Source organism: Ischnura elegans, chromosome 12 (assembly GCF_921293095.1).
Source record: "Ischnura elegans chromosome 12, ioIscEleg1.1, whole genome shotgun sequence".
Taxonomy (NCBI): domain Eukaryota; kingdom Metazoa; phylum Arthropoda; class Insecta; order Odonata; family Coenagrionidae; genus Ischnura; species Ischnura elegans.
In genome coordinates this window covers 18,925,031-19,039,824 of record NC_060257.1, presented here as the reverse complement: position 1 = coordinate 19,039,824, position 114,794 = coordinate 18,925,031, and the positions used below count along the sequence as shown (strand labels likewise).

General features: G+C 40.1%; 1 protein-coding gene and 1 long non-coding RNA gene across 7 annotated transcripts; one reads left to right on the top strand and one right to left on the bottom strand.

The window, feature by feature from the left end:
- The first annotated feature begins 782 nt into the window (after positions 1-782).
- Positions 783-112,095, top strand: LOC124169264 (zinc finger protein 608). 6 transcript variants are annotated; one of them, XM_046547822.1, is made up of 8 exons: positions 2,380-3,293; positions 41,936-42,034; positions 42,158-42,204; positions 52,129-53,912; positions 95,904-96,027; positions 105,623-105,710; positions 106,560-110,008; positions 110,883-112,095. In XM_046547822.1, the coding sequence occupies exons 4-8, from the start codon at positions 52,239-52,241 to the stop codon at positions 110,948-110,950; spliced, it is 5,403 nt and encodes a 1,800-aa protein (XP_046403778.1). In that variant the 5' UTR covers positions 2,380-3,293; positions 41,936-42,034; positions 42,158-42,204; positions 52,129-52,238; the 3' UTR covers positions 110,951-112,095. The 6 variants fall into 6 exon arrangements, with proteins under 6 accessions (XP_046403782.1, XP_046403778.1, XP_046403777.1 ...); XM_046547821.1 differs by lacking the exon at positions 42,158-42,204; XM_046547824.1 differs by lacking the exons at positions 2,380-3,293; positions 42,158-42,204 and adding an exon at positions 3,361-4,152.
- LOC124169267 lies at positions 97,791-98,262 on the bottom strand. Its single transcript, XR_006867069.1, has 2 exons — positions 98,039-98,262; positions 97,791-97,956 (listed from the first exon to the last, which is right to left on the bottom strand). It is a non-coding gene; the product is annotated as an uncharacterized LOC124169267 (long non-coding RNA).
- Positions 112,096-114,794: the final 2,699 nt, after the last annotated feature.

Below are 114,794 nucleotides of genomic sequence, written 5' to 3'. Positions count from 1 at the left end.
CACGGGTGGGGTGGGTGGCTCTGTCTGTCTGTGTGTGTGCATTTGGACGTGAGGAAGTGAACGAGAGTTTTTAGAGGAGGAGGGGGTGGGGGGTAAGAGGGAAAAAGAGTTGGTGAGTGGTGGTAGAGGGGAAAAAAGAGGTCGGGCCCGCTGTGTTGTAGGGTTTGAGTGGAATGGAACGAAAGGAGGGGGATCTTTCGGGAGGGTAGGGGTGCTACGCAAGGCTGCCAACCCTCCGGTATCCCATCCATCGGAAGAAATACCACGAGGTTATTTTTTAAAGACGTTTGAGCGGCTTACCGCTTAATTGCCGTAGCTATATTTTACTCTGTAGCCTTCTCTGGTATGTTCTATGGTGAATAATATAGAAATATTCATAGTAGGAGTTTTAAAAGTGCATTTTAACTTCATTTTTCAGGAGGTATACACACCCTATCTCGGTTCAAGTTTGAAGACACTTAAGCGGCTTACCGCTTAATTACCAAAGCTATATTGTACTCTGTAGCCTTCTCTGGTATGTGTTCATGAGTATGGCATGTACTAATTGTTAGTAGAAGCTTAAAAAGAGCATTTTTACTTAATTTTCAGGAGGCATTCACACCTTATCCCGGTTCAAGTTTATAGACACTTTATAGTGACTAACCGCGTAGTTAACAAAGCTATGTTTTACTCTGTAGCCTTTTCTGGTATGTGTTCATGTTCATGTAAATGGTATAGAAAAATTGATAGTTTGAGTTTTAAAAGTGCATTTTTACTTAATTTTCAGAAGGCAAACACACCTTATCTTGGGATGGAAGACTGCATCGTAGCATGTGGACTTACACGGTAGGTTATTTGTTGGTGACATTGAGATATTCACGTTTAGTTAACTGTCTTTTTATTAAAGAATGAAATAGACATTGGTCTATTGTGACTAATATGTTGTCATTCTCATGCGTTGGCATTTTGGCACATTATTTGCTAAAGAATCTCGCCAATTGCTGCTATCGGTTTAGTTTATTCTTCAGACCCTATTTTTATATCGAAATGTCCATATGAGCTGATACACAGCACTGGTTAATTCAGTACGAATTCTTTGCATTCGTTCATCGCTGTGAAAGTTAATTGTTTTTTTGCTCACATAAAGTTAAATTAAAATAGAATAATTTGTCGAACAATCTTACAACATGTGCAGCCCTTGAGGTGAAAGTCCATGTTCGTCAAATCTGATTTGAAACTCATTTTCCCCATTGATTGGTGTTTATCTGATTGATAAAGGCCGATAATTCCGTTCAATTGAGCATATCAATAGGCTGGTCGATAAGTGGATGATTTTGTTGACGAACAGAGAAGAGGAATCGGGCGTTTTTTGCGGCATATTTCGGTTGGAAAAGGTTCTTCTGAATTCTGTGTCACGATTCTCGTAATTTCATGATATTTTTCTCTTTGTTTGTCGAATTTTATACAAATCGTACTTACATTTGCGCGAGTAAATCCTGATTTGTACTATTATCGGAAAAAACTTGATTCAGTCCTTACTTATTGGATTAACGTCATTAGAAGTAGTAACTGTCATATCTGCAGTAGCTCCAAAATTTATTCATTACTTATCGACCAATTTTTTATTAATTGACAATGGCGATGAAACTACTGCAATGACTTTGAATGTACCAAGTGGTATCTATTGCCACTTACGAATTACGAAGCCTTGAACTGCTCGAAAATATTATTGAATGACCTATACAGATTTTAACGTGACCATGGTGTCAATGGTGATTGATACATAGTCAGTAATTAAGATAAATGTTCTCTTTAAATAGTTATTTATATTTAATTCGAGCTAATAATGCCCTAATCCTGTGGATTTGGCGCAATATTGTAGCAACAGCATTTAAGCGGGGGAGATATGAAAAAGAAAATGTGATTATCCTATTACGGGGATTGAGTGTCGGCATGTAATATATTGTTTAACCCATGTTCCAAGTGATTTCTGTTACTATTAATGAATTACGAAGCACCGAACTGATCGAAAATATTGAAACATGCATTTAAACCGGGAAGATTTACGAAAGGAAATTAATCAATTAACAGCCTGTATTAAAGACAAATCTTCTCTTTACATAGTTATTTATATTTAATCATTATCATCTGGGAATGCCCTGATCCAGTCGACTGGGCGCAATATTGTAGCATGCCCTCAACAGCATTTAAGCCGTGGGAGATTTAAAAAAGAAAATGTGATTATCCAATTCTTGGGGAGCCCCGCCGTTAAGTTGGCAGCACTACGTGTGCTGGAGGGGGGACGGAGGAGGAGGATGGGGCAGAGGGGAGTGGGAACGGCAGTCAGTCCAAGCGTGTTTGTGTGCGTGAGAGTTAGTGTGTGAGCGAGAAGGGAGGAAGGAAGGTTGTTGGTTATCAAGAGAGTGAGAGAGAGAGAGAGAAGCAGAAAGAGGGATTTCAGTGTGTGTGTGAGAGAGAGGGCAGAATAGACCTGCCCGCGTGGTTGTCGGCCCGAAGTGTCGGCGGAGCTACCCGAGAGCGACCGAAGTGGGCAAACCGGGCCGCTCCGAGCTATAGCGGCGGAGGACGTCACCCCTACTGCCTCTCGCATGTGATATGGGAGGAAGTGGAGGAGTAGTCGCCTCTGCAAGTTTTGGCGGGGGGACCGTGCTGTTCAAAGGCTATGGGGGAAGTTCCGCGGCGGCGGCTGGCGATGTTGGCGGCTTGAAGCTGGCTGGGTCGGTGCTGTGGTGCTCTTGTGCTCGAGTTTGAAAAAGCCGGTGGAGAAGCAGGAGGTTACGCCAGTGCGGATGAGGCGGCGTCGAAGACGTCCCCGAGATATAAAGTGTGCAGTGCTCGTGGGAGAACCGTTTCGTGGTACTACGCCTGGATTTCGGGTGGTGTTATTCTAAGCAGTGACCATAGGAGGACTATATATTTCTCTCATTCCCCCTCTTTTTTCCCCCTCCTATTCTTACCCCTTCCCTCCCTCCCCCCCTCCTCTCTACGACATTCCCCCACCCTCGCATCCCCATTTAACTTCCCCTCCCTAACCCTACCGTAGTGAACTACCTCAATCAAATTCCACCTCTCCTTCCCCCTCCTCTCCCTTTTCCAATTATTCCCCAAAAAGCTCCCGTGTTATTCTTCCTGTGCGCCCATGGAAATCCTCCCCACACCCCCTGAAAGAGAGGGATAATTTATCTCGCCCTTCCATTTTTTCGACGCACATAACCTCCCAGTAACTCTTCAAAAAATTTCTTCGCCAGTGGATAAAGTGGTGTAATGGAGCCGCATGATAGAAGCTACCAGAGGTTTGTTCAGTTCGCTTTATTCTAATTCCCAAAACATTTTTTTAAAAATCGGATGGTCTTATTTTGTTTGACGGAGGCGGTGCTTTCGTCTTGAATATTGAAAGGTGATGAAAGGAGGGATACTTCATTATGTCCCTAAATAATAGGCTGTGCTAGCTGTCTCTTTTTGATTTGTGTTGTGTGATATCTGTGCTTGTGCTTACATTTTACATAGTCCATACATATCTCTCTATATTTTTTTGTAGTTCCTTGTTTATTATTCCATGTGGTGTCGTTTCTTTCAATGTATGAAAAGCCTCTCTTGGGTGCTTGATAGGGCATTGCATATTTGAACGTGTGAGTCCTTTCATTTTGGTTTTGTGTGGATAGTCTTTTCCTGCGTCATCGTTCTACATGCTGTCTGTTCGTGTCGCTTTTACTTTGCTTATTTGCTCAAGGATGACGTAGGCCTTGTAGGACTGTGAAGAAAGGTCTGTGTGCTTTGGATTTTCACCTAGACCCGCTTGGATTTTTTTGTGCGCATCACATATATCGGATTAGTCGAGATTCTGGAGCCTCTCGGAGGAATTCCCAGAAGCACACGAGTGATTTTATATTGAAAAAAGTGACACGCTGGATACTATCACAACCTTCCAAAGGAATTGGAAGCGCTGTATACGGAGCGCAATGAGAGAAATAGAAGTATTTCTAGCGCTTCGTGTCAGAGGGATTCTAAAACATCTCTCCGGATACTGGCCGTGATTGCATTTGACGTGCCGCTGATTGGATACGGATATCTGCGCAAAGTGGGGAGAGATTCACGGCTGTAAAGGATAAACATGTCCCCCAGCCAAGAGGTTTCTCATTAATTGAAGCATAGGTAAGCTGAAGCTTTGCCCGCATTCCCAAACTGCCCCATCAACACTCTCCTCTAATTTCCTCGGGGAAAAAATATCTCTAAATTGGGATTCGTGCATAAACTACGTTTGCGAATTTGGGGTTGCCTAAAAGTGTACTGAAAGTGATGAGGATTAGGAGATTTTTTATTTCTTCTAAGTACTGTAATGTACTACTACTTGTTATATCATACTTAGCACTGTATAACTATTTTTCTTCGCTGCCAGATAATTTCATATTACAAGATTAACCGCCAGCGATAGAAAGTAGCGTTGTAGCAAATTGTTTTATTTGATCGTTATGATCATTTTTTATGATACCATCCCAGATATCCTAATTGAATGAATGGCAAGCTACTAGTTGACCAGTATGGTCAAGTATTTTATTTTTCGCTGAAGTTTCTGATTAGCGGTTTATACGATTTTTTTCGTGGTGCACCTTTTTGTTTGAACCCCGTCGTAGCTAATGTGCTCACTAATAGAAGTAATTATATTCAATTGAATCATCACTTGTAGAGACAGCTTTATATGTTGGAGGGGTTAAGGAGAATCCTTCAGATGCCAGCATGGGGGGAGGGGGGGCTAAATCATTGGAAACGTTAATGTAGTGTATGCACGAGTCCTCGTCTCGATGGGATGGGGAAATCGTTGGGGCGAAAAGAAAACGATACGAGGATTTAAAAAAAAGGAGAAGCATCCCATTTGGTGTTCGTGTGTGTGTTGGTGTTTGGACTGCCACTTCTGGCCGAGAAAACGGGAGTAGGAGGAGGAGCTGAGTAATTTGTTGTGCCCTGACGTATGAGATTATCTAGAATGAATTGGAAATTAGGGGGTGGGTTGAGTGAGGCATTTGGCGGGGGGGAAGGGGCAGGATCGTGACCGCGGTCGGCTGCACAGCTCTTCGACTGGAGGGTTTCCTCCCCCACAACACTCTGACCCCTCTCCCCATACTCTGACCCCCTTCCCCTGTACCCTGACCCCCTCTTCCCACTGCCACATCCCCCACTTCCCACCCTGTTCGCCCTCCCCCCTGCCCCTTTTATTCATCTGGTACCCTGTCCCCTAGCCTCACTCCCTTTTCCCACACCCTGATCTTACCCTGTCATCTCCCCTCATACCCTAGCATTTCCACTGCATGCGGACAAAATCTCACGACCGTTTTTTCGAGCACTATTTGAGGCATTATTTGAACCACGTTCTTCATTGATTGGGAAATGCCATGATCAATCCATTAATTTCATGTCACGTGGTCTTTGTAATGGTTATTGTGTTAATCGTCCCCGTAATTGCGTTTTTAGATTTTAATGTTCCTTTTACTGTTGGAAATACATAATGCACATTTTGCTAACGTGCACAGTTTAGACGCCGAAGTTTTCTATGTGTTCGGGGTCAGAACAGCAGACGGTCACGGATTATATTTTAAGGCCCAAAGGCTGCCTATTTTTTCATCAATATAGCATCATCATCATCGTTGTAAGTGCACTTGTAATTTGTTGAAAACCTCGACGTAAAAGGCCAGTTTGTGCGATTTTCGGTGGTATGGGAATAAATAAAATAAATTCAAGGAATACCTCCTTTGCTGTTATCATTTAAATTTATCGCGTTCGAAAAATATCATATTAATTTTTCATTGCCGCTATCCCAGAGCTTCGTGGAAAATGATCTTGTGATTCTTGCCTAATCTGTCCCTTACCCTGTCTCCTTACCCCATATCCTGTCCTCTCTCCCCATCCGCTCTGTCTCACACCCTTCCCCTACCATCTCCTCCACCCCATACCCCTCTCACCTCATACTCTGGCGCATATTACCCCACACCCTAAACCCTCCCTCCCCCATCACCCCATTTAGCCGTCTCACACTCAACACGCTTTTGCCGTCACCCAAGCGCCGTCTATGGTAGAGTGGCCGACGCCGCCCTGAGGGGCGAAGAGGCGTCCGTCGGGCAGGGTTTTTCGGGCCGCAGGGGGAGGAGGGTGTTTTTGATGGTTGGGGGGCTGTTGAAGGAGGGGGTTGTTAGAGAATTGGTTTGGTTCCGTCTCGGTGGACGAGGCGGCGGTGTGAGTGGGCTGCCTCTGCTTGTGTGTGTGTACCCGTCGCTGCATGGGGGGACCTTTTTTCCTGTCCCTTGTAAGTTTTTTTTGTAAAGATCACCCTCTTCTCCCTTTCCACGCTCGTTTTCAACCCTCTTATTCTACTCCAACCACCATCCAGGGTGGCGACTCTTCACTAAAACCTGGGAATTAATCTAATTGAATGGTGAAAGTCATGGAACGACAATGAAAACGGAAGAGAGTCTGGTACCATGTAGCATTGATGGTAAACTCATCCTTAATTCTATAGGCAGATGGTGTTTTTTTCCTCCTTGTATTAGAGGGCATATATATTTTTTTCGATTTCTGAGCATTCCATTCTCAAAATTTCACTCAGTTGGCGCTTTATTTATGTTTAAATTATGTATAAAATATTGCTAGATTACCGATTTTAAATAGTATTATTAAATAGGACTTATTCACAATAGGTATTTTCGACTTAATAATTATATTCTGTTCATCCTCAATAATAGAGTTTTTCGTGCCATACCTCAGCTAGGCATTTACCCTTAGCCTGGCACGATTCTTTAGTTCACTGATTTTATTTTTCAGTGGCGTTGCTAGGAATTGGTTCGGGGAGGGGGGGGGGGGGTCCAAAACCTGGGGGAAAATTTTTGAAAAAATGGGTTACTAAGTAAACCTAATTTTAACACTTTTAATGATCGAAAAAACTACTTTAAAAAAATCTTTTGCAAATTCATAATTTTTGAAAATTTGGTCTTATTTTGTGATGCAAAGTAAGTGTGCTTTTATATTTCGGGGGGTCCAGACCCCTCGGACCTTCTCCCTCGGTCCGCCACTGTTCCTCTTCCTTGTGTCCTTCAAATGTCCTAAGAGTCCACGTCTTCCTCGAGGGACTTTTCTGTCTATTTTCCCTCGCTCAATTTATCACGTAGTCGCTGTTTAATGTATAATAACATTCTGTATATTCATACAAGAAACGGTCTGTAAAATTTCGAAATGATTTCGACTTTCTGTTACAATCAGAGTATTTCAGCTTAATATTTACAGTAGTCACCTTGTTATACCCTAGTGTATTGTGGGTAGTATCCCCCAGCCCTTCTTTTATGTATCTTATTTTTTTATTACAATATATCACCCTATCCACGATCGTTTTCGCCCCTCACTCCCACCCCATTCTGCGAAAATCCTTTTCCCCTCTCTTTACTAGCGGAGGGGATAATCCTTTCTGATTCTTCCCCCACCCTACCGTACCCATTCCCCTACCCGCTGCGCCCTTTCTGACCGCGCCGCGTCGCTGTTCAAGCTTTTCATGTTTTTTTTGTATCCCCTGCGAAAGAGACCGCGATGTGACGAGGCGGGGAAGTGTGTATATTGCACAGGAGGGAGGGTTCGGTAATAGTTGACTATGGGAACGGGGAGGGAGCCGTTTTACCGTGTTTTTTTGTGTGCGTGTCCCTTTGATGGGCCTGCACTGATCGCCGAGGCCTCTTCGAGTATGTAGACGTACGCCGCCGTGCTTATTCCAACGCCCAAATTGGATGGGGTTTATCTTTTTTCGCTACCAATAATGCTATTGTTCCAATCGAATCTCTCCTTATAGGAGCGCACTTCGTTCCATTGCAGGAATATCCTATCCACTGCAACTATTTAGCCGAATGGCGAGCGGATCCGTTCTAATTTTTCTGCGCCTAAATTTGATGGGATTGGTCTTTTTGTAACTAGTAAAGCTAGGTCAGTCGTTAGATTTCGCTTTGTGCTGGGTTGGTCATGTCTATTCTTCCTGGCGTTGCCTTGGTTGGTTGGATGTACTCATAGTAACCTACTGTGTTGCGCCGTGCTTTTTCTGATGCCTGAATTGGATGGGATTTGCTTTTGCGCTACCGATAAAGCTAGGTCGCCTGTCCACTGGTTTCGCTACGCGATTTCGCTGGGTAAATCTCTGTTTTCAGGAGCGTACTTCGTTCTAAAGCTGAAAATATCCACTCCACTGCAGCTTAGCTGAATGTCGACCGGTCCTAGGTCCTGGTTTCTGCGTCTGAATTTGATGGGCTTTGTCTTTTTGTGACTAGTAAAGCTAAGTTAGTCCTTTGATATCGCTATGCCCTAGATTGGTCCTGTATGTACCTTTCGGCGTCGATTGGGCTGGCCGCATTACTTGCTGGTCACTGCAACCTGCCTTTGTCCTACGCAGGAATATTCTGTGCGGTGCAGCTATTTAGCTAACTGTAGTCTGGGACTGTTAAAATTTCTACGCCTGAATTTTGTGAGATTTGTCTTTTTTTGCAATCAGTGGCACTAATAGGTCTCCAGTTGATATCGCGGCAGAATTTCGTGGCACGTCTGCAGTACCAGCTCAATGACGACTAAATCTGTTCAAATGCTACTGTCTGAAATGAATGGGATTGATCTTTCTGGAAACCATTCTCGTTAATTCATCAGCAGACCCTTTCTTTCCTTCATCCTTTCTAAGCTAGGCTGGTCAAGCTTAATATCGTTGAAATCGTTCGAGTTAATCGTTCATGGTTTGCTTGTTTATGAAATCGATTGATGTGATTAGTATTTATGTGGGTATGGCTTGTCTTTTTCGATATTTCCGGGAAATGAGTCATTATGATAAGTAAGAATGGATTTGGTTCTATGATGGTTGCTGATAAATAAATGTGGGTGATGTGAGTTACCTCATTGCAATTAGCCATTACGTGATTCACACTCAAGTTCTCACCGATTAAGGTGTGTGGAAAGAGTCAGGTATTGTTGGCGTTGTATTGACGTACCTGCCTCTCCCTACTAAGTCCAATTCCCTATTCTCCGCCTGCCAATTCCCCTCCCAGTGTAAACCTAGGCCAACTGATTATGGATTTTCCCAACCGGTGGGCACAATATCGCGTATTCTTGGCGAATAGAGGCGCAGTGTTAAATATCGAGCACTCGTTCTGCCCATATTTTGCAAATTTATCACAGATAATTTATGAAACAACGCGGTCGTAAGCGGTAACTACCCCTATTTCTGGGAGAATAATATGGTGTAGCTATCTTTTGTAACTTTTTTATCTGCCCATGGCGAAGGAAGTGACTACTTTAGGGGAGAAAATAAATATATGTTGTACAAATTCACGTCCATTTAGATTTAATCCTAGCTTGGGAAGTAGGAGTTTATTGAGCTGTGTTCTGAATAAATGTTTGTTTTTTTATGCCATAAAAAGACTTGTCATGGGTCAGACTCTTTTGAAAGAGGGAGATACTTTTATTATTTCAGCTGGCGAGAGATTTAAGTGTTGACTCTGCCAACAGTGAGAGATACGTTGAAATGATATCAGTATCGCTCGACGACCGACTCGTCTGGTCGTTCTTCCTTGGGAAACACGCATGGTTATTGTGGATTTTCTAACTGGCCACTGAATGTGCTGTTCTCTAACTCGCATTTAAAGGGGTTGAAATATGTCGCCATTCCTGTCGCTGATGGCAAAGCGATTTGAATTTCGCGAGAAGTAGGGCTGTTTGCCGAAAATTGTATTCGATATGACATAGTCTAATACATTCATAACTTTTCATTACTGTTCCTCGAGAGTGCAAGTAGTTTGCTGAACGCTTTGAGAATAATGGATCGCTCTGGGTTAATTCCGACGATATGGACATTTTTGAAAACCAATTAAATATTGAGCGAATTGGCAGTATAAACTTTAGGACGGTCTGGGGCCTTCTCCATGTATTTCTCTTGATCAATCCTTCCGAAAATTTGTACGTGATTTATTTGAAACGGGAATTTATTTCCATTCCACCGAATATAGCACGTATTTGCCAGCCTCGGTGGCGCGCGGGTAATGTCCTCTCATGTCAAATCGAAGGTCACGGGTTCGAGTCCCGCCTAGGTAGGTTGCTCCTACAAGTGGCATGGCTGTATGTGGTAGTCTTTGTTACTCGTTATTTCTCTCATTGTAAAAAGCTTTATATGAGCTGTTATCGGGGCTAGGAAGGTAAAATAAAAAGAAATGTTGGCCATCCTCCGTCGGGGTGTAACTATTACTCGTGTATAAACACCCATTTCCTGGACAGGGTCTACCTATTCGGGCGGGACTTATCACAGATAATTACGGGCCGCCACCTAGGCCGGCATTTTCGCATGCTGAAATAATAACAGCTGACGATCATGTTACGTACACACACTAAGTATGTACTTTTATGAAATGCATTTTCTTTTCCTCAAAAACGTCTGCTTCTAGGATCATTAATCAGTTCCCTGTGCACTCAATACCTGTCAAGCGGAGAGAGATCCATCTCCCATTGAGCCGGCCCTTCCTTTTTCAGCCCATTCACTTCGCCACCCTCACTCCCAGAATGCATTGTGAACCCTCGTCCTTCGTCGCAGCTGCATTTGCTCTTGGTGTGTCCCTCGGCTCCCTGCTTTCAAGCCCCAAAAACACCTTTCCATCCGAACCGCCTACATCCCGTCTACAAGGGGCCCTTACAGCTGAAGACGGAGAGATATTTCTTTTCCGACTTTTCGTTATGAAAAACGCGGGAAAGATAATTTTAACTTCGGTAATCGAGTAGTTTAAATTCAACTGCTTCAGGTGTCATATATTGAAAGCCCTACGTATATAAATGAAAGGTAATTGCTCTTTTATAGAGAATTTATATTCATACAACGCGTTTCGGCTTCCAAAAGCTATCATTTGGTATAAGTCCCTGTCAAATTATTATGGAAAGGAGAAATTAGCTTTTATTCCAATAAATCGATTCGTTTTTCAATAAAAGAATGCACTAGGCTTACCTCTTCAGGGTTGGAGTGAATAAAGTGGTTTCACTGGTTGCAACGCACCAATTACCAATATCAAACTTAGGAGTTAAGAATCAGACAATCTTCCTGGGAACGGGAAATTTTGATTTCCACTAACGCATGTCTGGTGATGAAAAACATTTCTACTCTTCTGTGAATCTTTGATAATTCTGATGTTTTTCAAGAGATGATTCATATGAATCTTAGAATTGTTCATCCCTTATTAAACGTTTTATAGCATTTGTCGTAGTGGCTGATATAATTCTGTTCCTTTATCGGTTGCCCTGGTGCTTTTTTGTTAGAATTGGATTTTACCTAGTGATAACTTTGAATTTTCTTGTTGACAGCATGGGATGAAATTCTATATCTTATTGTTTCTACCGTGGAAAATGGCACGAGATAACTTGATCAGATGTTATCTAGAAAATTGAGATGTATTCTATTGTCTCCCTGGTTCAGTCGAGTGTTTTCTTGGATAATAGTGTGATTTATACACTTCACAGTCGAAAGAAGAATGGATGGTAGAATTGCGCAATCTGAGAATGAGTTTCATTGATCGCATTGATATTATTTTAACGTTTTTATAATGCTCTCATTATTTTTTTCGTGAAACGTTTATATGATAATTATTATAATTATATGGGAAATAAACCATTTGTAATTATTCCTTTTGACGTCAAGTACAATGGACATACGTCTTGAGCACCTATCAAGAATATATGGGTTTTGTGATTGAAAGATGTGGTCACTTAGTTTCTGCATGATATCGACTAGATGTATCGTAGTATTTAATATTTTTTTAACTGCTTAACTTAATGAAGAAATTCGAATTATTCCTTTGAAACACTATTGGCAAACCGATCTAGATCAATGGAAATCTGTTGCCAAATTAATCTCGTAAGTTATTAATAGACTTTTGAACGATGTGATACTTCCCCTCATCGGTCCTTTTAATGTTACGTAATTAGCATTCAACTAAAATAAATGAGGTAAAGCTCATAGGTTAATTGTTTTATGACCCCGGTGTCACGAAGTAGCAACAACTTCAGGTCTTCAGCAATTATTTTATATGGTGGAGAACATTGCATTTTGGACAAAAATCTTCACTTGTAGTTGTCATTATTTGATTAGAAATAATTTCACTTTTTGATGTTCCTCATAGATTTTTTACCCATATAGGTGTCTATTCAATTCTATACAAATCGTCAAACCTTAGCGTTGAATCGAAAAAAACTTAGTAGATTTCACATAGATGACTTAATTTGTTAAGTTATCAATGTCACGATGTCATACCTTAAACTATCCATCAGAGTGACGCATTCAAATATAGTAGTTGATCGTTCAGTAGCGCAAATTTTGAAAACTTCGTCGCGAATAGATTTTTAACGTTCGTGTCTTTGTTGGCTTTTCACCAGTCCCATCCGTCGCAAGGTGCTTATTCTGTCATTCAGCTCTCGTGTCTCTCCTTCCAACACGACTCTTCTGTCCTCTTCCACTTGTGTGTTCATCCATCGCCACCTTTTTCCCCCTCACCCCTCCCTCTTCCTCTTTTCGCCCGTCGCTTTTTGGGGAGTGCCCAGGGGCGAAGTTCGATCCGCACACTGGCGCAGGAAGCCATTTTGTACAGTTCTGAGTCACAAAGGAAAACCCTCGCGTAAGATCGGGCCGCCTGCATTCTACCCCTCCCTCACACAACAGTCACCTGATATCCCACCACAATTTAATGTCCGTCGGAGCAATCGGATAAAGTGGCTCATTTGTTTTATTTTTTCCCTCCCCCGTTTTATTATTTTTTTAAATCCGAGTCGGGGCATTTAAATCAGGTTTCCGCGCTTGGATGTTTAAATCATCGTGATCGGGTGGGGATTTATGTGACCTCCCCACTCCCGAGTTGAGTGTATGCCCGGCAAGGTAGATATTTTATTTTCCCCCTTTTTCCGGTTTTTTCCCCTTCCGTGTCGATTTTATATTTTTATATGTTCGAATGAGAGAGAATATTGTCTCCCCTCGCTAATTCTCATGGCTGCGCACAAATGGTCGCGGTAATATGTTTTCGGTACTCATGCATTCCTTTTAAAATGTTATAATTATGATATATGTTAGGTATGCTGCTAATATCGATGAATTTTGAAGTCACGTCCATAATTAGCTATATGTAGCATACAGATGCAAGTTTAATCTCGCAGCAGTGGAAACCATAAAAGATTTTTTATAAGTTCAACCGATTCATGCGAAATATTGGACGTTCGACGTATTCAAATAAAAAGTGCAACTACCTTTTATTTCAAAGATTTTTTGTCTTAATTCAATCAGGAGATGAGTTATCACTTCTAAGTGATGTCAGAGATAATTCTATATGATGCATTTTGCAGTAGGTTTATAAATTTAAAATAGAATTTAACAGTGATTTCTACCACGCTCAATGGAGTTAGACTGCTGAACTTTGAAAACTGCTTTTGGTATTTGTGAAGTAAGTCGATGGACTACATTCGACAAAATTTGGACCACAATCGGTGTATTGGTATAAGTAGTCGTGATCATTCCCTTCCTGTTTCCATTCGCATTTTTTCCTGGCATATCATTGCGATTACGTGGCCACAACGAAATTCGCCAGTCCCTTCTCTTTTTTCCCTTTTTCTTCCTCTCCCATCTGTTCTTCGCCGGTGAACATTTTTTTATTTCTCAAACTCGTTCCTTATTTTTTTCACGGTGAAAGTTTTGCATGAAGCTTCGAAGGAACAAGTTCAAGGTCTTGTGTGGGGGATGGTAATTGCGCGTATAGGTTTTATTTCTTGTCTCAGCGCCACTTTATTTCGCGAAGTTCGTTGATTCGATCCTCGTTCCCGAGGTGTCTCGTGGCCGGAAAGGTAACGACAGGTTCACCTGTGTGACCTTTTGGTCGTATTTAGCCTGACGGATTGTCCTTGTGGGAATGCCCGACATGCCTTTTTCGTCGGGCTTTTTGAGGCCATGCCAAAACGGATATTTCAGCCGCGGTGTGTGCCCATCGTTGAATGCTAGAGCTCTTAGTCAGGAGGTCTCAGCGCTTGACAGGATCGATGTTACGGTTCAGTTTTGGACGTCTCGTTTCATCGTTATTGATCGCATCTTTCCATCTAACGTGTTTCAAATATCGGTACAAAGGCTTCCGCGTTGATATTTGATTTAAGCCTTAAACTCGGTGTTTTCTCGTTTTATTTTTATGGACAGGTCTTACCCGCGTCACAGCTAGTGCCTTCAGCTATCGCGAAAAAAAGAGGTAGTGTATATGTAAAGGGAAACTTACAGCTAACCACTCCTCTAGGCCGTTTTACACGGCACACAGAATTGCGCAGTCTGACGTACGTGTGAAGGCGCAATCAAAATTGCGTCGTGTAAAGCGGTGAATTGCTAGAACACATGCGAGAATGCGTGGATTTGAGACGGCAAAATAGCCCCTGTCCTAATTTCGTTCATGCATTCGCGCAATTCCACGCCATTTTAGAAATTAATGCAGCTCTAGCCTGCGCAATTCCGTGTACCGTGTAAAACGGCCTTCTGAAAAACTTGAGGCATTTATATTCTCATTTTTATTTTTTTTGTCGATATATGCTTCAATAAATCAATTGGGATTGCTACTATCGGTCAGAGTATACGGAATTTCATTTTATATCGGTCAGAGTATACGAAAAACATTTCTTCTCAGCAAGAGCTGAATGTATTTAATTCCATTATCAGGGCTAAAGATGAAGAATGTTGTACCCTAAATATATGTCGACTAGTGTTTTGTATTAAAAATTGAAATAATTTTTAGCCATGTTATGTTCATTATCCTAATTGTTGTTGTTTTAATTAAGCTTTAATTTCTCTCATTTTTTAGGTTTTTATCTTCCTTTTTTCAGTTGCAATGAATAATTTTTCCTCGTAGGACCTTAAGAGGCAGGACCTAATGACGGCTCTCACTGTTAATTTGAAAATGCTATCCTGAGGAAAGGAGAACATTTTCACTGTATCAAATTAGTTCTCTCGTGGGTTTTATTTTCCGCAGTCTCTCATTCTATGTGGTCCCAAATATAACGGAAACCATTTGCGTTCTTCCTCGTGATTTTTATTAGAAATTCTCGACGCTCGTCGATTTAATTTAATCGCTTTCCTGATGACGAATTCCTTAGTGGTGATTTAGGGAAGGAAGCAAAAACGCGAGATTCCTTGGCGTCATATAAATTCTTTTGGTGTTTTGAGCGTGAGTCATGGATTAACTTCCCCAGGCAGTACTTGGTGGGAGATCCTTACAGGCCTTTTGGAAGTGAACCTTTCTTTCGTGGAAATATTCTATTTGTCCTTCCTCTTTTTATCATTAATATAATTTGAATTCGTCGGTCACATCACGTCACATCCGCAGAATAGTTGGCTCATGACGTCTGGTTCGTCAGTTAAAATGTGGAAGATGATGGGTTATCTTGCCGTGCGCAAAAGTTGTAATTGAACCACAAAAATATTATCGTGCCCTCTCTATTACGGTCCTCAATCATTAATTTTTACCAAGTATTGGCTTTGAAACTCTAAAATTTTAGGCTCTGATTCCCTTTCGTTATACATATGATTCTTCGTACCTAAAAATTAACCTATTTTCCATTTTTTTGGACCATTTTTATGTAAAAATTAGAGGAAATGCGTTGCAGCTATCCATTTGAACCTTCAGTATGTGTTGAGATGGCAAGATGATTCCAAACTTTTTTTTATTTTGTTTCCTTACCCTGCCGTTATGAGGAGTGCTATTGATATACGCATGCTTCGAAGAACAATGCTTGTCGTCTCAAAATACGTATGCAGTGTTATTCGATTTTCCCCATTTTTTATGTCAGTAAGTCATGAGAAAAATAAATAGCCAATAAGCAGATGCTTACGTGTCGAAGTCTTTTTTACCTCTATTTGAGAAATCATCATTTTCAGCTGTGCTACTGAATATTTCGCAAATTTCTAAATTCTTATTTGGCTTAAATTTATCGTTTGGCATAGAAGTCAAGTATTTCCCATCTTACTATAATGGCATAGTTATATTAATGGGATTTATATACCACATTTGCAACGCTGTACCCTGCCTCGTGGAGTTGATGGATTGGTGGCGCATATCGTGTCATTTTCTCTTCCGTTGCATCATGGCAGCGTGCTCATGTCTTGGTCTTATCACGCGCTTATGATGTCACGCGAAGCACTCGCGCATGCCGTATCGCCTAACGATTATATATTTTTTCCTCTTACCGTTTGCTGTTTTATGTTTCGTCTGCAGTTTTATTCTTAGTGTTGCCTAGCTTCAAGCTTTCTATGCGATTTTCTCGAGGACTCACGTTTGCATGCTTCACTAGCAGAGGTAAGTTTTGTTCTAAAAGTGTTTGTTGCTTTCATAGTCGTAGCTAGGATTCCGGCTGACAAATGTGGTCATTATCTTCGTTCAAGGTAATTTTGGCTCTTGGCCAAAGAATTGGTAATGGCGAAATTTAAACTAAATAATCCTTGTCAAGATCTGGTATGCGCCTGAACTCAGTACTCCGTCTTTTCTCTTTGATATCTAATCCCAAGAATGCTCCATTATCCGTAGTATTTGAGGATTCCTTTATTCCAGTGTCTCATATCTACCGTGTAAGGATCTTCCTTCGAATTCCGCCCTCTGGAACTCTTTGAATTATAGGGCTCTTTCGTCGCCCGTTAACCTCCGTGGGTATTTTCCCGGATTTCATTTAAGTCCTTTGAGGTGCCTAGGGTCTCGAAACTCATCTCTGTAAAAGCGGGAATGACGATGTTTTATAGGGTTATTTTCCTCGAAGAAAGTCATCGGCGACATTTCTCCGCGTTAAAGGCAATCGTGGGCCAGGTGTAAACGGGGTATCATTTATTTTCTGAAGGGAAAAATGCTCAGGGGAAGGAAGTCATTAGAAAGTTTCCAAAATGTGTCCCTTTTCCTCTCGGCCACACGGTAGTTTGACCTCATTGGCAGTGGCTCTTTTTTTTATGCGATTACAAGGGGAGTAAATAGACTTATTATCTGTTTACTCATTTCGAAACTATGCTATCCCATGTCATAAGTTTATCGGCATTTATTGTGGTCATGTTCTTTGCTATTTTTCCCTTGATTGATAGAGTAGGTATATCCAAGATCACTCTTCAACAAAAACTTAACTACTATATGCGATAGTGGATTATCACAATGAGTTATTCCGAGGGAAACCTTAACCATTTACGCTTGGTGAATTCCCAATGGCATTCATTTTGTATATTTTGTTTTGTTGATTCAATTTTATGCGAGTGACTATTTGGTGCACCTGTGGACAATCACCGTCCATCGCCATTAATTCATTTGTTGGCGTTTGTTCCTCATTCACATACATCATCGGGATGTATAAATGAAGTGATGGTGAAAATCTAATCTTCTCTTCAGTGTCGACCAAAAAAATATTTATGAATTTGGAGTAACGTACCTATTTGGAGTGCAATTTACGCAATTAGCTGGAAATTGATAGAGGGGTTTCTTTTACTCGGTTTGGAATGCTGTTGTAAATGTCAGAGCTACATAAAATGCATTTATCACCTTTTTTTTGATCTAGCCTTTTATCGTGAAGGAGGAGGTTTTTTTAAGAAAGTCATTATACCGATAAGGTTTGACAGGGAAAAGTGCTGGTTAAAATGCTCATAATATAATGACAATTTATCTTTTCCTGTTAAAAGATGATCATTGATAATATGACGGACGTTTGGTCTGAATGGCATAGTTTTTCATAATCTAATAAATAATAATCTAATAAACTTGCCGTTATAGTTTAAACTGGCTAGCTGTCGCTCATGCATATGTGGCTTGCCTTTGTGGTGAAATGTTGCTCTTTGAATCTAAGGTCAGCCGATGGTACGTTCGACAGTAAGAGTCAATTTGATTTCGACACTCACGAGGAAAGCATGTTACGTGACGACTTGTGTCTACAAGGGCTTACTTGAGTAGGGAGTGTATTATTGACTCGCCGCCTCCTCGTCCCAATCAAAGATAGTATGTCAACAGTTTCACTTCTGTTGGTTCTTTTGGCGACAGTTTACCGCCGCCTAAGGTTCACTCAAGTGATGGATTCGACTCCTCAAGTTGTCCTACAATTTTCATGAGGAAGTCCTTTGGTTGAAGTAAAGTTGATATACTTTTACGTACTGCCCAACCAGTCGACATGTGTGGACTTTTCGTGAGTTAGCATTAGTCTTACATTATTTTGATAACTACTACAGTGTCGGGAAACAATGCGATATGATTTTTGTAGATGTTTTCATGTGGTCCTGGATTACAAGCGTGGAATAGTGCCAGGATAGCAGGAACAAGAGGCAGTGTTTGAGCTAGGAATCTATCCTCCTCAAAAAGATAATATCGATTCTTAGATACATGAGATTGCATTGGAGAGAAAATGGCTATACCAAATTATGATGGAATTCTATTTTGTATTCATTTTGGAATTACTTTATTCCCAATCTGAGTTTTCTCGATTATTTTGTTTCGTCGTTTTAGGTAGCCTTCATAGCTATGATACGTCGGAGTGTTCCTGTTAAGTTTTTAAGGCCGTTATACTGTGGAGCGGTTACGACTGAGATCGTTTGAGCCAAAAAATTGCTCTGGTATTAATCTGTAGTTCGTGAAAACTGGTGAAATTGCTTTGGTCTGTAAGTGAATGATCATTTGGGTGAAGTAGTCCATTTTTTTCTTTGAGGGAAACGTAATTGTGCCTCCCTTAACTGCGTTTTCAGTTATGGGTTTCGACAAATGTGCTCGCCTAATAATTCACTCGCAGAGTCGGAATGAGGGGGAAAAAATGAGGTGAAAGTTTGCGATCGTGAGAGCCTCGCTAACCGTGTAGGAAATCAAATATTTGCGCGGCTAAAAAAAATAAAAATAACTCGAGAAACTCGTTTTTGTAGCTAACAACCGCATCGAGTTCGTGGCTATAATATTTTAAAACTCGTCTGTATGTTTCAGTGTCAAATAATTGGTATTCCTGCTGGAGTTAATTTATATGCGCGCTTGTTTGAGTTATTTTTAGCATTTTCCCTCTTGATTGCGGCATTTTCGAAATTGACATGTTAAAACTCGGGCTTGGCTCATTAGCATCGATAACCTGTGCCAAAGCTAGGGATAATCTGTCGATAAATAATGGATAAGGATATTTAGAGCTGTCATTCCAGCTTTGTGAGAAGCCAAGCTTGGGCTTAAATTTCCTGGTGGCTTACGACGATGTACTCACTGTCGTTACAGTTAACTGGATGTGATGAATGATTATTATCCCATGATTGTATTACTAATTAAATATCTCCGGCCGTGAATTTAAAACGATCGCACGTGTGGAAAATATTCATGTGACGGCGTATTAAATTCTCTCTTTTCAATAAGCTCGGTGGTCGGATGCCAACTTCAACATGTCAGGTTTATCCCGCTGTGTTCGTCATTGCGTGATTATGTGCTGCTTGTGATTTTTAAACTAATATTAGTAATTTGAGCGGCAGCTCGTGTTTCCTCTGTCGTGTGCGTCGGAAATAACAATCGCTGCCTTTTCTATCCTCCAATCTGAAGTACTCGTAAGAGTTGCTAAGCTGCGGTACGCAGAGCCAATCAATATTTAATATCACCTTCTTTTACTGGTTAGTTTTCTTCATTTTAACCTATTTTTTTATTCTGAAATTTCGACGCACAAAAATTCTTTTGTTTTTAAGCTAACCTTTAGTAAATTACATTGATATCTTTAGTGCTTTGAAACTGGTTGAATGATTTATTTCATAAAACTTTCACTGCTATATAAATATTAACAGGAGCTTGTAGCAAAAGCATGGCAGTTCCCAATATTACCATCAATCATGCACGTTTTAGCGGTGTATACCATGGTATAGTGCTCCCAAAATATAAAAATTTTCTGAGAATTATGTTTTGAACATAACTTGGCTATTTACTCAATTTTCTGAGCTCTGAAGATGCCAATATAATGTGAGGAAACTTGGTCGAAGGAGAAAATAATATTGTTGAAATCGGTCAATATTCTATTATTATTTCTCTTTAAATCCTCGTCCGCTTACTTGTTTATTTTTTCGTTTATTTTGCAGCACGTACACCGTGATGGAAAAAACGTTGGAAAAGAAATGATTAAATATATCGCCGTATCTTATTCCACTGTGGCTATGCATTAATTGGAATAGTGAAATCCAACCCGGGTGTCTGGGAATATGCGGTTAGGTGTGAATGCCTACGGAATGGATCCGATGTATTTTTGCTTTGTTTACTCGCATTATTTTCTCATTGAATAATGGTTATTTGGAAATCCATTTTTTTTTTTTTTTGAAACATTCAGTCATGAGAAAATTGATGCCTTATATTTTAGTTTAAACCAAATGGAGATCTCTTTATAGCATCAGCGGGAATAAATGTTAAACCGGTCTAGTTGGAATATCACTTGTTCATACCAGTTTTTCCCCGTCGGAGGGCGTATCCTTACCGGTTTTTCAGTGCGTATTATTAATCGCTTTCGTGTTCGCAGTCGACACTGTGTTGTAAATTATGTCTCCGCTACCACTTATGAATGAACACTCATTTCATTGGTCTAGTATAATATTTTTCAATTTAGATGTTCAGCTACTGAATATATTCGTAATTCCCTGACCAGATTAGAAATATGATCACATTCCTTGCTATTTTACCAACCTACCGAAATGTGGATACATCTATCCATCCTAATCTTTGATAATTACTGATAGTTGAAGGTCTGATTAACAAGGATTTTACTCTCCACAGTATTTAGATCCCAGTTGTAGGAAATAATTTACTGATTAAACCTTTGGTAAATGGGATTACGACATAATGTGGTCACATGTAGTGCCTCTTTTTTTAAACATGGATATGTAACCATCTTTTCCTTTTTAGTTCGTTCCAATATAGTTTTGTATGTTCCTAATGAAGCGTTAGTTAATTTATTCTCGAGTCTGCGTTCATGAAATCGAATATTTTTAAGATTTACTTCGAAAACCGTAAGATTAGCAAAGCAACGTTCCATTATGTAGCTTTTGCTTTACAAGATTTAACCAGGGTTTTAACACCTTGAAACCATTATGGTGGTGGAAATTAGAAAAATGATTCTCCACATAAAATATGTAAATTGCGCGATCCGGATATTACCTCAGCGTGTCATCATCAGGCACATTTTCACAACCGATGGCTTTTGATACCCTAACCTTGTTAGTGTAATAAAAATTATATGCCGAACTTAAATGTTCTTATTCCTATCCCCATGGTGGATAAATTCCTCTTTGTTTCGCCTGAGACATGATATTTTTTTATATTAAAATCATGCTCTTTCCATGCTCGGTGTCAAAACGGTATTAGATTGTAATCATGTAAGATTGTAGATGTAATTCACATTTTAGTTGGGTAGCGTCATAGCCTAGTGTGTAAAGCGCTTGGCTTTAACCGAGGGGTCCCAGGTTCAAAGTCCGGTGAAGTCTTCGGGCATACCAAATCGAAATACTCCCAGGTGGCCCAGGGATAGGCGCTGGCCGTCATACCCAATTTTGTAAAATTCACGCGCCTGAGGCTTAGTCGGGTGTGCGCTCTACCCCCACCCATCCAATTCATCCTTAGGGTTTAATCTGTAAGTGATGATAATGATTTTTTTTTCATTTCTTGTGTCCGAGTGGGTGGGGGGGGGACTGTTGAAACGAGTTCATGTCCTTCAAGTGTTGTCTCTCGTTGTCCTCTTTGTCTTTCCACGTGGAACGAGATTGACGGAGCTTTGACCTTTGCCACCTCCTTCATTGGAGAACGTCATTCTTCTTTTGGAATGACCAGGTTGATTAATGACTTGGCAACTTCTGCCCCATCTTCGCCATTTTGATCTCCGCCTCAACGATTGAAGTAATTATAGAACTCCCATGCATTGTTTCCAGACGAACGAGTAATTTTTCGACAATATTATGCTTGGAAAGCAGCCATTTGTCGGATATAGTCCCGTCTGTTTACTGCGCTCCTGGCCGCGTTTCGTTCCTTTGAAACTGGTTTTTGTCGTTTCATTGTTCCTTTCTTCCCTATTGTATTCCGTTCCATAGGTGTGCTTCGTTCCGGAATATCTACTTCGCGTTTTTTGGGGTATAAGTTGAATTTATGTGTGTAATTGTAGACATTAGTTAAAAATAGTTTTTTATTCCATTGCCTTTCCCCCGTGCTAGCATACCACTATCACAAATTGTAAGTGATTAATAGCTTTTTAATGTGATGAATTGAATTTTTACCTAAAAAAACATTTCCTGACGTGCTCGGCTTTGACCTGTACGGCCATGACGCAAGTATTTACAAACGGTTGGACAACCTGACTGATTATGTGATTTTTTTATTTGTTTGAAAATCGAATACCAAACTATCATTCTAACATTATTATCGATTCTGAAGTATTTGATGGGTTGCATACGCTGTCATCTTATGAAATAGTGTTGGTATTAAAAACGTTTCAAGAAATTGTATTCTGCGATTAGTAGCATTGATGTGTCGCCACGGTTAATGATATTCGTTGCGTGTTTCGTATTTTCCTGAAGTAAAGGTGTGGTGCATTTTTCATTATGTTTACGGATAGCTCTCTAAACCAATTCGTATTTAATGACCAAAATTATTGGTAGAAATTTGACCTGACCGCCTTTTTTTTGTGTTGCCCAGTTACCAATGTACTGGGGAGGTTTATTGATGTACATTTATGAAAATCAGAATTAACTTTGGTTTCGAATGCCTTTTTTTTATATTACCAGAATATATATTAGCTCTCATTTTTTTCGTGTATTCCAGTTCTGCCCTCAAGGATATGCTGGAATTTATTTTATGTATTGAACATTTTATTTGGAGTTTTATCATAGTCTCATGACCAGTGTCTCATTAATTAGCCCAAAAAACCTGCCTCCTCTTTCGAAAAGAAGCAGGCTATGTGGCATGTTTAAAATTATCAGTGGGGAAAAAGCATGGAAAGAATTTGGGAAGGACATATCAAAACCCAGCTTTGTTGGTAAAAACGATCACCAGTTCAAGATAAAGTGCCGTTCACAAAGGACAAATGCGAAGCAGTTCTCCTTCTTAAATAGGACCATAAGGGACTGGAACGACCTACCAGCAGAACTATTTGAGTCCTTCCCGAAAAATTTACATAGTTTTAAAAAGCGGCTGAAAAAGTAGGGACCAAGGGCTTTGTATAATGTTTTTTATTGTTCTTTCAAATGTTTACTATTGTTTTTTTCAATTTTTCTATTGTTTTTTTCAATGTTTTCTAGTGTTTTTTTTCATCATATGTACATGTTACCACCAGGCTAAATGCCTACTTGTAACAATTTTAATAATAATAATAATAATAATAAACGACAGTATTTTTAAGGTTAAAATATCGTTTTTCCACGTTCTGGATACCTTTTTTTACATTTGTGCGTACACATTCTGAGTTTTTAGTACTTTGCGTTCATCGTGTAACATCCTGAGCGCTTGGCAGCGCTCGCCTGGTAACCGCTTGCACGATTCCGTGAAATGGCTTTCCCTCGAATCGTTTCGCGTAATGGTGGCTTCACCTGGAGCAAGTGCATCTTAGCTCAAACCACCCCGTCATTATCCTCTTGCTCGACATCTATAGCCGAGAGAGCGGCCTGGAGGTCCTCACTCGTGCAACGTAGGTGTAGGTACATCGTGCCGGGTGATTCGGAATGTTATCGAATTAATTTCTGTGGCGAAATGGATCACCAAACTTTGCGGATAGAATGTAGTGGTTAATTTAATTTACTCAGGGAAAATACCGTTGGGGAAAAGAAATGTGTTATATGCGGCAGCAAGGTTAATAATCAGTTAAATCGACTGTTTTGAGAAATGTCACTTCTCTCCATCATGTCCACCTTGGTTGCCTGGATATGGATGCCTGCCTTGATTTTGGCACTTTTTCTTTCCTCTACCTTTGCCGGAAAAGATGAGCCATCTTACTTAAATTATTTTTTTTAATAATTACTAGTCATGTACATATTTGGTACCAAGACTGAACATAGATATTCCACCTTCCATAATTTGTTTTTTACGGTCTCCAGAATAGTGTACATATGGTGCAGTTCAGATCATTCTGTTTTCTCCGTATGCCTACTATCCATGTGTTAACTCTCTATGTTGGATTATCGTGTGAATAAGGACTTCATTCCTATTTAGTTATTATCATTGCAGTCGTCGTCAACATAAGCACAACTGGGATTCGTTAATACTCTCATTAATTTGTTATTACTGCTAAGTGAGTGAAAAAAGTCTCTGTTAAATGGTTTAAGGACAGTGTCATTTATCGAGGGTTATCCACTGGGAATGATTCGGCCATTTTGAAGCACTTAACACCATTATCCTTTTTGTGCCCGGCTATGCGTGGGCACAGCCGTCAATCACATTCAATTATTATTGTCAGCCCGTATTTGATCGCCTTCACTCACCACTAATGTACCTTTCATTATATCTTTTTACCTTACTGCGCAACCTTAGGTTATGGACTTCGTTAAAACGACGAGGGATTATCCAACCTCAGTACTGAGGTGCCTCCATTGGGCCAATAATTGGCTTGGAAGTCGTCAAATAAAAAATATCGACATTTGGTGAAAATGGGATGTAATTAATACGAAGTTGATTTTTAAAATATCGTTGCCATGGTGTGATTCTGAAATGCCGATCAGTGGGAGACGTGTTATGTAAACTATCTCCTCGGGAGATGATGATAAGTCACCCAAGATTTTGCTGCTCGTGAAATTAAGTCAACAATGGTGAGAAAATCTGAGTAATTTTCTCTGTTCATTTGTGAAATGTAACCTATTCCTATGATCAGGAACTTTCTTTGGCCAATTAGTCCTTGCTGGTCGTATTGCACGCATTTTCCCAGCCAGCTCAATTGATCCCTCTTTCGTAAAAGTTGTATCGGTAACGTAAAGTGGTAATCGATCGAAATAGTTTATTCTACCATAATTCTAAATCAGAAGCAATTCTATCCTCTTTCAATCGGAATTAATTACATTAAATTACCCTGTTATTGCGCAGCCGATATAAATAGTTTACGAGACTGCAAATGGTTTCCTATTGGAGGAGAGCTTCGCGTCCGAAAATTAGACCCGTCAATATCTTTCTTGCTTCCTCTCCTAGTCAGAATCACACGAGGAGCACCAATCGGCTTGGTAAATGCGTATCTGTGTGCAGAGTGGTCTGGCTGTGGTGAACGATAAAAGTTATCTTATGCGGAAACGAGGCCTGTTGTGTCTCAAAAGGCATCTTACCCCAGCTTGTTTGCCTTCTACAAAGCCCTTAGGTCACTGCTATCCTCATCCCCAAGTTATTCTAGGCTTCGTGTAGTTTTAAGATATCATCAACTCGGCGTCCTTTGCTTTTCTGTTTGGATAAGGTTATTTAGGCTCGGTACATAGGCTAACAACTCTTTTATCTCGAGTGTAGTTTGCTTTTGGATAAGATAATTGTGGGGGGATATCGCTGCCCTTTTCTTGGTTTCGGGCCATGATACTATCTTCCTTTCAACGCCTTCCTTCATTGCTTTTGTAATGTCGACACTGTTTTCTCAAAACTAATTTTTGAAATGGTCGGACTTAAAAGTTGCTGCTCTTTTACAATTAGGCGTAGAGAAATCAAAACACGAACTTTTTTATTAGCATAGAATATATAAATTAAAATACATGCGCCATGATAATATCCATCCTGAAAGGAAATGCAATGAATATTTTATAGTATTTTTTGCTCTTTTACCTTTTTTAAAATTAATTACATTTGATGTGCACGATTAGGTGTAATTGCGTTTGTTGTTTGCTAGTTTCTCTTTGCAAACCTAGTATGAAATGAAGCTCCCGAATACCTACTGAAATCGCTCCGATGTTTGCGTTGCGTGCTGTTAATTATCTCCTTTTATCGATTCTCAGTTGGAATTGATAATTTCTTTCGGCGTCTAAGTGTTAGCTTTTTATACTTGTACATTGTCTGAACTGATATAAGCGTTGAGACCCATAATCTTAAAATAAATCGAGTATGTAGCTGTGATTTATCTTATCGATTTCCCAACTTCTTTCTTTAGTTGCTTTTTTGTAACAATATTGCGTTTGCGTTTCTCGCGTAAAATTGACTCTTGGATTCATACCTGTCCAGTCGGCAGTTAAGTTTTCGCGATAGAAAAAGCAGTCGTCGAGGAATTCATGGCCGAGATATAATGGAAACAACACATCAAGTACTCTTTCCTTTTAAGTCTCCATCTTTTGCGGTTTCTTGCTAATTACGGTGGTTTCTTTATTCCTTCGATCGTATCTTTCAGAAGAAATGAATTTTGCTGGTGATTTCTATTTCTGTCACCTTTTTTATGTTTTTTCAACGTCACAGTTATTGAGTTTGTGGTGGTAAAATGATGGGGAGTGATTATGATTAGCGTTTTGTGAATCTTGTTGAAACTGTCATGCTGCTAATTGGTTTTTATCTAGTGAGCAATTAGGTGTAGCCATAAAGAAGACAGGAAGGTTGCTGTCTTTATAGCGTTGTCACAGATACTGGTTAACTTCTTCAATTTCACTCCAACTCTGACGATTGGTTGTTAGGGCCCGATAAGTGTTATTGACGTCGTCTGAAATATATACCGACGTAGTCTACTGGCAGCTAAAATAATTTTTTTCTTAATTTCGGCTTCGGTACGATAGTACGCCACGTGGAAGTGCTGATAATGGGCTCTTTAGACAGTTATAATTGTCGCAGCGATATCACATCCACCTTGCCTGAACCTCGCCCGGTCGCGTTCTTATTGGGAAAGCTCACTTTAGAGCGAGTGTTATTGCCCTTCCTAAGGAGGCCTAGCCCATTTTAACCAACCAGCGCGCTCCGCTACCCTATCCATCACGTCTTAATGACAGCTATTACGATCAATCATGTCTCGCGGAAAAATATACGTTTTATAAACCTGTTCGTGGTGGGCATGAAGATTGGCCGTATGCTAATGATATAATCTAGAGGTAGGAAAACCGCGACTCGTGAGCCGTGCGGACCTCTTTTGCCCCTGGATTTTGCTCTTCCACAAAATTGCGTTAATTAGAGTTTATTGAGTCAAAATTTGGAAGTTTTGTGGAAGGATATAAGATATAGTGAGAGAATGTGTGGGCTCGACTTATGCAAACATGCGTGTATTATATTTTATATATCGCTAGCGTATGGAGTGCCGTAATGAAGATTATAAAGATTCACTTACGTACTTTTTTTTCTCTAGAGGAGTGAATTCGTTGAGAGAGAATTTATTTTGCTAGAGCTGGTTTAGAATCCAGATTTTGGATATTTGCTATGAAAAATGATGGTATGTATTTGATGTAATAAGTGGTTCGGATCCCGCTCGAGTCAAACTATGTTTTCAGTGAGTTTCTTCCCTTGATATTGTAATAATTGTTCCTTTCAATGGGAGCACGCCACCAAGTCATTGCGGTATTAGAGTGCATAATCGGCTGTTTTGTAGTGAAGGCTTCGATGTGCGGGATGTATCTTAATGTTTCCGGGCTGTCACCGTTTTGATGTCACATCGTAGCCGGCGATCCCGTCAGCATTCAGGTCATAAATTAAAATAAATTCAGGCATATACTTTTAAAATATGGAATTACTATCCAAGTCTACATTCACATATGTATCTGTTCCGGGTATTGATCGCGTCGAAAAATCTAAGGTATCGCCGGTAATCCCGGTCAAAAATGGAGATAATTGCAACCATATGCTCGCTCAATATGACAATTGATGCCGATATATACCACCCTAGTCTGCTTACATATTTACGTATTGTAGTGTAGGTGCGGGCGGTATTGTCAACGAAACCATCGTCTTTAAACTGCGACTAACGCGGTGGATACCCAGGAAACATGGAGGCTATCGGTTCGGTTGACTAATGAGTTGAGCCGACCATTGACCTGATCAACCGGAGTTAGACGTCGGCAGAGTGGTCGATGGAAAAAGTGGCAGGAGCAGTGAGCCGATAACCTCCCCTTCGTTGGTCCTCTCGACCGAGTTCACTTCAATTCCTCCGGGACTCCGGGTGTAATCCCATTGCCATCTCGCATCCGGCTGTTGGGGCGTGAACCTCCTCCAAATGAGACCCACCCTTCCTCAGACCCCCTCTCATACCTCTCCCGCTGTCCTTTTGATCACTTAAGTTACTAATTCGCGTTCCACTCTGGTATTCCCAATCCCACCGACACAGCATGTGACTTTGAGGGAGGTGGAACTAGGCAAATGGGCCAATCGCGTGAAACGGTTCTCTATATTTGAGACAGAGGAAATAGTAAAAGCGAAATAGACGGTGAATAAATGATAAAATTATGAGTAAACATAATTTTTTCTCAAGATCAGTGAAGGGAACTCGACAAATGGGCCAATCGCGTGAAACGGTTATCTATTTTTGAGATTGAGGATAGAGTAAATGCGAGATAGATATGGAATTAATAAAAAAATTTGTTTTCAAGATTTGAAACATTACAACTTCACTGATAGCCGATTGCGTATCCATATGTTTCCGATATTGACACTTGTACTCGTAATATATATCGCATCCATAAAATTACTAGGGACGCTTGACTTTTATGTTGTGTACTGACTTACCCTAGCAACAGCAACATTTCATGTTTTTTAATCAGATATATTATGTTGAATTAAGCTTTTACTTTTCGATGAAGTATTGTTATGAGTTTCATAAAAGCACCTAATTCGATTTTTGCATTCCGTAAGAGGTTGAGTGACTTCGATGGTCGAAATCATAGCAAACGAAGGTATTGTCCCAGTCATTGATCGATATAGACTTTTTCAGCTTAAATAAAAAGAAACTGATGCGTCACATTTTTCTACTAGGGAGCACTTCAGAGCAATTTAATCATAAAAGGTACGTGCTGCAGACTAAGACATGAATACTGATCCCCACTCTGATTTCGTTTCAGCCAGCCTCTTCAGTACTTGTTACGTAACGAACGGTCTTTCGGAGTGATTATTTTCCCTTAATCAAGATCCAATATTTTGCCCAATCTCATATGTTATCATATTTAACGTTATATTTCATCGTATGTTCTGGGCCGTATCACTACGCTAAGTTTTGATTGTGTTGCGTGGACTTTATCGCCTCCTGTACTATTCTCTCTTGGAAGTGAGTAACGCAATTCCTCGCTGTCACCACCTTATTCTCTTCAACGCTTCCAGTGTCCTTGTTCTGTTTCTGTTGCCATCCAAGCTCTTTTGCCATAAAGAAGTATGCTTCTCGCGTATAGTGCATACGAGGTCGTGCTCGCTAGCTTCTGTTTGTTGTTAGCTGATGGTAGACCGTTTCTTAATGCTGGGTTTCCTTTATTTTACTCCTGTCTTAGCTCGGAGTTCCCTCAAGCTGATTTTCTCAGCTCCATCTATCTCTGCTCAGTGACTATACATTCCAAGTAGTATTATTCCTGTTTGATGGTGTATTTTGTACACATCTCTATTGAACTTTCTTTCTATATAAAAAATTTCCTGATTTGCCAGATGTACGCATCATAAGAAGATTTCGTTTTTGGTTTAATTTTTGCGAGAGCAACAGATTTGAGTTTTTAGGGTCTTGCTCAAGAATGCGAGTAATGAATTTTGAAATGTCGGGTTCCGTCCGCCTGTATTGACAAAGATTCACAACATTTTCACCTGGTAATTCGTGTTGGCAGTAATATATGGTAGTGGAAGGATAAGGGGTAGAAATATGTTTTACCTCTATATATATTTGTATAATTACTGCAGGGTATATTAAATGATTGTGGGAAGATAATGTAGACCTACTCTCTTTTGGTATTAGAGGTCGTTCACGCTTATTTCTTAGTCCTACTTCCTGTACGTAGTTGAGGATACACTCATTTTTCATATTGCAGATTTTCTTAGCTGTTTTTTTTAAATAGGTATGCTTCTTCGATGTTCCTTTTTTTGCAATCACTCCTTTTTCGATCATGACATCAAAGTAGCTTATGTCTCTACATCTTTTGATTTTTTCACCTTTTCTCTATAGAATTTCTTCTTTAGTCTATCATAAGTGCGGTGAAGAATTTCAGGAAATCGAATGGTTGGAAAAAAAAGTCCTGGCTGAAACTATTTAAAGAGTCTCATGTGTGAAAGCCAATCTTTCAACGCTTTATAAGCCGCTCCCACCGAGTGTTGACGTAAGAGGTGCGGAAACAGATGTTTCACGGGCGATTTTGTAGTTTATTTGACTCGATCCCAGCTGCCCGGCGATGAGCCCTAATGTCGGTGTTGAACATCGCATGTGGGCGCGTTTATTCAACGGCGTGGTATTTCCGATCTCTTATCTCGTTCTTGCTTTTTCCGTGAATCCTGTACACACGTTCGATTATAGTTCCAAAGCATATATTTTGCGGGGGATGCAGTTGCGTATATTGATCCTCATCTCGGGGAGAACGGTTCTACGTCGCCCCTGAGGAGACTACCATTAGAAACTCTAAACATTGGTTTTAGTTCAATGAGGAGCATAACCTTGGTCATTGCAGACGTTCGCGTTCGTCAGGACCCCGGGAAAGGGCGCGCGGCGTTTTATCACCCCATGGTTCTTCTTTATTTAATAAGAATTATTAGTATCAATTTAATTCGGTTGACGTAAAAAGAACACAGCATAACTATATCATTCCAAGAAAAGAGAAAAAAAACTATTTTCTTTGGGGTGTTGATGACACCCCACATGCCTTCTAATGTCAAATTTCGCCGCCCGCCCTCTCCCGGGTTAAGAGTAAAGATAAGTAGAGAGTGGATAACAAGCACCCTCTTCGTTAAACACATGTACCCATCGTGTGAATCACGTGACGTGGAAAAGCTACACATTAATGAGCTCGGGAGAAAAATTAGGCACGTATCAAAATGAAGAAGGAATATAGAAGTAAAGAAACAATTTATAAGAACCTACATCTGGAGTATGCTCCTATACGGAAGTGAGGCATGGACAATGACCGCAGCGGAGAAAGCAAGGATAGAGGCCTTTGAAATGTGGTGCTACAGAAGAATGATGAAAATCAAATGGATCGACCGAGTTAGTAACGAGGAAGTCCTAAGAAGGGTAGGAGAAAAGAGAAGCCTCATGAAAACCTTAATAAGAAGACGGAACAACCTTATAGGCCACATCTTGAGACATGATGGCCTGATGAAGACAATCGTCGACAGGTGGAAGGCAAGAATGGAAAAGGAAGACCTCGAACAAAATATATGCAACTAGTAAAGAGAGATGTGAAAGAGAAGAAATACGTAGGAGTGAAAAGATTAGCTGATAGGAGAACTGAGTGGAGAGCTGCGTCAAACCAATCCTAGGATTGTTGACCAGTGATGGTGATGATGATGATCAAAATGAAATATAATATATTAAAATATTCTAACTCGAGTCCCGGAGGTTCATTTTTGTGCTTTTAGGTACAGATTTTGCTTCATTGATATTGTTTTAACTTGAATGAGAGTGCTTGCAGATTGTTTCCGTATTGGTTTCACTGTTTTCAGTATCGTTTACTTTTCATCTCCACCCCAAAAAATTACCTCCCGCTTTGCTGGCTGAATTTCGTGAGAAACCGACAGATCGAAACAGCATGGTTGAAAGAAAACTTCGAGCCCGTATTGTGCACACTCTTGCCGCGTTAGAGCCCAATGATGAATTATCTGCAATGTTTCGTTTTATCCCAGAATCAATGTAGTTATAAGAGTTTTCTCTTATACATCTCTCCAGCATCGTTTCCTGTAGCTTATTGTACCGAACTTCGTGTGAAAGAGGTGCAAAAGTGTTCTCATAGAGCCTGGTAGTTCTCAGGTTTTGAACTCGTATGCTACGGTAAGCCGAAGTTGCCTAATTCAGTATCTTAATTTCCCTACAAAATTGGATTTAAATACACTCACATATTGAATAAATGGTGAAAATCCTTTCTCTATCAAAGCCTTATTTGTAGCCATTTTAGTTATCAAAGTCACTGTGGTACTACACCTTTATTAATTGGTGCCACCGTAAGGGTACTCGCTGGCAATAATAGAATACCTCGTGTATGGTATGGTATTTGGGAAACTCTTCTCCTCTCTGGGAAGCGCGTTTTTCGAATCTCACCAATGCAGTTATTTTGGACGCTCGGAGAACCCAATCTATCCCGTTGATTGAAGAGGCTCTGAAGTATGTGATGTCAAATTTAACTTTGTTTTCGCCTCATATCCGTTACCTCCTGATCCATGTTCGGGGTATACGAAGCCATTAGGGTTTTCGAGAAATTTCTTTGAGATATTCGGCGTCGTTGTATTACATACTTAATGCATTCCTCATCCTTTTGTAAGTTATTTTTTGCTATTTCTAGGTGGAATACCTCTTACAATTCTTGTTATTTGATATGGGATAGCTTTGTTTTGGAATTTATCGACGTTTACGTAATGGCTACGAAAGGAGGGAAAATGGAAGGAAACTAAAACCATCTTCTTCATCGGTTGTCTGAAGTTCAACGAAGTGAAGTGAAACGACTGTTAGAAAATGTACAGCAATAAATGTAAAGGCTTGACTCTGATATCAGCCATCGGTACACGTGTGTTTTCCTGTTATTCATGTGGATTTTGTGATTTTCCTAATATTTTATTGGCAAAATGGAATTCCTCCACTTTCCTTATGTTATTGTTTTGATTTGAACTACGATAGAAGTCAATGTTCGTCATTTAACTTACTTTCTGTGAAAAAGTGTATTCGGATGAAGGAAATACACGTTTTTAGGAGACATATCTAATAATATTTATTGCAAGAGAAGCATTCGCAGTACCATGGTGTTGAATCAAACCCCGGCCATCCATGATTCGAGTCCATCATGGAAGTATCATTTTATTTCACGTGGAGACGTTGAAGGGAAAAAATAGGCGCCGAACTGGACCGTGTTTGCAGGGATGGTTTGGTGCAATATTTTCGTGGAATACGTTCGTGTGAGCTCGTTAGCGCGGCGTGTTGTGTGGGTTAGGTTTGAAGACGGTGGAAGGGGAGGCCAGGTGGGGAATGCTTTGGCGTGTGAAGTGTTTTATTTTTTCTCTCTGCAGTTGGTGGGGGGCGCCCCTTCGCTGCCAAGTTGAAGACGGCGATGAGGCCATAGGGGAGACTGTATGCGTGAGAGCGGAAGTGAGGGGGCGAGGTGATGAATTTGGCCAGCCCTCAGTTGTATGAAGGGAAGGTAGATGGACAATTAAATACGGGATATGAATGGAATGTTGGATATTATCCTCAGTATCACCATTATGGGTCAACAATCCTGGGATTTGTTTGACGCAACTCTTCATTCAGCTTACATTCGTGTGGGCAATTTAAAATTTACGTATGCCACCCTTTCTCGTTATCTCAACCGGTCTGTTGTCGTGACATATATCTCATTTGAAACTAAAATAATTTATATACTTAAATATAGATCAAACCAAAAGCAGTGAAGAACGGATGGTCAATATTAATTCCTTGTAAATAGATGGCTGTTCTCTAGAATTTAAAAAAAAATGATTTTTATTGTCATTAACATGTGTCATGAAAATAGCTGATGCTCTCTATCCGCGATAACTAGCATCAAACATTGAGTAATAAATGGCTATGTTTTTTTTTGCGTCATTCTTAAATGATGACTAAGCACTACGTAGATATTATTAACGAAGCATTCACTGAGGGTTTCATTCACTCCTGGAAGCAGTTATACTAGGAATCTCGCTGTAAATATTGTTTCTCGGTCCCCTATTTCTTCTTCTTATTATAAAGTGATCAATTACTAGTCCCGTCATCCATTTATCTCCTTTATGTCACATTCCACTGGTGTTAACTGCACCTGTCACCGTTATCCTCAGGGCGTACCACGCCTCTTTGCGAAATCGGCCTATTTCTAAGCGCGATGTAATACGAGCATGAGCAACTATCTTTGTAACTTACCAGCGCGCATTCCAACGTGGAACTGTCCAACGACCAGCGACGTGCCGTCATATAATGCAGTACCATCCTCTACGAGATACGATTTGCGGGGAGCAATAATGCATACACTCCCATGTCCGTTGCATTATGCATTACTGCGGAGGAGCGTTGGCTTCTGTCGTTCGATTCTGAAATTCGCCCGTGCGCCGTTTGGTGTGCATGCTCTAACTTTGACGATTCGATTAGCTGGAACGATTGTCTCTGGTTTTTGCATTTGACGGAGCATTGGTGACTGTAGTCGTGAATCATCAGCGTAAATCTCTTCATCATCGGTCGTCTATGGTATTGTGGTTAAAAAATGAACAGCAATGGGTATTTATGATCCAAAATCGACAGAATTAATGGAAATACTGGAAATAAGAAAGCAAGGGCCAAGTTGAAATGGTCTATCGTCCAGAGGAGGTGACCAAATACTATGCATAATGTCGTGCAGAGAATATTGAATTCTATGTTGGGAGATATGCTATTAAAATATCGTATACCTCTTCAAGTATTGATTTAATGCTACTTTTATCCAAAAAAGTACTTGTTTTTTGTTGACTGACTTCAAAATGAGACATAAAATGCCCTACATCAAAGGAGCAGGAATATCAGTAACCTTCGAATAGCTACCACTCCATAATATCGACGAAATGCACCATAAATATCATCCGCTATCGTCGATAAACGACTTTGAAGGTCCATCATCTGAAGCCTAGTTCACCCGTCGAACTGCATTGCTATAGCATTAGCTTCCAACTTCTACCTCGCTTCTATTATCAATACTCCCAAACTGTCCCAAAGAGTGCCAATATATAAGCAGTACATGGAATAAAAGCAAGCTTAAACTATATTCTTTGTCTGCGTAGGCAAATAAATTCTTTGACAACGTTCAGCTGCTTTGACTTTCCTAAATCGATCGAATCAAAACATCAATCTATTCGTACTATTTTTGCTGTCGCTGTCTTTACGTACGAGTCGAGCGTAATATTGTACTACTCTTGCTAACTTCGATGTGCAAAAAAGGCTTTCATGTGGCAATCGGGCGACTGGAAATCTTTGTCGCAGTAATCGATTCTTCGATGCTCATCAGCGTGGTCCGTAGTTCAGGAATTGTTTTTCGACATCAAAAGTAGGTGGCAAACATCATTGAGTGAACTAGCCCTGCCCTGTGGGGAAGCGGTGGAGCCAGTGGCGGTGTGGGTGCGGAAGAGGCAGTTGTGCGGGGAAGGAGATGAATGGGTCCCTGGGGCAGATTCCGTCGGTGGCGGCTGCTCGGTAACAGCGGGGAAGGAGGGTGGTGGGGGAGCTTGGTATTATGTGTTGTCGGGCAGGGCGGGAGAGGGCGGGCCGGCGGTCGGTCGGCATTAGCCCCAGTATCTTTCTCCTCCTCACTGGAGAAGGGACGCTGTGTAGGCGGAGGGTCCCCGGGCTAAGGTTCACCCACCCCTCCTTGCGAGATGGTGTAGCAGATTTTGAGCCACGATTCCATTACTCATGCCTTTGGGGTTAATTGTTATTTCGGCATTTTTCAGCTCATGGTAGATGGTATAGCATATTTTGGTCCACGATTTTTTATTACTCATGCCTTTGGAGTTAATGGTTATTCCGACATTTTTCAGCTCTTGCAAGATGGCATAGCATATTTTGAACTATTATTCCATTACTCATGCCTTGAAGTAAATTATAATTTGTCCATTTTTCAGTCCATTATTCTCATTGTTAAGGAATTCTACCGTTTAAGTTAGGTTTCCATGGAGTACTTCTGGCATCCTGTTCTTCCTTTTTGTACTTCCCTCTTTAATTCACTGTAAGGCTTTTCATTATATCTAAAAATCCTATTCTAAAAATAAAAAAAAAGATTCTTGGTACATGGTATAGCGTATTGCGATTACATTACTCATGCCTTTCGAGTTTATTTTCATTTGAATATTTTAATGCGTGAAGTTTTGATGAAGCATTTGTTTTTACTCTTTCTTAAATCTTATTGTAAATATTTTTTTTCCAATTCCAATTACGAAACTATTTATTTTTTCATCCAAGGATATTAAAATGAATTTGCCAAGAATTGTTTTGAACGGCTGTAAGGATTGTTTTATATAAAAATTTAAACCGTGCTTTTAACCCTTATTATTTGGAAAAAATTACATTTTCGTGACTATAAAACTGCAGACGTTTTAATTACATTTCTGAGAAAACGTTTTGTTAAAATGGAAATAAGCGCTATCGTCTTTGATGGTTTTTAAATCAGTTTGCTGTAATAATTTGCTTTTCATAAATACTGTACACGTATTCTATAAGTAATCACCAAGATAGATCAAGTATTTATCATATAACTTGAAAAAATAGTTCAGTTGCAATGTATTTCAAAGAATTATGCCTGAAAATCATGAGCCACTGTCTGTTACATTCCATCGGTGTGTTGGTATGGTAGGCTCAGGTGGGATGCTTTGTGTGCTGACTAGCTGGGCGGACAGCCCCGACATTAGTCCCGGTATCATTGGGAAGGGACGCTGCGTGGGTCGTTGGGCAGAAGCTCCCTTCGCAATCCCCATACGTGCTGGCCCAACCAACTCCCCCCTCGGTTTTGTTTGTCCCTTTTACCCATTCCTCTTTTCCCTTTGTCTTTGTGAGCATCCTGTGAGTTTTTTTTTTATCCGGCGTTCCGGTTCCAAGCTATCCAGAAGGTAGTAGTGGATTCTCTTTTTTTTCCTCTCTCCCTCGTTTTGGCACGGGCTTTTTCGCTCGTCGGAGCGCAATCAATAATCTAGGCGCGAGTTGAGAGCGTTGGGTCTTTCGGGTTTTTATTTGTGCGTGCAACTGGAGTGGTTGTGTGTGCTCAGCGGCGAAAAAGGGGGGCCACGTCGAGGCAGGGGAGGAACGGAGTAAAAGTGACTCGGTTACCGTTCGCGATTACTTTTTGTGTGTTGTGTAGAGTACCGAAAAATAGTAACTGGAATTAGTTACCGTTACTTATCAAAATTGCAATCAATTAAAATGCCAATTACAATTTTGAAAACTGTTTACAGTTTTTTATTTTGTTCTTTCCTGGCGAATGACGCTGGCGTAATCTATCATGGACGATGGCAGAGGTACCTATTGAAACGTCTGCTTACAAGCCACTCACTCGGTGGAAAACTCAAGATGATTTCACTAGTATTTATAGTTTCTAGTACAGTTGGTGTTCATTTTCATGATGTATTTTGAAGTGGCGTAATAGGTTTGTGCACGGAGCTAGGATAAAGTGCTTTTTAGTTTGCAATTATAATAAACTTTGAATAGTGTGAACGCGTAATGAATATTTTTTGCTGTAATTCCGTGGTGAAATAATCCTAAAGTCACCCATTCTTATTCTCACGTTTTTTCTTGGACACTCCTGTGGAGAAAGCGTAATTATTGCGATATTTCAAAAGATGAAATGAATAGTAAATTTGGCTGTTTTTTTAGTTGGCACTTGCAACTGCTAAATAATTTTAAAAAAGTAACTGTAACTTTGTCCAATCACTTCATTTTAGTGCTTTAGCCTTATTCAGAGACCTCGTTGCTCATTGGGAAAATGTTGGTCATGGCGTACCATTGCTTCCGTGTGATTTATTCCGTCAAGGAGCTCGCTGTAGGGTGCTTAATGGACTATTTTAACCCGCAAACGAGGTCCTTGACGCCTATTCCCCTGCGTTTTAAATGAGTCTAGCGGGGTGTGTAATTGGAGTGCTATACCGTTGGCTCTATAGTGTTTGCCTTTCCGCAGACCCGGCTGTGATCGATCTGATTGTTTTTAGAACTGCGAAAGGGGCTTAGCAGTGTGAAAAAAATCAAGGCCCTGCAGTGATGAAATACGTAATATGCTAATAGCCCGTCACACCCATGTAGTGGTTCTCAAGCACCGATGAATCCGAGGGTTAGTCAAATGGCAAGCATGATGGAATTTTTCCGTATAAAATGAAAAACGCTTTTTCAAATGTTGATTTACGTTTAAAAATAAGTCCGTTTTCTGTCTCAACGTTATCTTCGTGTAATACAGACATCGTGTTAAAAACTCTTTTATTCATCGCTGAATAAAAAAATATGTGAAATAAATATTATCCCCAGTTTCGTGTGTTTTTTGGAGGTTTTATTGTTGAAAAAATTAGATAGATATTTACGTGCTTGAAGGTATTTAATTCTGCTTTTTGAAAAGTAGATCGTTGTATTTTTTGATACGTCTTATGTACGCAATACCTCGTGTGCTATTTCAATGAATTTCAGATATCAATGCATATCAAGGAACTATGGCTAGCTAGTTAGCATATATTGCTGTGTGTGTTAACGTATTATGTAAGCAAGTCGTTGGTCGGAATCTAGGCTGTTGTATGACTAATTAATGTAGACGTTTTATTTCAAACGTTGTTGTCCAATAGCTTAGGCTCAATGATTAGTGTTTCCTTGGTACCATTCCGACAGGGGTAATCCTGATACATATCAATGCGACGCTATAAATGGCATGTCCTGAGAAGGAATTAAGTTATTAACTAATGAGTGGTATTGGCTTTCTACATGCATCAGTACATTTATATCATAAATTTCAGCTCGAGCATTTTTCTCTCTCCTTGCTTTTGCATCGCTATCCTCCTATCTTCCAGTAACCTCAATCTCTCTTGGTAGGTTATTTCTTCTCCGTCGCCTCGATTGGTAAGGGAAATTTTTCTTGGACGCATGCCTAAGAATTCAGAGCTGCAACTAGGGCAGGTGCATCAATGCCAGTGGTAAATATTTTGGCTGCGGCAGCATTAATATCGCAGCTCTGATCTTTATTTCTCAGTTAATGGAAGTTCGTATTCTTTATTATATACAACATCTGCGAAGTACCGTATTGCTCCTGAATATGCAGGACGACTGTCGTTATTCAATGTCTCTCTCATTAATTTTCTTTAGGGACTTTCTCAGATGTGAGTCGTTTCAGATAAGAGCCTTTTTAGCTTTGTATTTTTAAATTATGAGATTTGATTTAAGATTTCTCTCCTCCTGTGCAAATATCTGCGGGCCGCGTTTGGGTGAGACATTCAGGCTCTTTCAAAACTGCGGAAACGTGAAACACCGCAGCCAATGACGCAGTGCTGCCGTAGATTTCGCATCGCAAATGGCGGCGAATTTTCTGGAATGTGGTCTCGTTCTTTGCGGAAGTACATTTTACGCAGTGATTGGATATTGAGTAACGCGATTATGAATGAGAATGTCCTGTCATCGATAAAAGGATTCTCAGAACGAATGCGTTACACTGTAGGCTTTGAAGTCATGTACGCTCTGCATTATTAATTCAAATCGGGTTCACATTCGGTTTGGATATTTTTCGAAGTTTCTTAGTGTGAGTCAGTCATTTTCGTTAGGGTATGATGGTGACCTAATGACTATTTTCCATCCGTATTCATATACATACTTCGATAAGTCGCTTCGGCCGAAATGGATAATGTGACCGGGTAGGAAATGCTAATCGTATTTACTGGCATGATAGACTAACAATACCTAAGGTCATTCTTCCAGTGTGCGTTGAATTTTATCGTAAATATCATCCACTCAGGCCCGTGCTGGACCCCTTCTTAGGGTGGTGGACGGCCATGGCTAGAGGGCAAAAGCACTATGCAGGGGAAGGATAACCGGAATGATCAAGAATGAATTATATTAATTTTAATTATTATTTTGTTTACTCGATTTGGACTGTGTTTATTATGCTGTCAATGAGATATCATTTAAATCAAGCTGCTCAATTGTGACTGTAAAATTTGTCAGTTTCGGAACAGGAGGGCGCCAAAGATTTCCACGCTGGAGGGCGCACCGGGATGCGTCCCGGCGACCCAGCACGGGCCTGCATCCACTTATTTGATTTTGGTGCAGTTGTATCCATTGCATAATGTCATTCTTTGTTAGCTACATCATCATTGCGCATAGACTTTGGAACTCCTGCAGGCGGCAATTAATGGAACTATTGTGTGAATGAAATGATGAAACTAATTGTTAGTTATTTCCGCCTATAAGTAACAGATGTTTACGTGAATAGCCGTGACTAATTTGATATCTTTATGCCAAGTAGAATGAAATTTTCTCATTCCCCTCTTCGTTAATTTTTTCTTTGCAATCGGCTTTCAAGATGATGATGGTACGATGATGTCAGTGTTTAATGAGAAACTTAAGATTGGGTGTAGTGGAATTCGTTGTTCAAACAGGCGTACACCCACTTAACTCTGAGCAATCGCTTATCACCGCTCCGAGATAAACGGTATATGAGGAAACATTGCCGTGTTTCATTCGATAAATCGATTGGTTGATTAATGTACTGATCACCATCTTACCCAATATTACAAATTACTTGCTTCACATGTAATACTCTTCCAGAGTGTATACTTTCTGTTACGGTAAAGTGTTCTTAAAGGGAGTTTAACTCGCTGTTATTAGTTCTATTTCTGTTTTTCATCGTGCAGTAATATTCCATTCCAGCCTAGGCGTTACAGACTAAAGTGGATCGAAAACTTTAAAAAGCGAGTTATGTAGTACCGAGCATGTTAAATATGTGTTGGAAGCTAAATGAGAAATCTCTGTCGTGGGTCTACCTCGTGTTATTTTGTAAGCAATAATCACAGCGGAGCTTTTTAGTAATTCTGGTAAATTCATTTTGCCATCCGCGGAAAATTTCCGTTTAGTCGTGTTTTATTCCGTTAAAGAACTGGATGCCAATGATTTTAATTATTATCTTTTCGCCGTTCATTTAATTCGATTACACGAATTAAGTCATGCGTTAGCTAGGTGGTACCTACTCTTCCGCTATGTAAAGTATGTACTTCACGGGTTGCAAATGACCTTTCAAACAGTATTGATGTTAATACGAATCCATCGAGAATCGTTTTAAAATTAGTTTTAAAATCAGGTAATTTCAGTGCCTATTTGGGAAATTTTCTCCTATTTCCATCGTGAATCGAGTTCCTCCTAATTTGTTCTTTGTGATCATTAGTGTCACTCGGAAGAAGTAATCTGGAAATGGAGATTCTCTCTATAGGCACTTATGTTCGTGTTGAGTTCATGAATGATAAAGACGAAGAACTCTAGAAGGTGCGGATTGAATTTGATATGGATTAGATCTTAATTTTCCCGTTACATCCGCCTATCTTTGGTTATAAATCTGATCTTGATTTCGCCCTTTTGATTGTTCGTTTCACTCCAGATAACTGGTTTCTCTTGATAACATTTTCTTTGTTTTTCGTGGCCAGGGAATTAACATGGATCGCTGTCTTATCTTACAGTGCCTGTATCGATTTATCATTTCATTTTACTTATGGAGCACATTTTATTCGTGATCAGTTCGCCTGAGTGTTGACTTAGAGGAAAAACGGAGTCTTGGAAATAACTATTCAAGAGGAATATGACGACTCTTAATCAGCTGTGGATTTTATCTCATGGCGATGAATTTTACATTGAGTTGTGATTAGCGAGTCAATTAGCTCTCTCATCTTCCACATTACAGTTAGTGAAGCAGAATATTCAAGTATTTTGACCGTGGTGAATACTAATCGGCTCTAATCGGAGAATAACTTCTGAAGATGATATTTTGTATGTACGTTTGAAAAATATTTAGCAATTACCTGTATTTTATTATTCAGTTTTTAAATATAAGTACGACTTGTTGCCAGTATTCGGGATTAAGCGAACACGTGCAGTTGTTACGGCTTCTGTTATCCTGGAAACGGTCAAACAAGTTAAATGTCAACGTTTTAATTGACTATTATTTTTTGATCTTGTATTTGTGATATTCTTTGAAGGCTTTAGTGCCGCTATCGTGACTTCATGATTGATAGAACGACGTCACATATCTAAATTTATATATTTCTGTTACAGTTTATAACCTTTGAATCTTGTGAATTTGGTAGTAATATTTATTTATGGAAAAGCTGAATGTGCTATTATTTTCATTTTGTTAATGTTTCAACCTGTTCACTTGCAGCATATGGTAGACGGCGAATAAGAGTTGTCGCTGACAGTTAATGGTAGAGGGGAGGATACTCATCGGGCTTCATCTGATTGATACATACGTTAAGTAAAGGTATATATCTCTTTTGATAAGTATTTGAGCGAGTAGTTACTTTTGTCTTATAAGGGGATATTTTATCTAACTTGGCATGCGGTGGATGGTCTTATCATTCTGTATGATATTTTTATTCTCCAGTATACTAACAACTGCATGAGACAAGTGGCTGGGAGGCGGGATATAAGGTATGCTGCTACATGGTAGCACTTGTTTTGCTCTCAACTGATTTTGTTTTTAGTTTTCGCAATCTTTTACAGCTAAATTCACGTTGTGAAGGCAGCATGATAATTTCGAGGCCCTTGCTAAAAGTCTCTTTATCACTTTACGCTTCATACGTCAGACTTGCGTAACATAGCCGAGGAATGAAGCATTACTTATTTCAAATCACTTTGTGGTTCGTGGTTAAAAGCTTATATTTTATATGGAGAAAATTTTAAAAATCAGCTAAGTTTTCTGTTGCCGTAGTAGCCTGTGTTTATTTTCAGGGTTGCTATTTTGTTGCTTTTTCAGTGTATAAAAATTACTGGTGATTCGGATAATGACCTTATCAAGATTCTAACGTCCTATAAAGGCTAAAATATTATCTCTTTCTTAAAAAAATCAATGGAATATTTTGTTTTCCTACCAATATGTTTTGTTTGAGAGCCATATCAATTTATTTTCCGCCATAATTATTACCGATGAAGGTATTCTCTCATTTTGTGAAAGTAAAGCATTAGATCTTAGCTTTTGGTTGCCTGTTTGTTTGTGTGGTGATTTTTTTGTAGTTTATCAATAGTGTAGTTCTGCATCTCTCATTGCCCGTTTTGTTTTGTTTGACTTATTTTCCTTTCTCGTGAGGAAAGGATTTGTTGACAGTGTACTCGTCTCTGTAGTTGTCCTTGTGTCCATCATTGCCATTCATCATTCAGTTAGCATTATTCTTTTTCAAATCGTATAAGCTCCATCGTTTTGTCCCATGCTATTCATGGATGTCTGTCTACAAATATGAACTCGTCTAATTATTTGTTATCTGTTTTTACATTCGTTTTTGTTGCTCTATAGCCCTTTACATTATTTTATTATGTTAGGTAAATTTAATTTTTTGCATAGAAGTGCTGTTAAACCTTACGTTACAGTATCTCTGGTGCATTAAGCTTTTAACAGAATTTATTTCCTTATGAAATAATGTAGTCATCATTATTTTATTTAATTTTTAAAGAAATCTAATCGAGGCGTGGGTTTCCCTTCTTAATGAAATCAATGGTTTCGCGAGGCTATTTTGTGGAATCGTGACGTGATAGTTAAATTAAGCGTTGACGTATTCTTTACAGTTTTTGTTGAAAAACACGACCTGTGAAGGTGGAAACCGGTCGAGTCTTTAAAAAGAAAACTTTGCAGAATACATCATAGTGTACTTTCTAATCTATCATCCTTCCCTTCTTTAGTTCGAAGTTAGGTTCGCCCTAGTTCATTTAAGCCGAAATGCTGTAGTAAACACGGATGTGACAATTGCATTCAGTTAGAAATATCGTGTCACTAATTATCGTTATTTTGATTTTTTTGGCGCTTATTTGGATACCTGTTTCACGTTAATGTAATTTGGCATATAATACGGGTTTATTTCTATATTTTGAAATGAAATGGAGTACTAATTAAGAGGCTTTTTTGACCCTACACCCTATCCTTCCCTGCTTTGAAGGGCGATTTTTTCACTCTCGGTCAATTTAATTTTAATTCCCTCTCACCGAATCGAAAAACTCGCTAATTGCTTTTACGAACCTGAGTTAGAATAAATACCCTAAGTAGATGAGTATGGAAATACGAATGGAAATTACTCGGAATTTTATTCAATTATATTTCCATCATTTACCTTTATGAAAAGAGTTTAGCTGGTGGTTATTAGCGGTAAAGATATCAGTGAAAACGATGTGTAACATAAAAAACGTGCTACCCCGCATTTTGTATTATTTTTCGATAATATATATTTTCCGAGATTTTTTTATCATAACTCCGTTCGGTAAACGTCAATTATTTTAAAGGAAAGTTGTTTTTCAAGTGTTAATTATTATGGATCCTAGGAATTATAACTTATTTACTTGGTACATAACCATGCCGTGCCTACAAAGCCTTTAGAAAAAGAATAGGTAATGAAGTGTTCTTTTATTTCGATTAAATTAAGTGTATTTAATTTTTTAAATAGCCTATATTTCCTATGAAACTATTTCTTCAGTTTCTTGCGATGAAATGAAATATTTGGGAACCCTCCCGATTCTTTGATTTTCTCAAATTTATCTGGAAAACTATTATACTGACATAATTCTATCACCATTCACGCAATTAAATTTAATTTTAATCTATAATGTGGGGTTGACGTTCTCGTAGACGTATAATATTATATTTTTCAGCCAGATTTTCTGTCTCATTTGATCCACGCGTCTAGCTTCGTGAAAGCAGCTAAAATAGAATTTATTATAATTACTTCGGATGGGTCTTCTGTGCTGCTATATTGATGATAGACTACCCTAGAATCATATTTTTGATAGTTAGGTTTTTAATCATTCGAAACGTTATATTTTAGGCTTCCCCATCGTAATTATCTGCTATCACTGTGATAATCTCACCGACTGCTCGCTAATAAATTAGCAGTTTAAGTTAAATACCGTTAAGTTTCCTTCTTCTGAGAGTCGGAAGTGGGTTGCACACCATTTTAGGAGATGTTTTTTTTCTTCCATTACTATTGGTTTGTTATTTTTCGCTCAAGATATTAAATATTCGACAGATAATGATCCTCCCAAACCCATCGACGGTCTAAACGAATTTTTAATTCTTTCTTAACGGAATGATTGAAAAGTGATCATGTTCTGCCATCAGTAACAGCTGCGTAATATTACTTGGGAGTCAGCCGCCTATATTTATAGATTGCTTGCTGGGCTAACGTATTTCTTTCACTGCGTGTTTATTTCAAGTATTTGGTCAAAAGAATATTTTTTTATTTCTCTCGACCATAATTTTTCACGTTTATTTGTGTCTTGGATATACAGTATTGGTCAGCGAATCGGGAGTATATGCACTTGAATCTTGTCACAGTTATTAGAGGAATATTTATGCCAGTATTGAACCCGCGTCGCATAGCATTCGCTTACTTCTTTGGGAACGACCGTTGTCAAGGAAAGCGTTTAAAAATAATAATATTTGATAGCTTATTTTTTTATTATCTTGTTTTCTTTCACCCCGGTGAGAAAATGTGATTACACAGTGTATCCTTTCACTGACAGTAAATCATTTTGCTGGCATGCTGTCGAACCCATAATCTCTGCCAATTTTATTTGGCAGGTACACCGTGGAGCCATTCCTGTACCGGCCAAGTCGCCAAGAGGGTTTGTGGGAACTTGGTTCCGAGAGTTTATTTCTCTGCAGCACCTGACTGACGGTTATTTTGTAGAGCGGATACGGATAGTCTCCATCAAAACCAAAATTCCTCTGATAATAATCTACTGGAGCCTTGGCTTCCTCTAGTGTCCATCCACATAGTTAATTGACTCTTTAATTAATGTTCCCTCCAGAATACTTTTTTTTCAAACTGTGATGATTCTAGCTTTTTTACCTTGCTGGGATAGTTCCAGATAATAATTTTTCATCACTTGGAGTATTAACAGCTGTATATAAGTTTAGTGCGGGTAGGCTCGTCTGGTTTCGCAATTCCAAAGATAATTAGTTTCTTAGCTGGGGTAGATGTAATCCTTCTATAATCTTATATCGATTGCTGGGATAGCAGAGTATTTCTTTCACAACCGTTCACGATTGTTTCAAAATTTCGGTAAATGAGTTGAGGATATATGTACTCGGTTCTTGTCACAGTGATCACCTTCCCTTTTTGAATTTTTCTTATAATATTAAGTAGGATTCAGTGAAATTCAGCCATAAAAAGCTATTTGTTAAGTTTTGTACAAAATGATATGTTCTTCCTTTCCAAAGTTGCCTTAGATATTTTTGAAACTTCCCTAACTAACTGTCGTATTTTTTTACCAAGCTTTATTTTCAATTTTCTCAGATGAAAAATGTATAGAAAATAAAATTCGTTCTACTGCGATCGGAATTGGATTATCGATTATATTTAACGCATCGGCCGTATAAAATCGTCGATCATTAAGTGAATCATGGCTTAAAAATATCTAAATAACGTACTCCTGGAAGGATATGACACCACCGTCTATCGGAAAAATTATCAAAAACTCAATGCTTTAGTCCCTGAAGCCCGTTTCTAGTTACTCACTTCGAATTTGGAGATATTTGTGGAATTATCATCGAAACGGAAGTACCTCAACGAAAGTGAATGTGAGATTCCAGAATACATTTTGATATCGCTCAGGAATAATTGTTGTTAAATTGTTTCCCTTAGGCATAGGGACGTGATCACCGTTCAATTCGTGTAATTTTCGTTAACGCAATCGATCACCAAGTGCCTGCCCGTGTGAGAATTTTAAACTAATTGTATCCTAAATACGTTCCGGATATGACGCTATTATTGAAATTGAATATTTACTAACTGGTCCCGAAATGTTATTTCCGTCTTTGTCGTAAATATTTGTAAATTTTGTAGAAATATGGGATAGTCATTAGCATCAGAACAATATCGCGACGGTATTTGAAGAGGATATATGAACTCATAAGTTACACCATTGTTATTTTGAATTCTTTAGGGAATGCTCAAGTGTTTTGTCTAATGTCTCGAGACTTATAATTCGTATTTCCGTATAATTCATGCAGTTTTCTTGGTGCAAAGGAAACGAAAATGGTGTTTGTATGTGAATCACTGGCAGAAGAAGAGTGTACTTGAATGACCTTCTGATACATCATTGTTTGTGTTTATAAAATGGGATATTTAAATTTCACTTGGTTCTATTAAATGTTTAAAAATGTGTGTTTATTCACGTGGGCATAGTAATTTATTAATTAGGCAAGGAAATCTTTCGATTCAAAGATAGCTGATTAAAATGGAATGGTGTGAGTATAGAATTATGAGGAAATACCATTTACCTGTCTCATAAACTTGAAACTTGAATTTTCGTGGGGGGAGTGATTTTGCATTGAAATGTCTTGAGGATGTAGGTATATGAGCGGATTCAGGGAATCTAATTGCGTGTTTACTCTGATAATTGTTGATATTTGGGTTATAAAAAAGAGGACTTCGATATGATGACGAAGTTTTTGCTCGAGGTATATTGCATTTATGTGTCAATCCTGAATCATTGGTAGCTAAACGTATAAAAGCGGGCAATCGTGTACTATTCCTCATATCTCTCCTGTCTCTCCAGACCACTTACAAGAATCGCTCATTAGAGAAAGCCAACAAGGTTTTATTTCTTGCGTTACTGTGGTGATTTCTTTCATCATAATTGTTTTCACTTCTCCAGGTTGGTTTAGGATCCTCATCATACTTATAAGTTCAATATTCCTCAGGTATGTACCTACGCTTATTGTGCACCAGATCGCAGGGTCGCAGCTAGGAATTGAGGTTTAATTAAACCCCCCTTAGGAATTAAAGGGGGTTTAGGTGCAACTAATACCGGGGTGTGTGAGGGTATGGAATACCCACCTGGATAAGCGGCAGGTGCGAAATTAATGAATGGCGGAATTTTAAGATAAATAGTTCAAAATGATGAGTTTTACGGCTTTCTGAGGGATATTTTATTACTCCTTACACTATTCTATTAGTAATATAAAGCCAATTAAGTAATTTGGATTAAACTTAAAAAATTCTCCGAGCTCTGGGGGTGGGGGTTTATCCCCCAAACAATCCCCCCCCTCGCTGCGCCACTGCCAGATCGTATTCAATCTTAAATGATTGTTCTATTTTTGTAACGTAAGAAAGTCGTTGGTTAGACGTCAAAATATGTATTTAGTCGAGAATGGGAGCGCAAGGGTGTTTTAGTTTAATAGTTTCAAGTTAATGATGAAATTTTACTAGTATATTTCCCAGGTAAACCGTGAGGTCATTCGTGTGCTAGCCGGAATCCCAAGAGGGCTTAATCGGAACTTGGTTCCAGAAGTTTCTTTTGTTGTAGCATCTGGTTGAAAGCATTTTATGTATAGCGGATTTTCAGTATCGAAAGAAATATTTCCCATGGCCATTGTCATTCAATAATATGTTCGATTGAATTTTTTTTTCATGAATCAACTAAACCATTGATAACATAATACTTGATAAACGTTTCTATGGTCCTCATAATTTTATAATCGCCATCTACTCTTAAGTTCGTAAGATAAACCACAAATATCCTCAACTGTTTTTTGTATACGGTTTAAGGATAGTACACGCAATCATAACGGGACAGAGAAAAAGGATCAGGATAAAGATTGAGTTGGAATATGAAGGATCATGGACTAGCTCTCCCACATATCTTGTGGTGAATGGTGTGTGGTGAAGAAATTCACCTGTCCGATCATCAGTTTATTGTCATTTAAAAAATACTAGATTTGTATACCTTAGAGAGAAGTCGTGCAGAGTTGAGATAATACCCAAACTTTTTATTTTGAAACTCTCCGTTATTGTAAATTGATATTCAAAATACCTTTCATCCACTCTCCCCTCAGGTTGGCGAAGTCACCTACTACCCCTAACTTAAAGCCTTCAATTTTTTTCAATATCAGTGTGTTTCCTTTCTGCATTTTTTAAAACGCTAGCGCCTTTATTATTTCATGCATGCTCCCGAGTGCTTGTGAGCAGGTCGTGTCGCTTCATGCTTCAAATTGCTGGTGTTCCCCTTGACCCGTCCGTTTTTATTTTGCCTCGAATGGTGGTTTTTGCTGGAGATCCGAATGGAGTTTGCAGCGGTAGTTAAAGTCCGAGACCTAATCGCGGGGATCTCCGTGCTATATTTTACGTGAAATCTTCTCGATCTTCCCGTTTTTCATGGCTACCGGTTCCGCTGCTATTGAATATTAATTAAATATTTATTTTGATGCCCCAACGTCCGAGAGGGTGGGCTGGTGGAAATTTGCATTTTAATACTCGCGCGATCACGTTCCCGGCGTAATTGCTCGCTACGTCTTTGGTGAGGTCGATTTACAGCCGTGTTATTCCGAGTTTGCAGTCCTAATGGTTAGCACTCAAAAGCGTAATAAGCGATCATTGCGCGAAGCTTTCGGGTAAGTGTATTTTTTCTCTCTCTCTCTCTCTCTCTTGGGAGGAGATAGATATCTCTTAAGTCCTTGGGGCAGTGGTCGTTAGTGCACCTAAAGGCGAGTACGCGTTTATGTGCGGGTCGCTGCTCTCAGCCGTCTGGAATTAAATTATTCTCGTCGTCTTATCCCGCCAACTGCTTCGTCTCGGTTCGAATTCCAGCCGTTCTGCTTGATGCGAGGCATGACCCTTTTAACCCGTCCCATTTAACCCTCTTAATTCGTTCATCCGTAAATTTTTCACGCTCGGGGAAGCAATCAATATCCCCCAAAATCCTTACCGATCCGATATTCATCGACCCTCGCCATCGCCGACCCATCGACCCTTTTGATGAACGAAAAAAATCTTTGAATATTATCGTTCTTGAACCAGTCAGCCCTTAAAATGATTATTTTTAATTGAATTATTTTTTTCCAAAAACGTGTAGTCGTTTGCTAGCCGTACATTACGTAATGTTTTTCCAAGCTCATTCGTTTCCTGGCAAGGCCCATTAGTGTGATTAAATCTCTTCAAATTTATTGGTTTCACTTGATGAATGACTAATAGAATATTCGTTTTACGGATCGTTGACTGTTTCTGGCAATCATGTATTATTGATGGTTAGAAAAGTATAATTTTCACTATTCCATATGCCGAATATGTGAGTAGAATGAATGAGATCAATGGTCCTTTGAAGGTTATCGGTTATTGGAAGACATTGGATTGATTAGCGAAAACAATCTTAATAATATTTAATTTCACAGTTGATATCCCCCGCCCTGTCCTTCCTAAAGACGATAAATATCAAAAGATTTGTTTTGAAGTTAAAACATCTGGGACTTCGTGTAATCTATCGCATCCATATCTCTTTTATGCAAGAGAAAAAGCTTAAAAGCTCCTTTAAAAAATTGGGAATAGCGAAAAAACACTCCCCGAATTAAAATTGGATACGTTCCTTAGACTTGTTTGTAAGACTTGGTCGCAAGTCGGAAATGGCTGATACATATGCTGGTTACAAATCATATGAAGGACGAAATCTAGCCCACGACGTTACTGAATGTGCTGACTGTGATGAACAAAACAGTAATTACTGACGTAAGTACGCTCTGTGAAGTGTTCCGTTCACTGACCGACGTAGATTCGCTTTGTGGAGTTTTCGCGTTCGATTTTTAGTTGATATAAACATAGAATAAATGTATAAAGTATAACTTCGTGATAGGAACTCGTTGCCGCATTATGCGTTCGATTGTCGTGCATTTTCAAGAAGAAATTTTGTGAGTTTTTGAAAACATTTTTTCTCATAATTTTGGCGTAACTCTCTATCGTAACAAGTCGTGTATGCTCTATAAATTCAGGAGAAAGACGGTAAATTAACTTCAGATACTGATTTTCCATCTTTCTATACCCCTCCTCTTTTAAAATAGTTGTCTTGTATTTTGACGAGATCATCTTATAAGCCAGCCTACATCCCTCGATAATGGTGTTCGTAGATTTAGCTACACGTCTTTCCCTGCGGCCGTAGCCTTCCCCCCTCACATTTGCCTCCAGTATCCAATCGACTCGGCTGCCAATCCTGCCGTGTGAGTGAGTGAGTTGGTTTCCGGCCACGGGGCGACTCCTGTTCGCCGCCAGCCAGTGGCCTAAAAAGCCACCACCAAGGCAAGCTCTCTTGCGGCTTCACCAAATTGGTTTCTCGCTCCTCCCATGTCTATCTCCCCCCAGGGATCCACTCACTCTCCTCTTCCCCCATCGGGTATCGCGAATTTCTGCACGTAAAACATTGTTGTCGTCGTGCTAGAGGTCTAAAACGGTCGCGGTCGCGGGGAAGTCGGCGTAACGAGAAGTGGTTTCGGAGCCTATGATACTACGTGCGAGAGCGGAAGGGTCCGTACGTGACGCCGATAACCCCACTTCCATTTTTCCCCATCCTCGTTAGATAATTCCTTTCCCCCCTCTTATGGTACCTCATGACGGATGTCTCATTTTTATCATGTGACGCTGTGGAAGCTTGACGCACGTTTTTTATGTCTTATACGTCGGGGAATTTGGTCGAGTACTGGGGTCTCGAAGAGTCAGTGAGGTGAGCATTGAAGTTTCATGTTGGGTCACAATAAGTTCATTTGATTCATACGTTATACAGTGAAGTTCGACGCTTTGAAATGAAAGGTGGTTTCAGGAAAGGAAACATTGCGACCCAATTGAAATGAAAGGTGGTTGTCTTTATCATTTCAATCGGGTCTCAATGTTTTTTCTCCGTTTATTAGTCACATTTTTCTTTTTGACATTGAACTAAAGAGAAGTTTTGATATTTCAAAGTCGTACTCCAGCTTCATTCCTTTTGCCCTCAAATTCTCATTTTAGTGGAGCCTGACTATACAAGTTTTGAAACTATTCGTTTTGCTGAGCTCTGTAGCATTGGTAAATGTGTAGTATTTTGTTCCACATTTTATTTAGTTTTCAAACACACTGTCACGAAATAAATGTGCACGGGGAAATGCTACTTAAAGTAATTTTTATTATTTGCTCTTTGCTTTTTCCTCTATTTTTTCGCAAATCGAAACATATTGAAGACGGTGTATATTAGTAATCCCTTGATCCTACGTAGTCCCTCAAAAGGATTTTTTTACCTCCGAACTGTAATGGCTTGGGTTGCTAATGTCCCAAGAATACCCATGTCAGTTGCTTTTCAGGTGTCGAATTACATTTTGGCTCTAGAGATCCAGAACTTCAGAAAAGGCGCATATAGCGAGCAATTGGTTCACATATCTAATGTATTGGTATTTTTTTAAGGTGAGGTGTGGCCATCGAAATAGTTCGTTGCCTTATAATTGGGCTGAGAGAGTAGTCGAAAAAGACAAATTATTGTACCTTAGTGCTTGAACGGCTCAGTAGATGGGTAGGTATATGAGTTGCTGTATTCCCTTTTGAGACCACGCCATGACACTGTTTATCATTGGCTTTGCAGGGGATAACTAACATGGTGGAGGCGTGCGGCGGTCCGTGCGGGCCTGGGCACCCCTGGCTGTCGGCGCGACTACCCGACGACGACGAGGCCGCCGCGCCACGGACCTTCGGATGGCTGCGCCAATGAGAGATAACCCGCTGGACCGAGCGAAGGGGGCGGACCCCAAGACGGAACCGACCTCCAACTTCGAGTACGACGACAATGAATGGGATATTGGGATCGGAGACCTCATCATAGACTTGGATGCGGACATAGAGAAGACCAACGAGCGGGGAGGCGGTGGAGGAGGCGGAGGCGGCGGTGGTGGTGTCAGTAGTAGTGCTGTAGGTGGTGTCGGAAGTGTTAACAACAGTGGTGTCAGTGCTAGTAGTGCTAGTGTGGGTGGTATCAGTGGTGGTGCGAGTGGTGCTGGTGTGACGGCGCGGCAACAGACTCAGCAACAGCATTACGGCGGGATGTCGACTGGAGCCACTAAGGGGGGTAGCAAGATGGCGACGGCCGCAGTCGAGCACTCGGCAACTGTGGACAAAGGCTTGAAAATGAAGATCAAGAGGACTAAGCCCGGAACGAAGACGTCCGAGGCGAAGCACGAGATCGTCAAGGCTCCTGGAGAAAGTGCCAACGCCGGAGTTGGTGGTACAGTCGTCGCAGGTGGAGTGGCGAACCCTATCCAGGGTTTGCAAAATGGAGATGACACAGTGAAGGTGTCAGGTAAGCATCCTCCCCCTTCATCGGCCCCTCCCCCCTCTTCCGGCTCCTCGTCCTCGTCTTCTGGGTCCTCTGGAAGTGGGAGTAGTGGCGGAGGTGGTAGCAAACGCGGTTCCAGTGGTCACAGGAGAGACAAGGCTCGGGACAAGCACACGGAGAAACCCCCCAGCAAGGGCAGTGGTGGTTCAGGTGGTGGTGGTGGTAGTATCGGTGCCCCGAACGGTAGCGTAGGTAGTACGGAGTTGAACGGCGTGACCACCGTCCCGTCCCCTGTAACGGTCCCGGTGTCCTCTCAGGGTCAAAATCAGGTGCAACACCAAGGAGGCGGTGGGTCTCAGCAGACGATACAGCAGAGCCAAGAGGGCCACCAAGTGTCGGCGACGAGTCAGGGTCCTCCGCAGCAGCAACAGGGTAACGTGCCTCCAGTGCAACAACACCAAATCCAACCCCAAATAGCGCAGACTCCGATGCCCGGCTCGGCCGGAGTCGGCTCGAGCGTGGTCGTTTCCACGGTGAGCGTGGCGAGTGCCGGTAACGCCAATTCTTCCGTGCCCCCGAACTCGCAATCTCACCAGCCTCACGCCCAAATGTCGCCCCAGATCCCCCAGTTGCAGCTGCAGACCCCTCAAAACCCACAGACTCAACAGCAGCAAGTAGCCCAGCAACACCAGCAAGTGCCGTATCCATCGGGAACGCCGGCCGACGTGCCGGGCGGTAGTGCTGGCGGCCCAGCGTCCGGGCCCAGTGTAGTCCCGGTGAAGGTGGAAGTAGTTGGTGGGAAGTCGTCGATGGGTAGCCCAGCGTCGTGCGGGGCCGTGACCTCGCCAGCGGCGGCCAAGTGTGAGGAAGGGGAGGTGACTGCTCCTGGTGGGGCCGCGGCGGGGGCGGCGTTGCCCGTGCCGGCCTCAGCGCCTTCGTCTTCCGCCGGGAACTCGGCGGGGAGTTCGGTCTCTTCGGTAGTGTCTTCGTCTGGTTCCCTGACCTCTGTCAGCACCACTGGCGGGAGTGTTTCCTCAGTGCCGGGCTCGACGTCTCCGCCTCCTGCGAAGAAAATGAAGACTTCAAATGAGCCCAAGGTGGGAAATTTACAGCAATATTGAGTCTTGAGCCCGTTCAATAGTTGTCTCCTAGAGTCTCTAAAAGCTAAAGCTGCGTCAGATATACTTATGTATTCAGGAAAGATTTCATATCGTCGGCCTTTGTGGTCTGCATTTCACGATACTTGACCTTTCATGGGCCATAGTCAAGCCTAGCAAGTACAGAATTTTCAGGTTCGTATTATTCAGGAAATCATACTGGAGGTTATACTTCACTGATAGCGTCTTAGCCGGTACGATTGTTGTCATTTATCCTCTGCTAGTCTTACATTTAACCCCATCCAATACCTAGACGCCAGCGACCAATCAAGTTCACTTTCGCAAAAGGTTTATTTTACCTTGGTAGAGAGAGAAAATACCTTGCACTAGTTCAAGCTTCTCGTGATAGCTCCCAGGACAGTTTCGAGCCCTCCAGGTTTGGTCTTGGAAATACTGTACTCTCTAGAAACCTTGGTTCTATGCAAGGTATGAGTATCGTGCGATTCTGGCTTGATATACGGTTACTATACAGTGCAATATAGGACTAGTAAACTGCAATAATAAGAGAAACGGTTTGGAACAGAATAAATAAATTTGATCTTCTGAGGCTCCCAGAATTGGGTGTCTAAAGCTTCCACAGCGTATCTGCTAATTCACATCCAATATATTTATGTATCTACCTGACTGAATGGCTGAAAAGTACTATTATTTAAAATTTCAATTTTGGAATTGACATTTTTTCCGATGAAAAACTTGGCCATACATTTCACATTTCCTGAGGAACCATGGGGATGGCGTAGGGTGTCCACGATAATAGTTTTTTAGGAAGACGCTAGGAGACTCCTTTACTGTTATACGGGCTTTAACATTTTGTTGTTAAGTTTTTTATATTTCTTCAATTATTCTGTAGTATTATTTTGGTAGTATGCCTGATCGATTTTAGTTAGATTTTCTCATTTCACTTTTGTAACTTGTATCGTATTGGCGTGATTATATTTGTCTATTTCAGCCCTTGATTTCAGTGTTGGAGAGAGGTGTCTAGTTCAATGATCGAAAATATTGCTGAAGGGAAACATAAGTTGTTAAGTGCACTCAAATCAGGGTGTGAAGTGGTATACAGTTGACGGATTTTTCTCAATGCAAAGTAGGTATCTGTAACGTGGCGTTTTGGTATGCATCGTTTTATGGTTTGTCAAACTAAGCACTCGTTCATCTTAATGGTACTGAAAATGAAATTCATTGAGCAAACTATAATTGAGCATAAGATTTCTTAGCGTGCATTATTAACGTGAAGTAAAGAGGAATAATTATTTATATTTTTAAAGTCATTTTCCTAGCCATCTTCCATTTTTTATGAAAATCCTTTTGGTCGAACTTAATCCAGATTTTTATATTTTTTGTAACTGAAAAGGTGTTTATTCTTGACTTAAATTGTTTTCTCACTTAGTTGCAGATACAATTTGTATAGTTGCAAAATAATCCCTTCAATCGATGCCAACATTTGGGCATTATTTTATTTATATTATAACAGGAATTTTACACATTTACTAAATTAATGCTGGGAGGAGTTTAGGGTAAAATGTAGGATCCCGTTTCTGGAACCAATTCGCCATTCACCAACCAATTATTTTAAAAATTTAATCACTATCCTCAACATATATGTTACTTCTAATGAATAAAATATGAAAGAATGCAAATTATTTTTTGAAAAGGAGGTAAATTTTTTAGCGTTAGTATTCGGGAAACTTTTTGAAATTTCAATTGTTTTAAGTCCTTATCATTAGAGAATGTTTTATTTATCAGAAAGATTTTCTTATCTTCCTTGATTTTTATACGAGACTTATCTTGAGTAATTTCTCGTAATCGTGTAAACCATATCTCTTTTCATGAATGCTATCGTGTTAATGATTACTGTCTAGTCTGCGAAATCACGTCGTATAACAGGTGTAGTTCTTATTATTCCGGTGCATTAGGCGTCTTTTCTTGCCCTGCGTTCGAGTTTCCAACAGGTTTGTATACGTATTGATTAAAATTTTTGGTAGATTCATTTTATTAGTGTATAACAATTATTGTAGATGTTTCTACGGTCGATAAAGTAGTTGAATTGTGGTAACATGTCATTTTGCCTGCTTTCATGTTTTATTTGTATCAAATGAAAACGTTTTCCTCCGTCTGTTGTATATATTTCTTCTGTACTCCATACGTTTATATTTTGTGAGTGTGGGAATGTTTTGAAGCCACGCAGTTAAATAACTTTTAATGATTTACCTACACATTTTGCTGAATAAGTGCCTAATTTATAGTTATTTGGCCATTATAGTTGTCATTGAATATCTAGCTGTAATAATTTTCTTGCTTTTATCAGTTTTTAACAAGATGGGCGGCTGTCCTTTATGATGTAAATATTTATTAAACGTTTGATTCAAGGAGAGGGATGTTATTTTATCTAAACGTTTTGCATTCACCTCGGTATCCTACGTGAGCTATTTCAGATCGCTGAATATCCTAGCGTATGACGTAGGGATACAAAACAAATTTTTCATATATCTTCATTAAGTACATCACGAGCTTGTGTGTAGTCATCGAGAAATTGCAACTTTCAAGTGTAACATATCGAGGGTTTCCCTTGTTATAGATCCATTTTGGAAATATGTAAAATGTTTTTAATATTACGCATTTTCTGTTTTGATGGTGATAGGGGAAAAAATGTGCGTTCTAAATTCTCAATCATCCATTTAATCTGAGTGTTTTATGCGAAGTAGCTGTCTTGCGAGGGCTTGATGACCTCCGCGTCATCCGCATGAACCATATTGCGGGCTTGAACTCGTTTCTCGTCGTGGGTCGTCGCTTTAGTCGGAATGCTATTGGGAGATTTCTCTTCGTCATTCCAAGCGCTCAACCGTTGCATTGTGGGATATGAGCGATCCATTCCCTTTCTTTAATCCCGAAAAATCTTCATCATTTGTGATTAACTGTATTGCTTTCGGCCAATCAATTTCGTTGGACTCGGCGTGTGAAACTCACTCCGGCTTCGCGGGATAATTGAGACTGATAAATGACCGCGCGCCACAAGATCGAAGTTGGATAAGACGTCTGATGAGTAATGCGCCCTGAGCTCCCACACACTAATGAGCGCTGTCGTTACGTTTGTGTTTTTATCGTGATTCCTTGCATACACTTTCGAATGTTGCTGAGCAACTTTCATTTTGACTTTTGATGAGAGGTAATTGTACTTTATTACATTATTGGTTCAATAATGTTGTGGCGCCTTAAAAGAGAGAAATTGGCCTTTCATCGCTGGCCTACCGAGTAATTAAATGAGCCGTAAATCTATAGGATTTTATACTGCAATATTTGTATCTTTAATAAAATTAACCTTAAAATGAGAGTTATAAATATGCATTAAAAAGCTGATAATTGGGGTAACGCACGACCGAGAGTATTTGTGGACGTTATAAGTTGTATGCTTTAACGCCAATTTTAGGCGTGAAAATGTCAAATATATAATCTATCTTTGCCATTTGTAGATCTAAAATGTCCTACCTTTACATTTTTATTAATTTTAATATTTCATAGCGTCCAGAAATAGGTTACCACTAGTTTACATCACATCGAGATCGCATCAATTAATATTTGCATATTTGCCAATGTTCTAGCCCTTAACTTTCCTTTCGCGTGTCTTTTGAGATAAAACGTTTCTTGAAGTTCAGCTGCGTGTTTGATTGTGATCTTTTCGCATGTCGCCTTCGGCTTGGTGGTAATCGATGGAACGGCCTTAAGTCTTTTTATGTCGTAAATGATACGTCGTTAGTACTTTTGTGAAAACACTTCTTTTCGTAGTTGTCTTACACGTTCGGAATAAATTTTTTGCTGCGTAAATTATGTAATTTACCTTATTTCCCTTCCTTCTAAAATCAAATTAATGACTTTCCTTGGATAAATAACCATTTTCCTTGGATTCGAGTGCGCCGCTTAAGAAGTTTTTGGATTGAATATCTTCAGAGGGAAAATTTACCATGATCATTCTACGTACTCCAGAAATGGCATATGCTTCTACTTCTCGTTCTTCATTTGGTTCTGTCGTTACTTTTACTCAGTGGCCATAAAAACTAATGTCATTGAAGCACAAATTATTAAACGAAGAATTGGGATTGCGAAAAATGAGATGTTTTTGAAGTTATGAAGTCATTGAATTTTTATAGAAAATAGCGTCTATTGTTAGGGGTTTGAGCCATGAAAGTGACGGGGTTAAACACGGGTTCGTTGAATAGGCATTGGGGAAATAAATAAGTGAAGAGATGTTGGCGTCGGTGTCAAGATGTCGTCGACTGAATCCGGTAGGCAATAATTGAAAACTCTAGGCAGGAACTTGTATTTCCCCTTTTTCCGCAGTATAGGGTATGAGGAACATAGGTTGTGTGTGATATCATGGTCCAGTATCTGATCTCGAAAGGGAGAATATCAGAATATACTACCGGTATTAGAGTTGCGGCCTTTAAAGGTGGATAACGTGGAATGGATGAGGAAGAGAAATGAGGTACTTGGGCACGAGAGGTGAGCGGGAACGACCGTGGCGATGATTTAGGCCTCTCCTGTTGGAAACTTGTCTGTCTGTAAATCTAACTATGGGAGGTTGTAAATGCATTTTTTACGACCAGTGTCGTGACATTGTCCCCTCGTAGCAAACTACTTCTACGCAGCGCTTGTTTTTTCGTGAATGGATAAACCCATTAAAATGTATCCCTTATTATAGTTTTTCACATGTCGGAATGGAGTTTGAGTAGATCCTATAATCTTATTATAAAAAGGATTTACCGATGGTTTGATGAAGATTGTCGTTGAAGGAAAGGTGGAAGGGAAGAAAGAGAGAGGTAGGCCTAGGATGGGATGCTTTGAGGAGGTGATAAAATATGTAAAACAGAAGAATTAATTGTTAAAACTTTTAACTTAAAAGACTTGGTGATAGGAGTTGAAAGTGGCGTTAAACCAATCTTCTGATTTTGACTGATTTTCATGAGTGCTCATTCCTCCGTGTGTAAGTGATCGCGGGAGACTGGAAATATATTCCCTGATTTAAAAAAATATGGCTTAATGGTATTGTTAGCGAATGTGAAAGTACATGAATCAACGAAATAAAACTATTTATAGCATGGTATTTTTTAAATCTGTGCCTGCTATCTTGGTATTGGCTGTTTTTCTTGGGCTATTTACTCAGTCCTCTCAATTCCACAATTTATTTATTTATAATCAAATTCCCCCACAACAGTTCGCTAAAGCTTTTGTACTGAGGATTCCAAAATTAACTTCTGTACAAGCACGAACACCCATGTCCTCGATAGAGGTAACTCGAACCCGGGACCTCCGGTTTATCGGGCGAGGACCACGCCACGAACGGGGAAGGCAAAATTCCAGTGCCGTCTATTTTTCCTAGGAAATTGCTCCGGGCGAATATTTCCGCATTCTTATTATGGGATCGCATTCAATCCTCCCCCTGCGCAATTGTATTCACTTGCACTTTCCACTCGCGATATTATTTTTTCCCCTCAAGTCCTTTTCCGTCGGGAGAACCTCTGATGAAGTTTAACCGAATGGATGCCGAGTTCGTTGCTCTTCCCTTTCGAGGAGCAGAGAGCCACCCTTTTTTTCATCCTCGGAGGCTGTATAAGGTGGAGGGAGAAAAAAAAATGTCCTTTGTGGGTTCCAGAACTTCCACGAGGTTTTTCCAGGGAAGGGAGCACTTGTGTCGGTCGAGAATTTCGGGAGCTTGTAAGGTGGGGTGGGGGGGGTTTTTGAGGCCCCGCCCTGCATACACACCAGGGGGGATTTGTCCCTCCCCCGATCCCTGCACCCTGCCATACCTTTCGACCCTGCCTCCCCGTCCGAACCCCGCCTACATCACCTCCCCAGCCCGGCCCATAGTCCTCATCCACCCGGTCGGCTGGCAAGCCGCCAGCTCGGATCGATACAGAGCCAAGAGAGGCGGGGGTGGGGGGCGAGGATGCAGGGTCGCCAACCCATGCAGTGCGGCCAAAGGAAAATCTGCGCCCACTCATCGTTTTCCCCCCTATCCTTCCGCCTCTACCCCCACTCCTCATCATCCTTCCTTCCCACGCTTTATGCCCGAGTGTCGTTTGTTTTGTTCCTGGATCCAACGTCCTCATCGTGTTCCCGAGTTATTTATCGTTTTGCTTGATTTATTCCCTCGCTAGATAATTCTAGGCGCTCTGGGAATTTGACCCGGTTTTCGGGGAATTCGGTGCGTTCTGGGAGTTTTCCTAGCGATTGTGCTCAGTCAGGTGAGCACTTCAATTTCTCTAAGCCGTATTGCCCACGATAATTAGTAGTAATACGGATCATTGCCTGAAAAGGGGTTGCGTAAGGCCCCAGGCAATTAAGATCACGATATGTGTCCGTATTAATTAAAATATAAACTTAAATAATAAATACGAGCTATTATGACTTGACAAGTGCTGAAACACTTTTTTAGAAGAAGCACTTAAGGCTTTTGTATTGGATCCCTGCACCTTAAGAGGCAGGTTGATGTATGTTTGTTTTATCCCTATGTCCTCATCGTGTGCCCGAGTTATGTATCGTTTTGCTTGATCTATTACCTCGCTAGGTAAATCTAGGCGCTCTGGGAATATGACCCGGTTTTAGAGGTATGCAAGGTATTTTCAGCTCACTTAGGTAATTCTTTAGAATCTGAATGAAAGAAGTACACGCAGATATTGACTGAGTAAATCGGCGAAACGATCTTCCAAAGAACGCGAAAAAGAAATATTACAATGTTACCGAAGACCGATGAACTAGAAATTAAGGCGAGTCAATAAGGATATGAGGAAGCGGATGCATAGAGAAGTAATGTGATTGAGGTGAATTGAGGAATTTTTGTGAAATAATCCTCGAATGTAGTGCTATATAGCGTAAGGTAACTGAGGGGTTTAAAGTATAAACATGTATAGCACGGAAAAGCATAAATCATAACCAATGCTTTTTTATAGGTTTTTAATCTGGACTCAATTTCAGCCCGTAATGAGGTTCATAAATTCATTGTATCACTCTGTAAAGCATACCAATCCCATTAAATATTGCCCTACTTATGTCGTTTCTTTTGTTCTTTACCCTAGCATCCTCTTTATGATCGATGCATATTTTACTTTATTTATTTCCTCGCTGGGTAATTCTTTTTCTTCAGAAAATTTTATTCGGTTTTCGGCTTACTACGCTGCTTTATATTCTGAGATTTTTTTCTCGCTTCTCAGCTCGGTAAATATTTTTGACAGGAGTACTCAGTGTCATTGCTCGACGAGGAGGGCAAAACGGTCATCGTAAGGTCGCAAATAATAAATATTGGGCAGTGTAAACGAAAGAGTAGAATCACTTTATACTCCTTCATTCTAATGTTTGAACGTGTGCTTTGGAAAATAGCGTATTTAGTACACACATTTCATGCGATAAGACCTGCCTGGCTGTCGTTTGTAATGCTTTCAAATCATATTTTCAAGGGCCTCATCGTTCGCCTGGGGATTTTTGTTTTATTTTGCTTGTTTCATTTTCTCGCTGCACAACTCTGGTCCTTTTGGGAATTTGACCCGGTTTTTTATGCGTATGTATTCACGATTTTTCCCCTGTGCCATGCATTTTTTAAAGTGATCCTGCTAAATAAATATATTTTTCGTAGTATTAACTGTGTGTCCTTTTCTCTGATTGAATTTCTACAATTATTTTGTTTACTCCTGCGTTGCGGAGAAAGACAGCGACCTTTAATCTTCCTAATGCCTGAGGCAATGAAGTGAAACGTTTTTAAGAATCATCTTAAAACAAGTAATTTTTCTCTCGTTTCAACGAATTGGTTTAAATGCTAGTGCACTCATTTTAAATTACTTTCATGAAGTTTTTTCTGATGGCTGGTTATATCCGGCTTGAACTATGACTTAACATATATGTCTACGTTAGTACAAATTCATTAATTTGGAATCGTGGATGGTATGGCGTGATTTTTAGGCAGAAATGAAATATCTCATTGGTCAGACTTCCGTTCAATAAGCTCTTCCTAAGTATAAAATATCAGTCCTTTAATTTGGATGTAAGTATGGTGTCAATTGGCTCTTTTTAGTATGAAATTTAATGCCATCGCTCAGTTATGCCATTTTAGACGCAGGCACGGCCCGAAAACCTACCAAATGGTCCTCGCTCATTCTCCGAAATGCCTCAATCACCTTTTGCATTCGCTGTCATTCTGCCTCTCGACGAATATATGCGTCGACATTTCTTCCCGATTGCCTATAAATAAACCGTCCGGCGCTATGTCAATATGAATATTCCCGAGCACGATCGGCGCTCCCTATTTTTATCTCTCGTCCTTCCGATAACCCGAAGCGTCGCGGCTCCTTTCACCGCGAAGTCCTTTTGAGTCCTCTAGTCCTGGGAGTTGACAAAATGGCGGTTTTCATAAAAGAGAACCAATGCGTTTGGGCGGGAATAAAAGTGATGGCTTCCTTTTCCATCGCAACGGGGGAAGTTGGAGACGGCCGCGAGTTTCGCCGGCTATATTTCCGGCCATAAATTCGGATAAACTCTGTATCGCATCCTTTATCTTCTTGGCGTGTAATCTGGGTCGGGATGCCATTCCTCAGAGTCCTAAGCTTCCCTTCTCCTCTCCCTCTCCAACCCGCATAGCTCTCTCCCCAGACCACTCGAATAGTTTCGTTTCTTCGTCATGGTCCTCGCTATCTCCTCCACATCCTCCGTACTCTCCTGCCACTCAGCGGAGCGGAGCGTTGCCGATATGGGTTGCTGGGCTGTGCGATATGGCGAGGTTTAGCGATGTTCGATATGACTCCAGTATCAGATGGAAATTCAGCCTCTTGGAGCACGAATTGTAATATTATTAATTACTCCATGACCTTACTTATTTCACGGATGAGGAGAGACGTCGTATCTATTTCGTTTTTTATCTCCATCATCAAGTTTTCATCGTCATTTTCACTCCGTGGCAAAAACCTATGAGGTGACTCGCAGGGTATTATGCAGATGTAGAAGTTATGCATTTCCGGCAGGATGAGTGAGTGAAATTACTAAAAAAGTAGACTCATAAACATAAGAATATCAATTTCATATTTCATTCTCGACCAAGATGCTAAGGTTTGGCGATGTTCGATATGCCTCCGGTATCGGATTGAAAATCAATCTCTTGCAGCAAAAATTATAGTATTTTTAATTACGCCATGTTCTTAATGTTTTTACGGTTGAAGAGAAACGTCTTATCTCTTTCTTTTAGTATTATTTTTGATATCCTTCTTAAAGTCGTTATTTATTTCAGGCTGGGTGAGTGGCTGAAATTAATAAAGCGGTAGACTCAAAAGCATAAAAATATCAATTAAATATTACACTGTCGATTTATATGGTGATATTAGGTGATGTTCTGCATGCCTGCGTTATCGGATGAAAATCAGCCTCTAGGAACGAAAATCATAATAATTTATTTGTATTATTTACTCCATGTCCATTCATCCTTCACGTCCGTAGAAGTGTGTCTTGTTAATATTCCTAACGTTTTTCATCTCCATGTAGCAAGGGAATGATTGGAAATAGCAAAACGTGCAGTAGAAGCGTAAAAATTAAAAAAAATCCATACAGCATTTCAAAATTGATGTAAATTTGATAGAAAATCGAAAAATTCTGTGAATAAGTAAGTTGCAATAAAAAGGAATTACATATCATGATCAGCTTAAAATTATCCCTTATCAATTCGGTGTATTTCTTTTTTTGCTAGTTTTTGCTCATCGCAGTTCGTGTGCTATTGTGATCGAACTCGAAAAAACGTTGTACTAAAGGTCTCGTGAGCTAGAGATGGGAAAAAAGATCGTTTCATGCTTTTGTTTATTCGGGGTATTCTGCTCGCCTGTAGGAAGTCTCCTGGAGGCAATCTGAAAGAGAGCTAAAGCACGGTTCTGAGAGCGTAAACTCCGCCGAGAAAAGGGGATGGGGAAGGGAGAAGTGGTGGAGTGAGTAGGCACTCTGGAGGAGGGAGTTAAATATCTCTCTCAAGCCGAGTTGCGTGAGCGTTTACGGACGAGATGTCATTTACAGTGATACAGGTTCTATTTCTGGCCCCATTTTGAATGCCGCAGACAACATTTTTTTCGTGTCATAAAATATCACATGAAGTACTTAGGAGGATTGAAATAAGAATCATTAATTAAAATGCAATGAATTTGTGTTGTTTTTGAAGGAAAAAGACAAAGTCGATTTCTTTATTTTTTGGCTTGAGCGTGAATCGAAACATCTATGAAAGGAAGTAATTTTATTCATGTTGTCGTGATAAGTGTTAATTTTCGCGCCGGAAAATCTTGACCCGATTCGGTGTTTTTAATTTTTAATAGGTTTTAGTCGTTTATAGTTGATGCTACAAAATGTAAATTTTTATTGTTTTGACCTTGCTAGCGTATCCGAATCTAACTTTTCGTAACTATTGTTAACAGAAATTACTTTGGTGTATTATATTCTTCGATTAAAGAAAAGCATTCCTTTCTAAGTACCCCTGCTCAAAATATTATAATTTCACTTTACTCTCTATTCTGCTGTTTACGCAACTGAAGAACCATCGTCATATTGTCATCAGGTTTTGGCATCGCCAAAGGAGACACAATAGAAACTTTCGAAATTTTAATTGCAATATCCAAAAATAACGCGTTATGGCCTGTTTACACGCAGCTTGTACGAGTTAATGCCTGTTTGCATTAATGATTTTTGTGCACCGCAAAGGAACGTGTATGAATGCATGAACCAAATTAGAACAGGTTCTATTTTCTGTATATGCATTCGTACAAGTTGGGTGGTTACACGGTGCATTTTTGACGTTAATTCTCGTGTTCATACACTTAGGCATCAACTCATGCGGGTTAATGTACCGTGTAAACTGGCCTTTACAGGCATATCTTTAACATTGTGGGTGAGGTAACTATACTAAATTTGGGGTAAATGTTGAAGTTCTCTTGAAGGTTAGATGTATTTCACTACTTGCTGAAAATAACTTAATGAGAGGTACAGTAGAATGTGCTAACTCCACTAAAGGCTATCCTGAGAGAAGGACAAAGCATAGAGTAAGAGCCACAGAGAAAGGGGAATGTTGGAGGGATAGTGGTTTTTGGAGGACTAGGTCTGTCTGAGGTGAAGAGTCGGTGGTGGTGAGAAGATTTCGAGCACTTCCCCACCCCCACAACTGCTTTGCTGCCATCAATCTCTGGCGCCTCAAGGTGTCACCATGAAAGCGACCGGCTCGGGCCCACGAATCGATGCACCACTTAAGAACAAAGGAGGCGGAAATATACCACAGGGTCTCTCGCGTTGCCGCCTTCACAATCAATCACATTGCCATCTCTAGGCGTTGGGCGTTGCTGAGAATTCTATATCGCACGAAGATAGTTTTACAATATCAGCCATTGGCACTTATTTTAACTAATCTCGGGACCTATGCCTTTACTGGACGATACATCGTGACATTGTTCTGGTAGGCAAAAATGTATCGGATGATATGTCGCGATATTTTATCGGGATCGATATTTTTATCGGATGATCATGATATACCATGGTACTTAATATATCACATATCGTTACCACATGATGTATCATATATCACGACCTCATGATATATCATGATTTTTGATTTATTAGATACCATTATCTTACATATTTATTAGATATCATTGATATCATGAAATTGAATTCATGAAATCATGAAATTGAAATCATGCTAATTTATTTATCATGATATTTTAACGAACCCGATATCTTTATCGGGACCGATGTGCCAATGCTAAAATATGAGTATCGGAATCTCGATATATCGTGATATCGAGAGATATCGTGATTTTAACGATACGTCTATATATTGGCCTGGTCTAACATCCGTGCGTAATTCCTCCCACCCATCACTCTCCACCCGCCATCACCCCTAAAACGGGTTTCCAGGGAATCTTCTCTACCTCGTCGGAGGCACTGCTTTTGCTCGTGTGGGCAGGATGATTTAGTGGCCGCCACACATTAACGCGCCACCCATTGGGGCCGCCCAAGTGTATGTGTGTGGCATTAGCACATCATCCGTGGAGATTGGAGGGGGGGTAAGGATAACTAACTGCCGCAGGGAAGGGTCCAAGTGAATGTTTTTTTTTTCTTGTGCGGAGTGGAGGTTCTCTCTTTACCTTGCGTTGTTTATGCTTTAAGCCTTCTCGATTACAACTTAAATCGAATAAAGCTAGTGTAACGATGGATTTGAAAAACTCGAAAAGAGCCTCTCTTAGTTCTCAACAACTTAAAATGACGTATTGAAATGAAAGATAATTATACTTTTTCACAATTATTCAATGCGTGCGACGCCTTGCGGCTCACAGAGCCATCATCTGGTGGAAGACACTGTTTTGCACCAGTACTTTACCTTGTATCTGTTCCTTGTCAAGGTCTTGTACCACATGATAGCTCTGTGAGCCTAAATGCGTCGTACGCTGTAATTAATTATGGAAAAGTGCAACTACCTTTCATTTCAATATGTCGAATTTGCACTATATCACACCAGAATCGGTTTAACTTAATAAAGTGACGTATCTTGACTTAGGATGCCATTAGCTGATAGAAGCTAAAATTTCTCTTGAAATTTATGAGTAGTTAGGGAGATAAGTTTTTTTCTGTTGAGACCCCTTTGTGATTCCTCTGAAATCGATTTCACGATTTATTCGTGGTTAGTGCTTACAATGAGGTGAAAGAATATGTCATTCATCGATTTGGATTCATAACGGGTGAAGTTAATCCCTAGTTTAGTTATGGTGAAGAGGGCTTAACTCGTGATTCTTTCGCGGAAGATCCTATTCAAATGGCTAAAAAATAGGATTTTTAGAATGTTGACTCAAATTGGGGATAACCTTTTCAAATAGGAATATATTAAGAAATATTTCTTCAAGCTAAAATTAAATGGCATTTCTCTATGATGAGGTTCTTTTTGCCCCCTTCCGGATAGTTTGTTATCGCTCTATATTTTTCTCTTTCTCAATTTTACTATTTAACGTCGTATGATGATCAATTCAATGTTGTACTAACCGATCAATTGCTATTCATTTAGCTGAGTAAAATACCAAGTGAGGGTCTACCACAAACATTTTTCGTATTGCTTACCAGTATTTCCGATTATAATCATTGTCATAATCTCTGCTTGTCATGTACCAGAGTAACTGGTTAGTGTATTTTAATCGAGAAAAATTGATATATTTGTTTTACTATTTGAACTCGTACATGTTACCACGCGGTGTTGAAATATCGGCAAGTATTGAGGAAAATTTTCACTTTGTCGAGCTGATTATATTTACCTTTCATGCTCTTGGAAAACATTCACTATCGGAAAATTTTTTGTCGTTCAACAAGTTAAAACAGCGCCATTCAACAATTTTAGCTTTACACCGAAGGCTGTTTCTTTGGCCGTGGGGCAATTTAATTAAGTCTCTAACGCTTTTCGAGTGGTGTGTGAAGAGCAATGCAATCATGTTATCAGGAGATGTGGTGTTCCACTATCGTCGGAGTGGCGTAATACTTTTAAGTGGAAAAAAACGTCAGCAGCGTTCGTCTAATGGTATAATCCGCTCCTACAAGTATAATCCGCTCTTTACCATTGTGATCTAAATTTCTTTAACAATCTCGATCGTCTTTCTTGCTTAGGCGTCCTAGAATCACCATCTCGAGAGGACGCGGTGGAATATCTTAATCGACTGTGACAGCTGAAGTGAGGAATAATTCAGTGACAATGCCGTAGGTTAAAAAAAAACCGAGTGGAGATCCACAGAGAACCAATCTTCGAATTGATAATTGCTGTTGATAAGGATACGATGTGCTAATGGCTTACTGTACGTACGGATTCGTATTATCAAGCCCGTTGTTATCAAGATCTCAATAAAACTTCATCGTAGCCACTCAATTGCTGTGTAGATAATAGCCGACCCCTATCTTTTAAGCTGGTGTCGGAGTGAGGAAGGTTATCTTTTTCGTAATTGCTTTTGGCTGAGTGTTGTAGTGTTCCACCGTTCTGCGTCTCCATATTTTAAAGCCGTTTTCAATTTTAGCCGTACTTTTACGGAGCTGAAAATCTTCTTAATGCACGCTTTATATTTAGTTGAAAGCTCTTAAGTTGTTAATCAATTAAGAGTGTTATGTGGGACTAAAAGCTTAACCGGTTATTGGAAGTAAGCTGAAGGGATTTATATAGGATCCAGTAATCTTACTTTACTGAGCGTATTCATAGTCTCCGACAGTTATATGGAATTCGAGTTATTTTGAAATTGCGGTACGTTTTAGATTTTTCCGTGGTTCGTTACAACCTAGCAAATTTTTGTTCAACATTTATTCGATCAGTATTTTCTTCGGTTTTTTTTCACAAGAATTTTATTGTTAACCTGATATTTCACTCGTCAGTACTATGAATTATAGTTATCGATTATGCAAACGATAATCATCGGAGGAGCATTGTAACTATAATCCGTAAAATACGGTAATAAAATGGACTGGGCAAGCAGTAGTGTGCAATCTTGGCCAAACTTTATCCTTATATTCTCGCTGGTTCACTTTTACGATACCATTTCATTTTTGTTTGGCATAAGTTAATCGTACTTCCTATCGAAAAGTACTATATATAAAACGAGAACTATAGAAGATTTGATGTAGACTAATTGACGAGTTTTACGAATATGGCATCAAATTATTAATAAGGTTCGATCTTAGAATCTCTTCCTCGAATAAGACATATCCCTTAATTATCCTATGTTAAATATTTTGTGAAAAGTATTGTAAATCAGTAGTCACGCAGATTCTATCTTATTTTGATTTATTGAATTTTTATGTATTTAAAATGTCTTATTTCGCCATTTCTCCCTAGTAGTTTCCTTAAAACAATGACTTTACTGGACTCTTTTCCTCTGGTACATTTTTTCGAGATCCTAAAATTTAAAATTTGCTCATAATTTATTACAGAGGTCTTATTTCTCCATTTTTCTAAAAAAAAGGATTTATTATGCTCTTTTACTAAGGTGAATTTTCTCTACTCCCCCCGAAAAACAAATCCAATGCGCGGCCACTAACTCCCCTCCTGTGTACACCCTTGGATAACGAAGGAAAGTAGGGAAGAGGAAGTAGAAGTGAGAACGAGAGGAAGGGGTGATGATAAAAATGAAAAAAACAAGTGAACGCGAGGAACGGTGAGCCCGGGGATAAAGGGAAACCGCGTGGATCGCGCATTACGTGGATTAAAGATCCCCTTACAACTCACCGGCTGCGAGCCCGGCCGCCGTGCACACATGCATTCGAGTCAGTTGGCATAGTCACGAGAGGTTGGGATTCCGGGAACCTATCTCCCCCACCCCACCTGAGGGAGCGGGAGAAAAAACATGCAACCATTTATTTCGGGGAGATTACGGAACAAAATATATAATTCGCGACACCATCGCTCCCGAGAAGATCCCATTAAGATACCTGCGTTTACTCTAAAAGTATTACTATAACGGGGATCGTATTACGTGAGAATGAAACTTGTTTAACGAAAATAAACTCGTTCAAATAGAAGAAAAACGCTCAATTACTTTCTCACCGTGTTATTTACGATCGGGGATCGAATTTGGCTCCCGCGCATTTCAGCCAGTATTTTTATTAGCATTAGTGAAAGTTAATTCCTTTCCATTAGAATTCTGTTTTTATGTATTATGTTTATGATTAATGAGTAAGAGTCATACAGTTTTAATAAATGTATCTGCCGGCGTTAATGTAGAGAGAAATAATGTAATTTCCGTCATTACTGAATATGATCGATTTAATTATACCCTCTCTAGAGAAGAAACTTATGTTAAATAAGATATATTTCCTCCGATTAAGCAAAACTTTTGACGTGTATTAACACGGCTTACGTGTAATATAGCTTACACCATCTGGGATTTCTCCATTAATCATTCGATCCTAAAATAATGGAATTTCATGACATGAGGCCCAGAACAGGATTTTCTACAGAACTTGAATAATTGAAGGAATATTTTTTTCTGTTGCCGGTTTATCAAGAAAGCATAAACTAAACTGGGAGTTGTCTATATAGTTTTCCTCTTATCTTCATTTCGTTATTCCTCTGGGATCCATCTCCCCAGAACTATCATAGACAAGATTTAAATGAGTGTGGGAATACATTTAATATTGCCTATTCCTTCGATCTTCCCTTTGTCAATCCCCTCGGATTCATATGCCCGGAGCTATCATCGAGAGGATGTAAATAAATATAGCAATACCTTTCATATGGCCGGTTTATCAAAAATTCCATAATTTCATAAATAGGCTCACGTTTCGTGGAATTCTCTCTCTCTCTCCCTTTCGCTATCTCTCTCTCTCTCATCCGCGGTTGTCCCCTTTCCCCATCCTCGTTGCCGCTTGTCGCCTCGTAGGGACCACGTGACTGCTAGGCGGGGCGCGGCGTCTCCTCTCTCCCCCACCTCCTCCTCCTCTGGGGAAGTAACCGCAGTATTGATTGCCGGCGTCACGTGACCTCGCCCCACACCACTCCCTGGGGCAGCCGACGCCGCCACCTTTTCCCCTCCCCCCACTACTCTCCCACCCACCCACCAACCAACCTCTCTCTCTCTCTCTCTCCCTTCATGCCTGCACTCTCGTCGAGTACGCCGCAAGCATTTAGGACCAGGGGGACGGAAAGATTTAACATGCATGCTCGTCGCAGCGTTCCTCCCTTTTGGGGTAGTGAGGGGAGGGATGGGCAAATTGTGCTTACTTATTGGCGGAATGAATGGGAAACTGGCTCTGTTTTCGAGGCCGAAGGAAATTTCAGTCATTATAGGAATGAAAACATGTTTTATTCCTCTATTGGAATGTTTATTTCTGTTTTCAAATGGCAAAATGTGTTGAGAGATATTCCTACTCACGTATGAAAGCTCTTTTTGAATGGGAAACTGGCTCTGTTTTCGTGTCTGAAGGGAATTTCAGTCATTATAGGAATGAAAACATGTTTTATTCCTCTATTGGAATGTTTATTTCTGTTTTCAAATGGCAAAATGTGTTGAGAGATATTCCTACTCACGTATGAAAGCTCTTTTTGAATGGGAAACTGGCTCTGTTTTCGTGTCTGAAGGGAATTTCAGTCATTATAGAAATCGCGAAGCTTTTTTGACTCTCTCGATTTGAATGTTTACGTTTTGAAATGACAAAATGTATTGAATAATGTTCGTACTACGAAATAAAATCTCTTTCGAATGGGAGACTGCCTCTGTTTATTTGTTAGAATGAAATTTCAGGCATTAAATAAATATTATTTTATTCCACAATTTCAATATTTGCGGTTCAAGCTATCGAAAAATCAAGGCTGTGGAATATTCGTACTCACAAGTAAAACGTATTTTTTGGGTTACCATCATTTACTCAATTTATGTATTGGCAAAAAGTGTAACTGCGGTGTTTTTTTTATCATCATTTTAGCATTTTAAACTAAGTGAACTCATCAAACTACGTTACTTTAGAATAGACTATTAGCCATGTAAGTTATCTCGCAAAAGAATATTATCGAGGAATATAGGGTAGAGCATTGAAGAAACGAATTATATTAGGCTTAAGTGTTTTAGAAACATTCTCTGTCGTTATTTGGACTTAAACAAATATTTCCGTTCCATTTTTTTAGGAATCCCGGAATATCAATCGAATCGTAGTACGCACGAGTGTGGATTTATCGCTCGTGGTGTTGCAATTAAATTTTAATACAACGATTCAAGAACCGGAATCCAATATGAGGCAAGGGATTATGTCGGACAAAGGCATATTGTGAAGTTATCAGTTTAAAATTGAGTGTGACTTAAATAATGAAATGTTGAAGTAGTAATTTCCACGATATTCATTCAAACGCTTGAACTGTTTTGCCCTCTTAGACAATCTTCAGTTTCATAAAACAGCAATTTAGACTGGGGCGTAATTATAATTTGAGACCTCTTTAGCCTCCATTCATCCATATTTTGCATGCCAATCCTGTTTTTTTTCACACCTTAATCCTTCGCTTTATTCAACATCAGAAGTGAGTCAACATCACCGTGACCTTCTTAACTCCTCATTCTTTTCTGTCCTCTCAGCTGAATTCTCACTCCCTTCAATTCAAATCCCTGGAGTGGCGAAACATTATTATTGCCTCGGAGGTTTGTTCTTTGTTTTCCTGGTGATGCCCTTTGTGAGTGAAATCGGTCGTGCTGTCTACTAAAAATGTGGAAGTTACCAATCCGGTTATTATTTGATCATCATTTTCCTCTAAGGTATGGCGAGCATATCCGACCCACGCAAAAATAATTCCCTCCATCTTATTAACGGCTGTTTCGATAGGAATTTCTCTCGGTTTTAAATTTAAAATTCACTTATTGGTTCAAGTTGTTCATTATTGGATGAAGTTCCGACAGTTATTCGTCAGAAGAAATTCCAACATATTCCCCACATGATGGCTAAGGATACATATGGAGGCCCATAATAGATTTGGGAATAAATTATAGGTATTATTATATTGTTCTACCGATAATGGTAGGTTTCCATGGAGTATTTCAGAAGCTTTCTGGCAGCCTCCCCTTCTCTCAAGTTCTTCCCGTTTCAATTCATAATAAGACCTACTCTTTTTCATTGTATCTAAATATCCTATCCTCCTCCTTCCTCTACCTCGTTTGCCCAACATTCTACCCTCCAACTCTGTTTTCAAAATCCTCCCTCCCCCCTCAGTACTAGCTCCATCCATACCTTCCGTCTCCTTCGTATCTCATCTAGAATGGCAATAAATACTGTGGCAAATTGCTAGTAAGATTCGGCCATTTGTGAAAATGAGTTAATCCTATGCAGTTTATTACTTATTTTAATTAATGTTTCGTCATTCCTCTTGTTTATATTAGCATTGACACCATCAAAGCCTGGAGCACTATTATTCTTTTGCATGTCACTTTTCGTTCCTTCTCTCAGTGACGTCTTTCCATTCTCGGATTCCTCCTCCCCCTCTATGCTCGCCCTCCTTCCTACTAACACCGGGGTAATATGTAGATGTTCTCCCGGCCACCCACTTGCAAGTCTCGCACTCCACGGCGGAGGCTGGGGTGTTGGTCGATGGAGAGGACTCGGAGCAACAGACCTTTTCATTTCGCAGCCGCCCGCTGCGGCCTACCGCTCATGCCCCCAAACTGGAAGTCGCGGCTGCATGCCCCCAGCCACATGCCCCCGGCCACCACATTTCAGCGCCTCTGGGGTATGTCCGACAAAGATTTTTGCTATTTCCTTCCCACGATCCACCTCTTCTTAAATAGTCTTTTAGTCGTCGTAGTCATTTTATCTTGCCCCACGTCGCGGAAAAATCCTCTTGATGCGATGTCTTCGTTAAATTTTCCTTATAATCCGTATCTAATCCGAGCTCGACTACGCGTAATGGGTATCTCTATGGTAATCTCCCGGCCCAAGATTTTATTAAAGCTCCAACAATAGTTTTGTAAAGAAATTGGCGTCTAATTACTGATGTTTTAATTCAATTAAATTTGAATGCGTTCATCATAATCGTGCATACGTGAGTGAAGATGATTTTGAGAAAAACTAAACCGCAAAAAGCAAAACAAATTCGAAACTTGATGTAAATATAATTTAGAATATCAGGGCTAGGTATAATACTTATTTACCTTTACAATGTAGGTGATAATAATATTACCAAAACGGAGTATTTTTTCTTTCCTTAAATTTCATTGGTCGGATATAAGATTTTTTAGCATCTGGGCCCCGTAATTGTAATTATTAATTACTTAAGTATTTAAAAGTTGAACAGCATTTCATGCTTGAATAGGTACTTTCATATTGTGCACGTTACACTTTTACATATAGTCATGCATTCCCATAAGGGCATATGGATGTTCGCGGATTAAGAAATATATAAATATTAAGTTAAATTTTTGAGTGACTCTTTGTTTAAAGGCATTTTCCGATAAAAAGTACCTATAATTTGTTTTTTCGGTGGAGGCTAGGGTTGAGAACCCGGGAAAATACCACCCAGTTAATTCTCTGGTAAAGCTACAGATCCATCCTCACGTTTTTCTTCCCTTTCCATCATGCATTCCCAAAGCAGCCCATGGATACTCAGTTAGTATCCATGTCACTCAGAAGATAATTAGTTATTTTCTGAGTGACTTTTGCTTGAAGGGCATGATCCGGTGAAAATTACAGTCACCTTAAGTATAACACTTCGTAAAAGTTTCATAATAATTAGACTTTTATGCCATTAGTTATAAAAACTTGTATTTCGTATTATACAGCTGAAAAAATTATACTTAAAATTTAATTTTATGAATATAAAAACCTAAAAGCACTTAAATGTTATATGGTAAGAAAAATAAACAGTTTTCTGTTCATTCTGTAAATTTTGATATTCTTGATTTACGAGGATTTACATTTTAGGTGACGACATGTAATTTGCTTTTTCGGTTTAAGCTAGGGCTGAAATCCCGGCAAAGTATCTTCCGTTTAATTCACCGGGAAAGCATTAGATCCTTTCCTCACGTTTTTCTTCCCTTTTCATCCGATTTCAGAGTAATCCAACTCTTTTTCTCCCGTCCGCAGTGGTGAAAATTACCTCGCGTCCTCCTCAAAATAACCAAACACCCCTTTGTGACTCCTTTCTCGTTTTTTTCCCCCTCCTCATTTCTTCCGCTCCTTTCCGCGCCCGCTCCATCACCAGACCTCTCAGCTTATCCCACTCCTCCTCGCTTGTTCTCGCGGCATTGCGTCGGCGTGGACCTCGGCTCGATGGGCTTTGTGGTGGGGTCAAATGCGCCCTTCGCCCCATCCACCGCAGCGCGCCATTCCTCCCCCGGAGACGGGGCCCGCCCAACGAGCCGAGGCGAAAACACCTCTTCCCGCCCTTATACGGCATCCCATTTCAGGGAATGTGAAAAATGTGGGCAATTCTGGGGAATTATAAAACCCGCCAGTGAAATCAAGGAAATATTCATTTATATTGGTTTATTTACGTAAGCAAGCTTTAGAGGTTATTTCCTGTTTTAAGATTCTTTTTTTCAAATGAAAACACGTTGCATCTGTAAGAGAGACAACTAATTTCAGCAAAAACATATTCAGGGAATTTCTTTTCTACACTGCAGGTGCATCCATCCATGCATCTTCTCCGCTCTTTGATTTTACTAAGCGTCATCGGCCAAGTATATAATGAAGTTGCTTTCTCTGTGTTGATGGAATTGTAGTCACCTATAATGCATTATACGTCGACAAAAAAATACACCGATCGATCAAAAATTTCTATTTATCGAATGTTTGATGGGTTCCTGCTTTGTTTCCTATTGCGAGGTTTTGTATGCATGAGACATTGTTTAGAGACCGAGACCATTTATTACAGACCATTACCCTCTCATACTTCCTCCCCTCGCGTGAACGGTGAACCGCACATGTAGGCAAGTTTCATTTAAAGTCTTGTGATTTCCTGAAACAGCACATTTATTAGGCTAAAAAACACAATTTATCACATCCCGCTCTTATTTCAAGATACCTCGGCGATTTTGAATGTATATAAATATATCGAATCGATTTTAATAGATTATTTTTGCGCTCCGTGAATGAGGTGTATTGGCAAAAATATCGAGAAGCTCGATACATCGATATCGAGGTGGCATCTGGAATCCGCCCAACGAGACGCGACACGGAACCATCCACCCTTATACGGTATCTCATATGCTTCTTCCCTGTTCAGCCCACAGCGACCTCCCACCCATTAAGTCTCCTGCAAATTAAAAGATATCCCTGGTAAGGGCTGGCAACACACTTCCCGCAAAAATGAGGACGTTTGGTTCAATATACGAGAACACCCTCTCTGTAACGCCTCGGTGGTGCTCCGTTGTTTCCCGTGTTTAAAAAATCTCCAACCTTTTCTCACGGAAAAATTATGGAGTATTCACGAATAAAAAATTAAATTTCTCTGCGGTATGAAACGAGTACTAGTCTTCCATTTTGATGTGTTTTTTTTCTTCGTAAACCATGATTAAAGTCGCATATTGTCCTGCCTTGTAATGCAAATACGACCTTACGGCATTCTTGTAAAGAGGAAGGTAACAGAAACTTCTAGTTTCAAAGTATGCTCAAGTTATATTTTATCTTACGATGAAGTGAGTCTCAAGAACTAGGGTTTTGAAATCATTCTTTTATGTTCAAAATGAATTCCATGTATTCGTTGTGAGCGTTGGTAATGGGTTGCTCTCTCAAATATCCCGTCTAACAGCATAAACAGCAGTCTGTAAGCATAAAATCACTAACTGTTTCACATAATAACCAATTTTACTATCAGATATTTTTCAGACTTTTTACTGGTTTACTCTGTGTAGTAAGCGTTGCTTAAAAGTTTTGGTAATCAAAGTAAAAAAATAGTGGTCGTTTAGTAAAAAAAAATATGAACTTTATTAGAAATTCCGTTAGCATCGTAAATTTTGAATAAACTTTACCCCTGTTATAGCTATCATTTTTTTCAATTGTTTTTTGTAAAGAAATTATTTTGTCGTGGTTCGTCAATATGTATTTATCTTGGAACAAGAGTGGACGATGTTTTTATCTGGTAATAAACAGAGCTTGGAGAGGGACGTAGTTGCAATTTTGTAAATGGTATTTAATAAATGTATGTACTACGGATATCTCATCTGCTTCATATTTAATAATTACTGTTGATTTTCTCCCATTTGTGAGGTTGAATTATGAAAACCGTAGGGAATTTGCTTGAAGGCTGAATGGAATCGTGGTTGACGAAGTGTTCCACAATAAATCATTCTTTTTTTCTGCGTAATTACCCCCTTTTGTCGATTCGCCGGGGTGACCTCTGAAAGGAAACGTGCCTGAGCGAGTTGTGAGGTCTCCCGCGTGCTTTCAGTGAGACGAGGGAAATATATTCAGGATCCGAGAACCAGAAATTTCTTCTTTTAAAGCTTTACCTGTACGGATTCCTCTGAACGGTAAATTAGTTATCGTGTCTTCCACTGCTGTTAGAATTCTTCGATAACAATTGAGGCATAATTTGATTGGAATTTCCAAGGTACTGAAATGCTTTGATTTTGAAACATTCGAATCTCCAGGATATGTCTTTGCTTCTTAAATCACACGGTGTTTGGTGTGTGAAGTCGATTTTAGCTTGGAATAGGATAGAAAATTTCATTGACTTTTCAGCGAGTGGGTAAGCCCGTCGACATTTCGCCGCTAATATTTCAAGAAGTAGGCGACATATTGAAGAACAGAAAAGTACCGGTCTATTTTTTTCTTACTCTATTGGAATCGACAATAATAAAAAATGATGAACAAGCACATTAGTAATTCCCTGTAACCATAGGTGTTTTATTTTTCTTGGGTATATGTCTTGAGCGATGAGACCGGAGAATCAAATTACAAAACTATATTTCCGTGTTTCAAGCGCGTAAAAAACAACTGCTGCTTAAATATTGTAAAGGATACAATGATTTCTATGCTATAAACGCAAAAAATGACATTTTAGCATATCGGAGTTAATGTCATTATTTAAGTTAATTTGGCATGAACGCACTCAAGAATATTTTAATGTATCAGAGCTCATTTACACCCCTGTGGAAGCGTTAAGAAATGTGAAGGGTTGGTAGCCCTGTCCCAAGGAGCTTCTCATATCCCTCTCCTTTATGCACCCCACCACACGCCCCCACTTCTCTCCTCCCCGCCCACCCCGTGTCATGGCTTTGCGTTTTGAAACACTCCCGGAGCAATTAGGGCGTTATCTGCTTTGCTGCCGCGGTGCGCGACGGGAAATTCTGCTCGATGCCTCGTACGCCCCCAGGCGCCCTCTCTTCCCTCCGAGCATTCCGAATTGAATGCAAATGAATCCTTTGAAAATGTCTTGCAGAAGGAGAATGAGGTTGGAGAGAGAAGCTAAGGGAAGCAGAAATGTTTGTGTGTGGGTTTGTGGAAAAAGGGTTGGCTGGATTTTTCTCTCCCTCTCTCTCTCTCTCTCTACTTCTCTTTCTCGAGTGTTTGATGTCGTTATTTTTCTCCGGACATGTTTTTTTTCCCACCCTCTTTATTTTTTTCAAGAATGGCGGGGGCATTATCTTTCCCTTCAGTTTTTCTCCCCCTGAGTACGAATGTCGTGAAACAAATGTACCTACAGTTTTTTTTCGCCGTGCTCGAGAGAGAAGGGAGGTGGTCGTATTTAGCATACTCACATTTATATGGTTAATGACCGTGAGAAATCGTGAAGGGAACGGAGCATAAATTTAAAAAATGGTCTTCTGTCTTCTCCATTTGGAATTAGAATGTGAAATGGCGAAGTTCTAATGGTAGATTTCTACATTCGCTGTGCATTCCTTACTAATGACTGCTAATACCTGTTATTTAGTCCTAGATATTTCCGCGCTAATTTCTGCGCCGGAGAGGGGATTAAAAAAATGGTTATCATAAGCAAGTTTCACAGTGTATTCCGTTGTCCTACCTCTTAAGGTTATTTTCAAAATTTGCGTAGGTATGCTATTATTTATGAGATAACGGTTATTGATCTACTTATTTTTTAAAGCAACGCCTTATGTTCTTTCAGGAAATAATTTTGCAAACTAATGTATACCAACTCTAAAACAAATGAATACAAACTCTAAAAAGCTTGTAAGGCAAGCCGTTGGTTACATGTTTTGAGATGTAAAAGCAAGGAAGTCTTTTTTAAATATGGTGATACATATGCAATAATTCGTGTATGCTTGTTGCACCTTTTTTTAGATTTTTAAAAGCCATTCTCGCTCTCGACCTCAAAATAACTTAGTTTTCCTCATAGGGGTATTATGTCAAATTTTAATGTTATTTGCACGCCGCAAGGATATTGGTCGAAGAATTTGACTTTCAATTTCTAAAAAAATGTAGGGTCAGTTCTCCCAGAAACGTTCAATAACTTAAGCGTGACAGGTTCTATTTCAGTACTAGTACTTTTTGATGCGCTCGTTACGTAATCTATCCGTCAGTAGGACTTAAATATTTAAAACCATTGGCACGATTAGGAAGGTTCCTTTGCTGTCAGAATAATTAATTTCGCTCCGCCTTATCAACTTACCCTAAATGCTCATGGGATCAAAGATGTCTTTTTCTTTCTTCAGGCTTCACCTTCATCGACAAAAATGATTCTTTAGCCCCGTGTGTGAGTTTAACGTGAGCTCTCCAAGAAATCTACGACTGAGTTTCGCGTTATTTTGCGGAAAATCAAAGACATCGTCCCCGGAGAGCGTGAACATTTCTGGGAAAATACGTTGGAATTGGTTTCCATTGATCTTCCCTGAACTCAGACACGGTCGTCCATGCTTCTGTACCCGGTCGTTGAGGGACGCGGATAAAAATAGTTCTTCATTGTCCCTGAATAGCGTAGCGTGGCTCGCGTATTACTGGGAGGAAGTTTCCTCGTGGATTTTCAGTTTTCGTTCGCTTATTGTCGTTTTGTATGCACTTGAAGCGCTTTCGAGGTCACGTTTTATAATTCGTAGTGGTGTGATAACTTTCCGAATGCCGGAAATTCTCTGATAACAGCCCTTCTCATTTCGTATCCCTCCTGTGTCTGGCTTATTCTGTTACTCTACTCATTTTTTTAGGTTGAAAGAGCTTTTCTCGTTGTATCTTTCTTAAATTTTATTTTCAGATCAATTTGGACGTTGGACAAATCTCAATTCTTGGGTTTTTATTCCTGTAGCCGAGTTGTGGTGTATGTTTATGATCAAGTAACATAATCTTGGGAATGATAGCTCATTGGTTATGTATATATCTTTTTCCTTTCTGAAGTATTTTTCCTAAGCACCAGTTTTTCTTTAATAGCAGGATACCTTAAATGTATCGAGTTGTTGGTCGAGTTCTAATCATATGCATTTGTAAAGGTATAAAATTGTTGCTTTTATAACGGCTGTGATTTTCCGTTCTAATGCCGTAGTAATTTTCCTATATTAAAAATATCTATAAAATATTTTACTATCTCCAAACTCCTTTAATTTTGATATTGAATTTCATTTATGATGCTTGAAGGTGTTTTGGATTGAAGAAAATATTGCTTGTAATTATGGCAGGTTGCCACCTTAGCACCATTAATTTAATCTCGTGGGAATCAACCGCATTCATTTATTATTTCTAATTGTGTGAAAAAACGGGACTTCGGACAGCAAATTGCCAATTAGACGAATCAGATCGTGCAGTTATTTTCTCATGTTTTTCTGGGTATGCTCTCTTTGGATGAGATTTTAATCTTACCATGTAAATTAAGTTTTGAAGAGCATTCTAGGAGTTCAATGCCAGCGATATTTTAAGTCTGAGCACTTAAATTTGTTTTAATGATTAAATACCCTATCGCAGATGCTGATGGATTTCAAATAGCAAGCGGCAAAATTCATTAATTGTTTTGAGTTGAACGGTGTGCTTTCTCGGAATCAGAGTTATTATTATTGATAATTGACTTCGATTTTTAAGGAGACAATTTTGTCCGCATTGGTAGTTTTTATATTATTAATTAAATATGAATAAAATTTATTCGATGAAATTTGTTGCGAATGACCATTTGACAGTAATATTGAGGGAGGTATTTCTTTCGGAATTGATAACTTGGTATTTCTTCTCCCGAACGTGTCAATGATTTAATTACGAGAGTTGTTTGAGATAAATCGGTGGAGTAACTTAGAATTGTTGTTTCTTAATTGCTTGCTCTATTAATTTAATATAAAGGTGGTTTATTCAAGTATAAATGTTGTCATCACCTTTAAGAAATGACCGGTTATTAACTCATTAACAGTGAGCTTCTTCGGCACTGCTATGGTGGAATAAGCGCAGATATGAGTTTATATTATTTCCTATCGACCCGTTAAAATGCCACTGTCTGCTGGCAAACGTTAGCTATGAAGTAGTAGCCTTCACTGACAATGGTTCATATTTTTTTAGTTCCCTTCATAATTTTCTTATTCTCATCATCCGAAATAAAGAACTATTAATTTTTTTGTTGCGATTTTTCATAAAATATTAATTGTGCCCAAGGCTCATTGAAGCCTGTACAAAGTGGTGAAACCCGGTTTTCGGGAGTGCGTATAAGTTATAGCTGAATTATCTTTGCTGTGCGCTTCGTCTGCATTTGTCGGTCATATTGGTCGGTCGTATCAGTACTGATTGAGTGGTATTTTGTGAGCTTTAAATAATAATTTAGATATTTACGTTACATATTAATTTAATCCATACTGACATTGTGCCATTTTCACAGGAGTTCACTGGACAATGATTTTAAGCCTAAATAGGCATTGGACTATTTGGTTGATGGTTGAAATTATTCAGTTCAGTTATGTTATAATCAGATTTTGCAATATGGTATTTTGCTAAGTACCGTTACTTATCGTTGATAATTATTCTGATTTTTTTTATGCATCACTCAAAGAATTATTTTTAAATTCAGTATCTGCTCATGGAGTATCATTAAATTGTACCGGAATACCATTCCTTTCGCACCTTGGTGTGAGTGATCGTCTTAATCGCTGAGGAGGGCATTTCCAATGGTTGGCTTCCGCGATTGCGGTATCGCCGTAAAAAAGTGGTCTCTTCGAAAGGGTAGCATTTTTTTAAACCTAACGCCCCAAGTTCGTGACAGAAAAGTATAAAACGCTCCTCTCCTCGGGCCGGGATCTAAGCGGAGATAACGTCTTTCCCTCGAGAACAATGGGATGGTTAAAAGCAGTAACGTCGATTAATGGATGAGGAAGCAGTAGCGGGCCCGATCAACGGGTGGGCTGGGAAAAGGTGGAATTTGCTTCGGACCATTAAGTCTACGCGCGATTCTCATAAACGGGGAAATATGTTTTGCCTCGTAAAAATCAGTTTTCTTTGTTTGAAGGAAGCTAATGAACTACCGACTTTTCCTTCGGTACCCTTCCCGTTTCATTAGCATCAATTTCGAGTTGCGGAAACGTATGATTAATCCCGTTAAATTAATGTTAAACTGTAACAGTACGAGCATAATCCTGTTAATCTTAGTCCCACACTCCTACCGTTTATTATTAATACCATTATGTGTACAGTTGGGCATTTTATTATTTCTTATCGTCTTCCTTTACTCTGTCCTCTCTAATATGATCAATGCGTCGTATGATTTGTTTTCGCTCTTATTTTTCCCATCGTTAAAATGTTTCATTTCTATTTAGGGAGTTGTTAAGAGTGCCTTGATAGTAGCGAAAATGTTATACAACGTATTTTATCTTCAGATGTTCGCGAGCATTATTCAATATTTATTTGCATAATCGACCAAGTAATTAGTGATTCGTCTTGTTTACCACCTTCCTGGTGCCTTGAGTCTTTCTTGCCTCGTTTTGGTCACCTTCTTATTTTCTTCACCTTGTTGGACATATCCATTGTTGATGAGCTTCCGCCTATGTGATTTTTTTTTCTAAATTCTCGTAAATAATTTAGTGTGTCAGGTCATTGAACTAATTGCCATTTTCCAGAGTATTTTCACATTAAAAATGAAATCGCTAATGTAGGTAGATTCTTGAAGGTGACAAACAAGTTCCTACTGATGATGTTTTTCGTGAAATATCGCAGATTAGTGCTTGTAACTGCGTTAATTGAAATCTCTCTTAATTTTTTTAAATCTCTCTTAATTTCGCGATTTTAAATACTTTCATACGCTCATTTCATCTTAAGCTGTTCATTTAGTACATTTAGCCGGTATATTAAAGTTATATTGGTTCATAACTATTGTTTTAATTATGACATAAACCATATTACGCCTGAAACCACCCATTGTTATGGATACACTGATATGCATACACTCTTTTGCATGGTGCGCATTAAAATGAAATATTCTGTTGCTTGGCTTTTTATCACCTATTTAGTTTCATTATCTTTCTCTCCAACCTTCATGAAATTTCGCTCTCGTGTGGCGCCAAGTTGGTGACAATCTGCAGTTGGTATTTCGCATGCCTCGCACCCGTTAACAGGAAAATTTCCGTCGCTCGTTCCCGAGATTCAACCCGTGCGGGAAGGGTACGAGTCGTTTATATATATATATATATACATCGTACGTTTCCAATTGGCTTCCTCCTATTATCTTGATTAGGCGTGAAAGTTTCGACGTGAATCGAGAGGGTTGTGCAGTGAAAGTCTTTTTGTTCAGGGCGACGTCGAGTTAATGGCAGCGTTGACAATGGGATCGGGTGGTATTTTTCCCTCTTTTATTCTTTATTAGCTTGCCTACCTACGGGCGGGGAGGGTTTGCGGCTTGCAAGTGAGCTGTTACATATCCGTTTGCCGCAGTCGGAGCTGCCGTGGGAGAAGTTGGAAGGGGGTTAAAGCCGGCATTCATTCTTCGCTGCAGTTCCCGCTGTCTCGGCCCGCAGTATTTCGTTCGTTCAGTTGTTTGCCGACCGGGTGAAGGTTAAATGCTAATAAGACCCCGTCCACTCCTCCTCCATTATAAATATCTCTTCCCGAGCTCGGTCGAGAGGAGGAGCTAAATGCTTTCCTCTTGGGCATTGAGGGCTTTCTCTCCCAACCCTCGACTCTTCTTTCCGACCGAGAAAAATGTTAAGACTTCCCCTTTCACCGCGTGGCGAACGGATGAGAAGCTTTATTTTTACGTGTTGTATTCCCATGAGGAAGATAAACTTTGTTTCGTTTATTTTTAATCTGTCTCGTCTTTTTATATTTTATTTGTTCTCCCGTTGGCCGGCCGTTTTTCTCATTTCTTTTCCCCGCTATATATCTCCCGATTCCCCCTCCCTCCTTAGCATCTGAGCTAAAACCTCCCCTCTCGCCTCGTTTCGGCCGGAAGGAAAAAAAGCGAAACGCTCTGCGCTGCCACCATCGATCTAAAGTTGGCGACAGGTTGAGGCCATTCCGCCAGAGGGGATTTTGGGATATGGCGACTCTTTTTTTTCTTTTTTATGGCTGGTCTGATACGTATCGGTAGATAGAGATATTTCGTGGAATATCGGGCAAATAAATCGCCATAAATGAGGCTGCGATAACCATTGAGAACTTCATGCTTTTCGTTTGAATATTCTGTCGGACATGAGTCAATATTTAAAGACTGATTCGTGAGTCATTGTTCAGAATAAAGGCGTATCGCCGCATAACGGTTATCACGAAAATTCTGAGGACATCTGTGGACAGGTTTTTGCGATTTTGATTTATCAGTAGTGAAATGTTTTTTTTTTGCACTTTAAGAGTCTGTAATCGAATATTGATGGCACACATCCCGCTTCAACTAAAATATCAGATTATTATTTGTTTGCTCATACGATGTATTTTCACCTATCCTTTATATTCATTGCGGCCACGCATGTTTTGGGGAATATTGTTATCAAGTATGTTCACCTTTCTCGAATCGTTATTATTGTTAATTGAATTTACTTTATTGTATATGTTTTAAACATTTTAAATGAGTAAATATTTAATGGTATTACTCAAATGTCATAACTTCAGAAACTATCCCTTTTTAGAGTGACATTGGTCATTGATATAAAATCACTTCAAATTCAAGCTCTCTAACTTAGTCCTTTAGAACAAAATTGAATGAGAAATCATGTTCCCTTTAACTGCTCTTGAAGTATATTTTGATTTAATTGAGCTCTTAATTATTTTTCGAAATGTCATCCGATTAGATTAATCGATAGACTGATTAAGATAAGAGTGAACGAAACAAAAAGGAATGGGTTGTAAATTATTATTTCTGCGGAAAAGGTGTTCCTGAATATCAACCATGTATGGTTGCCCATCCGGTGATCAGGAGCGAAGCTTTGGAGTATCAGGGAGGGTAAAGAATCGATATTGCGGGCGTTGGAAAAATGATGACAGCCAAGGTTATAATTAAAAAAATCTTTCTCGAAGTCAGTCACTGACGATGCATATCAACGCCCATGGTTTTTTCCCCTTAATCTCGAGTTTGCATTCTATGTGAAGTTACTTAAAATGAGAAAATGCCCTATCCCTCTTATTTGTATGATCGAAAGTATCCTCTTACAGGTTCTAGAATAATTGCGAGTTGAGTATTTTACGCATTGGTTTAAGTCGTGTTGGAAGTATGAGTTTGACTTCTTTGCACGAGTGAGGTTAGCAGCTATGGACTGTTGAAGATAATATGGCAATTATGAATAAATGATGGCCTTATTACCTATTGATGGAATTATAATGGCTTTTCTTTGTGGTGAGAATTAACCTAAGATTACTAATTGTAAGTCTAAAACTTTGACGTGTGCTAACGGGGTATTTGTCCATGCGTTCAATTTTGGAATTCTGGTTTGTTTTGGATGAACTACGTTGTAGCATATTTCTCATTCTGAGGCCAAGATCTGGTGTACGCATCACGTCCTAGGCAGCTAGCGTTTATAAATCAGCAGCGGTGAGAAGCACTCATCGAATCCCCATTTCCATTCTGTATCTTTCAATCCGGTTCTGCTCTCTGTCCTCCGTTTGGATCGTTAGCGATATCCATTTGGCTTTTAAGTGAAGGGTGGGTTATCACCAATTTCTGACTTCGCGGTTGAAGTCTCTCACATTCTCTATCTTTATAAATGTTTCTTGCAAACGATATCCCCCGGTAAGGAGTGATTACTTACCCTCGTTAAATTTCTGTTTACTCGTAATGGATATTACGATTACTTTAAAAGATTTCACAGTAATGACTCGTAATGAACGCAAAGCCAGATGATGTTAGATATTATTACGTTATTTTACGCAGTATAAAACTATTCCTATAGCAAGTATTTCAACAATTAGCTATTACATTTCTCTTTTCTTGGTTGAACAAATCTTTTTGGCGTTAGTTTTTACTCATCATTCGGTAGCGTCACGGCGTCTGGCTTTGAATAATAATTTGGTGAGGAAATTTTAATTGAAGTCAATAATTAATTGGAATCCAAGCCTGGCACAGACGACAAATGTGGATACATTTCGCTTCTCAAAATTAAAATCCGTCAAATGAAACCGGAGAGATAAAATATTTGTATCCGGCGATTGGCACTGGTGTCAGTATGACCTTTTTTTCTTATGGAGGGCCTTGATATGCTCGTTAAAGGCTTTGAGTATCCGTTTTATGACTTGATGTCTTCGAAATCTTGCTTTATGCGACTCGGCGAAAGGTCGAAAATGCCATTTGACCCTTTCTCCCGTCTGAATGTCAGCACTTCGTGGCTGTCTTTTTATCTCGCCGGTCATTACTTTATTAATACAGTTTTTTTATGATGGAGTTATCACGTTTCAGTTTGATGGTTTGGTAATCTTTGAAGTGGCTTAACATCTATCACGCGCGGCTGCTTCGTATTTTCTCCGCGTTCAAGACATCATCCGCATTATCTGTTTTCTCCCTGTCTTCCTTGAGTAGCGTGTCTATATCTTTTGAGAGCTGTTCTCGACCTTTTGATCCTCTCTCAGGTCGCTGATTACTTTCAGTACACGGTTAAACTTGTGTGCAACTATATCGGCTCTTGATGGATATTGGAGTCGGAGCAGGTAGTTGTGAAATCTTGGCTGAGTGTGGTAGTTGTGTGTGCTAATTTTCTCGATGATCCGATAATTATCAAATAAATTTCGTAGAAATTGGCGTGCGCATAGTTAGATGCAAATTACTCGTGTTTATGCTTAATACCCTCATTCGCAGCCCTGCTAAATCAGTTCGTTGGGTTGGGCTCTAATATGCTCTTAAATACAAGATGTGATATTAGATTATATGTTCTAGGTGTTCTGAAAGAATTCTACAAGACAGGTATGAATCGCTTTATTGTTTAAATGGTATGTAAAACGAAGCATATTTGAGTTCCAATTTTGAAAAATAGTGTCGCAACTAATTATTTTCATCTACATGATGCCATGCGGGCCATCTCTAGGGTGTTAGGCAGGGATTGACTGATCGTCAGCATTCATCTTAGAGTAGTTAACCGACTTATGAGCCACGTGTTTATCAAAAATATGTATACAATAATATAAATGAGGCATGAACATTCGTTCAGGTGGTTTTAGCTCTCACCAATCATGCATTGCTCTTTGGAACATAAGACTTAGTGATGTTACTCTTATTTAGAGAGCTAATATCACAATACGGTTAGTATAGGAAACTAGTTATCATATTTGTTTTCTGACATGTGATCGTTAAAAGGATAACTCGCCTCTATCAAAGGTGGTCAAAAATTTTGTCATAATTTGCGGGTAGCTCGTTGTAATTGACGCGGATTTTCACAGCTGGTCGCCCTGTCTCGGTGAGCATTCATCATGCTCGCTTTCAGTGGTTGGGCAATTGTCCGAGGGAGCTTGGGTCCAAGTGTTTGGGTATGAATTGTCCATGGGACGAAGCGTCTGAGCGACCATCCGAAGCAAGGTCTCCCTTCCAAAGGACCAACTTCTCATTCAAACCTGCCCAACCGGCTTGTCTGGGGGCCCTTCGGGTTTCCCGTCCACCGGACTTCGAGGCTTGGGGAAGAAAGGGGCTTTTCTAATAGAGATGAGAACGTGTCAATCGCTGGAAATGGGAGTGTCAGTCCTGAAGATCTTTTAATTCTAAATGGCACGGATTATGCTTTGAACAGGTAGGAAAACGAGCATAACGTATGGTCTTTCCCTAGCTTCTGGATTTTCACGGTGTTGGAACTTGTTCAATGACGACAGTTCTCATGGTATTTCGACCAGCGCCCTTAGGTCGTGTGCCGGGTTGATATTTTGGCAGCTTCACATGGCTGTTGTTGATCATTATATGACGCCCTTAGGTCGTGTGCCGGGTTGATATTTTGGCAGCTTCACATGGCTGTTGTTGATCATTATATGACTGTGATACGAAATTTTAATATTTCAATTAGTATTGGTTATTGATGTCTGGTTTGGGCAGTGTTTCATCCACGAATCGCTTTTAATAGCCACGTAATGGAACAGGACTACCTTATTGACCATAGCACTTTGTATTTAACTGGAAATTTAGAGCGGCACATTTAGGCAGAATATATATATCGGGTTGATTTACTTAATATACCTGATTGTGAAAATGCCCAAAAACAATCTTAATATTACTGATGGTCGAGGCATCAAAGAGGTGTTCAGATAAAATAGCAGCACAAAAGGGGGGGGGGGGGGATCAGAAAGAGGGTCAGTAATATGGAGAAAATAATATTGAATAGTTTCGGACATTAAGCAGTAGTTAGTACGAGTTTTAGGAAAAAATTTAACATCCCCTTATTGATCCCTCTATCGCACGAAGTTTATGTCGTAGTGAAGTGATTGCCAGATTTGCAAGCCCAGGAAGAATATGGACGGCGTGTCTTATTTCCAAAATCGGTAAATATCTACTATCAGTATTTTTGACCCAAAATTCCGAAATTTCAGCAATGAAACAAAACAGCCATTTAACGCCCTGAGTGATTATCTTTTTAACCCTCTCCAATGAATTTTCTTAATATCGTGCTCTATCCTCTATTTATTTTTTCTGCGGTTCTTTATAAATAGAGTGGTAGATAATGAAATTATAATTTGTTGTTTATAATCAACGTGGAACAGTGAAATAAAAAGTGAATATTATTTCATGTTGTAAAGTATCTAGTTATATACATCGAGAGCACAGCTGTCGCTACTCGTATAAGATCATTTTCTTACCGATGCATTCCAATGGATATTTTATGAAATATGAGTTCTTGTAAAATATGGATGTTATAACATTTTTAAACTTTCAAAATATTTATGTTGTTATATTTTGATTTGTATTGTTATTTATATTAAATTGTGCTAAAATTATGAAAATATGATGACGAGCTACACTCGTCATTACGCGATTTGATATCGGAAGTTCAAGACGAGCTAGGATCGCCATTTCAGTGCCAGGGGTTAAAAAGAAAAGTTCAATATATTATGGTTGTGGGTGCCCATAGCAAGCACCCGCGTCCCATCGTGGGCAGTGCGAACGCGAGGCCATAATTTATGGGCGGTGGGCTGGGACAGGTTTTCCGACCACCTCCTCGGCCTTCCTCGGGCTTCACCCCACCCTATCCCCGGTCGGATTCGGCTGCGCGACAAGAATGTCGACTGGAGTTGTCACGCAAGCCACTGCCGCAGACCGAGGCCACCCGAGCTCATTTTTTTGTTTCGTAACAACGAGGCTCACCTTTTTCCTCCGGTAGTAATTTGTGTGTTCCACGCTGCTCGTAATCGAATGGCTGCCATTTGCAGGTTATGATCCGAGTTGTCTCTCCTCTTTCTTTTTTTTTTTAGAAAAATTTCGCACGAAAACTGGTGAGTCGTTTCTTCCAGTTCTTCTCGCCACTAGATTAACTGCAGTTTCCGAGAAAGTTTGCCGCTCAGTTCCTTGCGGAATTTCACATTCTGGGAAGGCCGTGAGATTCTCTTTATAGGTTTTGATGCTTCCCTCAGAGCTATCCCTGCCCGTATTTTATATGTCAGATTGAGGGGATGATATAGACGCATTTTGTACCGTTCCAGATGTTTTTATTTTATCGATCTAGGTTTCAAGGTAATATTTAATTCTCAAGCTGTCGTGACAGGTGTTAAGATGACGCTTGAAAATACATAATGGCGAGACCCAGGTTAATGAAACAAATTTTTGTGGAGCAGTACGGAGGGAATTCATTTGAACTTATGCTCATTTTTATTGGCATGACATCTTGTGTATTTTTCTCAAGCTACGGTTGTGTTTTCCCTTCAGGTGGGCGGCATTTTACGTCGGGCTATTGCCATAAATCAAAGACCTACGCCCTTATCTTATTACATTGCATGACCTCGCCTTTTTATTCGCGAAGAGATGTTATCAGATTGGTTTATACCTTTTAAACTCAATCGAGAGTATTCAACGAGGCCATAACGTAGCCATTATCATCGGAAGCCTTTTGATCCAAAGATAAGCCTCCCGAATTCCCCCACTGTAATGACTCTGTCAAGGATCATTAAAATTCTTTATATTTAATCTGATTTTAATTTCTATTAAATTTAATAAAGTATCGATAATTTCGCATTCCTAGCGGGGCCTTGGTTTCTTGTTGTGAATGCTTCAAAGCGTAATGTATCCGTAAGGCATTTCTTTTTTTTTTTAGTATTTTATTTTTGCCTATCGATAATTACTTGACACATTTTTGTCGTGACTATCAGTACAATTGAGAAAATAGGATTGAATAATTAAAAAGAACAATAGTGCTAAATAAATTTAAAAAATAGAACGTAATTTCGCCTAATGATAAGCCTCTGTAACACATTTCGAAATTGATGAGATTGGAAATATCATGTTCTGGAAGTGGTCTTTGGAATTTTGAGATGGCAGATAGGTGGATGATTTTTGCTGATAATTTGATGTCCAAAGGTATAAAATGTTGTTCACAGTTTAGTTCGAAGCATCGATGGATACCTATCGATGGGCAAGGTGTTGGACTAGAGGCAGAAATTAACTATTCACATTGAGTTAATAAGTTTCTTGAAACTAGTAAGCTCTAATTTCCCTATCCACATTTGTCTATCTTCTTCAAATACCTCTTTGTTTCTCTATGTCAATTTCAAGTAGCAGTATACTGCTTTTCCTGTGAATATTATTCGTAAGGGAACGGCGAGACCGTATTGTTTTGTCCCTACTTTCTCACATTACCAAGGGGCGTAATTTGGTTGTTGGGAAGCGGAATTATCTACCAGGAAATCTGGAATTTCTTTGAGAAGTTATTTTTATACAGGACGTTTAGCGAAGCCTGAAATTCTGTTCTGTGGTACCATCAAAAGTCTATTTCAACGCAATAAATTTTTATATATTTATTAATATTATATTTTTTGTACATTTTTCCTATTCTCTTGGAATTAATTTGTGCCTCTAGCCTTGTTCTCTTGGTGGTACTGCAGGGACAAGTGACTTAGTACGCAGTCACGCGCACGGGCGCAAAGCTAAATACACCTATGGATGAAGTTCGCCAATTATCATGGCGAACTTCATCCTTTGGTGTATTTAACTGTTCTCTTGGTGATTAAGTTTTGAAGCTTATGAATATGTTTTGTGTGAATTGTCAGATAATCATTGAATACAAGTGTAATTCTTTCTTCTTCATAAAAGAGCATTTTGGAACACATATATTGAAGTTATCTTGATAAAGGTTACATAATACCAAGTGATTAGGATTGTGACTTTTGAATTGGTTTACTTTGTAGGTACTTGCTTTCGTTAAAGTTTTTCTATGGCGTTTGATAGCGAGCTTACATATTTGGAATGCTTGTTTGATCATTTTAAAATCTACATCCTAAACTTGAATGCTTTTTCTAATTTTTACTTGAATAATTTATTTTTTAATGAAAAACTCTAAACAGCGATTAGATTTAATTGACAACTTTCCTTGATATCTTTTTTTGATGCGGTAAGGAATGCGATGACGATGTGAGTTCCTTAAAAATCTTGAGGTTATTCTTTCTATTTTTAATCTTGATTTTTAAAGACTAGACTCTCTCTTATAGTTTACTATGAATTCAGTAGAGCTTATGCATCGTAACAGTATTAATGAGAACAAACTTGATCCTTGCAAATTGCATGCCTGAGGTAACATTCTATTCCTTATTCGCTGTTGAGTGTACTTAGAGTTTTTGCAAACGTAGTATCTTAAAACTCTCAAAACCTGCATTTACTTGAGACACAAATCGCAGGCCTTATGCCACATTTTGTGGAAAATATCCACCCTTTCGCTACTAGTATAACGGGAGTAATATTCGAAAACGATAGGTTTATATACTGTTCGTAGTGAGATAAGATCACAGCATAAATCACCTTTATGTGATTTGTTTTCCTTTGATTCTCACGTTACTTAATTTATCTTTTTTACTTATAATTGCCGAAAAATATGCCCTGAGTAATTAATAGTTACGTTTGTAATGCATTGCTCCGAGTGCTGTTAGAGGAATGAATGGCTAATGTTTGTTGATGAGGCCCATCTCTGCCTCTTGCGCGTACAATACGTGAGTGGATTCTGGGGAGAAACACTCTTAGTCATGTGCCATAGAGGTAGGTGGCTCTAAGGGTATCATATAGATGTAGATAAGTGGGATTCCTTATGATCCACAATATTTTCAAGGACAATCTCAAGTTTCGTGCCCTAGGCGAGACTCGAACTCGCGACATATGGACTGCCGGGCTGCCTCGTCACCGGCATGGCTACCAGTATTTCCTGTTTAAGAATCACCGGGGCGTATAACTCGGGGGATCTCGGAGCGTTTTTGACGTCGGAGGAAATATAACCCGCAGAGAGGATGAATTCCCCCCTCCCATGGTTCCAGAGCCCCAATAGCACCTCCCGCCCACTTGACAAACAGTTCTTTTCCGTGCGGAATAAAATCGGGGACGGAAACAGCTCCGATGGGTCCGTGGCGATAGGGAAGGAAGGCTGCTGCCTGCTCTTCGGTAGCCCTGAGAGGAGATTGATTGCACCGATTTCCACTCCCTCTGGTGTTTCCCCCTCGTACACACGGACGTCCCCTCCCCCCACTCCGTACAGAACCTCCCTCGGTCGCGACGCCCAACTGGAAATGAGACGTTGCGGAGGGGATTCGTTCATTTGTAACGATTCTCCTTAAGGATGGAGAAGGAACCAACCCGCTGTTCTCTTAGAAGTAGAATTGAGATTTATTGATTTGATTGTATCGATTAATTGCTGTTGCATAAATCCAATCATTATTAAAAGAGAGTAAAGAGTCAAAAGAAAGACTAAATGCTAAAAATTGCTTCTTGCTATGATAAAATATTATAAAATTATTGAAGAACATTATGAAAGGGCAAAATAATAAATCTTTAAAAAAGATAATTCTGATATTTTCAGTATCAATTCTTTCAAATGTTTTCAATTTAGTGTTTAAGTTTCTGCTAGCATAAACAACGCACTGCACTCACAACGAAGACATTTGAGTACAAAATTTATTGTTTTTGTAAACTGGCTGGCCGTGGTGAGCTTGATTCACCGGCAAGGCTGAAACGTACACTGCGACGCTTCAAATGATGAGAGTTGCGTCGACGGCTAGGTCATTTTGCACCACAACCTAATCATTTCATTCAAATCATATACTTGGAATAGAATAATAGGATACTTTCTGTGTACGTTAGCTAAGTGAAATAGGCAGGTATGTTAAAATATTATAATAAAGACCAGGAGCGGATCCAGGATTTCTTTCTGGGGGTATCAAGCAAGGCCGTATCCAGGATTTTGTCCTGGATGCGCACAAGAATACCTCGTGATACAAAACGAACGCAATGAAAATGGGACCGTATTAAAAATCTTGCATATTTTTAAGGGCCTGAGGGGGGGAACGTGCCCCCCCCCCCTCCCGATCCGCCTATGATAGACTTATTTCATATATATCCTTAGTACGATATCTTTGTTTACCATTTTCACCTGTAGTTGCAGTTATGACCTTGTCAATCCAATACAGCTCGACGCTGTGTAACGAGTCATTAAACTCGTTCAATTAGGCGAGATAATTCAAAATGAAGCAGTCTTTCCAGTGATCTGGAAATGAGCATCCTATAATATCCTTTTTGTTGAACGAAACCCAAATGAGCGGGTCTTTTTGAATGAACGGAACTTCGTGCGATACACGGCGGTCCCCCCACTCTTTCCTTTGGAGACCACCCTCGTCCGCTCCGCCCATCTCCCGACGCTGCTCAATATTGTAACGGAAAGGGAGGGAAGTGCTGCGTCGGGAGGATCGCTTTGCTCGTGGCAGGAAAGAGGCTTCACTTCCCCCCACACACCCTGCGATCCTATTATATTCGTCTCGGCTCCCCCCACCCCTACCCATTTATCCCCCCCCCCCCAACCCCCTTTGTCGTTGAGTTGGCCGCACACATCCGTGCCGTAATGACAGGGGCCTGAACCGCAGACCACCGCCCCCGTATACGGTTCCGACCGGCTTGTGATGCTCGCAACGGATGAGACTAGAGCTCCCAGAGCGTTCACATCAGGCGGAACTTAACTTGGGTGACGTAACTTTGGTACTAAAGCGTATCTTAGGACTTCATTTACTTAACTTCAGTACACACTCAATCGAGTATACATTATAATCGTTTAAAATATTGAAAATCGGTGGTGGATTTTCATTTAAACGTTACGTGTAAAAGTTTCTAATGAAACAAGGACTGCCTTACGGGAAGGCTTGAAATTTAGCGTAACTTAAGTTCATAAGGACTTAAGTTGCGCTATTTAAGGCAGTCTTAGTTTCATTTCAATCTTTTGCGTGTAAAGTGTTCTTAAATCCATCACCTTTTTTCAATATTTTAAATTATTATAATGTATACTCTTTGAGCCTGTACAGAAGTCAGGATACTTCTGGAACAATTAAAGAGGAATTTATACCAATATCTACTTATTTTGGGGTCCACAGTCTTAGGTTTTTTTTTACTAATATGTAGAAGTTCGTATGTATATTCGTGAACTTTCCACGACCTTATAATGTGAGATAACTCGGTGTTAGTCAACTGGGTGAAACTCTTATCTCTATCACCTTTCTCCTTATCAACCAATGAGGTCTTATTCGTAAAATCAATAGTTATTTCTCTGAAGTGCATATTCCGCTCATCAAAATTGGTATGATTTTTTCTAGCAGCCATTTAGTTCGTACAACTTTAGTGCGTCTGAAAACTTTTCGTGCATTAACTCCTGATAATTTGACTTTTGTACCTACCGTGTAGATGCTGTTTTTACTTCTTGAATTAAAAATGTCAATTATCGCTTGCCGACAGTTTCAAGTATTGTGAGTGTGGTGTGAACGTAAGTCTTCTCTTGAACGTTTTCGTATCTGAATGCGAAAGTTCTGGATTATAGTCCGTTTAAGTTGTGTTCTATGCGGCCGAAATTCTCCTCTCTGATGCAATGGTTAAAGTCCAAGTAATGACAGCGTGGATTGAAGCACGTGTTGAGATGTGTAATGACGATAAAGAGTGACAAATAATGACTTGCTTTCCACGACGGATAATGTTTTTTGGGTCTATTGCAACGTTTCCTCGCTTTCATTTCGTCTGAGTGTTCGCTTAAATTATGGGATCGGGCGTGTTGCCAAATTTTCTAGAATTTCAGGGTTCGTTTCTGTAGTTTCTCTCGAGTAGTTATTTAGGAACAATTCATATATTTAAATACGTACGCTGTCATCGTTTACCCGAATCCTTATGAAGTTACGTTTTCCCCGTATTTACCTTGAGTAATAACTTAAAATGATTTTAATTGGCTGATATAAGGCTTCTCTACTTTTGATGTCATTAATTGGCTATTTAAAATAATTTTGAGGTATCCCGCGGTATATTATATATTCTACTCCTCTCTGATTCTACTCAACCGTAGTATGCTCAATTTAATGTTTTAGCTGCATCTTTAAAAAAATGACGCTTTGCAATACATTAATAAGACTTAATGCGCCAAATCAGTCTACTATAGTTTGGTATATGTTGGCATTAGTGCTGATTAGTTTTATGTTACCCACTGTATGCCCAAACTTGAAATTTCTGTTCACTTCTGAAAATTAATCATTTATAGGAATTGTGGCATTGTGTATCAGGCATTTTTGTACAATTAACGCGTAACTTAGCCTTGCAATGGCTATCTCAATTGTTTTACTCTACGGCAAGTGATTGTTAAGTTTTACTATAGCATGGTAGGGTTTTTGCTGAAAGTGAGAAAGCATGTGTATCATAGAGAATATTACTTTTTGCGGAAATATATCAGCGAGGATCATTAATGAATTATGTATAGGTGAACAGTAGTTTTTGAGCCTTTTCTGTCAGTTTTGTTGGGTGGTATCAAAGGCGTTGATTTCGGGAAGAAAATGCTTGTTGATATTTCTCCAGAAATTTCAGTTATCCTCGAAGCTGCTAAATTTATAAATATTAAGGTGTTGGATTGTGGTATTGTAGTTATGTTTTTGCTGTAATTTTTTCTTTGCCTTTCCCTTATTTATTTCTAAACCTCGCTTCATTCGCAGGACATGCTGGACGTGTGCGTGGGCACGAGTGTGGGGACGATCACGGAGCCGGACTGCTTGGGTCCGTGCGAACCAGGAACCAGCGTCACCTTGGAGGGCATCGTATGGCACGAGACGGAGGGAGGTGAGTTACCCACGTGCAGCCGCCATGTTTTGCCGCACGCTATTCGCCTGGGGTGTGCCTCTCTTGGAAGATGTGTGACCATTGCAGTTGAATTAACCTGCACGAATCTGGCCTAAAGGAATGCTAAACTTGACTTAAAAAGTAATGAAACAATACTAATTGAAGGGGTGAGAAGCCCAGGGGTGCAAGTGATATTTTTTCTACACAAAGTTAGGTATAGAAATTGATAAAAGACATATATAAAAACCTGTTGGCCAAGGGATACGAGTGAATGTCTGTTCTGTGTTGACATTGAGTGAAAAATCAATTGCACTTCGAAATATCTAGTTTACTTTGTTTTCTTTACCCAATTTCTGTATCTAATTCTCTATAGAAAAAAATGGCTTCTCATCCCCACAATTAGTATTTATGGTGGCTATTAGTGTGAAAATCTTACGTCTCCCTTTAATTTTTGTGGTTTAAATGGGATTGTCATACCTAATAATTTCCCATGAGACTTGTAGTGCGAGTTCAGTTCTTCACGTTCGCTAGCTTATGGTTTATGAATAAATTTCATCCTAGGAGATGGCAATCACATATTGGTTACAAACGTAATTTAGTTTCAAATGTGAAATTTTCATTTGAATTTCTATATTGAAAATACATATTAATAATGTAAACATATCTGCCCTATATAATCCAGATTTTTACCAAGCAATCGGGGATATATAAGCAAACTCTTGAAAGCGAGAATATCCCGATAACCTTGGCGTGTGGAAAATCTATTTATGATACCTATCTCGGAGTTTAGGATTGAATTGACATGAGGGATAGAATTGAGAAATGTTTTTAGCCAAAAGCGGATAAATACAATCAGAGTTAGGGCGAGAAAAATTAACTTTGACCACATATCAATGCTATGTAGTTGTTTGTTGTCAGTTTTAAGATGTTTTATCAGTGAGGTTGCTAATGGAATAAGGATTATCAGTTAGGAGCCCCAGAGAATAATATGTCGTAGAGACGTGCTATTGTCGACCATGTCTTCCAACTAATCTTTAAAAATTCTCTCATTCTCTTCTGAACGGTTTACGTATGAATTTCACTCGGTCGTTGCTTGCGGCGAATTTTCTATCTACTGAAGTATCTCATGGTTGGTCGTCATAACATCCTAATGAGAGTAACTCACCGAAGTTGAAGATTTTGGGAGCCAAAACAAACAAAATATTTCACCTTTACCCTAGGCGATGATGAGAGTGTATTGTCGTTCGAAACGAACCGAGGTATGAAAAACGCCGTAAGTGGTGAAATCTCATTCTATTTGTAAACAAGTAAAATTCGAAATTTCACGTTAGCCCTACAGAGTATTCAAATGACTATGTTTTGGTCCTCTGCGCGAGATACTGGGAAATTGAGTCAAATTCGGATTTTTGAGAACATGTTAGACTTGCATGGATTTGCTTCTTGCTGTATCGCAAACCAAATCGAGATTGCGTCCATAAAATATAAAAACAAATGCCGGTTCGTTGATGCCCTTAATTGCTCCTTCAACAGGCTGAAACAAAATTTACCCTAACTACAGAAGCAAAAGGTTAAATGCCTGTACTAAATTTTCCTATCCAACATTCTAGCCGTTAAACTCTTTTTATTGGGTGCAAAGTTGACCCTGTCAAATAGTTAACTTATTGAAGTACAAATTGGGCGTTACTTTTTAAATACAAGCACGCGTTTATCGTTTGCGGCCATGCTTGGTAGAAACTCGAAATAAGAAATGAAAACTCATTTCATACGTTATACATAGATATTTGATTTCATATTTACCTATAGTTACCACAATAGTGTGTATATATTTCGAGGTGTGTATTAAGGCACATAATGACGTACTGCTGTCCAAGCCATGGTTAGAAATGAAGTATCAGCGTGGAACTTATGAAGCAAGTGGATTTTCATTTCCTGCAGGAATATGTGTTCTTTATAAGGTGAGAGATTAACTTTTATGGAAATCATGAGGACGTAGTGAAACGTGATCACTTACGTGAAGGTGGCAATGAGTAGTGGCCATTTCTTCTACGTAGTGACTGTCCTCTATTAGACTCAAGTCCTGTCTTTCTCTCAACCGCCTTGAGTTAAATTCTTCAGTAGTGTTCAAGCGGCCTCTATGCTTTCCACGTCGGAAAGGCATTCCCGGGAGAGCGAGAGAGATTGGTTCTTGGCTCTCCCATTGGCGCAGCAGCGCCGCTCCTTTGTTTCAACAGATTCGTTCCGGCTCAGTTGCGCACTCGAGGAGTGGAGGTGAACGTTCCCTCACTCTGGCTTGACCTTCAGACTGCTCCCTCTCGCGTAGGGGAAGCGTGGGAGGGGAAGGAAATAGTGTTGTTTACTCCAAGCACCTCCCTCTCCCCACACCAAGCGAGTAAGTAATGAGAGCGAAGAGTCGATTACATGGAGCGGGTTTACAAGCTGCAAGCGCTCTCGAGTCACTAGAGGCCAGTGAGCTCTCGCCCCGTGTAATCTAGTTCATTACCTAAATAGCATATAGTGAACGATCTGCCTAGAGAGTTGAATGCCGGGATACTGTGAGGATTATATGAGGCGGGTTTACTATTTGCTAGTGGCTAGAAAGCACTAGCGGCTTGTGAAATCGCCGAGTGTAGTCAGGCTCATTATCTAGGTTACTAGTAGTTAGTACCTAAGCAGTATTTCCAGAGAGTTGACAGTCGATATGCCATTGCATGAAGCGATTTTACAAGCTACAAGTGGTCCAAAGTCACCAGCGGTCAGTGAGCTCTGGACCAGTGTAATCAGGTTCATTATCTGTCCTGCGGATAGCAAAACAGTCTGCCTCCAGATGGAATTGAAATGGAAACGGCGAAGTAAATACTTATAAATAGATGTTATTAAAAATCTGATACTTGACCGCCTTGGTGAATATTGAATTCTTTGGAGATGAAATTTCCAACCGAAAAGAAGAACATGAAAAGAAAAGCTATCCTCATGGTTAGCTAAACAGAGATCTATCATGTCAATCACATGTTCAATGTTGATCCTATGCGCAGAAGGTGATGCGCACCTGTGTGCAGTCTGAGAACTTCAGTAGACTCTCGCTTTACGATATTAATACCTTACGGAGGACCGACCGTAACGCGAACCTGTTTGAAGACCACCGGATACTATGGATGTGTCTTAGGTAAAAAACGCGTTTCGTTGGCAAATAAAGGGCAGAATTACATAAGCGATGGACTATTACGCGACGGGAAAAAAATCGGCGAATTTCAATATTTTTAAAAGGGCACGCAAAATTTGCCGAGATCGTGTGACCATATCGAGTCCATCGTAGATCTGGGGGTCTGTTGTAGTTAGATAGCTGGTTACCGAATGAGTCTCATGCATGTCTTCGCCACTAGCTGACTTTCCACCTTCTAAACCCGCCGGCTCGCCGTTCGTATGAGCCTGCTCCAGCGTAATCCACCCTCAGAAGGTGCCGAGGGAGGCGTCGCGAGTACACCAATGCATATGCGGGGCAATTAATGCGTGGTTGTTCGTGACGCGTCGGGGGTCGGGGGAACGTAAGTGCAGTGTTTAGACGAGAGGTGGATAAATTGCCCGAGAAATGAACGCCGACTCCCCTCCCTTCCTCCCCCCTCCACGCCTTATCCCAGCCACTCCCCCCTTCCCCTGCCTGCCAGCGCGCACGGGGAATATGAAAGGTTCCGGAAAAAAGGCGAGGAAATTATTTTCATCTCCATTCTGCCGGAGTTTTCTTTTCACTCCGCCTCTCCCTCATGCGTGGAGGGGCCCTGGCGTGTTCTTTTCTCCGGGCGGGCGGTCATTATGTCGATCATCACGAGCTCGGCTTGTGAATGCCCCTCACGGCGCTGCCTCTCCCCGCTCTTGTTTTGTTTTTTTTTCTTCTTCTCCTTCTTTAATTCAGTCCTCCTCTTGAGAATCCAATTCCCGCCCCCCAGCAAAGACCCCTTCGCGCTGCCAACGTTCCGGCCGCGTACCCACGAGTCGTGAGCGAAATAAGCCGAGTGGTTGAGCCCTCTTAGTTTTTCGCTCCCTACACTCATAGGCGTGTCTAGGATTTTTTCGCGTGGTGTTCCAAGAGTGCTTATGAGCGACCCAGCTATACATTAAGCTCCTCTTGTTATTCTCTTTCCTCAGTAATATTGGCCTCGTGCTGTTTTTGGACTGAACTAAATTATGATTCGAATGATTAGGGGGAATCGGGCTGGTGTGTTGGCTAAAGTGATGGCTTCCCACCCTGTTTGTCCGAGTGCTAATCCCGGTGGCGGTGGATATTTGTCAGAGACCTGCTTGAATGTTGTGTGGAGGACATTTCAAGTGCAACACTCCGTCCGTGGGATGGGACGTACAGCCATGTCCTCCCTTCGCGCTTTTCGTTTGGGGCATACTAATTTCGACGCCGAGTTTCTCTCCAATCTTCCTTTCCTATCCTTCCCTCACGGCGCAAATGGCCTCAGCTGTCGGTCTCTTCGTCTAAATACCATACCATGAATGAGTAGGGGAGACAAGTTTGGATGGAGGGATAACTGAGTGGGGATAGGATGTAAAAGTCCGTATTTGAGGGAAGAATGTTAGGTTAGAAAGGGAGGAGGAGAGTAGGATTTATAGACAATGATAATGTGTGGGCCCTATTTTGAATGTAAGAGAGACGTCGTAATTGAGAGGGAAACCGGCCGAGCTAACTCACAGAACGCACAATGTTAACCAACCTTAACCGGTAGAAAATTTAAATATGAATGATTACGAAACAGGTTTCGTGATGAAAGTAAAATAGAATAATAAATGTTTAAGTTATAGCTTTTGTCCATTTCTTATCCTGGGTTTTTACGATTAAAGTTCACATTTGATGGTAGATTGGTTGAGTTTACAAGGCCTTCAATGCTATTTAAGCGCCCCTTCGAAATCGCTCGTTGGTCCGCGGTAGTCTTTGCTATGTCTTTACCTCATACCTGCTGAGGGATGATTCCCGCAGAAAATGAAGGAAGTGAAAGATTTGGATCATTGAAGGAGAAGAAATGGAGGACTTCAATCGTGGTTAATGAACCACGAGGAGATCACAATCTAATACATGCCCTTAAATGTAGAATTCTTTTTGCCGGATTTAGTGATATTTTGCGTGACTTAAGGATAATGCAGTTGTATTTAAAGTGCTTATTTTTATCCTCTTACGATCTCATTGCGACCTGTTGTGTTATGACAAATGTACTGTTGACGGTGATCAAAAACATCAAAATAAGTGTCACCTTGTTAATGAATGGATCTTGCGGCAAGTCTAGATCGGTTAGGATAGAGCTTTCGATGATATCGCGTAGCCGTGCATGAGGGACCTTCTCCCCCAGCTATCTCTGAAGAACCCCTCACCCCTCCAACCCTTGTCCAACCCCCCACCCTTCGTGCCGAACACTCCTTTCTGGGGGCTCCCCATTTTCCCTTTTCTCCCCTTTGCGCACTCGTATAGTCGCGCTTCCTCTCTTCATTAAATCTTGTCTACCCACCTCCCCCTCTACCCATTTATAACCTCTCCATCCTCATTTGGAACCCCTTCCCCTCCTACAACCTCTCTCCCCCCTTTTGTCGTCCCCCAACTTTTCGTTATTCCCCCATCTGTCCCCCCTCTCAGCCCCTTAGAGTAGTTTCAGCCTCGCTCTCAGAACCACCTAACCAATCGACCCTCCGGGGGTCCCTCCTCCTTCTTCTTCTCCATTTTCATCCCCTCCTCCTCCCCCCTTGCCCCCTCGTAAAGTCTCCCCCGCCCACCCTCTTTGATTTCCCTCCCCCCCCTATCGCACTAGCAATGCATATCCTAACCGTGGTGATCTCCATCTTCGGTGGAAAACGAGCGTTCGCGCCATCGTAATTTTTAGATCCCGGCTCTGCTGGCACTTTACGGTTCGGCGCCTGGGTCGCAAGGAGAGCGAAGTCGTTGTAAAAATGTCTTTCCTCGTAGACTCAGTACTGGTGATGTTCATTTATCATCTTGCTAGCTTTTGTGGACTAACCGCTGTGTGCGTGAATTTTGTTAGTAACCTGAGATCTAGCCAGTTAATAGCTGTATTCGGCATCGTAATTTTTAGTTCCCTGCTCTGTCAGCTCTAAACGGGTCGGCACTTGGAATGCATAGAATAACCACTCGTTGAATAATTGTCAGTCCTCGTTGACGCTAACTGATGTGCGACGTTCATTCTAATGTGGTTTTTTATAATATGAGCTGCATAAATTGTGTTAGTAACTTCATGTCTAACTAGTAAGTATCTTTATTCGGTTTGTTGATTCACCTTCCTTGAACAACGCGCCATAATAATTTTTAGTTCACAGCTCTGCCAGCACTGTTATGTTTGGCTCTTAGGTAGCCGGGGAAAAACTACAAAAAATCTCAGGTCTCGTCGACTAAATACTGATGTTGTGCACAGACGATCTTGTTAGCCCTAGACGTAGCTTATTGGTATAAACAGCTGATTAAATTGTGTTAGTTACTTGTTATAGAAGTAGTAAATATCTGTATCCTGCTAGTTTATTCACTTCCTGGGTGAACTCCCGTTTGCGCCATCGTAAATCTCAGTTCCCAGCTCTGCCAACACTTTACGGTTCGGCGCTTGGGTCGCCAAGGTACACTACCCTATGAAAAATCTCAGTGCTCTTTCTAAATGTTGCTCATTGGTCATCGTGATAGTCTTTGTTGACACTAAGTGTTGCGTGTAACGTTGTTCGAAGTTTGCTAACGAACTGGGTTTTAACTGCACCTTTTCGGTCATTTAAATAAGAACTTTAGAAGCAATAGTTGAGCTCGAATTCATCAAAATTGAATATCAATTTACCCAACCTTTCCATTTGCAGTGAATCATTCTAATTAATGGAGAATATCTTTATCGACGTCCCCAAAAATGGGTGACAATCAAGTTTTATGTTTTTTTTATACATTCCATTCTCCCAAAATATCTTGATAATATCGAAAATATATGCCTGCATCCCCTGTAATTGTAAAGTTTCATGTCAAAATGTGATAAATGTGAATTTCAGTACTGGCTACTGTGACAGGAAAGATGCGTATATATGGGAATGTATGGGATTAATTAAATTATGCCTTGGTGCCGCTAAGGAGACTAATGAAGTGCTCAAGTTGATTCAGCGTTGATTTTGTTCCGCGAGTCGACTCTTAGAATGGTGGGTTGAAACGGGTGTCTCTCCCCTTCGTTCTTATCCTCTTCTCTTATTCGTCCTTCTCCACCTCTCTCGGTTCGAGTTAAGCTCTTACTTTTATTTCCACTACTCTTTCCTTCCCTTATCTTGCGCATTCCTTTCTTTTAACCTCTTCTGCACACTTCGTTTTTCCCCTCGAGCTGGCCTTAGGAAAAAAGGAACTTCCCGCAACTCTTTCCTTATCTTGGACAAAAGTCGATACATCCATAGAAATAAAATAAAGCATGATTTAGCGCATTCTCGAGGGTCCTAAGATTATGAGAATTTAGTCGTTCCGAATGTTTGGTGAAAATTCAGTGTTCTTATGTTTCTTTCGATGTAATCGGGGTATAGATAACGTAGGTGGCATCGAAAATTTCATTGTCACTGTCGCCGAAATTCAAAGATTTCGTATGAAAAAACTAATTAGTCAAATAAATGTCGAGATTGAAGTGGAACATTCTCATGTACTATAATTTTTGTACCAGACAATGGCTCTGTAAGCTGAAACGCGTCGTACGCATTAATTTTATTTCGATACAACTTAATTTTTCGGATGAACTAGAGCATTCCTCCCAGTTTTATTGGAGATGCAATAAGGCATGCATGAGAAATTAATAATTAAATAATCTTAAGTTATCATGAACAAAATCGGTGCAATCATAGAAATAAAAAGTAGCCAGATTCATTCCCGCGAATCTTAAAATTATGAGAATTTAGTCGTTTCTAATGCTTGGTGCAAATACGGTATTGTTATGTTTCTTTCGATGTAATCGGCGTATAGAATACGTGGGTGGCATCGAAAATTTCACGGCATCAGTCACCGAAATGCAAACTTTGATTTCTATCAAACATGAGGCAGGTACGTAATGTTTTGCATGAAATTTCTTATGAAAAAACTTATTTTTTTCTGACCAATTCGAGCATTGCTCCCAGTTTTAACCTAGAAAAACAAGATGTGCTTGAGAAGTTAATAATTTAAAGTTATGGTACCGCAAGGGAGCCTTGTTAACTGCTCATATTATACAGCGTTGATTTTTTCCGCGATGCAGCTTTTACAATGGCGGTGTGAACCTGGTATTTCTCCCCCTAGTCGCTTTTCCTTTTTATTTCTCTTCGTCTTCCGTCTCCTTTTATTTCCATTCCATCCTCCTCCTCCTCCTACGTCTCACTTCCCCTATCTTCGTGATCCCCTACTTCATACCTCTCCTCGAGCAGACCTGAGGAAAAAAAAACTTTAAAAAAAATTTCTTCCCGCCCAAACCCACCCATTCAATGCCCTTCTCCCCCCTTTCCCATCCGTTCTTTTCATTGCGCTCTTGCCTTGCCGTGTCGCTCTCCTCTTTTTACTGCATCCATCCAATCTTTTATGAAGGGTCTGTATGTGGGTGTGCGCTTGGAAGGAATGGAAGAGCCTTATAGCGGGAGGAGAGAGAAGAAAAAATATGGAGGCAAGCGTGAGGATAGGCGGGGTAAGGTAGGAGGCATGGGGATTAAAAATGCATCAGTTGAATGGAGATGAAAAGGCTTTTTTTTTCCTCCCCTCTCTGACGTGGAATTAAAGTGGAATCCAGATCTCCTTGTTTTTATTCGTAGGATCGAGTCGAAACAAAACCGGGATTTTTTTGTCTAATTGCTCTTACATTAAACTCCCTTTGGCGTATGCTAGCTTTCTACATGGGTCGTTTATGTGGATTTAAGATTTTCAAAGGCGGAAACGTTCCCATATCCCTTTACTTCAGTGGAAGATTACTGTGTTGGCATTTCGTATGATATAGTATCGTACTTACTCGATGAATCATTTGAAATTATTGAACGGAATTTTGTATTACTAACTATTTGTTAAAAACTTGCACCTGTACATACTTTCTATTTAGATTGATTTCTTTTATCAGTTCATTGTTATCGCCTCATTGAGTATGACTGAAGGACAAAAAATATGAGATATTTTATACGTTATTGAAATCTATCGCTGGCAGTGTTTCCATTTCATTGAAAATTTACGCACAGTTTCTTGTGTTTCCTTCTTAGTTAAGGTTTTATTTTGAATCGGCATATACATATATTTCTATTTTTATCTTTGCTACCAATGCCACTACATCTTAATTGTAAAATGAGTGTAAGGTGAAATTTGAAATCTTGCTAAATGGGTAATCTAAATGGGTAAACTAAAATTCCAGGTATCATAGAAATATTTCATTCATATTGTTTAAATTTCCAATTATGATTACTAGAGTAAATATTTTGCAGTCTCAATGTTTCCAGGATAAATGTTTCTTTTAACTCCGCTCATGGATCAATTGTAGTGTGTTTCCTTTCTGTATATCGTTGAAAGAATACCCAAAAACTTTTTATAATCCATCTTAGTATTCCTCGTCCGTACCCTCATTTTAATTGATGTCTTAATTTTTTTCAGGAGTCCTGGTGGTGAATGTGACGTGGAGAGGGAAAACATACGTTGGAACCCTATTGGACTGTACAAAGCATGACTGGGCCCCACCAAGGTTAATAAACATCAAAATTTATGATTTAACAAAAAAACTATGGTTTAATAATTCCATAAAATTCTGTGCCTTAAGTCTTTAACATTTTGGGGACGCTTTTAAGTTTTCATGCACTGTAAGCATATAATATTAACTGAAGAAATTGAGACTCTCATTCCCATTTATGTATCCTTTGGTATTAAATGTTTTCCTCTCTGTATGATTATGCAGTTCTTCAGTAATGGAAATAGGTTATTATTATTTGCTGTTAAATTTTACCACAATTATAGCATTTTTAAGTTTTGTGCTATTTGAGGCTCATTTTAAGTTATTTAATATAAAACTATATATATTCCTTGAATTTTGTATGTCAATTAACATAAATTTCATGTGGCTGGTTGGAAACAGTCATAGCCTTGTTATTATTCAAAATTAAAATTCATAATAATTAACACATTGGTCCCTAAACCTTAAGCTGAATGTAACCCACTTTGGGCTGACTCCTCTGTTTGCATTTCACATCACTATGGCCTTCAATTTTTGCATAGGCCACATTATTCAGTTATATAGTTGTTATTATATATAATTCAAAATAAAACATGCCATATGCTATTGAAATTCAAAGTAACTATTAAAAACTTGGCATTTTTATTTTGCAAAACAATTTTCATTTTCTAGTAAATGTGCTTGCATTCCTAATGGAATAGTGAACATTTAATAATCGATCACAGATGTGCTCTGGCTTAATCTGAAGGAATCACAATAAATATCAAAGTTTTAATCCAAGGCTGAAGTCTAGTGTGTTAGAAATGGATATGTCTTAAAGAATTGTTTCTTTGGCTAATGGCTGCTTTTATTTTTTTTCAACAGGTTTTGCGACTCTCCCACGAGTGACCTGGACTCGAGGACAGCCAAGGGGAGGGGGAAGCGAGGCAGGGCCGCGGCTGCCGCTGCTGCAGCAGCCACCCCATCAAGTGACCTCAGCAACTTCACGGAGACTCGATCGTCTGTGCATAGCAAGTTGAGAAATGGTGGAGGCAAGGGAAGGCGTGGGAACGGTCCAAATGCTGTTGTACCTGTCAGTGGTGTTGCTGTCGCCGGTGCTGCAAGTGGTGCAGGTGCTGCTGGAGTGACTGGGTTCATTCCACCTCGACCCGAGCCCGGGAACAAGAGGAAGGTTCGGGGGGCAGAGGCTGGCGATGATGGTGCAGGCGGTGTTGTCGTTACTAACGGGAATGGGGCCGGAGGGAAGCGTAGCAGATCGGCATCCCGCGGTCCTCCTTCAAGCCCACCTTCCTCGCCTGTCCTTCTCGAGTGCCCAGAGCCAAATTGCTCAAAAAAATACAAACACATAAATGGACTGAAGTATCACCAATCACACGCTCACGGGGCAGCCGGTGTGGTGGCTAGTGAGGAGGATGATACTAAGGAAACAGCCAGCTTGTCTGAGGCTGAGGAGAGTCCCGTGGAGGCGGCACCGAGTCCAAAGACGGAGGGAGCAGCGGCTCAGGGAAATCAGCCACGACAAAGACCATGTCCTACCACACCCCAGTCAAGGCAACAAAGTAGGGATGGAGCTGCAACACCTCCCACCCCTCGTACGCAACCTGTCATTGCGGATGCATCACCTGATGCAAAAGCGGTCACTCCAGTGAAACCGGGAGTTTTGAGGTTTGGTACCAATGCTCCTGAGGAACAGTACAATGCAACTGGCACGGAAGGGGCCATTTATGCGAACAAGGTGTCAACGCCAGCATCTCCCATCGCCTCTGGTCAGCATAGTGTGGTGGGCAGCATTCGAGTGGTAGGGATGCCAGCGCTTACCTCATCTCCCCCTCACATTAATAAGCAAGCACCACCAGCCCAAGTGCCGTCCACTCCTCAGCATATTCCCCAACACCAGCAGGATGGAGCAAAATTGGGAGATAAATACAAAATAAAAGGCTCTCCAGTGACTTCAGCCTCTTCCCCTGCTAGACCTGTTGTTAATTTACAGCAACCAATAATTAAAACTGTTACACCTCAGCAGCCACAATCACACGCTGTGATGCAGTCTCCTCAGATTCCTTCGGGTGCCAAGCCAGTCAGTATCATTGGTGATAATCAAGACAAGAAAGAGAAAAGTGGAAAAGTTCCTCCGCCTCCTGGATCTCAACAACCCCCTCTTACGTCTGTACCTCATAAAAAGAAGAATCGCAAATCTCCTGCTGGAAGCCCTCAGCCTGATCAACCAGGAATGCCATTTAATCCTTCAGTGCACGATTCGTCGGCTTCCATGTCTTCACCTGTCGGTGGTGGAGAAGGTCGTGAGGATGTTCAAAGTCCAGCTTACTCTGACATATCAGATGACTCGGCCCCAGTTCTTGAGTCAGAGGTGGGGGAAAAGGGAAGGAGTGGACAGTCTGTGCCAGTTTCAAGTGCTCCAACCGGGCCAAGTGGAAATCCCCCTACGCCCGTGGGAAAAACTAGTGAAAAGAAGTCTGAAGTTCCAAATCCACCTCCTGGTCAGAATTCATCCTCTGCCAATTCGACTGCTCAACATCTTGCTCATTACGGGATGTATCCATTCTATGGTCAGCCTCCTTATCTTGTTCCCTCAGTTCCACCGACGTCTTCATCTGAGTCAAAAATGTCAAAGGAGAGCACAGTGGTGATGGCACCTTCTGACAAACCTCCCAGCATGGAACCTAAAGGCATGCCGGAGCGTGTGCCTGAGAAGGAGAAAAAGGAAGGAGCACCTGTTCTACCTCCGTCATCAGTGTCTGTTGTGTCGTCTGCATCATCCGCACCAATTTCCACTGGGTCGGCTACTTCCGTAATGCCCCCAACGAGTACCACCAGCAGTGCATCTGTGTCTGAATTCCAGCACAAGTTGATGCAACCGCAGCAACCTCAACACTATTACCCCTATGGCTATGTTCCTGGTTACCCATACGGTCTAGAGCCTAGTTATCCCGTGTCAGTGATGGCAGACAAATATGCTGCAGAGGCAGCAGCTGCAGCCGCTGTGGCAGCCGAGAAAGAAAAGTCATCCATAGAGAAAATACCCCCTACCACAAATACCGAAATAACCAACAACAATTGTAAGGGGTCCTCCGCACCGATGCATAACTCCCAAAAGGAGAGGGCTATTAAAATTGAGGTGGGACTGAAGGAGAAGCAGAATGAAAATCATCAAATCCTCAAGGAAAGTATTGAGATGAAGAACCAAATGAATGAAGGGAAGGCAAAGTATAGTAGTGGATCAGTGACACCCTCATCTTCACCGTACGAAAGTGGTCCATACTTGTTTCAGAGGCAGCAAGAGGAACTCAGGCGGTACTATCTCTACCCACCCGAGCAGAGGCGGAAAGAATCCACACCTGGCGGTCCTCTTGATGCCACCGTGGGTGGTCCTAAGCCTGGAAATCCTGAAAACAAACCTAATATAAATGTGCCACCCCCTCCAAAGTCAATCGCTCCTTCTGCTCTCCCGAGTCCCAAACAAAACTCGAGAGACCATGTCCGGAATGAAAAGTGTGGCAATGGGTCAACGGAGGAGAAGAAGGATCCTTCAGGTCCCGACAAAAACCCCATTCCCAAGCAGGAAGGAGTGAAGCCGACGATGGAAACCCAAGGGCCACCTCCCCCAACTTCCTCTTATGCCTATATCCACCCAGGATATATGCAGTCTCCCCACTATGGTGCATTACCTTTCGATCCCTCCCACCCCATGTATCGTGGTCTCAACCCTATGCTCGTTCCTGGGCCCTATGGAACGGGACCATATTTACACCCCCAAATGCGTTACCACGCCCCTGAGGACTTGTCCCGACCCGGTGTTGCAGCTGCAGCCGCGGCCGCAGCCGCTGCTGCCGTTTCTGGACCAACGAAAGCATTAGATCTCCTCCAGCACCACGCTAGCCAGTACTATTCTTCCCACAAGATACATGAGCTGCAGGAGCGAGCTCTGAAGTCTCCTACGCCCAAGACTGCCCCCTCCCCATCCGGATCGGTGTCTGGTGGCTCTACCACCCCTTGCTCCCAGCCTCCCCCAGGAGTTCCACAGCCTACTGGACCCTCACCGACATCGATACCAAAGACGCAGCAGGCTCCACCACCGCCCACGGCTGTGACTTCGGGTGGACCGCCAGGGCCGGTGCCGTCATCGGGTGAGGGGAAAGACGTGGGTGGTGGTGTCCCCGGGAGTGGGGGTACCGGTGGAGGGGGATTGCGGTCCCCTCCTCCCCAGCGCCACGTTCACACCCATCACCACACTCATGTCGGACTGGGTTACCCCATCCTTGCGGGCCAATACGGGCCCGCCGCACCATATGGAGGTAAGCCCTTGGTTGGGCCCTGACGGGGAGGGGTGGGGCCCGCCCGGCGTGAGTCTTAGATCCACCGGGAAGGGCCCCCGTTTCACTTGTTAGCCTAATTTTGCTTGGTTACACTTCCACTTGCATCTATCTCTGGGGAAATGATGCTCTACGGGTTTGCCATCCCACTCATGATAAAAATGTTTTGGGATATTGGGAAGGTTGTGGAATAAAGTGGGCAAATTGGTGTAACTTTGTGTTGCTCATTAAATGTGGTTTTTATATAATAATGATTCGAAAAAGGATGGAAGGATGAATCCTTGATGCAGTGTCTATCATTTTCCAATAGCCTGTGATATTTTCTGTGGCATCTCGGACAATATGTCTCCAATGTGAGGGTCGAGCAAAGGTATATATTTATTTGCAGTCCTCTTGCAAGCTATGCCATGTTGCCACAGATTTCAAATGTTCTCATAGGGTTCTGGTACCCATAGGGATGCCTTGAGAATTCAAAAAAAAGAATAATGGAGTGTCTAAATTCTTGTGTACTGAATTTCTGTAAATAGCCTAGGAAAAAAAACCATTTTGTACCTCTGATATGATTCATCATATTTTGTCTGTTCACTGTTTAAATAAAAGCAAAAAACGCACACACAGCCATATCTTTACCTGAAGAATTAAACTGTAGCAAAAGATGCATTGTAGTTCAATATATGGTGAGTGCAGCTTCTGCCCAAAAATCATCGATTTAACCATGTTGACGTCGGAAATGACTGCTTTCCAGACAGTGAAGAACTAGGCCATAAATGAACGGTATTGATAGCTTATTAATGACCCTCCCCAAGGAAAAGAGAGATGTATTGAGGGCATTAATGTGCGTGTTTCTTCCTTGCAGCTGTGCTCGCTAGCCAGCAAGCTGCTGCGGTGGCGGCGACTGGCATCAATCCATATCCACCAAAGTGAAGCCCACTCTCGCAGTGCCAGCCCCTCTCTTGTGTGTGGTAGTCTCTCTACTCGCTTAGTGTGTGTTTGCGTGTATGTATGTATGCGTGTACAATTGTGTGTTTGTGATGTGGTACCGAGTGAAGACTTCGAAAAGACCATAATAGTGCCCAATTGATTTTCTAAGACTCCAAGTGTGAGCTTTATGTTAAGTGTTTGGTGAATGATGTGGAGGCATGGAATTCGTGGCCATTTTTTTATTCCAGCCACGTTTCATGACCTCTCTTCATTATACTTGACCTATTTAGAAGAAGTGAAGGACAAGAATGTATGCAACTATGTGGGGGCTGCTTATCGCATTGGATTATTTCTCGTATGGATTTGTGTTCTCCCCTCTAAAACAATGCTTTGATTGAGAAATTGGGGCCAAGATCTCCTGGGAGTCGAGAGAACATTTCAGAGATAAAATCTTTATAGCACGGTAGAGATGTGATAATGAATTGGAAATCCTCTTTCCTTATGAGCTGTTTTGCTCCTCTTGGCCGGCAGTGATTTAGCATAGTATTATCCTAAAGGTGAGGGCCCCACACCAACTTAAACCATTCCAGATCATGTACCCTTTACCCTGTAAAGCCCATTATTCACACTATTTGGCACAGACAAGTGTTCAAGCCTTCATTTACTTTTGAGTCTCATGACTGGATGTGTTGCATTACAATCATACCACTATATTAATTGTAAATAGTGTAAAAAAATCAAGCATTTATGTCCAAGTCATAGTTTGGACCGGCTGTTGGCAAACTTATGCTCCTTGTGTATTTTTAATGTTTTTCAAATTTTAGAGAAATGTGATTTTTTTATAAATACAAGCAAATCATTAATTTTAATTGGCTCACACCTTAGGCTACCAATCTACCCATTCCAGTTTTAGTGGAATGTGGTTATAATAAGGATCCACATATGTATATGAGATAGCTGTACCCTATTTGCCTTGGTAAAAAGAAGCAGCTTTGTTGTTGGTACCTTTAGATCCATACTGTTGTTGTGTTCAAAGGAGCTGCTGAATTCCAAAAGTCTGTGGGCAATTTTGCCTCCTGGGCAATCTCTATGCATGCACTGTCTGTAAAGGCAGAACTGATTTGATTAAACTACATGCTGTGAGTTAATCATTTCTTCACTTCATTGCAGTGAGAAATTCAAAACAGACCGATAAAACAATACCATGTTATCAAAGATTATTAAGACATGAGGATGTGTTCATTGATATCATCCGCACTATAGCTCGGAATAATAAGAAACCCAGTTATGGAAGAATGCCAGGGACTGAGTTTAGGTAGATGATATGCTGAGGAAACTAACTCCAAACTCCAGTCTAATGCAATTTTTTAATAAAATATGCTATATTTTATACAGAATCTAAGAAAGAATCTCATATATTTTTAGAAACTTGAAAATTGATTAGTGTGTGACACCCATCTCTTGCAATTGAAATCATCCTAAAACTATTATTTTATCATAAATGGTAACTCATGCATGGAAAAACAATGATTATGAGTGCATTTGATAGTGATGCTCGTTCACAGATAGCTATGAAATTTTCAGTAGTTTCAATGACACCTATGAATATCAGTTTCTTATCTAGCAAAGTAATTAATGTTGGTGTTTTGGCCCTAGCTCTAGAGAACTGGCGTTTCAATGAACAAACTTTGACTATTACTAGGAAATTTTTCATAAATGTGGTATTTTGTAAAATGGCATTACTCTTCCTTATTCAAAAATTTTTTAACTAAAAAGTTGGAAAGATACACCAAAGGCTCTTTTCTTAGCCCATAACTTAATACATACCTTATTCTACTATTATCCAGTTTTTGAAGTCCTTGTTAAGAATCATTTTTAAGTTGTGCCTTATTTATTTTTTAATAATTGGTAGGTTATCAATGTATAGTACAGAACTGAAATGAACTTTAAAGGCTTGTTTCAAATTTAGAACTCTCAGTGATTCGAACAAGGACTTCATAATCTAAAGGTGCATGTAAAAATTGTGACATACATATTAGGTGATACCATGAAATTGATTGTTTGCTTGCTTTATCTAATGCCGAATAAATGTCATTTTGGAGAACATTATAAATAGCAGAGTGTCATGTGATGTTATCATCCACTTGAGGAGGTTGAAGGAAAATTGAGATACACCAGTCATATCTGAGCAATAAAACCAATTGTGTGTTCCATGGAATGGGTCTTTGATGCAATGCAGTTTCCCTATACATTGAGGCACCATGCTCGTTTTGTTTGCATGTTCTTGCAAGTTATGACTGTCTAGTCAGGAATTTAGGTAATTAGACTTTTTACATTGATGCTATTATGTATGTCATTTTGTTTGATACTCAAAGAAACAGAATGGCTTGTAATGGAATACTAGAGGAAGTGTATCAAATGCTATTTAGTTTTCTAGGTGATTTCATCGCTAGATAGTATCTCTGTCATTGAAATCTCCCTCTCTTTCTGAGCACAGTTCATCTGTCACCATATCCTTCCTGTTTTGGTCTCAGTGAAAGCAATATTCATACCTGTGGAAATCCGCAGGAATTAATGTTTGGGTCGCCGTAGAAATAATATCGCGACATGTGAAGGAATGGATGGCAGGAAAGGTTCTTTCGTGGATCAATGAATGCTACTTTTAAAACTTGTTTTAGTTTTTCTAAAAATTGCTATTAATAATGATCCATAGACATGAAAGTGCTCTTTTGATGGATGACAGATTTATGATTTTCTGGTGATGCTATATTAATGACACATAAGTGAGCAGGAAAATGCTAACGTCAGAGTACTGGTGCCTTATTTTCCAAAGATGCAGTCACAGGAAAAATAGCGTGAACAACCAATTCATAATTGGAGCCTTGTCCTGGTTTATGATTAATTTCACTACCATTTCACACATTCACAAAGGTTTCATTGTAGAGGAAAAATGGCATTCATATTAAAGCAGGAAGATACTCGAACAATTTACCATTCATTATTACATTCCCATCGATGAAGTTTCACTTTAACATGCCATTAGTGTAAGTGGCAAAATTATATAATTGCATGAGATTTTCCAACATATAGTACACAATAGTGTCACTTTCACTATCCTATGAGTAATTACTCTGATGAACGCGTAAAAAATTATTTGAATTTCTCCTGAAATCATTACCATCAATTCCAAACATCTCTCCTAATTTGTATCAAATACAATTTCAAATGCTATTTAGAAATGGAAAGTTTTAATTACTCTGAATGTTAGGAATTTGAAGTAAAAAAAGTTTGCGAATTAAATATAAGCCTTCAATGAAATGCTGCTAGCATTTGCACAAGCATCATGGACACGTTTTGTTAGGGGAGAATAATTGTTACCATACTGTTCAACATGCTGGACTTAGAAAAGGCAGCTAATGCTGAACCAAATGGCGTAACTGGCTGTGATATCAGGTATGTTATAGCAAATAAATTGATTTGCAAGTTCATTTTAGTTTGCTGGAGAAATAATTAGAGGGTAAAGAGGGTAGCTCAAATCAAATAAGACTGTCATGGCAAATACGGGTTTGGGTTTCAGTTACTGACTACATTATTTCAAGATTAGTAGTTGCAATTCATGGATATTTGGTGTCGAATTCAAATTTTGTACAAATGAGGCAATGTAAAATCCATATGAAATAAATATATTATCAATTGAAAAGCATATTTTAATTCTTATTTAAAATATCTATGGGCAAGAATTTATTGTGGCTGGATCATCACCCACTGTAGAGATATAATTGGACGAGGGAATAGTACCAGCGTACCATGCTCACCTCCATATTATAATTTACAAGAAAGTTCCTCA

Bases quoted from the DNA above. Each gene is read 5' to 3' on its own strand.
- LOC124169264 (XM_046547826.1), top strand. From the start codon at position 52,239: ATGGCTGCGCCAATGAGAGATAACCCGCTGGACCGAGCGAAGGGGGCG. The intron at 96,028-105,622 runs GTGAGTTACCCA...AATTTTTTTCAG, and splicing joins ATGGCACGAGACGGAGGGAG to GAGTCCTGGTGGTGAATGTG. The intron at 110,009-110,882 runs GTAAGCCCTTGG...TCTTCCTTGCAG, and splicing joins GCCCGCCGCACCATATGGAG to CTGTGCTCGCTAGCCAGCAA.